Below are 132,509 nucleotides of genomic sequence, written 5' to 3'. Positions count from 1 at the left end.
TAAAATCTGCGATTTCACTCGTTAACGTTTTAAAAATTAAAATAAACAATTAGTTAGAATCGTAATTCTGTTAAATTCGACTCATGAAATGGTGACTTACCCTAATTTTAATCTACGGTTCTTACACATGCCATGTCAATGAATTTTTGTGTTATTTCGTCAAAGTTGAATCATTACACATTGGCTTAAGGGTTTTTTACCACGTCAGTGACATTTAGCATAGTTGGACTTATGGTCGTCTTATAGCATTTTTCTTTTGATTTGTTTGGCATGCGTCAATCATGTAATACCCTATTGGACATTTTTTTAAAGGGTGTTAGTATTATATTTACACCCCTGGTACTCAGTATTTGGAATATTCTAAAGTTATTTGACTCCAATCAAAGGGTATGTCATAATTTTTAAAATTAGGAAGTATCTCTCAAAATTACTCTTAATTTCCTAAATACTTTTAGCATTATTTGAGGGAGAGTAAGGTGAACTTTCCTCGAGAATTGTGAGTACTCTTAGATGACATCTTTTAGTAATTTAAGATTTGTCTCATGAAGTAAGCACTGGCGTCAGATTCGCATGTCTGAGGTCGATTTAGCATTAGCTGGAATGACCAGTTGCCCTTCACATCTCACTAACGAAGAAGACGGAAGGATTTCATGAACCTTTTCTAGAAGCTCACGTGCGTCCAAGTAGGAGCCATTCGTTTCAGCCAAAATTTAAGAACTCAGAAATCTCAACTCGACTCGGATGTCGACTCAGACGAGTTCTCAATTTTGGTGTTTTCTTCTTATAAAATAATTGATTTTTTTTTTTAATTATTTAAGAATAAATTGATATTTAATTTATAATCTTAACAAAATAGAAATTTGCAACTTGAGAATCAAGTAATCCAATTTATTATAAAATCATTGACTCGATGCCCAGTTGATCGAGACCCAAAAGCTGGATTCAAAAAAAAAAAAACATGGTCCACTACGAAAAGATTACGTTGATCATATAATGTAATATAGACAATATGCATTAAAAAAAAACAATAATTATATATGGATGTTATGAATTTGTTAGGTGTAGAATGGTCGCAATTGCTAGAGGCAGTTAGGTATAACCCAATGACAGGAAAGTCTTATCTTTGTAACGAATCTCATTGCCAAAATCTTTCTTAACTTTTCTGATTATCATCAATATGTATGTAAAATCTAACGATTTTACAATCTCAATCGGATGCTGAGGTTCCACCAATTCAATAAAAGAATTGCATGATAGGTTGGTGGGCCTTAAGACGTTCTATACAAGAAAGGAATTGGATTGATTCTCTAATTTGAAATAGACCGAGCCAAATAAAATCTATATAGAAAATAGAGAACAATGTATCCTAAATAAAAATGAACTCTAAGATGGCATGAAAAACTTATTTAATATAAGAGTCATGTTGGAGTGACCTCAAGATTGGATCTCATATCGCACATTTTGACGTGAAAGTAAATAGGAACCATAGATGCTTTTTCACTTGTATCTTGAGAAAAGCATCTATAGTTCTTATACACTTTCACGTCAGGGTGTGCAATGTGAGGTCCAATCTTGAGGTCATTTCAACATTATTCTTAATTTAATTATGTTATATTTTAATACTTGGAGAAGATAATTTAGTGTGTCGCGTACACATTATTCTAATGAATCCTATAATGCTTAGTTACATTTAAAATCAACTAATATTGATTTGACAAAAAAAATATATCTATTATACTTTTGGTAGTCATATTACCTGTATATGAAATCCATCATTGTTGCATCTCACTTGTTTTTGATCTATTGGAACCAATGGTCAGCTTGACCAATTCTTTTGTGATTTCACTTGAGAGAAGTAAGATCTTGCGTCTAGCGCATAAGGAGTCCCATGGATAAATCTTGAATGAAAAAGAAAACATCATCAAGCATGAGTCTATGGACTATTCGGATTTGTAGAGGCATTATATATAATAAAATAGGTTTTTTATTGAATAGGGTAAACTAGTAACAAATGAAAGAAAGGTCCAACGACTACGATGGGAATGACATACCAATATTATGCTGTAAGTGGAGCTTGGGCTTTGATATCACAAAGAAGAAAGCGATTGAATTGTTACTCTAAATTGATCAAATTAAACTGAACCCTAATAAAGTGTTTATATAAAATAGAAATCATATATAGAAACAAACTCTAATACAACAAATCCCTCGTTTTTTTTTCTTTCTGAGAGTGCATCATTTCAACCTCACCAAAACCCTATATGATTCTTGATGTTTGAAGGTTGAATGAGAAAGTATCTTAAGGTTCCGAATGGAAGGTAATATGTTTCCTATAGAAGTAGAAGAAAATGATTTTTTGCAAAGTTCATTATTTCATGTTAGTGTCTTCAAGATGACCAAGTTCCAGGAGTGTATTCATAAATTTCAAAACACACGTATCTTTAACTTTTACCAAAATTTGGAGGGGATACATTTAAAACACAAACTTAATTATAATTCCTAGACACTTGAAATATCATTAAATGGAGAATAAGGTGTAGGAACGCATTTGGAACATTTTAAAATTCATCTTTGCAGCTAAAGCAATCACAACTTTGACGGAAGTCAATTTAACTAATTGTAAAAAAATTAATCTGACAGGCTGTCTTTCAAATCACACTCCAATACTGAAGACTGAAAAACATTTCATGCATTTCTTCGAGAAGGCTTGATCAAGCATCCATGCAGGACTTGTTGCATAATTTTAAACATTATCGGGTCATCTCGTCTGGGACAATTTGTAAAACAAATTTAGATGAGTGAAAATAATATTTTACATAAGAAGAAGAAGAAATTAAATTTCAAAATTTTTTTTTTTTTAATAATTTCTTTCATGAATGATGCCAAGAAGGTTCAAGCAAGTTGTCCCGATTTCAAAACACTTTTAAACTCCAGCTTGGTTGCACCCATAATATTAAATTAAATCCTTTGGATTTGTTGAACAGATCTAGGATATGTAACATTGAATAATATATGCGAGAAAAAACAATAAGAGAGCTTCATTCAGTTGTAGGTATTAAGAATGTAATTTGTTTGGTTAGGTATGCAATGATCACAGTTGTTGGAAATTGGAATCCATAGGTTGGTAGGTAAGACTACATGACAACAAACTCCTATTTTTGTAACAAATCTCATCCATCTGATGTCTTTCTCGAATTTTATTTGTCATCAATATAAAGGGATTAGAATTCCAAGTTGGAGAGTTTAAAATCAAAAGGGGTGTGATCCTTATTAGAGGGATTCATATTCCACGAATACCATACCATCTCCATAGGATGATGAAAGTCTAATAATTCATAATGTACTTCATAGGTGATTGGTCCACATCACCATCACGGAAGAGGGGATCCTTGATTCAAGCTAATGGTTTCACTCCAAATATTAGAGAGCACTTATTATTATGGCTGAGAATGGATCGGGTCTAGAAAGCATCAGGGTTGATTTGATACCAATCCATTAAGGATTAGATCAAGATTTTATCAAATTTCAATATTAAGATTCAGATCCAATCCATTAATAATTGGATCTAGTCTAAAATTAGATTTAGATTGGGCCAACTTGATTTTACATACAGAATCTAAATAAACTTCATATATCTCAACAAATATATTATAATTTATATACTTTCTAACATATTATTGGATCAATACATGATTAATCCAAATGCAATCCAATAATATATCATATTGAAATCTTATTAGAATCCAAAACATCAATCTAAACTTGGAGTTATCTAATTTTTGATTTGATCTGATCTAGTGATAATCATACTTATTATACGATTTTGTTTTACTACAATCCTAGTCATGAATAAAATGTGAGCAAATCAAATATATGCTTTTAATTTATTAAAGAACGGGTTCTAGTGACTCATGAAGAACGATTCAAGAGAAAACACATGATCTCGATCGTGTAAACATAATATCCAATGGACAAGATTTATACATATATCCAGAATACATATCTTAGATATACTTATCTCAAGGATAAATCTCAATGGGTTGATTTTGTATTTAAATGATTGGGATCATGTATTTTTTTTCATTAGTCAACATAACCTGACCCTTTATTAAATATCTAAAAATATTGTAAATTATTTAAAATATATAATATTTATTTTTTATATTCCAAGAAAAATATTAAATACTATCCTGTAATAACTCGGACAAATTTGTATTCCAACTCGGAAAATTGATTCAAACGAATTAAATAACTGAGTTATCTTGATTGTCCAAACAAGTTGAATCGACTAGTCAAGTTTCGAGTTAAAAAAATCTACTATAGTCCAACTTCGGAATTTAGCCAGCGCACTATGCTAAGCCAAGCCGAGAACTAAAGTGGAGTGGAGTTTGCACAAAAGTCAAACCTCACTACTGAGTTTGGTGAATTAGTCCGATTTTGAAGCAAAGCCGCAGCCAAAAGGGACGTAAGCGTAAGCACAAGACAAGCAGTTGGTTCTATTTTTGACCTTCTAGAGCTTTTTTATCCTTTTTTTTTGTAAATATGAAAAACGAACTTCAAGACTTATACTTTTCCAATACCCTTGTTTTCATATCATTTAATGACAAAAATCGAAGGTGATGGAATAACACACACAGTCCACGAGCACAATAGTCAACGTGGACTCTAGAAGATACGAGTATGTTTTTATTTTATTTTTTTTATAAGGAGCGGTATTCGGTCTAGTTTATGCTCTCTAGACTAATCCTTACGCCCCGCACCCAGCCTTGGTTACTCCTCTATTGGGTAGCTTTTCTGTGTGTGGCCACCAAAATTTTGTTATGCGCTCCAGACTAATCCTTACGCCCTGCACCCAAGTCTTGGTTACTCCTCTATTGGGTAGTTTTTCTGTGTGTGGCCACCTAAGTTTTGTTTATGGGTAGTGGGATTCGAACTTGAGACCATAGAAAGAACATATTCTTTAGCCCCAAGGCGGTACCATTCAGCCACCCCCTTGGTGGGTTTTCCTTTTTTTCATTGAAAATTTTTAATTAGTCTTTTTTATTATTCGACCCATCAAAGAGATGGTCCAACATATTGAGGTTAGTGAATTGTAGAATGTGCCGTACAGTAAAGGTATAAAAATGCATAATCTTTAATTCACACAAACCCTTTGGAGTAATTATGAACAACATAAACCGAACACCGAAGAAATATGTGGTGAGTTTGATAATCAGTATGAGCATTAATTCCATAGGGACTGCTCATGAGGGTAGACCCTCACTCACTTGAAGCGTGTGATGTCTAAGCATTGCACTTGCCTCAAGACTAATCTTTGGACAAGATCATATTCGGACACGATCCATTGTCTACATAGATACACAGTTATTAAAAATAAACCCCAAGGGATTAGCTTAATGGCAATTTCAGACTGATAAGTGGTTAATGTCTGTAGGTCGTGAATTGGATGTCCAATATGAGCATTAATTCCTTAGGGGCCACCTGTGAGGGTGCACCCTCACTTATCAGGTGCGTGTGATGTACGAGCATTGCACGTGCCCCGAGACTTGTCTTTGGACAAATTCATGGTCTATGGATTGGGCAAAATCCATATTCGAGCCCGGACCGTTGTCTATAGGGATACCTAGTTATCAAAAAATAGTTTGGGGATGAGAGAACATTCGTTTACCCGAATCATGATTCTTGACAGCATAAATAAGATCCTATGATCATCAATCATGCAATGAGAGAATATTCAAATTTAGTATATTGGGGATGGTGGTCATTCCGATTAAATACTAAGGAGAAGATTTAATCTCAAGACCACGACAAAGGAGTATACAATTGTTAGGCTACTAAAGTCGTCATGATTTGCATAATCACTTGACAGACAAATCATATCCCCAAAATATGTTGGTATCTTGAAGTAATTATCAAAAATGTCTCCTTGAAGTAGGAACAATGTCTTTATTTGACATGTTCATGTTGAACTTTAAAACACAATGGCCTCCTAAACAAGCCGTTTTCAATATAACATGCTAACGAATGTATTTTATTTTCAATCATAAAGTGCCATGTAGACACCATTTGTTGCTATAGGAATGGGACCGTGAATGTGAAAAAATAGTTGTGATAATCGTGAATTACATTACCACATCAAGTACTTATTAAAGGTAGGATATGTGTACGTAATGCTCTCTATCCTATATTAATATTTTGTTGGAGCATAAAATTAACTTGGATATAGAAATATAATTTGCAGCCACCCTCTTCATTTCCAAAAGATCATTAGAGGATCAAAACACCTTATCTTGCATCTACTTCTATTTATTTATTTTTAAGAGAGTATCTATGGCGGCACCAGTTTTTGCTATTGTCATCTCAAATGTGTGCTAATTCTTTGGTGATTTTTATATGAGTTGGAGTGGTGTTAGCAAAAGTTGGTGTGGCAATATAACCTCTCTTTTTAAATTGTTAAAACATATTTCACGTATCTCAATACAAGAAAATGCTACATTTACTAGTTTAACAATAAAAACATTAGGAATATATGTCGACAAAATCATATTCAAGTCAAGCTTTCCACTAATTAAAAGGGGAGAGGAGAAATTTCCTCATGTAGAAATTTTAAATGATCTAAGGACTTCAAAGAACTACAAAAGATGAATTTCAAACCTAACTCCTCCCAGCACTTAAACACCTGTTGTCCCATTGAAAAGTAGTTGTGAGAAATTAGGATTTCTTGATGGTTTTTTATTTTATTTTTTTCTTTCTAAATTCTTTCCATTTCAAATGATTTGTTTTCTTTCCATAAATCCCTAGAAATAACCCGTGAATTGGAAGTCTTCTGTTTTCTGATAATTTCTATGAGAGACTCTTTTCCTTCTTTTTTTTTTCCTTTATTTTCTAAAGTCTCGCCAGTGTATGTTTATCTTAGAATTTAAAGAAAATTTAACCTAGGTTGCCAAATCTAATGGCTGTAGCTGTTTTGGTTTCAAATTATAAACACAATAGCATGTCAAAGTTAATGATCCAACAGTCTCGTTTTTAGGAAAGTCCTGCCAACGCCCACTCTATAGAATTTTTTAAAGACATGCAAGTAATATCACTAAGTGAGTGGTAGCCTGTTTTTCATGTGGCTCTTGTCAACGGTTGAAGGTGTGCCACATCATTATAACGGTTACATTCAATCGTTTAAATTTAAGAGTTTAGTTACCATCTATTTTCAAATATTTAATTAAAAAAAATTATAATAATATATATATGGGAAATTCTAACGTTCAAGATTTTATGGGGATGTTAATATTCTCCAATACTTTTTTTTTCAATAATGTTCATATTCATTTTATCTTTTAGTGAAAAGATAAGGGCATATTAGTTTTTTTACATAATAAATGTTCATTTATATAATAAATACTTGTTTATCACATAATAAATGATAAGGGTATTTAATTTTTAGAATTAAATGTCTTGTTTACAATAAATGATTTAGTAATCAATGCAAACAAGCATTTATTATATAAAAGATCAACATGCCTCTATTTTTTTTACTAAATGACAAAATGAATATAGGTATTATTGGAAAAAAAATATAAGATATATATTTAAAATCTGATCTAAACCATTAATCGAAGAAGATTAAGTTGTTATTTTTCTTCAATGTGAATATGTGATGTTCTATGGACTGTAGAACAAGAGTTACAGATAATTTAGAAAAATGAATTATAAAAGATCCACTCCCTAATTGAGTACGGGAAAACTATTTAGAAGTACATAATCATTATTGTGTGAGTAGGGATTTTGAAAATTGTCCAAGACTCAGATGACTAGCCTTCAATAACTTAGTATATCGTTCGTGAACGGGATCAAACACAATTTATGGGTTCTTGTTCCCTTCTTTTTTGTTCTTTTTGATATACAGAGTTGAAAAACTCTATTGTCTCTTATTACCAAATCATCTCATTATCATTTATCATTCGTGAGAAACATATCTCGCCTAAATCCAGGGTACATGCAAATACCCTACAAACCACACATGTCATGTAAGTAGGGATGAATCCTTATAGGTGGTCAAGAAGGGGGTTTAAACTCAAGACCTCTTCCTTTTTGGAGAAATCCCTTGGCCACTGCACCAACACTGTTGGATACATAGCCCTTTTGATAAATATGTAATTTTGGTGAAATATTTGACCTTTTTTATTTGGTAAAACACTACTTTATGCAACTTTATCAACTCTATGTCCTTCTGTATTATTCAAGAATATATATTCCTAGTATAAGGTTTCTATAATAGGAGTCCATAATATCTTAGGTCAAAGTGTGGTTGAAGCTCTATATAAAAAGCTAACTAAATTAGTTAGAAAAATAATTGTTGCCGTTCTTGACAAGTTTGCGGTTGCTTGGTGGGTTCAAATAGAAGAAAAATAAATCCTTCATCATTTCTCTTTGACAAATTATCTATATAATGGCTTCAAGGTAAGAATATATGCATCACTGTCTTTTAACATTATTTTTCTCTAATATTGTAGAATGGATTTTTGGCAAATTCGACTTCAAGTGTATAATTATTGACTGCTTAGAGTTCAAAAGAATTTCTCTGTAATAGATCTAACTGTTAGAATGGAGGCCTGTACCCTTTCGAAGTGAGCATCAACGATCCATAAACTAAATGCAACAAACCAGCCCAAAGCTATCGATTTGGCTCGGTTATTGATTTGAACCGAACCAAGTTGCACCTCTATATAATACCACATAGACCTACTATGAAATGACATCACGATCTAGGCATCAAATTCAACGAAAAACAAATAAAAGCTCATGTGCGATGACATGAAGTGTATTGGATAACAAACCTGTGCTTTCTATAAGCAAGTTGCTTGAGGTATCAAAGTTAAAAGTTGAGCGTAAGAACGAGAGGTATAGAACATTGACACAATAATACCACCTCATAACCTCTACGGTGGGTTGGCTTAGTAGTAAAACTAGTGATGGGGATTTGCTTCCTTAGTCTTGTATTTGATGATCTCCTAATTTACTTTGTTGTACTTTGAAAAACTTCAATGGGGTGGGTAATGTACAACTAAAGGGACTAGTCCCATCCAAAAAAGATGTGGAGAAACCCTCAATATCACAAGTCAAAAAGAAAAAAAAAATTGATATCCAATATAAGCATTATTAATTCCTCAAGGGCCACCCACAAGGGCGCACCCTTACTTACTTGGTGCATGTGTTGTGTGGGTGTTGCATGTGCCCCGGGATTAGTCCTTAGACAAGACCTATGATCTATGGACTGGGCAAAGTCCAGATACGGGCCTGGTCCGTTGTCTACAAGGATACCCGGTTAAATGAATTCATCTATTGAAGAATCGGGAAAACAAAAATCAATTTGAATCACTTGAAAATATAATTTAAAAGAGTCAAAATAGAACAATTAATTATACGTGCCCATAACTATAGTTAGCAATTAGATGTACGACAAAAAAATTGTTACAAGTATATTTTGAGTATGATTCAGAATATACATTTAGTAGTTCGTATAAAAATCTTGTCAAAAACATGGGGTGCAATGCAATACGAGAATAGTTTGGGTACAATTCGAGTTCCACATTGTTTAAAACTTTAAAAATTCATGTGTATACATATTAAATTCTTCACACTCATATCCAAATTAATATTTAGAAACTCTCCAATCTTTTTAAAATTTATTATTTTTATATATACATCATTTTGCAAAAGCACGTCCATTAACATGGGCTCGTCCTTTGGTAAATCAATGCAAATATAAATATTATCCATTTTCGCTCACAAATTGATGAACAATATTACTTGAGTTATTTTTAATTTTGAACATGACATCAAGAGAACAGTTGCAACTTTATAAAGCTCTCTACTAAAAATCAAGAACATGTGATATTTCTATGGATATTTATCAAACACTTAGGCCTTATCAAATCAAGAACACTTGATACTTCTACAAATACATACCAGACATTTTAGAAATTTAAAACTAAGAACATAATGATTTTTTATAATTAATGTTGTATTAATACAAATCTTGATAATGTAAAGCAGATACTCTCTTACTTGATTAAGTTAACAAGATTCCCAATATAAAAAATAAAAAAAAACTAGGGAGGGGAGAGAGAAGATATATATAAAGGAATAAAAAACCTAATTTGTTGATCGATAATCTTAAAATTTTATAATGAATGATGGTTAGTGATTACCTAATGATGCAATAGGAAATAATAGGAGATAGTTTAAGGGTTAATGTGTGTTTTTATCCCTTTTTTAAAGAATTTTTTTTATATTTGTTTAAATCGGGAAAAGAACAAATTGTGAATAATTCAATTAGCAATTCAAAAGTTTTAATTGTTTCCTGTTTCATTTGAAAAATTCGGGTGTAATTCGAGAATTATTTCAAGAATTACTAATTATAACTGGAACAACATAGCGAAAATTGACCATCAATCAAACATTTTCCTGACTAACTTAATAAGGAAGAAAGGTCTTAACTAATCTCAATGTTTGTTTTGACAGTGGATGAGGCTTAGTAAGGCCTTTTTTACTTACTATGTTAGTCAGGCTAGTCCTACACTCCTACTCCATAACATATGGGTACATAACTTATGTTCCAAATCTATTCTTTTAATAAATATTTGGATCACTTTTCTATCAAATTAATGGTTTCATCAACCAATCAATATAGGTTAGTCCACAATTTTGACGGTCAAGATGATCACGTGAGGGTAAGTTGGTCATTTGAGAAAACTTGAACAGATTTAGCGGCAATAAGTGGGTCAGCACGGTAATCGGTGCCACTCTGTCTCATGAGCAATTATCCGTTAACCATACACAAAAGGTTACCAATTCGATTTTCGGACCGTTGGGGCCCATCTCAGATATGACCGTTGCGAATACGTGCTCCTCAGACAAAATAACCGTTGAAGATTAAAAAAAAAAAACTCCCTATACAAGTCTTCAAAATCTAGTTTCGGAAATTGAGAGAAAAAACTCTCTCAGTAGAAAGAAGTCTTCCAAAATCTAGTTTAGGAAGTTGAGAGAAAATTCAGAGAAACCGAAGAAAGATGGGTTGTGTTTCATCCAAATTGTTCAAGAAACAATTTCATCAAGAATTTCTTTTCGGCAATGGAGATTGTACTAATCACGTCGTCTCCCTCACTTCAACGACTTACGGACTTCTGAAACTCGATGAAGGGCTGATCGAAAACTCGTTTAAAGAAACAAAGGTATCTCCTCCTCGTGTTGTTCTTCACAAATCTGAAAAGGTGTTAGATGAGCCAGAGATCATCAATACTTGGGAGTTGATGGGAGATCTCGAAGAAGAAATACCCATTTCAACATCAACAAAGAAAAGCCCCAAAGCCCAAGTTTTTCAAACAAAAGGTGCAGAGATGGGTGCTAGAAATCCTTCAAAGTTCTTCAACCAGATCAACTCTCCAAAGAAACAGAAGAAGTTTGTAGGGAAGGAGAACAAGAACAGACAGAGCGGATTGGATTGCGGCAGGGGAGGATTGGAGCCCAGCACGCCACAACAGGTCTTGAAACCGTTTAATTCGCTTGGAAATGTGCAGAAGGTTGTGCCCAGTTTGAAAATTCCCCTTAATAGAACTCCAAATAGTCTGAAAACAGAAAGCTTCAGATTTGATTCAGGGTTAATGACGTCAAGGCGGAGTTTGAGTCCCCTTTTCGATCCAGAACTTCTAGCATCCTTGGAAAGAGAACTCAATGAACAGGGAGAACAGATTAAGAATATGGTTTCTCCGAAACCCAGAAGCCGTAAGTCCAGAGATTCAGAATCGATGCTCGAATTGTTCGAGAAAAAGTGCCCAACAGGTGGGGAAAATGCTGTTATTATCTACACGACAACATTGAGGGGCATCAGGAAAACATTCGAAGACTGCAATGCGGTCAGATCTGTGATTGAATCGCATCATGTCCATACGATCGAGCGAGACATTTCAATGGATTCAGGGTTTAGAGAGGAATTAAGGGTGTTAACAGGGAAGAAGGATATTAGAGTTCCTGTGGTGTTTGTTAAAGGAAGGTTGATTGGTGGGGCTGATGAGGTGGTGAGGATGGAAGAGGAGGGGAAATTAGGAATCTTGTTCGACGGGATCCCGAGAGCAGTGGTCGGGTGCGGTGGATGTGCAGGAGTGAGGTTTGTTATGTGCATGGAATGTAGTGGGAGTTGTAAAGTGTTGGATGAGGAGCAGAAGAAGATGGTGAGATGTGGAGAGTGCAATGAGAATGGGTTGATTCAATGCCCAATTTGTTGTTAATGTTAGAGAAATTTCTCTCTACCCCATCAAATCAAGAGAAATCAGAAGATTTCTATCTTGCTTTTATGTTCTTCTGTACATGGAGGGTTTGTGTGCTCTTGAATGTGAGGAGCTGAAACAGTGCTCAATTTGAAGTTTGAGTAGTCGGTTCTAAAGTGGGGGGTTAGGTTAGCATGTATTTTTTGGGTATTTGTTTGTTTTTCAGACAGAAAAAAATATGTTCATGTTCTTTGTTTCATCACTCTGCGACTGGAATGAGCTATGATAGAATGCTATAGTGTGTGACATGTTTGAAACCCATCTCTTTGATGATTTATTAAGATTTTAGACAAAATAAACAATGGGGAACCCACCATACCGTAACATGTGTTGTTTTATCGAAATCAAATCCAAATTACGACAATTTTTTCTTATTCATACATATTCAATCCTGTTAAGATTTAGGTTCTCTACTCCCAGTTAAAGATCTCTTTGTCTACAGGGATACCCGGTTATCAAAAAATAAAAATAAAAAGATCTCTGTTGTTGATGATTCATCCTTTCCCTTGGATCGACCATGGGAACATAATGGAAAACTCATACTAACTGCAGAGATATGTTGAAACCACCCTTTTCACCTTTCATTTAGTATGCATTGTCATATAAGATTTTATATCATCTATTTACTACCAAGTAGTTTCAAGAATTGCTGGATTGGCTGATCTAACGCCCAACAAATGCTTCTGTTGCTAATGTATAATTATTTCTAATGGAAAAATAGTTTCCAGCCAAAAAGGTCAAAATCACTTGCCCAGGGGAAATGCATAACAATACTCCTACAAATTACATTTTTCCCGAGAAATCCATTTTTCCACCAAATTTCTCCTTGCAAATCATAAACACTCGCATCATTTTTTTCCTGGAAATGTCAGTACCCTCCACGGTTGGGTAACGCAACCACCGTGTCCCAAGATCTAGACCACTGAACATTCCTTTAATTTTGTGTGGTGAGATCTCGATGACATAGGTCATCTGGCACCTAAATTGTTGACACTATCCTGCCAGCGCAGCTCTTCTTACAACTTAAGTCCTTTTCTGGAATCATCACTTCTACAAGAACCCATCATAATTCTTTTTGGGGTCAAGAAGTGCTTCCAAAAGCTTTCTACTGCTGTTTGGTAAAATCAGATAAAAAAGAACTGTGTTTAATTGATCATAACATGCCCCTTAAAAAATAGCTAGTTTGGCCTTACCACACAATACAATATACATTCAGGTTGGTCTCAAAAAACACGTAACATACAAGCAAGCTAAGCAGTTAGTGGGTCTCATTACAAAGAACATTAATAGGAACTCATCACAATTACAAAATTTTGAGGGCAAATGCAAAATATTAATAGCCGCATTTTCTTACTTGAGGACAATAAGCCAACAATATGAAGAAAAAAACATAAAAAATTGTATCACATTGCATCCACACGATGCACAAATAATTCATTTAGTTCTTCACTCTTCGTGCATTATGTTAAAGATCTGTATCTAGGTCTTCCATCATTTCTTAGTTGTCTATTTCATTTGCGCAGATAAAAGAGTTTGTGGTTTTGAGAATGGGAAAATGTTCAAAACTCTTTCTGATCGGGTCCAAAAAGCCTTAACTACTTCACCAAAATACACAAAAGTCCAGAAATGGTGACATAACCAATCAACAATTCAAACCATATTAGCAAATAAACAAATTATCCAAAAACGAAATCCATGACAAGCAATAAAATAATTACTCCCACGGAAAGAAAATAAAAGTGAACCATCCTATGTAACCCAAAATACTGCCATAAAAATGGTGATGATAAAACATCAACATATCCTTTATAAAATATCATGAAAGTTACTGACAATGAAATCATGAACTACTGTTTGCCACCCGTAGCCAGTTCCATCTGATGCTTCAACCATAAAAGTCGTAAATCAGGCAACTTAATCGCAATGAAAACCTCTCTATATTCTTTCTTCAAGAATGTATCTACTGCAAACAGGTACAACTTGCTTCCTCTGGGCACTTCTGGCATTTCATTCAACAATTCGATGCATTCCTTGATGGTTGCGCCTTCAACAGAACGTGAACATGTAGCCAAGATCTTTGACTCAACGGCATCACAAAGACGATCAATCTGTTTATCCAATCTTGCATCACCCAATAATCTCTGACGTTGAGATGGTGGTTCTAGTCCGACTTCCGGTCTCCTTCGCAAACGTGCATTGTTGTCTATTATGTCGATCGATTCATCATCATCAATTTCAGCTCCCAATGGAGACATCTCCTGTTGTGCTCGTCTACCCGAAACAATATCAGGTGTGTCATCGTCTCGGTTCTCCATTGTACTGGGTGTTGGCTGAGTTTGAACAGTGTTTGAAGCTCGCAAAGTTCCCTGTGAGGGTGTCCGTAATATATCACGAGTTGCTACCGTTCCACCAAAGATAATGTCTAAATCATCGGCAAAATCAAGTCCTTTTTCACGCCATTTTTCATCTTTTGGGTATTTCTATAATGAATAAAACATGTAAGTCATAAGTCTTGAGTTTAGAAAAAAAAGGCCTAAAACTAAATGGCACCTGAGAAGATAAGATACCTGTAACCAATTGGCCCACCATTCATCATCAGCTACAACTGTCTTTTTCTCTGGATCCCACCCCAAACGTGTGTCACTAATCAACTTATTCCATTGTATCCACTCACCCTTAGTTCTATCCCAATGATTCTTCATCTGTAATCTTTTGTAATTAAGGCCAGTCCTCTTATTGAATTCTCTCACTAGGTATGCATATCCTATCTTGTCAATACATGATCCTGCCCTTCTCCCCTGTTGCACCAACTCCAAACATAGTTCAACCCAGAGCTTATGGTGTTTATATGACCAATGGGCTTTCATTTTTACATCCGACGATCTAGCTTTTTTCTGTTGACATTCCATCTAACATGGTCAACCCATTTCCATAATCACAATTTACAAATACCATACATCACCAATCCTTTACTGCATGCTATAAAATCTCACTTCCACATTATCTTGCTTGCAAAAAATAAAAGACAAAATTATAGCAAGCACACTTTGCAAATGAAACAGCAATTCAAACCTTCTATCCAAAATCTAGATCCAAATTTAACAGCAGAATCAATTTAGGAATAAGACAGCAATATCAGATTGGCAGATTCTCGGTCATACGATTTCATTTTCATTTTATTAATCACAAACAGTCTGTACTTGACTCATGTTAAACCAGTGCAGCCTGACTATCTAATCTGAAATGTTGAATTCAGGACCTTTAGGATACCCTAATAATGATGTGAACTGTGAAGGATATTTTTTGTGTTGGAGAGTGCCTCTATTCCTCCTGAGCTTTCTGCTATAATGTACAAGGATGTGTCCTGTAATTATTTGAGGCGTTACCCCCTTGATTGAATGAAGGGTGGGGTCCCTTATCCGCCCAGAGCTTACTGATAAAAAATGATGTGGAGTGTGTGATTCTGTTAGTCTAATTGATCAAAACAACATACAAGTAAGATACAAGATAAAGATTCAACTCATTTGTAATAAAATAATAGACATTTACATATCACTTTAGATAGTATGGTGGATCCAGGCCATACATTAATGGTGGCACCTGGATGTTGGAAGACCATTTATCTCAAGCATCGACCAATCTAACATTTGTAAATGGATTTCTTCCTTGACCATCCAAGAGTACGACTGAAATAACTAAGCTACTTATCAAAATAATAATAATAATAATAAATAAGCTGTGCAGAATACTTGTATATCAGATCCGGATAGAAGAAATCATAGATCTTATACCTTGAGCCACGGAAGAACTACAAAGATTGCCGAGTATGAGAGTTATCTCAGAACAAGAGGAGTTAACCCTAGAAACATTTCAGGCCTGTTTTACCCATTAACTTTAAAACCAGGGACTTTTTTGTCCAAAAAACTCGCATCTTTCATCCCACCCAGCTTTCCCCAAAATAAGAAACCAAAAGTAGGTCCACATAGCATTGGCTCCTTGTGGCTTCTAGCTTTGTGGGAATCTGGAAGTCGAATATCCACCAAACATGATTCTAGGATTAGAAGGTACTTTTGATGGACCAGAAGCTAAAAGCTCCCACAAAAAGTTGTGCCAAACAAAACCTAATCATTCAGACACCAATTGTGAGGGTCAGATCCAAATAGAAAAAGAAAACTATTAACCATTATAGGAAACAAACAAAGCTCGGGGGTTTCCAGGTATTAGTGACTCTAGGGTAAATTTGCTAGCTAGCCAGAGTAGATATCATCTTGATGAAACCTTTTTCCATGAAATCCTTGATTGCTCTTTGTGCCAGTGATACACTAAAGTGAAGATAGCACAAAAGAAGACCAAAAAAAAAGAAGGCTTGGGGGCATTATTGAGCAAAGCAACTTTTAATTGTAATTGTAAATTTTAAAGAGGAAGATACAAAGGTCTATTTCATTCCCTTTTTAACTAATTGGTCATTAACTCACTTTATTTTATTTTATAAACCCGAAAAGCCAAAGGAGGTGGAAAGAAGAAAACCATATCTAATGATCGAATGCGTGTGTGTAGATCCAATAAATGGACCACTCCAGTTTGCTGGCTGTAAACAATTCTGTAAAAGGCAAGATTAATCTGAGCTGCATTGTTTCACATCCTTGCACATTCTTAGAAATTATTTTTTTCCAGAAGAGATGAAATGGAAGCTATGCAACAATATAAGGGACCAATCCTTGCTCACAACAAGAAGTTCAAATCATAGGAAAGAAATTAAAGGATAAGACCATCAACAAGGATCCAATTCTTTGAAGCCTAGGCTTTAAAATCAACAAGGGATACATTTGCAGATTTCTTGGTGAGATGGGATTGGGTTTGTTGTATCCATGTGTTTTAATGGGTGTTTTCTAGTTCCTTGTCCTTTGTATGTTTGTCAGTCATCTCGACCGCTTTTAATATTTTTAGTATGAAAAAAAATTAAGAAAGAAAGAGTTCGCATAAATGCCTCTTTTTGGTGGGAAGTATCACACAGGCATAAGCTGCACAACAAGAAACTATATATTGAATCTAGGGAAGCACAATTTCAAAACTCCATTGACAAGAAAACAGGGACTTGAGAGACTATATATTAATTTGAATGAGAATTGAAGGATATACAAAGAAATAGCTTCAATTTGAAAGACACTAAAAGAAAAAGAAAAATCAAAACTCTTAAGATTATTTACGCATCAGAGAAGATAAGTAGAAATTGTCAATTGACGATAAGATAATAGGAAAGAAACACAAGGAAGAGAGAAAAAGAACAAAGAAATAAAGGACACTAAAGAAGACTTGACAAAACTAGTTGGGTTGTGACAAAGAAGAAACCGCTTTTGTGGCCATCTCTGAAACATCAATTTAAAGTGTGAAGGATGTAATCGTGTAACACACCAGATGATACAACTTTAAGGAGACAGCCACTTCAACACGTCCACCACCAACTGATAAGAAAAACTCTTCCAAATAGGCAACATCCTCATTAATGAAGATTCATGACCAAAGTTATTAATTCATCCGTAATAAAATACCTAAACCTCAGCAATTCCCCAGTTTTATCCAATACCAGGATCTAAACCTTATCTCAAATTATAAAATACAATTCTGAGAAAAAACACATCCTTACCAGGAAAAAAAAACTATAAATCAAATTTAAATAAAACATATCAAAACCCCAATTTGTTTTTTAATGATTCAAGTCTCCAGTGTTGTTAAAGTGAACACCTGAGGAGAGGCATTTTTAACGAGGATCACTACTCAAGTCAACGTACATGAGGCTTGTGCCTCAATGAAATTCGAATATAATAAGTATAAACATTGGTTTTTTACTTGTTGATATTAAATTATAACAAATATGTATACCACTATAGGAGATCTCTAGTGATCCAAAAATATCCAATTCTCATTCAATAATAGTGATCATAAGTCATGGCATGAGCATAGCTAAAGAGAGAATTTTTAAATCCAAATTACCCATCCCACAATTCATCTTAAAATGGGTAGTGAAGTCTGGAATCTAGATGTTTCACTTTGAGAATTCATGAGGTTAAATGGGTGTTATAAACTAAGTTTCGACATCAATAGTTCACAGTAAACGAAACAATAAAATTTGTATATGAGTTGGCTAAAATTGCCCAAAATAGAATTGTAATATTTCATCAAAATAAATAAATTCAAGATAAATATAGAGGACATAAATTCAGATAATTCAAACCTTTAGTTTGTCTGATAATATCGAAGGCTTAACGAGCTTTTCATAGCTCCTCTCTTGATTAAACAAGACCGTGTTGTTCACCTTCTCTTCTTGCTTTCCTTTGCTCCATTTCTGCAAACCAACCCCTAAACCCTCAGAAGAAACACAAACCACCTCAAATAGCAATTAAAAAATAAAAATTTTAAATTTAATTTAGTTACTAAAATACATTCTAAATAATCAAATTCCACCAATATCTCAGTGAAAAGAAATCTAATATCAAATTAGATATATGTAACGAACCCTTAACCCTAATCTCTACCTTCTTCTGCTTCTCTCGGCCAAATTTAGAGGGATTGGAAGATGGAGGAGAGATGTTCTCCTTCTTCGGCGCCTATGTGAAATAATCAATTAAAAAATAAACATTTAAATAAGAAACAAATAAAGAAAACGAACAAAAACAGAAAAAAAATATTAAATAAATAAATTTCAGAGATCACAGTGGATCAGACGCCATTAGAAGTTGCAGATAAGAGTTAATTAGGAGATTAGAAGTTGCAGAAGCATTTGAATCACCATTTTCGCAGAAGAGTTCAAGATCGAACCTCCGCGAGAAGATGGAATTGCTGTCGGGGTTTGGCGATGGCGAAGAGTTGGATGGTACGTGTCGAATTCCAGCACTTCGCGTATAGCTCGCATCAATTTGATGCGAACTCTTCACATCAAATATTATAGAAAGCACTTGGAAGCCGACACTTGTTGGATGGCGCGAATTTAATACCTTAGAGAGTAAGGATAGCCTGACTAACTTAATAAGATGTTAAATCTTACTAACGATCGTGAGCCCACGTCTTGGCATCCTAAAACATGATACGATGACATAGGATTGTAATGAACAAAATTCTTAGAACTTTGAAAAAATAAGGTCATGAGCTAATGTCCTGACATCCAAAAACATGATCTGATGACATTGGATTGTAATGAACAAAATTCTCAGTCGTGAGGTCACATCTTGACATCCAAAAACATGATCCGATGACACATGATTGTAGTAAATGAAATTCTTAGAACTTTGAAAAAATAATTTTTTTTCACCAGTAAATTCTAATTTATGGTTTTGGGATTGCAATAGCCATTAATTTTCAACAATTTAGATCAAGCTCAATTTTTATTTATTTTTTGAATTTGAGTTTTTTCCATAGAATCTAGAAAGTTGTTTTGTTGGATTTCAAATATGATAATCCATGTGGACCCAATGATCCTAAGGAAGTGCTTTTCCATTTGAGTTATGTTCTAATGACCTCAAGTTGGAATCTCATATCGCACTTCTTCATGTGAAAGTGACAGTGAATGGGATGCTTTCTTACTCATGTCTCAATGAAAAACATCTATGATTTTCTAACACTTTCACGTCAAGAAATGTGATATAGGTTAATTCAACATTATTCTTTCTATTTTTATAGAACAAAAAAAATATAACTTTTAATTGGAATAACAATTTAATGTAAAAGTAATTTGATAAAAAGATGGAGGATGCCAAAACTATAATTTTTTAGTGTAATTCTGGTTCAATTCTTAATTATATATATATATATATATATATATATATATATATATGTAGGGAAATGTTCAGCACCCTAAGTTTTACCACACACTTTAACAAACGTTTTTTGTCCTACATGGGTTAGAAGTTTTGGAATGGGCTGATTTTTGGTGAGGATGATCTCTATGATTAGAAGATCATCTTCCCCAAAAATCAGCCCATTCCGAAATGTTTAGCCCCATGTTTACACGTTGAAAAATCGTGGACCGTCCATTTTTTGTAAACCATTTTTGATGGAGTTAGAAGTTTTGGAATGAGCTGATTTTTGGTGAGGATGATCTCCTCACCATAGAGATCATCCTCACCAAAAATCAGCCCATTCCAAAACTTCTAACCCATGTAAGACAAAACACGTTTGTTAAAGTGTGTGGTAAAACTTAGGGTGCTGAACGAGACCCATATATGTATACACATAAAATTAGCTTAATTGTTGAAGAATATTAAGTGAATGTGAAGGTGCCACCACACTTTTAAGAGAGATGTGTGCGATAATATCTCGAACCCAGCTCTCTAACTAACTTAACTATCCAAAAAAATTTAAAAATAAATAAAATTAAAACAATAATGAGCCTAAAATTTGTGTCCACAAGGGTATCAAATTTATAATCTAGTTATCACCTAGTATACAATATACGTCCAATGAGTATGAGTGAAAATGAAAATGTGATTCACATGCTACCAACCAAAATAAAGAGAAGGCGATCCATGATTTTGTCTAAGTGGGGACAACTAAGAGTAGTAGCGACAAATTTTGTTTTTTGTTGTTGTTATCTATCACAATAACTTATAAATCCCTTTAACTTTCAAAATTTCTTACGAGGGCAAGTGCCCTATTGACCTGACGGTAAATCTTTCCCCAACAATAAAAGATAGATTTTTTTATAGAAAAATCAAGAATTTTTACACAATATTAAAAATAAGATTGAATAAGTGAAAAATAATTTATTAATATATTGACAATTTGAGGTTGAAAGGTTTTCTTTTTAGGATAATCTTCAACCTTAGGATTCTATCTCCTTCAACACTCAAAAATAAGATAGGATTTTCGAAAAAAGAGGGGAAGTGATAGATTTTCTAATCGAAAAATCAAGGGCATTTTACATGTTAAAGACAAGGTTAAATAGATTTAAAAAAAAAATAGTCATGCTACACTACTTGAGTTGGACAATACATTCAACATTGAGTTGACGTGGCAATGCACAGGTAACTATTGCTTTGTTTTCTTCGAAATACAAATTAAAAATTGACGTTGGACAATCCAACTCAGTGTTATATAGACCATCATTTTTCATTAAAAAAAAAAAAAAAAAAATCCTGATGATATGACTTCGTTTTGTTGGTCTTGGGATACACCTTTTATGGGAAAATGCAAACGTGTATCCTAAAGGCGTATAGATCTACGATTTCGAACTTGTCACATTAGAGAGTTAATTGAGTATGCCACCTGGCGAGTTGTATTATCACAAATCACAAATAAATAAAAATGTTTGCCCTACGAGTTCACAACGTGAAGATGACAACAAATTTGGGAGAAAATATAAGGGTTTTTACCGAAAGCTTAAAGATAACGCCCCTTTGTTCATTTTAGGTTGTTCTATTACAAGATAAGTGTACATCTGACATGTCATTAGTTTGAAAAGACTTGGGTTATCTCTAAATACCAAAACATGGAGGGGGTATGTCTAAATCACCCTTTATATTTCGTCCGGTGGGTCCAACCTTTCTTTCTTCGCAATCGCAAGAGATTCAGATAGTGGTTTCGTTTTGCGCAGGAGAGTGAGAAAAAAACTTATCTGGTAATTTTCTCTCTCTGATCTCTTTTTTTTTTTTCTTGTTCGATTGGTTCATTTTTATTTAATTTTTTTACTTCTCGGTCATAATCTAGGGATTTCTTGTGCTGTTTCTATCGTTCTCTGTGAATGTTCTTGATTTCTTCTGCTTCTGGATCTTGATATATATGATCGATTGCAGTTTCTATTTCTACCATTTACGATTGTTTTAGAGCGAATTTAATAAAATTTCGCCACATTTCGTTGTTTATGATTGAATGTTTTAGCTTTAAGTAGAGTTTGTGAAAATTTCCTATGTTTTGATGTGGTGATATTGTGTTTGAAGTTGAACAACACACATATGCACAGAGTGTGGGAGGGAAATTGAATGTGTGAGCTAATTAGAGTTCGTGATCCACACATCTTCTCTAATTCCTATAATAAAATAAAAAATAGAAAATTAAATCCCCAAAAAGAATCGTTGCGAGCCAATGAAACAACTTCAACAAACAAATAACACGAGGATTTATGTGGTTCGTTAGTGTTACTACGTCCACGGATCAGATCAAAATCTAATCACACTGTATTATTTAAAGTTATAGCCCTAGAGATCTCTAGCAAAACGAGAACTAAGAAAACGTTTATCCCTCTCACAAAATAGAAAACCCTAGACGACTTTCACCAAAAGAATGCATACCCTTGGGGCCGCTGGCCCCAAAACCTCCACATGGGCCCAGTCGAGAAGCTTCAGGTTGAATCCACTCTTCTTCAGGAAAGGCCCCCTTTGATTTTGCCTCTTTGAAACCCAAGCCCAACCACGAACAGGAGAGACATCCTACATAGCACTGAGAATACTGGTAATGGAAATATGACAAATATATCCATCGCAGATAGGGTTTTTCACTGCATCTCATTCTCAAGTTTTATGTCAATTTGCTTCAAGTATTGGTCCATAGATTGTACGTTTAGTTTGGAACTGGAATTATTTTGGTGGGGTTGGACAGTATTGCTGCTTGACAATTGAATTTGTTCTCCTTTTTGTTGCATCTTTCAAATTGTATCATATCTAAAAATGGTTATGAGTAGGCCTACCTCTTATTTCTTGACCACCCAGATATAAAAAAAATAGACCTACGAGATAGCATCAGTCCCAATCAGTGGGCCACTAATATGGAAGGTTGATCAAAAGTCACATATCAATATGATTTCAATATATGTAAGGATAAGTGGGACCATCATATCCATCTCTGTCATTTCATTCAACCTGCCAATTAATATGGGCACCCTCATCAGATGTTTCAGATTCATGAGTTTAAGCAGGGTATGTTCTGTTATGAAAGTAACATTCATGCCACTAGGAGATTGACATTTGAGGGGAATGGTTGTTCTTTGCAGACTAAAACAACCAATCAAAAGACATCATGGCAACAAGAGTCGCTGCTCGATACATATCTCGAAGGCTTTCGAGCAGTGGTAAGATCCTCAGTGAGGAGGAAAAAGCTGCAGAAAACATTTACATCAAGGTACATTTCCCATTTTTCTTACCATTCTTTGATTTTTTTTTTTGTTTTTTTTAAACATTAAACATCGATGTTCTATTTTATGTAGTTTGATTGATTTGTTTACTGAATTTTGGATCCAAATGTACAAGAGTTTTGCCTATTATTCTATATTTTTTTACTATTTTGTTCATAATCAGATCAATATTTTATTTTATGGAAATAATATTTATTGAAAAATTAATGAGAAAAAAATCTGTTCATGCCCTAAATTAGAACATTGAACCATATCGATTTTTTTTTACAAAGGAAGGTTCTTTGCGCCCACTCATGGGCATGCCAACTGTTGCTATTGTCACTTTTTCCAAACGTGTCTTATGTGTTGTGCGTGCAATTACACATTAATTTGTGCAACGTACATATGTTTGTATATGTGCACACATTTTCTTATTTTACTTTCATACATTCAATGTTATATTTTTTATACACTGGTTGGTATGTGTAAGCGTGTCTTATGTGTTGTACATGTCATTACATATTAATTTGTTCAACATGCATCTGTATGTATATACACTTTCTTATTTTACTTTTGTACTCAAATCTTTTGTTGAAGATCATGTGACTAAGGTAGCAATAAAAATCAACATGTAATGGCATTAACCACAAGGCTTTGCAACTTTTACACATTTTTTGGAGTCAAACAGTATCAGCTATAAGTATGTATTGAATTGTTTTGGTGATCATGAGGCAAGTGGCCAAGTGACCACTATTCTTTTTTTTTTTCTTTTTTGATTAGTGGATATTGTTGTTGTAAAGATGGATTTGCACCCTAATCACTGTTGTGATATTGGGTGCAAAGAAAGAAGGGGGGAGGGGGCAGAGAAGTCTAAATTTGCAGTGGTAGCATTTGTAGTTTGTTTTTATTAGTCTAGTTATCTAATTTGGTTTACGGACATCCTCATGTTTTTTTTTTTTGAAAAGTATAATTTATTGAAGAGAGGGAAAAGTACAAGGAGGCCAAGAAGGCCTCACAAATAATAACGAGAAGAAAATAAAAAGCAAAATAACAGCATTAGTGATTACATAACGAGTTCCATCGGAAAACAAAGTTATCAAAGGTAGTCCCAACGAACTCAGTGTGCTGCTTTGACCAAAGGTATAGAAGGCCCAAGATCTCCAAGAAACAAGCATGACAACTACTAATCTTGCTATTGAACACTCATGTTGGAAATACGTAAAAGAGTGGACCTTTCACTATAGATGTTTTTCCTTGTACTGTAGCACATTTAACAGTGAAACAATGGTGTCCTATTATGAAGCAGGTGCCAGCTTGTTAAATTCGTTAAATTGTGTGAGTGTTGATACCATGACCTTGATTCTAAGCCTGCCTCCACCTACTAATTACCAACCACTAACCCACTTGCTTATTAGGTAGAATGGGGAAAAAAACATCGACACTGGTGCCCTGATATTTTAGGAAACAGATTCTGAAATCCTGATTAAATTAATTCCATGTTGATGGCATGCTTTTATCAAGCACGGAATGGGTTATGCTAAATGAATGAGCAATGCAGTGAGATAGCAGTGCAACACTTCAAGTGTTGTTTGAATTTATTCGAGATTGTGGCCAAAACCACTGCTCCCCTCAGTTTATGTACATTATATCCAACCTCGAAGTGTTGTTTGAATTTATTCGAGATTGTAGCCAAAATCACTGCTCCCCTCAGTTTATGTACATTATATCCAACCTTGAACTGTTGTTTGAATTTATTTTTAGATCTGTGATCTTCTCATGTATAAGTCCTCTGTAAAAACATGTATTTGGGTGGTACGTCCTTCGTTTCATTATTTGAACAAAACAACATGAATCTATTCCCAAGTGAATAAAATAATGAAGTTTGTTTTAACTTGAACTATCTACTTACATAAAGTTATCTGCAGTCTGCATTTGTCAATTCAGTCTATTTTTACTTGTCTGTGAAGGGAATTTTACTGGTTTTCTGTCACGCCATTATACTATATATTCTTATTATTATGTTTCAGAAAATTGAGAAGGAGAAATTGGAGAAGCTTGCACACAAGGTATGATTATTGTTGAATTTTATGAGTACCAAGCCATATGAGAAAGGTGGGCTCTTGTCATTTCATGGCTGAAGAAAGATCAATCTTTACAATGCACATTTTTTTTCCGAGCTTGGGAAATGTATCTAAACAAGATTAGAAAGTGGGCAAGTGTCATCAAATGTAGTTGGACACTTTCTTGAGGAGTACGAGAATTGGAGTGTCTTGGTTGCAGAAAATATGGCAAGATCGAAGGAAAAAAGTTGATAGAATGGATGGATTGGTTGTTGATCTTTTGCAGATGTCCCCAGTAGGACCCATCGATTGATGGTTTACTTCCCCCATCTATCATCCTCTCCTTTCCAAATGTAGTGTTGTTGCTATCATGTGAAAACTTTTGAACATGGTTTCTTGTCTTCAGGGCGCCAACCCGGAGGCACAAGCACCTACTGGAGGATCGGTTACCGATGCTAAACCCACTGGGACGACAAGCTCTTCAACCTCAGGTGTATCAACCAACAAGAACCGAAACTATGCAGTTGTTGCTGGTGTCATAGCTGGAGGTGCTGCTCTGGGATGGTATCTCAATTCAAGTGCCAAGAAGCCAGAAGAGGTCCAGCACTGAAGCTTCTTTACCTGAAAGAAGGAATGATTAAAGAAAGCTGCTAGGTTTTGTTATTGTTGCACCTACATATCAGGATGAAAATAAGTGCTTCAATCTGCAAGACTTTCTGTTTACTCTCCCTATTGTCCTTGGCTTCTCACATGGATAACCTGAAAGATGATTACTCAGGAATCTTATTTTGTTCTACCTGACTACCTTTGATTGATGTGTTGCACTATCTGACTACCTTTAGTTGATTTGTTGTTCCATATTTTTGAGGCTCAAGAAAATCAACCGATTTAAATTCCTTTTATAATAATACGTTTAATATTAAAACCCTTTTTGTCCACCTCAAGCTCTCAATCTTTTATGGCAAATTATTTTTAATTTGTTCGACCTCCTCTTCAATTACAAGCTTCTCAACATTCTAGAAACTCAAATTTTTAATCCAAAATTCTCCTTGTCTTCTCTAAAAATCCTCATCAAAGTTTGAGGTAGTAAGTTTTGGATTTTAGAATGCTTCATCCAGTTTGATCTATTTCCGACTCTTTTTGGGATAAAGGTCGATGGTTCTTTTGAAAGGGCATTAAATTAAAATTTAGACTATTGTATTTAGAGGATAACCAAATTCGAGAGAGGCATGTCACACTTCTTACGAAGTTGATATCTCAAATATTTTTACCAAAACTCAGCGTCTTGAAAAATCAATTCATCCAGTATGGATGATATCTTTGTATAAGAATTCAAATGTTTTGATATAAGATTGTCAAGACCTGATTATTATTATTTTTTAATTTCAAAGAACCAGTCATGCAGAGCAAAGAATTCCATAACCATGTTGAAGGTAGTGCGAACCTATACCACACCGTCCAGAACTGGGGCTAGACTGATCTAGTGAAAAGATCAATCCATAGTCTTTTATCAAAGGTTGATTGTTCAAGTTCAACTAATTGCCTATGATGGTTCTTTTGCAAGACTTTCAATCTTATGCGTCAAGAATTGAAGTTAATGTGAAAGAGATCCGGCAGATAATTTATAGGACCAATTTCAATCACAATAGCAGAAAGGGTTATTATAGGGGTGTAAATTCTAGGTGAAAAACAGATTTTTAGAAACCATTGACAGTCATTAGAACTTAGAAACCACATTCAAAAACAAAGGATCAAAAGTCAAACAAATTTATTCAACAATTTTTAAACAAAAGTTCAATTTTCCAAAACAAAATCTATCTATAATTTATTAAAAGCTACTTGCTTCACCTATCAAATCAAGAGTAAAATTCAATATTTTTGCTAAAATACCTTTTTTTTTTTTTTGACAAGTAGATATATAAGTAATTTAAACAATCAAAAATATACAAGAATAATAAAAATGGTGGTTTTTTTAAAAGATAATGTAAGCAGGATTAAAGTAACAGAGAGCTCATAAAAGAATTAAGCAATCTGTGTCGCAAGACCTGCTTTATTTTCAATTTCTGCCGTCTAAACGAGACACCCAGCTATAGAATTATAAGTCAGGGCATCAGATACCTCAGGCATTTTCTCTCTCAATAATCTTAAAAATGGGTTCTTGCATCGCCATCTTTATACCAAGAAAAAAAAAAGTTTATCTTTAAGAGTTTTTCGTGAAAAAAATTAAATCTTTTGTAGCACAAAAATGGCGAATCAACACAGGTCCCAACTTAAGGGAAAACCATATGAAAAAAATGTAAACCACATTAAAACCTGCAATCTCAGCCGAAAGATGGTGATAATTTGAGATGATAATCATTGTTACCTCAATAACGATTATAAGATATTCATCATAGATTGCAAAGTATATTACTTAATAAATAAATAATCGATCCTTCGAAAAAGGAGAAAGAAAAAAAAATCACTGAAAATTAAAAAGATAAGTTTTTTTATAAGAAAATCAGAAAATAAAAGTAGAAATATTAAAAGAAAAACAGAGACTGAATGCAAGGGAGATCAGATGGTAGTGCATGTTTTATATACATCATTTGCTTTTTACAGACTATATGGATAAAGATCATCATTTCTCTCCTTGCATATTTCAGATTCTCACAATTAAATGGAAAATAACACAGAAAAAAAAAAAAAAGGAATCATATTTCGACTAATAAACAGAAAGAAAAAAAAAAAAAAAACGATTTTTTTCCTCAGATAAACGAAACATGAAATCAGATCTTGCTGTCAATCACCATTACGCATCAAGATGCGTGTTAGACTGGGGCGACAAAACCTATCATCATGTTCCGAGAAGAAATTTGGGGGAAAAAAAATAAACAAAACGGGAGATGAGATCTAATTGAAAATTTCTTTTCGATTTCCCTATCAAAGCAAGAGTAGAAGAATGAGATCACGATGAGTCTCTGCCGACTTATATAGCTTTGAAATCAGCTCTAGTTGAAGATATCATAAGAGAATGACTCCTATGGGGACTCTTCTTATAGAATTAGGGTTTCAAAATTCAGAAAGTTAGGGTTTTGTAATGTTAGATAATGTGAACCGTGGATGATAATGGAGTTGGACGGTCCTTCGTGTTTGATCCATACTTGCATTAGTACTTGGAGTGGGTCGACTCTTAGTTTGATCCATATAACCGGACTTAACCATATACGGATATACCCCTAGGACAGATATGGATCCGATAACAACTTATAAATAATGACTTGATATGCGGCTAGGATTATTTTCAATAATAAAGTTGATGAATGGCATTGAATAGCGCTTCTGATTGCCTTATAAGTTACAATCCTGATGGATGGTAAGTGTTTTATGAACCTTTCAAGGGTGGGAAAAATGTCCAACCTCCACCCGAGTCGAGATGGACCAGAGATTTTCTTGAAAAAGGGTATTTAAATCATTTTTTATTAATCTATAAGAAAAGACTTAAGTCAAGGGGCAATGTCATCAGCGGTGGGGCATTCGTATCATATGAAGTTTATCGAGGATTCTTGTCCCACAATGAAGACAACTATCACATTGTGTTAATTTTTATTATTAATATAATTTTATATTTAATTAAAATAAAAAATATTTATTTTTACATCTTTGGTTAATTGAATTTTTTTTTTTTTTTTAAATAAATTGAAGGATGTCTTTATATCCATAGTTAGATATAAAAAATCTGAAGATTTTTTAATTAATAGAAAAAACAAGAGGACGTCAATAAATATTAGTAGGTGGCAGGTGAAAAATAGATGCATTACAAAAATTGCGATTTATGCATAAATATATATATTTTTATAATTTTTTTCAAAAATTTTAAACTAATTATCTAATTATACATCATATTTTATTATTTAATATATTATAATAATATTTTTATAATTTAAAATATTAAATAAGTTTACTTGGGTTGGGATCCGTTAACTCTTACGAATGACTCATGAAAGAAAAACTTGAACCTAACCATTTAAACATAAAATTCAATGGTTGAAATTTATGAGTATCTTAATAATACAAATCTTGGAGATACTTATTATGAGGATAAATCTCAACCATTATATTTTGCAATTAAAGGGTTAGGATCATGTGTTTTTTTTTTCACGAGTCAATCTTAGGAGTTAAGGGATCATGACCCATTACTTTTTTCACCCATTCAAATGTATTGAAATATTTTTTTTTTCTTTTTTTCTTCTTTGTATTTAAAAAGGTTTCAATAAAGATTTTAAATTTTGATGTTATTTATTTTTCTTACCCTAACACTTTCAATTGAGTTAAAGGTGAATACATGAGAAATTTTTGTTCGGTAAGTACTTATTGAATTTGTTTTGTAAGGTTCGATAGATACCACTGAATGTATTAAAACAAATTTGACATGAACCTATCGAACATAATTGTCAAAAAAAACTTTGATTTAAAATCATGAGACTTTAATAGTAATTTTTCCATCTTCCTTGATGATTAAAAAAAAAAAGAAGTAAAAAAAATTTCAAAGAAATAAGATAACTTGAAAAAAAAAATCCTAAAACTCAATCTCCATTAATTCAATCTCTCATAAAACTCAGAAGAAGAAAAAAAAGTGAGTTTTGGATTTTTTATTCGGTAGGTGATGATGTGTGCAATAAGCCAAAATAAAAAGGTAAAATAGAAATTGGCTTTTTTTTTATTTATAATTTTTTTTATTATTATACAAAACTCACTTAAGTGGGTGGAATAAGTTGTTTCGGTGTGTGCAAATAGACCGATTCTTCAAATTTTGTTGTCAACCAAACAAACACCCATTCGGTTTTGACAGTAACTTAGCACTGGCTTTTCATAGGGTCAATTTGGGAACTCAAAATAATACTAGAGACGAATAGTGTTGTAGGACTTGGGAATTGGAAAGCTCTCTCCCTCTGTATCTCTAATTTCTCAATCGTTTGAGGACGAGAGAGCTTTATAAATCGAAAACCATATTTATTTGGTTCTTCAGAACAGTTGAAACTCTCAATTCTGAAAACCCTAACTTCAGATATTCACAATTCAATTGCGATTGATTTTCACGCAAATCGATCTTCTAATCCTTGTTTAAAAAACTTCGATCGTCTCTATTTGTCTCTCTTTTTGTTTCACCATTCTTTCCCTTTATTTATTACAATGGTTTCGGCAAATCGTGAAATGGTGGTTTACTGCTTCGACACGCTTGTCGCTCACTACAACTCCGAACAGGCACATCCACCTGCTTTCGATGATGGCCAATTGTAAGCTCTTTTTTTTTTCTTTCTTTATTTCTGGTTTTGCTTTTTTTTTTTTTTTTTTAATTATATTATTTTCAGTCTTATAAGAATGTTTGTTCCATCATTTAATACTTTGGTTTATTTTCCATATATTTTTAAATAGGACCTATGGGTTTATAATCTGATATTTCCTGGTTAGGTCCATATTATTCTTTCACTCAGTCCCTTATTTATAACAAAATAAAAAACCCATCTCATAGATTTTGTGATATATGTTTTTTAAGAAAAAAAATTCATTAATAATGGAAAATCATACTAAAGAGATGCCTGAGTAAATTTCTCTCCCCCAAACAGAAAAAAATTTGAACAATTCAGCCATCCGAAATTGGATGGTTCTTGTTAGTCTTTCTTGAGTGATTCGCTATTTCGCTATGGTAGTTCAAATAATTGAAGCTGTTTTCTTTTCCTTTACGAGTACTTCACCTTTTGGAATTGATGTCTAGACATTTTGTTTGATCTTTAACTTAAATGGTACATTGTCATTTTGCTGACGTTCTCTAATGATTCATACAAATGCTGAACATACCACATTTTAGTTTTATTTTTATTTTTTTTGTGTGTGTCAAATTTGCATTTGTTATTAATCGTCCTTTGGATCTATGATCTTTTTTCTAACATAAACTGTTCTCTGATTTCAGCCCATTGTTTGTTACATGGAAGAAAGCCTTGAACGGTGAGGAACCTCGTTTGCGTGGATGCATTGGAACTTTAGAAGCTCGTGCCTTGATAAATGGGTTCAGAGACTATGCATTAACAAGGTATTCTACAACTGTTGACGACTACAATGATCATCTTTGTTTAGTTGTTCCTCGAGTTTGTTGACCCTACTTTTATTGATCTTCTTTTCATGGGTTGAATGATGCTTTCTCCGCCTTTCCAAGCCTTTGTAGTTGATCGTCTCTGAAACTCCAACTTTTGACTTGTCTTATATGTCTTTTATTTTGCAGTGCCCTAAGGGACGGCCGCTTCCCTCCCATACAACCTAAAGAATTGCCTTATTTGGAATGTACAGTTTCCATGCTGACGGATTATGAAACTGCTGACCACTACCTTGATTGGGAGGTTTGCCTCTTCTTTACCTTTTGATCACTCTGCAATTTGACTAACACTTGAGTTAGGATGTTTGCAAAACTGATCTAAGAAATATGAGTTACCTACTATGGGTCCCACCAGCCAAATCTCCTTGGCCTAAAAAAAATCTCTCAATTTGATGCTCCTAAGTCATACCTATCTTATTGCATACCTTCGGATTGACAGAAGAAATACGACGAATGCCCACAAAAAAATATCAAACTCTGATTGATATGATCCAATTGGGTCATCATCCTAGTAAGGAGATCTCATAGATGGACCCGATCATTCTGCACATCACCTCTTATCTTGATTTCTTATATATATTTATAATTGAAAAGTATTATCAAGTAAGTGGAACTTAAGATTATATTCTTATTGGTGTTGTGGTGAATGTGATGAAAATGATACAAGATATGCCAAAAGCAAAGTTGCATGGTCTTTATTTAGTCTTGGGGTTTGTTGTTTGTAGTGTTAGTCTATTCTCATGCTAATCAGTTCATGTAATATGCTTTTAGCTGTTTCGACTTTTCCACGACTGAAACTGTGTGTTCTGTTGTTCCAGGTTGGAAAGCATGGTATAATTATTGAGTTCACTGATCCTGATTATAACATGAGGCGAAGCGCAACGTACTTGCCTGAGGTGGCAGCACATCAAGGTAGGCATTATTCTCCTTCCTATCTAAACCTTCATTTGCTTCCTCAACCATAATTGTACTACTGTTGCAGCCTTATCCAAAAGTATGAAATGTGTTGAAATCTTATCCCAATAGGTTTGGGTTGGTTTCATTTCTCTTTATATCTGAAAAATCATGGATTAAATTTTTTTTTCTTTTTTAGGGTATCATGGAAGAAAAGGGGTTTGAAATTGTTTAGAGACAGACCTTTGGATCTTTGGATAGATTTTAAAAATATTCACACTGTTGGCTGGGGAAAGATGGGTTTCTCCTTTAAACCTTTGTTGATGGTCTAGGCTGATGCAAGTATTTCTTTCATGATCTTCACTTCTATCTGTGTGAATTTTGGTTTCAGGTTGGACGAAAGCTGAGACAGTTCACTCACTCATGAGCAAAGCCGGTTACGATGGCACTATTACTGAGGGGCTCCGGAGGCAGATCCATCTGACTCGTTACCAGAGCACAGCCTACACCATGCACTACAGCAATTACGCCTCTTACGTTAAGAGAACAAGAGGGGAAGTCCCTGCTGTTGGTGTGGCCGAACATAACAACTATTGATTGTTTCCAACAAATGAAAGACTCAAAGCTGGGTTTGGTTTGAAAGACAATTTAATAGCTGTTGGGTTTGAAGTATTTGTTGTTCTGCCAAACGCTTTTATTCTTGTTGGTTTTGTCTCCTTATTCTTCAAATTTATTTGATTTCGAAGAGGAAAAGAAAGGAGAACTCTTCCTAATTGTAGCTATCAGTGACTTACATAAAATATTTATACTTCGCAGCCTCACTGACAGAACTGTGTGAAACATTTGATCATGTAAATTAGTGGAAAATTCTACCCTCTTTTATTAGTTGCGAAATCACCGTGGAATCCAACATTACTTGTTCATGGGGGTCCTTTTTTAATTTGTTAAAGAGTACCTTGATTTCTTTGTAGGGAGGGACGTTAATGCGTCATGGTTGGATTCATTTGTGCGGCACCATTTGGTGATCTGCGAGTGAATCTAGAAGACCTCCATTATATAGATATTAGGAATATGACTGCCTTCCTTCAGACTGTCCGGGATGGATGGAATCCATAAGACCTAGATGTCTGTTAGGCACCATGTCGTCGTTACCACCACTTTTACCCATCCTATTGCATCACTCACATTGCTATTGATATTATAATCACGAGCCATGACCACGCCACCATCGTTGCCACGACATTGCCATCATTTCCATCATCTTGTCTAAATGACCCTACACAAATATCCTCTAATAATTTTAGAATGATTCCCATATTAAATATTTTATTAAATTTTTTTTTTTAATTTACTATGTTTATTAAAATGTATATTACTAACCTGATCAAAAGGCTAATAAGGTTAGATGTTGCTAATGATTTAAATATAAAATTATTTCAAATTTTTATATTCTATATCACCAAAACTTAACCTTTTTTAAACAAAATGATAGAGATAAAAATAATATAATTATATTAATTTTCATTTAATATATATATATATATATATATATATATATATATATATATATGGGAAATGTTCAGCACCCTAAGTTTTACCACACACTTTAACAAACGTTTTTTGTCCTACATGGGTTAGAAGTTTTGGAATGGGCTGATTTTTGGTGAGGATGATCACTATGATTAGAAGATCATCCTCCCCAAAAATCAGCCCATTCCGAAATGTTTAGCCCCATGTTTACATGTTGAAAAATTGTGGACCGTCTATTTTTTGTAAACCATTTTTATGGGGTTAGAAGTTTTGGAATGGGCTGATTTTTGGTGAGGATGATCTCCCATAGATCATCCTCACCAAAAATCAGCCCATTCCAAAACTTCTAACCCATGTAAGGCAAAACACGTTTGTTAAAGTGTGTGGTAAAGCTTAGGGTGCTGAACGGGACCTATATATATATATATATATATAAAATCTATAATGATTAAGCAAGTCTTACAATCTTATATTTTTGGGAAAATTTTATTGACATGCCACGATATCCAAGGGCGGGTCAGAATTCGAAAAAAAGAAAATTTGATTTTAAAGGCACCCAATGAACTTAAGCTACCTCGTCTTTTTCGATGAATCAATACCTTAAAAACCAACTACAAGCTGGAATCTTCTTCCTCTCTCTCCTCTTCTATTTTTCATCTAAGTCGTTAGAATTGTTGGAGGATGAGAAATTTACCATTTGACATGGAGTACCCATAACATTTTTATTTTATTTTTAGATGTGCCTTTAAAAATTGAAGGAAGCTGAGACTTTCTAGGCGTGTGAATAAAATTTCCCATATTTTTATTTTTGAGTGACTTTAAAATTAACATCAGAGTTCCGTACACACATCCACGTCAGTAAAATGTGAATCCATGTGAATTTTAAAGTCACTTTAAAGTAATTGTATTATTATACACACATGTATGCCAGGTGGACTACGGCAGATATTATGAAATACTAGGGTATTTTGGGAAAGAAAAGAAACGTCTGAAATTCCAAGTCGTAGAAAGCTGATGCTGATCCGATATTGAGAATTTCTCCGCCTCTTCAGACTTTTTATCTGGACCTGGAGAGACTTGCATACGAAGCAAACACGTTCAGGCTTCAGGTTTGAGCTCTCTTTCTTCTCTCTCATTCGCCTTCAATTCAAACTGTTAAACTAGGGTTTATTTGATCTCAAATCATTTAATTTTCTTCTTTTTTTTTTTCTCTTCTCCATTTGAAGAAATTCTTGTTAGTATTGCAAATTCTAGGTTTTGATTCAAATTAAATCGGTAATTGCTCTATATTTACTATTATATATATGCATATATTTAATAGTCCTGATTTCCAGTTATTGTTTCTTGGATCTTACTTTCGTCGTGCTGTTAGAAATTTTAGTATTTGAGTTTGAATGTCTTTGGAGTAAGATTTGAAATTAAGAGATCATTTGCACTTGCATATCTCCACTACTTCCATTTGTTTGCTATTTGAGGATCAATTACACTGGAATTTCTTGGTAAATGTTTATGGAATTAAATTGCAATTCATTTATTTATAAATGCCGATTTTGTAATTATCTATATTTGTACGTATTTGAGGTTTCAGACTCAGTAAAGATTGAATTTTTATTGTTTCTGTAGTCTCGCGGTGTACTAAGGAATTGTCCAAAAATTATTGTGGATCGCAACACATTTGAAGTTATACCTGAACCATGAGTCAGAAAGGTTTAATCTATAGTTTCGTTGCGAAGGGCACTGTTGTGTTAGCGGAACACACCCCCTTTTCTGGGAACTTTAGTACGATCGCTGTCCAATGCTTACACAAGCTTCCATCAGATAGCAACAAGTATACTTATTCATGTGATGGTTACACATTCAACTTCCTCATCGACAATGGATTTGGTACTCATGATTTATTGGTGCGCTTTTAATTTTGTTTTCTAGCAATTCTCATGTTTGATTATATATGTTCCGTGGTCTTGCAGTTTTTCTTGTTGTTGTCGATGAAGCGGTTGGGAGGGGTGTTCCTTTTGTGTTTCTTGAGAGAGTGAAGGATGATTTTAAGCAACGGTATGGGGTGAGTATTGGTAGCGAGGGCCCAGACCCCCTTGTGGATGAAGAAGATGACGATTTATTTGAGGACAGATTTAGTATAGCATACAATCTTGACAGGGAATTTGGGTGTGTATAATGTATTCATGGAGTGTCTATAGTTGATTATTTTTAATGGGTTTTGAATCTGTGATATGTGCATTGTTTAAACAGGCCAAGGCTTAAGGAGCATATGCAATATTGCATGAACCATCCAGAGGAGATGAATAAGCTATCCAAAGTTAAGGCACAAATAACAGAGGTCAAAGGGATAATGATGGACAATATCGAGAAGGTATGTGTTCCTTCCCTTAGGGATTGATCTATTCATTCAAGTGTGGAGGAAGCTTTACTTTGTATTGGTATATGTGCTTTGACCAATGAGAAATAATTTGCAAATATTCCCGGTAAGGTATCCAATACGAAACCTGTCCTTAATCTCATGTGACCCTTCAAATCATCCATGTCTGTCGTTCCCTACTTTATGCCATGCCCATGCAGTTTTATATTTCAGCTTATTTGGAAGTGCTGAGGGTCTCTTAACGTATTTTAGGGCAGAAAAAAAAAAATTAAAAAAAAAAAAAAAAAATATTAACATAATATATATATATATATATATATATATTATGTTATATTATATTAAGGGTATGTCTGAAATAGCTGAACAGTGCAAAATTTATCAAGTCATTTTATTGAGTTGATAAGACTTATACGACTTTCATCGAATACGGCTTTCCACAGAATTCTATATGTATCTATGAGATCGAGTATGGAATTCTGTTTACTCACTTAAAATTGAGTATCCGTTTCCCTCCTTTTCCTGCTAGGATTGGAAATCCTGTATTTTACATATCCATACGATTGAGTCCTTGGGTTTCCGAAATAGTATAAAAATAAAAAGAAGTGCTTCGAATCATTGCTATTTGACTCGGACCTGTTCTAAAAAAGTCGAGGTATTTCGAAGAGTGCCAAGCTAAGACATTTTGTCATATCTTCCCAAATGAAGGTCAGCTTCAATGGTTGAATTCATGCAACATTGTGGCAGGGTATTCTAGTTTTATATTAGTCTAACATTTCATAATAGAACAGGAGTAAAGAGAATAATGACTGACAAATTAATCTAGTGGAAGGATATTGAAAAGACTAGATCTCTTTTTACTTATGAAAACATAATTTTGGAAGAATCAGATAACAGAAAGAAGTTATGTAGAATCGATTTGGAAGGCATGGAAGAAAACATCCATGGTGGTTTTTTGGGGTTCTGGGGCTTATTTCTCAGGTCAGTCTTGATGGGGCCTTAGACTAGGCCCATGGGAATTGATTGAGGAGAGATCTCAACAAAATCCTTCTAAAGGTCATTAGTAAACTTTGAATTTACTGGGACGCTTTGTTATGGGGTTTGAAGGGGAAAAAGTATCAAATCTATGTTTACATGTAAAACACATTCAAGATGATCATCTAAGCCATTTGATTTGTCCTACCAAGGGTATCATCTTGTCATGAATTAATCTGGTTACTTGGCCATATACATAATTTTGTCCTGATCAGTTGCTATGATTTGTCGTGACTCCTACCTGGAAGACTAGGATAATATGAATGGTTAGAATCACCAGTTGGATTGACTTTTGGCCTAGGAGTGTCAGGGATGGCCATTTCTAATTGTGTTCCTCTACATGTGTAAGTGAACTTTTGGAGTTACTAGTGAAATGGTCAATTACAGGTTCATGCATCTCAGCTTTCAGGTTCTTTATGTTTCAATAGCACTTTTGCGTTGTTTTCCACAGAGACAAAAAATGCCGAGCCTTGTATCTCTTAATTCTTTTCAAACTGTGATAAACCAATAAACAATTATTAACTAGTCTAATAAAACCCATAATTTTTTATTTTTATTTTTTATTTTTCAGGTTCTGGATCGTGGGGAGAGGATTGAACTTCTGGTTGATAAAACTGAGAACCTTCAATTCCAGGTACTTCCCATCTTTTATAAAGCTATTGAAATTCATTCAGAGGGATCTTGGAGAAGTTTTGTAAGTACTAAGGAATGATCATGTTGGTTTCTGTGTTTGCCGTCTTATTTTTCAGGCAGATAGCTTCCAGAGGCAGGGCAGGCAACTCCGGAGGAAGATGTGGCTTCAAAACCTCAGGTTGAAGCTGATGGTTGGAGGGGCATTCCTTGCCCTCATTATAATAATATGGCTAATGGTCTGCAGAGGATTCAAATGTTGAAGTCGATCAGTACCTCGTATTCCAATATTTGTGAATAAAAGGTAGAACTCTTAATGTATATGAAGACTATGCTGGTTGATTTATAGTAATAGGGAGCACACTAGACTACCGACTCGCCTCCTTGTAGAATTGCTGTAATATATATACTGTACCAAGTGAGTAAAGATGGTAATAATTGGAGTTATCCATGGAAGTATGTAATCCAATGGCCTAGCCCTGTTGTAATATCTTCTTGTTACAATTTGTTTTAATGGGTTATATAAGATTAAAGTTGATGTTGGATTGTGAATTTGTGTGGGTTGGGTTTGGTTTGGTTTGGTTTGGGCTCGGGGTCTTCAGTTTCCATGTATTTGGAAAGGTTTTTAAAAACTGGATGCAAATGGGAAGGCCCAAACCGTGTAGGACAGTGTGAGAATACAAGCCAAGGCAACCATATGGAAGCATACTGAGATTGCAATAATTCTGACTCTGCACCCTAACTAATTTTTTTATTTATTTTTTCATATTTTATGTCAAGTTTGCACTAATCTCAGGTCAGATAAATCCCATATTTTTAGCATTTTTTAGGAACATACGACGTTCTGAAAAGAAAAAAAAAAAGAAGAGAAAATCTGTCTCAACGCTCAAATCTACCCTGGAAACATAAAACCCTTCACTTCTTTCTTTCATTATTTATGTATCTCTGAAGATGGAAGACAAACACAGAGCTTAAAGATCAATGTAAATGACATTTAAAAAAACACCAATCAAACCTTGTCATTCCCCACCCATTAAGGATCGCAATAGCTGCCCATTTCACAATTAATAGATGCCATTTTCACAATTGTTTTCCCTTTTTTCTTCCATGTTTGTGTTCCTCCTCTTGTCGTCATGATCTTCCTCATCATCTTCTTCTTCTCCTTCAGGGATTTCTTCGTCTGGCTGAACAAATTGCAGCCTAAGACGCCCATCTTTTCTGCATGCATGCAGGAACTCCTGGTTGGGAATCCTGATCTCCTTAAGAATAAACCTCCCATCATGCCTATAAGATTGGAAGCAAACCTCAGGCTTCCCACTCCTTCCTATACAAGAAATTGGAGGAGGAAAGCTCAAGTTCCTTGTCCTCAATTTCCTAAGCTCGCTCAAATTGTCCCTTGATATATCCTTTTTAACACTTACTTTCTCCTTCTCAAGGTTTTTCCTATCATCCTTTTTCTCATTATTCTTGGATTCCTCGACATCGTCAGAGCTTTCGAATCCAAGTCCCTCTGTACAATGCAGCAGATTTTCAGAATTCTTGGGAGTAAACCCATCACCTTTTTTGGGAGAACTCATGAATTGATTCTGTTGTGTACCCAACAAAGAATCCGATAATTCATCATCACCGAGCTTTTCAATCTCGGATTTGGAATTTACATCCATCAACAATGGAAGACGTGGAGAAGAAGATGATGATGATGATGATTCACGATTCTCTATGAAATGAAGTTCACCAAATATTTCTGTGAAAGAAGATACCTGAACAGGTTTTATGGATTTGATATGGTTCCATGATGTTAAAGATTCAATGAGTGATGATGGGTTTTCAGGTTTTGGGTTCTCAAAGATTTGTTTAAAGCTTCCACAGGTAGCCATGGCTGCTAAGGAGATTGTGAAAGAGAACAACAGCGAAGAGAGAGAGAGAGAGAGAGAGGTTTTGTTGGTGAGTAAGGAGAGGGAGACAGATATATGTCGAGGTGTATGAAAGAGAGAAAGAGACGCGGGTTTTTCATAGAGCGGTTATTGATGCTGAAATCAAGGGAAGGAAGTGGCCATAAATCATAAGTGAAGATATACCGCTAGACCGAAAGGCCTTTCTGTAGCAATTTTATTACATAAACTCTTTTATTTTCTTTACTCAACAAACCTTACTTTACGAACGAAGCTGGCATGACTTATTAATATTTTAAATCTTACTGAGAATTGTTGGGCCCACGTAGATTATCAAATTGAAAATCCAAAACTATAGACTTCTAAATTTTATGAAAAATTCATTCAAGAAAAAAAATATATCCATTTTAAGCTTGATCAGAATTGTTGAAAATGGATGGTTCTTGAACTCTCAAATTTAAAATTAAAATATAAAAGTAAAAATTAATTATTTTTTCCAAATCTTATTCAAAATTCTTAGAATTTTGTCTTTTATAATCCTGAGGCATTAGATCATGTTTTTGGATGCAACAAATCAATACAGCTAGCATGAACAGATTTACATTAGGGGCACATAAAATAGTTGTGGGGTTGCCCCCACAATTATTTTTTTCTACCTTGGTTGCCCCTTACATTGGCAAAATCCTAACTCCGCTTGGCGGTTAAGATTCATTTCAAGTTATGTTAAATAACAAATTAATCACATTAATTTGAATTTTATGACGAATCCTTGTTAGGCAATAACTTGATAAAGTAAGACTCCATTCGAGTTGTCACAACTCTAAGAGATTTTTTGTAATAAAAATGCAATAGTTAAAGTCCGTCGTGTAAATCTCTCTAATTATTATTAGCCTTTTCCTTCTAGTGATTTTATACATACCCCTCCATTTTTTGGTGAATATTTGATATGCCTCCCCTATGGTTTCAAACTGATGGAATACCCCTTGACCTCGGTCTTTTCTAAGAGATGAATAGAAAGTGATCTAAACCTCTAGCCAAAAACCCTTTGACGCCCCCCAGATTTCAACTTGAAATTCGATCTCCTTCAACCTTCAAATCTTAAGAGTGAGATATGATACTTGGGTGACTTGATGATGATGAATTTTCAGTGGAAAAAATCAAGAATTTTTCATCCAAGGTTGAAGATGATGGATCGAAAACAATGTTGAATAAAGAATTTAGCGTAAAGATAGAAGAAGAGAAGACGCCTTAATATCATTCCATGTTCCATATTCTAACAGAAGGCCTAGGTCATGGGGGTATGTCATCAGTTTGAAAACACAGCGCACGCATTTCAAATATTCCTCAAATCTGGAGGGGTATGTTATTATTTTATTGATTACAACATTTATTTTGCTGATTCTTAAAAAGAATCAACAATGTACATCAGCCTACCAAAGAAATATACCTCTTATCTCATTCTGTACAACCAAGACGAACTTTGTAGCCCGTAAACTTGGATAAAATGATGTTTTAGGTGTTAATAGTGTGTTGCCTTCGCCTTCCATTAGTGTAAATTTCATGCTGAGTGAAATGAGGATGCTCAATAAAACAGGGAATAGGAAACAGTAGTCATGAAGCTTTCATAGAGGATTTAAATGGCAGACAGAAAAAGTGATGAAAGGTTCAAATAACAAACTATTACAGTGGATTTCCATTTGAAGAGATAATGGTCATAAGTTCCTGGAAAGCCAGAAACTGTTAGTGTGGAAAAACATGGAAAATGTCACTACATATGAGAATATGTTAAGAAACTCAGTAAAATCAGACAATAAAACACACACAAACCATACAAACAAACTCTCTCACAACTACCAATATCAAACAGACTGACTTTGCCAACTTTTGATCAGATAAGTTACGCCCCAACTGAAAATCCCACCTCCTTCATCGCCACACTCCGACTCGCTCCGTCCTTGAATTTATACGGGTAATAATGGTGCTTCCCTTTGACTTGTCGAGAGGCCCTGGTATGCAAACCACAGGCTGTCGATCAACCTTTCTGGTTCCCTTTCGGTGATTCGAATCACTCGATTGAGCAGTCCTGTTTTTGTTTGTATTTGCTCGAACCTTTCCATGCTTTAGACCATTGATGCTTGTTTCTGGTCCATTTGCTAAGATATCAGCTTGATTTGGAACTTCACAAGAGCAGTTCTTAACAGAAGATTGACAACTGTGGGCTCCACTTTCAGTTGTGGAATCATCTTCAGTAGTGTGAGATGGGCTTTCTGAAAGAGGTTTATCAGAAATAAAGACATTTTCGCTCTCTTCTTTCTCATGGGTCACCTCCTCTTCTAGACACGGTAGTGAAGGGCTGTGGTGTCCATTCTCATCAGAAGGCTCCAAGTGGGACGTAGGTGCAGACTTTAATATAGAGTCCTCTCTTTCTCTAAGTATCCTTTCAATCAATGTCTTGAGGAAGTTCATCACTTGCACGGCATACATCAATGCAATCAAAGGATCTGCCATCTGCAATTTAAACAATCAAACCGATGACTTCAGGGTTAAAAGGAAAAAAGGCCAATAATTTTTTATTATAAAAAAGGGTAAAAGATGCATATTGAGCAATCACTAAACCATAGCTAAGGTAATGTACAACATAGATCATGTATATATGATTGTTGCAAGAATGGTGTATATTTTTGAGAGTCACCTGTGTCATGTTTGGGGCGAATACCATTGCAATATTGCGGGCATTCATCTTGCTTTGATGTTCCTTTTCGACAACATCAGCCATCAGGTTGATGGCCCAATCCAGTAAAGAGGCTTCCATTGGAGGCAGGAGCTTCACGAGCTGAGCACATTCCTCTTCTGACTTGCATTGCATCACCTTCTCGGGTGCAAGAGGGTCCAACACCCCTGTAGGGAGTTCTCTAAACCATGCCTAATAATATATCATGCAGAATGTGTTAAACACTCAAAATAGAAATGCGCCCTCCACAATAAAATAATAATAATAATAATAATAAATCATTGGGATGTGGACTAAATTTTTCTTTCAAGGCAGTGTTATTCCTATATATCTGATTCAGAGCATGTTCAATCTGAAATGACCACATCGGGCTGAAAAGATGATACCCCCCCCCCAAAAAAAAAAAAAAAGGAAAGTTTAGATATGTGTCAATTAGAGCATAAGCGATGGTTTACCAACCATATAGTAGTAGCAAAGGAGTGGATTTGGGGGGTCAGGACCCATAGTGCATATTAAATCAACAAGGCTAAAAATCAGGCAAATGGGTGACCCTTACAATCTGACCAACTGGTTACTTTCTGGGTCGTGGAACCACAAATAGGATCACTGAATTGGTTTGGCCTATGACATCTCCTGACCGGTCTCCAATGATTGTGAGCCTTATACACTACTTAAAAGTCTATTCTAAGCACAATTTAGATTCCTTACACGCACGCACGCTGGTGTGTTGGTGGTGTTAAGGGTTGACATTTAAGAGGAGTAATTTGAAATCAGATGCAAACATAAGCAGATGTTCAACTTCCTGATTCCAGAATGAGCCAGTGATAAATAAATGAATTTCAGAGAAAAAAAAAAAAAAGAGATCAAAACACAAAGAAATACCTTTATAAGGCCTGCCAAACAGTGCACATCTATGCCATCTGGAACAACTCCCCTGTTTAGTTGGTCCCTAACATACTCCTCTTGGCTATTTTCGGCATTGATTCTGAATATCCCTTCTGCCTGCATGTTCATGTTATATAGTTTAAAAAGACTAAAATCAATATGTATAACGATAAATTAACCCACAAAGATAAGAAAAACACGGAAGGGTCAAGGGATGATAGTACATTGTAACCATGAAGTCACTGCTTTGATTCCGTCTCATCTACGACAAGAAGGGCCAGGGAAAAGTGAAAGACGAGTAAGGTGATATACCTGCAGGCCACCTTGAGCATATAAGCGACTCTGCATCAGCAGAAGTATTGTTGGCACACTGTTCCCTCTAGAGTCATAAGAACACTGCATAGATTCCGTTTTAACTCCGAAAACATTTGCACTACAGAAGAACGATACCCGAGTCAGGACAGAACGTTTTTAATAAATTAGGTGCTAGAAGATTGAAAATATGGGATTGTTTGGTAGACTTAAAAGGGCAATAGAAATTTGTGTTTCAGGGATTTTTGCTGAGTTTTATAGAGAAAAATGACAAGGATTAGTATAGAAAATTTAAGTAGATTCAACCCCCTAATACAAAGTCTTCCCTTTGAAGTTACCTATTTGTATTGACTCTCAGAAATTCAAAAAGACATATTTCATACCTTAATACAGGAAGAATTAAGACATTTATTTCTGATAAATTTCCAGTGAAATATAAAACCCATCAATCAAATTCCACATAATCAATATTTTCAAGCCTTAAATATGCCCAACATGAACAAATTCTAAGACCAAATACCTACATGCCCACACAGAATCCTAGAATCACAAGTCTAAAAAATAAAAAAACCAGTTTCAGAAATTTAAACGAACGAAGAATTATAAACAAATTCAACTGACCTGGCACTAGGAGCCCTCCTGGGTACTTCGGGTTCGAACTCGAGCGGCAATCCGAGGAACCCATTAAACCGGTCGAACGTGACATGGGCAACATGGCGCACATTAGTGGGACTCCCAATCTCCATTGGACAAAGTTCTTCCCTTTCAGTCCTACAAGCAATCAAATACTTCCTAACAGATGTAACCCAAAGAGCTAAAAGAGACAAATTATCTCCCTCTGTAACTCTTCGCTTCTGCTCCTCTCTGTCTTCGACCGCAGGAGAAGAGGAACATGGGTGGTGGTTAATAAGGGAGTGGTGGGACTGGCGTGCATCATCATTGGGTGTGGGTGCGCAGGATAAGGAAGAGCTTGGAGATGAAGGGAAATAGGACGAGGAGCGGAGGACGTCTGTCATGGTTAGATTTGAAAACTGAAAAAGATTATAGGAAAAAGTTGTGATTTTGTTCTTAAAAAACCCAATTTCTTGAGAAAATTACTGAGATGGAGAGATTAAAGAAATGGGTTTTAAAAATTTAGTAGAGTTAGATTGAAGGAAGAGTTTTGGGGTGGTGGGACGTGAACATCATTATCTCAAACTTTTATCTGGCTTGGCTTTGTGGGAGGATTTGAACTTCTTCATAGTCTCTGAATAAAGAGAGAAGAGGAAGAGCAACCCAACTCCACTCCTTTCTTACAAACAACCACGTGGCACAATCTTCGATTCCAACGTTCCATGAACTTTAAAGTTTAAACCTCTCAGATTGAGACTTATAAAACAAACAATTAACACCTCATTTATGGAATTACTGAATCCTTTTTCGTTTATCTTCACGAGCCTTTTAATGAAGTCCACAGTAATGAAGTGAAATAAATGGGTTGAAACTTACCAATCATGGTAACGTGTTAATGTACGGGTCCACCACAGAGTGACCCTCTATTGTGTAGAAATGTATCCTTGAATGTATTTTACGTCTTATTGGGAGACTCATCAGATTATCTTTGACCCACGTGAGGGTCTTAATAATCAAGTTTGGATTACAGGAAGATTCAATTTATTTAATTTGGATAAGTTTGAAAAAATTTCATCAAAAAAAAAAGAAAATTTACAAAAATTATACAAATGATGTTTTTGAATTTCTTTCTTAAACCCATTATTTTCAACATCTTATCATCCTATCTTGTTTGAACATTTAAGACATAAAATTTTGAGGTTGAAAAGTAAAGAATGTTATCATAACCATTGAAGGCAAAGGGACATTAGTAAAGAGACAATGGGGACAATTGCCCCTACAGAACTTTGAGACACTCTTATATTTTTAATTAACTAGATGTTCCATTTACCCTTGCCCCTACTCCCTCACCTCTCTTTGTACCATTAATTATAATTTGAAGGGCCACACATTGGGAAGTGAAAGTCTTGAGTTAGAATCCTCCCTTAAGTCATCTTGAGATATTTATCTCAAAAATTTAGAAGCCACCCTCAAGGATTTACCTTAAAAATTACTTGGTGCATGTAACAATTAATTAATTAACGTTGTCTAAGATATCGTTTCACCAATTTAATTGATTGATCCTTTATTCCTAAGATTTTACTAATTTTTTAAAAGGAAAAACAAAAATCAGAGAATTTTATGTATGGATTGGGTCAAAATGCCAGCACATATTTTCATTCAAATAAAAGCGAGGAAACTTGAGAGCTAAAAAAAAAATACGAAGTTTGGTGAGAAGTGCGAGGTACTGGCGAAGTATATTTAAAAGTGGGCCCATCACATGACAAGAGCGGCATTACCCTTCTCGCGTTAATGGGCGCGTGAGGCCAACAACCGCTTCTCCTCTTTTAAGTTTCATTGGAAAGTAAAGTTAGTAGCTTTTCCTCTCTTGCAGAAAAAAATATCCAACAACAGACCTGCGAAAGCAACTTACACTTTACAATTACAGTTAGGTGGGCTGTTTAAAATTCAAATTTGAGATGGCGGGCAAGGTACTCCTTTTATGCTACCTCCATCCTGACAGCATCAATGATGTTTCAAAGGGCCCACATCTCGACACATTACATAATTGCCACGTGGCACTCTTTAGAGCACACTTGCCCAGCCTACCTGATGATTACTATCCTATCCCTTCATTGGAAAGCTTTTCATTAGGATGAGTAATCAACCTTAGGGATGGATACTTAAAACCTCACTAGAATAACAAAAATCAGGTAACTTTTGTTTGCATAGGCCCACCAAATAATGGGTCAATGAGCCCCAAAGAACATATCACATGACAATAAGCCTAGGTGTTACAATCGTGCTTGTATGCAAAGCAACACGAGAAAGCTATGTGAATATGGTGAAGTCCGAAGGCAATTTTATTTGTCCAATAACAACTTAATGCACACGTTACAGGGACTTGTTATAAGACTCCTCGTACACTTGGAACACGTTATTGGCATGTCGGCATACTCAAAACACTCATCACATGCTCAGTAAAAACTGAGCTTGTGCTGGGTTCTCAATTGACACCCCTCCTTCAAAGAAGATGCTAATGGTCTGTTTGTTACAAATTCCAACTTCTACTTCAGGATTTTGTGTCTAGGAGAAGCAAAAGCTTAGCATCTAGGAATCTGCATCTAGGTGATTGTTGTTTGTTACAAAAACTGATGAAAAAGTAGTATTAGTAGAGAGGTTGAATTGATTTTGTTATTTAATCGACTAGTTAAGAAGAATGAGGGGGTAAAATTGTCATTTCATCGTCATACACTCTTCGTGTTAGCTTCTCATAACTGCTCACGTGTGAAAGCAGCCCCTGCAAGGCTTCTCAAAAAGACAGTTTTGGGCTTCCCACAAAAACTAGAGAAGCAGAAGTCATTCCTAATAAACACGCTTCTCCAGCTTTTTCGGCTCAAAGCAAAAAATACCATTACAAACAAGCCCCAAGTCTTTCCACATGGGAATTTATAAGGAACCAGACCCATAAGAAAAGCCCACCAACTTATCCCATTTACAAAAGAAAAATATAAAAAGACACATACATACAAAGGCACATGACACATTATGTATAATAGCACATAGCTCATACATATGTACATGACCCCAGCACAGGGAACTCCCTACACCTACCATTACAATGGGGGCTATGAAAGGGTTTTCGGATTGTTCTTCACATAATAGAATGGGTTGCACAATATCAGGTCATTCCAATACAAAAGCAGGGAAATCACATCCATCCAATCTATAGATGTTACTTAAACAAGTTTGTTTGTTTTTTTCACCTTTTTGAAAGCAATCAAGTAAAAGCTGTAGAATGTAAAGTTCCAAAGCTCCACATCAGCAATTCATACACAGTACAGTCCCTATAGAGAATAATTATCTATGCCAAATTGGTTTTGTAGTACAAGTTAGATGGCGTCGAGCTGATAAGCTGATGATGAATTCTAATACACCGTACCAACATAAACTGTAAAGAAAACCTCAAATCAAAACCCAGAGAAATCTGATAAATGCAAGTAAAAAAAGAAATGGAAAACCCATCCAACTTCCAATCTGATCCACATTTGCAGACCATCTTCCCTCCTGCACTACCAGATGTATTTCACAACATACTTGCAGATGATTCGCTGACCCCAAGACATAGTTACTGTGTTCTACTAACAGGCTCAAGAGCTTCAATCATAACAACACTGTTTCCTCTGATAACCTGTAGAAACATTGATCAAGAGATTGTTCAAACACCACGAATCATCAAATAGTAGTTTATACAGCAAAAATTTTCTAAAAAAAAAAAGAAGAGAAGAGAAGAGAAAGGACCCACCACCATGCCTATATCATTTTTCTCATTGCCATTCATTTCTATGGTGTTGTCAATCACCAGATTCATGAACTGGTCAAACCCGCGAAGTGTCCCAACCACAACACGGTTTGCATTCAGCTTGACTGCAAAACAGATTTTTGGCTTAAGACTAAGATAGTTTATACACCTATGATAAAATGACTGCCTAGCACTAAATGCTGCACACACTAGCATGAATGGTCAAAAAAGAAAAAATTTAATTGCATAATGGCTCAATCAAAGAAACAAATATAAAAGGCTATCTGCAACTCTTTGCAGCATCCCGGATAAGTGACTAATCCTAAATCGACACATTCATTTAATAACTGGAATTCTAGGGAGCACTTGAGGTTTATTGCATTGGTCACGTGAGATACCAATTCTTGAAATAGTTACGATATAATGTCTATTGATAACAACCTTTGATGAAAGATTAGCTTAGAATTCGGTACAAATGGACTCATGCATTACCATATCACATCATGTACTTATAAGTAAATAGAAGGCAATGAAAGCAAACAGAAATGGTGGTATGTGGGGTTTAAGGTCACTAAAAAAATTCAGAGCATACTGTTAGGCGCAAAAATAACGATGAGGGGCTGAGCCATGATCATTTAGAATGTGAAACAACTTATTATTTAACAAATCCATTAGGAAGTTTTGTCCTCAAAGAATGTTCATCAAGCCTCCGTTAATTGAGAAGAGGCAATCATTAATTTTTTAACATTTTTTTAAGAGACAGATTCATCCTCGATTCACAAATCATTAACGAAAGCTTAGCAAAGCCCTTTGTGGAATTTTAGAAGTCGAATTTTCCATAAGGGGGTGTAACCTACAAATACAGAAGATCCATGCAGAATATAATAGTGACAGCATGTCCAGGATTCAATGGCAATTGATAAAAATAAAAAATAAAAAAAACCATCTCAATCAAACGATACCACAGTATGAGAAGTTTTGATCTGTCGAACCCCATAGATTGGCATTCCTCATAAAACAACAGACATATTTTGAAACCACATAATTTTTTAGCTCATAGGGTCCTAGTGAGACTTTGCCACCTAGGTCTCGGGAGTTTGGCAAGGAAGGGAGTTTCACTCAAATGTGTTCTATGTTCTAAGCTCTAAGTTTCAAGGGACCCTATCTATCCTATAAATAAGGTGGGGATGTGAGAGTTGAATTTTATGAATGTTGTATTTCAGAGCAAGAGTAATGGAGGGTCAAAAAGGGTGTCTTGGCAATTCAAATTTCAAACAAAATAGGAAGAAAATACTGGAGAAGAAAGTGATTCCAAGGTGTAAATGAGATACAAACAAAGAACCAAGCATGCAAATAAGAAGTTTGCCCTGAGACTACTCTATTGGAATGTGAGTAATTTTAGAGTTTCTGTCAAAAAGATCCATAATAAATCATGTTGGTGAGTATTAAAACACGAGTTTGTTTTGCCGCAAGAAATTAAGATAAGGTAAAGGGGAGAGCATTTTCAAAATATGGAGTTGTAGGCATGTTTCAAAACTCGGTTTGACATCTCATATCGTCCATGGACGAGACCGAGTTGTTTCGGGCGGGTCCATCTCGGATGATATTTAAAACCATGGTTGTACTTGTGAGCAATAACAATGGGTGGTGTTATTACAAATGCAGTGGGTTATTTGGGAATTTCAATGTGATGAGAAAAAAAAAAGTTGGGAGAATTCTCCTCTTTTTTTTCATTAAAAAAATAAAAATAAAATTCTCTATTGCAAATGTGCTAAATCCTAGAAACCAGTTTTTGTTTGGGTCATGGAGATGGACCATTGAACTGAAACTGTGCAAAATCAGAAACGGTGTCTTGTGGGCAAATTTGATGAATTTCGTCGAAACCCATACTAATCATGAGAATGAGAAGGCCATTCTATTAGTGTGCTAAAATGGAGCCAAATATGTAAAACTAGTAAACCCGCCACCCAAATAGAGAGCATTTCAAACGTTCAAGAAAAAATATTAATAAAGAAAAAAAAAAAGAGGTTTAAAGAAAAGTGGTCGAAAACTCACTCTGAAGCTGCTTGTCCATGTACCTGTTGCATTAGGTCAATTTAAAAATAAATAAAATCAGAAACGTAAAAACACAGAGATAGAATAGAAGATAAAATGGTGGAGAGACTCACTTCTTGAGATCCGGGGGTTGACCAGATCTGCTCATGGTCGATGAGGAGAAGAAGACTTGAGACTTGAGACTTGAGACTTGAGACTTGAGAGTAGAGTTTACAACTGAGCTGACCTCTAAAACCCTAATTAGTGCTTCGGTGGAATGGAAAAACAAAAGGGTAACGTTTTGGTGAATATTAGAGGTAACACACCACCACCGTGTTTTGAAACTGACGACTTGCCATTTGACCTCAGTCTTCTTAATAGTTTAATAAAAAAGGACACAAATACCCTCTCTTTCAATAGATTTCCTCTTAAAGCCTTCGATCATAGTGGACTCTTTTTCTAATGCAGCCAAATTGGTTATAAAGCTTTCACATTATTTGTTTTATAATTTAAAAATATCAAATAATATAGATAATTAGATATGCATCCACAATATCTTTACTGGAATAATGAGAAAAAGGCCAAATTGATGTTTACTGAAAGTAAGCCAAAATTTTGAAGAGCAAATCTATCCCCACATTTACATTTAACCTTATTATTGTAAGTCATTTTCATCAAAATGAATAAAAATATTATTGATTTTTTTTTTATATATATAATCTACAAAATCACCTTATTTAAATGATAAAATATGACATAAAACTATTTATTTATATAAGATTTTTAAATTAATTATAAAAAATTTTAATCATGCAAAATTAGTATTCTCATAAGGATTGCTCTTTTTGCACTTACCATTTGATGTGAGTGATTATTAAATAGTTATGACACTTTAATATACTCGCGTAGACACTATTAGTTGCATCTACCCAGTTTCTTTAGTTGATTTCTTTTTCCGTCCACCGTCATCTTTCTCCCATTGTTTTCTTCTCCCTTGATATCAAACAAACCAATTATTGTTTTTTCTATTCTTTGCAATAATCAACTATGTATAAGATTTATATTTTTATCAGTTTAAAAAAATTGAAAATTTTAATCGTTCCATGTCAATAATCCAATGTTGACATGGACTGAGCCATGTCGGATGGGCCTTATTGACATGACTTATTACATGTGGATAGGCCAATGTTTGACACATAAAAAAAAATTTATTTTCTACCATATTTTATTATCTTGTTCATTTAACTCATCAATCAATTGAGTTTGATTGTTGAGTTTATTATTCCGGTTGTATTTTAATCATTGAGTTCAATGGTAAATGTGTAATAAAAAAAATTGGTAGAAACACACTCATTAATGTAATACATTTATGTCGAAATTTAGATTTTAAAAGGTTTACAATAGAGGAATCGATGGAAAATGCAAGAATTGAGATTTTCAATATGTCTTGTATTTGAAAGTGGTTGGTGCACCAAATGAAAACTGGGTACATAAAATTATATTTTCTCTCTCTCTTTTTTTTTTTTCTTTATTAAGGGGTGCACTTACGTCAAATGGTAGGTGCAAATACCATTTTTGCCCTCTTGCAGTCTTCCACAATGTTGTAAAACCTTAACAATTCCTGATATAAAAAGGAAGGGAATCAATCTTAGCATCTTTTCGTTAGGGTATCTTCGAGGTTGAGAATAAAAAAGAGCTTTATCAACTCTAATTTCCTCATATTTTGAAGTTATGGTAAGAGAAACTAAATCCCACAAATCTCTTGCTAAGTCTCCAACTGTCTATTGTTTTTTCGATGGATTCTAATTCTGATTTTTTTAGATCTACAAACGAACTCTGGAGCAGTACTTGAATGGAACTGTGATTATGTGTTTGTTAGGAACTTAAACCATTACGCATATTTTAAGCCCTTAATTACTTAGGCACTTAACAGTGTCCGATCCATCGAGGATAATCGTTTTTTTATAGTCAAGGAGGAAGGTCATGGAGCCCTCACTTGGACCTACTGTACGAGAAGGGAAGCATGTTTTTGGTGTGGCCCACATTTTTGCATCATTTAGTTCAATTCTATACCAAAAGATTTCACATCTAGGATATATAAGTCCCTAAAAGATTAAGCCAAAGATCTAGGTTTTAGCTAGGACCAGGAGAGTGCCTCTCAACAAATCGGCTCACATTTTCTACAAACTCTTATTTATGACAGTTTGCTCTACTTTTGATAATTTTGTTGCTGATTCTCTACAGGTTTCGATCAATGTCTGATTCTACATGTTATTTTACTTTATTTTTCTCTGTTGCAAAAAAAAGATAATTGCCTATAACGAGTGAGATTTATCACTATTCCCCATGTCATTTTAAACACAGGTGGTATGAAGGTCAAAGCTAACAGAGATGAATCTTCTCCATATGCAGCCATGCTTGCATCACAAGATGTTGCTCAACTATGCAAGCTGCGTGTGCTTCGCCCTATTGTTATCACAGCTATCTCGATGTTCAAAAGTTGACTACTAATTTGTATCGATTGTGACTGACTAGGCTTAGCCTTGTCTTTTATACTGAGAAAAATTAACAATTCTTATAAATTGGCTATGACATGGACAAATTTTTATGCTATTATTGGCTTCGTTGAATAAAATTCTGGATTATAAAAAATATTTTTACTTGAACATTTTTATTTCTTGGAGCTGGCACTTTCTTGCCAATATCCAAAACTATTTTTGCTTCTTTTTTGTGTGTAGTCGATTATATTATTTTACTTTTTCATTTTTCTTTAGGAACTTGGCATCACTGCTTTACATACTAAACTTCATGCTACTGGTTGGAACAAGACAAAGACACCTGGTCCAGGTGCCCAATCTGCATTTAGAGCCCTTGCTTGATCTAGAATGAGAATTGGTCGCATCGGTAAGTTTTTTGTCATTTCAAAAAGTAAACTATACTACTTTTAGGTATACAGAAATTATAATTTAGTCGATAGATTTTACTAGCCTAAAGACTTTTTAATTGTTTCTATTAAATTTCCCCCAAGCTATACATACATGGGTTTCGAAATCTTTAAAGAAGTTTTAAGCTCATCTTCATGGGTTTAGGAGTCGCCACCATTCAATTAAAGTATAAATGGACACTATAAAAATATTTTATAAAATTATATTTTGTTGATTTGTAGTGACTAACATATCCAAAAGATAAGGGGAAACGATCTACCTAAATTTCTAAGGTAAAGAAATGCAGTTGAGGGAAAATGAATGTGTTAGGCACCTTGTCCTACCCATTCTAAGATGGTTACCAATGCATAACCAAAGTTGAAGATTAGAAACTCTTTTTTGGGTTTTGAAAATATAAGGAACTATAGAGAAACTTAAAAGGAAAAAGATCTATAACCTAATTTTAGAATATGAACAAAATAATACAATAAGTAAGTTAAAACAAAAATGTTGTTTGATGAAATTTTTTATGAACCTAGGATTTTGGTGAAAATCAATGAAGATTTCATCTTCTTGTATCCAAAGACTCTTTTAGAGATAATATGCTTATTTGGGAGCATCTTTTGTTAGTTTAACATTTAGGAGGTGTCCATGAGTTGGACACCATCATGAAAGACTAAAAACCTTATGCATGAGATGTGTCCTCTTTGAAATTGTTTTTGTTGACTTAGAGAGTTAAGTGTAGATCTAGGTAGATCCTCATATTTGACTCTTAACTATTTTAAAGAAAAACAAAGTGAATGTGTATGCATGTAATGGACTTAGAAAGAAAAGATTATTTCAAATGAGGGATTATTTAATAAGCACCATGAGCATTATAATAGATTAGTTATTCATTTACTTTCTTGCAAATTTCAATGTCTTAGATTAGTGGTGTTTTACTTGTCTTGCAAGTTTAAATTCTTAGAGTCACTCACGATTTTCTATTGTTGGAGTACCTTGAATATTATGGTTATAAATAATAATACTAAAATGTTGGTGACGTAGCGAAAACGTGTGAATCAATAGATTCAATAAGTTGTGTTCAATGGAACACTCAAAGTCAATTTGAATCAATAGATTCAATTGATAAACAAATAATAACTTAAAAGAAAATAAAACATAAAGCTAAAAAATAATTAAAAGATAATATAATTAAATTGATAATTAATTTTTTTCTTGAATTTTCAAATTTAGACTTCCTTATATAGATAATTCCATCATAATAACTTAGAATCCTACTAAAATACCAAAAACTAATATTCCTAACCTAACTATAACCTAATATTAACTTTCTAATCTGATTAGAACTCAAACTGGATACTTTTAAGTACTTATAATTATAATATAAATAATAAAAATAAATTTAAAACAAATTAAAAATTAACAAGGAATTAAACTCTTAACTTAACTATGAAATAAAAATCCTATTAGAACTATAAATAAAAATCCTAGTAAAACTCTAACTAGGATTGTAGATGTCCTACATCAGTTAGTATGCATCATGTCAGCATTGGTAAATAAATTGGTTCACCTTTATTTTGTTTATAGAATCATGATTAAAATCAGCAATGAGGTTTCTATGGGATGGTGATTGTTGCGATCTAATCCAATCTCACAGTGCATGCGTCGCAAGTATACTTTTATTTGTTCTTTTTAGTTTTTCAAGTGGATTTCATTGTTGCATCATCAACAAACAAACAAGCTCTATTTTCAAATTATCTATCGTGGTGGTCTCTAATTTGTCAATTTTTTTCATTTAGTATTTCAGAGGATGTGACTACAATTCCCACTGACAACACTCGTAGAAAGGGTGGCGGAAGAGGTAGGAGGCTGAGTGTCGTCCTTTTAGTTATTTAGTTGTTATGTAACAATTTTTATTCTTTTTGACCATGTTTTGCCTCATATATGTTTGAGGTTCTATAAAAGACTACGAGTTGCACTTCTAGCTCAATCTATTTTCTATTCAATTTGCATGTATTTTTTCCTTTTTATGTGATGGTAACAACAACAACGATTTCTCTCCTTTTTGTTTATAGGGCTTGTAGACACCTTAATTTGAATGGGCCACTTCTCGAAAGGGCCGAAAATATCGATTTTCTAAATAAATGGGCCAACGGGCCTTAAAGGCCCAAGTCATTGAAAAGTGACATTTTTACCAACCCGAGGCCCCTAAGACCTCTCAATGGTTTAGGAGGCCACCAAAAGGACTCGGCCAACCTTACGCTTTCCCAACATTCACCGCTCCTCTTCCAAAGTAAAAAACGTCAAATTTTCGATAAATTTCACCAACGGGCCTAAAAAGTCCGATTCGCCAACACGTGGCATTTTTGATCAAACTAATGATTGCAAAAATCTAAAAAAATTAAAAAATTAAAAATGTGAGACTTGGGATGCCTACCCCTCCTCTACTACCACCGCTCCGCCTCCGAATCCGCAAAAAATCATAGGCCCACCTAAGGCCCATGAGCCCTCAACACTTTCCTAAATCGATTTCTCATCTTACCCTTAGCCTAAAATCAATCCCACATCACCTAAAATCTAAAACCAACCTATACCCTCAAAACCCATTCCAAAATAACCTTCAACCAAACCCTAAAACCCAAAACCATTTCTAAAACCCAAGCCCACAAATCGTTAACCATATCCAATTCATTATCCAACCCACAACCCTAACCCATAAACCACAACCCACATCAACCAATCACTCTTTTATCATCAAAAGATGACACATGTCATCACCCCATCTCACCTCCCTCACCCAACTACCTACCCCATTAATTTGCTTTAAATCCCATCTACCCACACATCAACCCATCACCTTTTCTCTCAAATCAAACACATCTACCCACACCCCTAACCTATACCTCCCCTAATCTACCCTCATCATTCCTTACAAAACCTATATCTACAACCTAAACCTACACCATCCTCTCAAGTCAAACACTCAACATCTCCCATCAACCTATCCCAACCCTTCATTTCCACCCACTTTAACACATGGCATCATCTCCTTCACCCTCCCAAAATATCATCAACCACCTCTTTAAATCCTCCATTCTCTTAAATCAAATACCATTTAATCACAACCACCATCTTAAACTCACCTCACCAAACACTCCACCCAAATGGGTTGGGTAGGATCCAAACTAGGGGTGCACATGGTTCGAATTGGTTCGGATTTTGGCAAAATTGAAACCGAACCAAACATGATCGGTTCCATAAATTTGAAACCAAACCAATCCAATTACCCTATAGAACCGAACCAATCCAATCCAATCTTGGTTCGGATTGGTTCGGATCGGTTCTCGGTTCTCATACTTATTGAAGATAGATACCTTCTTCCTCAATCCAAGCATTCTATCTCCTCCAATCTTCAAACCTTAAAAGCAAGTAGGACTTTTTTTGAACGTGGACTTTGGGATAATAAAAAAATTAAAAGGAAGAAGAAGAAAGAAATAAAAAATTGAAATTTTTATTTTTTAAATAATTTTATATATATATATATATATATTATATATATATATATATATATATATATATTATATATATATATTTATATATAATTGGTTCGGTTCTATTATATCCTAATCCGGAACCGAACCAAATTAATCGGATTTTTTTTCTTCGATCCGTACCCGAACCGTGGGTGTGTTTAGTCCGAACCAATCCAATCCAAAAGCTTCGGATTGGTTCGGATCTCGGATTTACCCAATCCAATGTGCACCCCTAATCCAAACCATTTGGGTCAAAACTCACCCATTTAACCCCCTTCCCTAAATACCCTCCAATCTCCTCTAAATTACACCCACTTCTCTCTCAAACTCATAACCATTCTACCCTTTTTCTTCACTTCACCCCATTATATCCCTAAAATAACTCCTCAACATCTATAAATACCCTCATCCTCTTCACAAAAATGGCCCCCAACCTTCACTACAAAGTTTCTCCCCAACTCTCTCTCTACTAACAACTATCACCCTCTCACTAAGAAAATCCTCATCAATTCCCTCACACTAATCCTCCCCAAGTCTCATAAAAAAAAATCACATACTCATCATCTCTTCTTTACTCCTTCAACCAAAAAAAAAGATAGTTGTATTTGCTTAAAATACTAAGGACTCAAGAAGACTCAAAGAAGAAGAAGAAAAGAAGAAAGAAGATACAAGGTGGGTTCAAGACAACCCCCCCCTCTCTCTTCTACATCCTCTCCTCCTCCCTCTTCTATCACCCCTCTCCCCTTCATTTTATTTTTTAGGATGAATGGACCCCAAGGCTAAAGGTCTATAAGGGTCATTTCCATCAATGGAATGACCTTATGATCAAGCCGAAAATGAACCCCTATCTAGGGTACAAATGCACAACACGTGGCACATCATTTTTCGTATTTTTTTTAATCAAATGACCGAGTTGAGTTGAGGTTACCACTATTTAGTGGGGAGAAAAGGGTGCCTAACACCTTCCCTTTTCTCCAACCGAGCCGCTTACCCCGGATCTTAAGGTTTGATCCGTACCTTATCCACGTGAGTCACTAAAATGCCAAAATGTCACTTTTTCAAAAATGCACATCGGGTGACCATTCACACCCACTTATAATATGAATGGTGGCGACTCCAAATCATAGTAGATGTGGCCGTCGTAATGACGAAATCACATGTCTACAGGGCTAATGGTGAAACCTCATCTCTCCATGAAATTTTCCGGGCGGCAATTATCTTGAAAGTTTTTGAGGGATTAAACAAAAAGATGTTTTGGTTTTCTTCCCAAAACCAATCATCTTTAACCTCTATAAAATATCTTATGGTCTTGAGATTTGAAGATTGAAGAAGATAGAATTTTTAGGCGGAGAAGTAAATAATCAATAAATTTCCTCTTAATTTGCTGATTTGTCGATTTAATTGATTTATCCTTAATTCTGAGAATTTATGATTTTTTAGAAAAATAGGAGACTTCTTTTTGACATTGCTAAGTCATCTATAAGCCCTATCCCAAAATATTGGTGTTGAACGAATATTATTCCTACATTTAGAAATGCATGGATTCATGTTAAGAGGTGGTAACCTTCATCTAACTTAAATCTTTTGAAATGTAGTGTAGAACACCACTATATTGTGGACCAAATTATATCTTCTAATGAAAAAAATGAGGAACCACCCTAACTTTTGGGATTATTATTATTATTAATTTTTTTTTTTAAATTGTTGTTTACAGATAAAAAGTACCCAATCTTAAAGCTATTCTATCAAATTAAAACATTTACCAACTGTTATTAGCCTACCATTTAGATAAAGTGATACCCTCCACATTTACCAACACTCCTCCTTGTCTTCTGCAAACAAAGGAAAATGGTGAAGTAACATTAAAATTGACATCGATACTCGCATTGCTGACGTGGATGTATGGCTGTGTGTGCACTTCGACATCAACAATGTGAGAATCGATGTCAATTTTAATGTCACTCCAGCACGACTCGCTAACAAATTCAACATTGTCAGACCAGTCACAAATTGGCCTAAATAAAGTCGGGCAGTGCAAGAGAATCCTCAGTCTGTCGTCCCATGGACACCCTTAAAATAATTATTTTACCTTTTTTGCTTGGTGATGGTATAGATTTTCTGATAGCATCACCATGTGGCATCCAAAAACGTGATCCGTTTCTCGAGGGTTGTAGAAGATGAAATTTTAAGAATTTTGATTATTATTATTATTTTTTTAAATATTATTTTTTACCGTTGAAATTTAATTTAAAATTTTGAGAGTCTTGTAGTGATTTATTTTCAATACTCCGATCAAACTCAAAATTTTTAGTTTTTATTTTTTTAATCTGAAATTTTCATTGAAATTTAGAGGCATGTACTGTTGTATTTCCAATATGGTGATACATGTGGGCCAAAAAGAAAAGAGTCTTAATAAGATTTGAAATCTTACTGAGTTAATCAGGCTAGCCTAACTCTTTCCCATATTAACCCTCTCGATAACCAAATGACTAAATTGACCTCCATAAAATAAATTTGGGAGAGTGAGGACTGAGGAGTGAGATCTTTCATCGTTTCTGCTTCTTCTTAGGGGTTGTGGCGGGAAATTTGGAGGAGAGGTGAGAGCAGAAGAATGGTTGCAGAAGTAACTCTACCCAAATGGGGTTCAGAGCCATGCATGATGGGCATCGACGAAGCTGGAAGAGGACCTGTTTTAGGTAATAGTTAGGTATTAACAGAGCAAGATCTAATCTTTAATAGTTAGTTATGTATGTTTGTGTTTCTGATTTTTCACTTGTTTCAGGTCCCATGGTTTATGGATGCTTGTATTGCTCTCTCTCCTATCAAACCACTCTTTCTTCCTTGAAATTTGCAGGTAAAAAGGCTTCCTTTTCTTCTTTCTTTCACTCCTTCTACTTTGATTCGATATGGGTTTTGTGCATTTAGTGATTTTATCTATATTATAAACATGGCTTATCGATTCGGTGGCATGCATTTTAAATTCTTGAACTTTTTATGATTCATATGATAGGTTGGATTGAAATAAGAAAATTATTGGGTGAAATTGTTATATCTTGCTTTTATTTATGTTTTTCTGCTAGATTATGAGAATTTTTGTTTACTTTTCTTTGTTATTTTGCCTTGATTTAGATAGGATGAAATTGAAATAATTTTTTTTTGATTGGACAATTTCAGGAAACCCTAATTCATTGCTTCAATTTAAATCTAGTCATTTTTTTAATGGATGTCAAGATTAATTGAGGGGGATATTGCATGAATAATTGATGGTTACGAACATTAGAGTTTATCCTTTCTTTTTTTTTTTAAATATATCTATTGGAGTTTACTTCATTAATGTTTTTTAATAGCCTATATGTCTTACATAATCATTTTTTTTCCCATCATTTTGTTCATACTTGCTTATCATAGTTCATCCCTTTTTTGCTTAATATCTGAGAATGTGAAGGTTGTGTTGTACATGATGAAATCCTTTGCATTCTATTTCATTTTTTACAGACTCAAAGACTCTAAAAGAAGAAAAGAGGGAGGAATTATTTGAAAATTTGAAGGAAAATGAATCAATTGGTTGGTCTGTTGACATCATAGATCCGAGAGAGCTTTCTGCTAAAATGCTAAAGAAGTTAGTATGAAATAACGAGTACCCGCATTTTACATTATATTATTGTGCACTTTTTAACCTGATATTTCTATTCTGTTTGTATTCAGAACTAAAATAAACTTAAATGAAATATCACACAATTCTGCGATGGGACTTGTTGCGAGGGTGCTTGACATGGGAGTTTTTCTAACTGAGGTAAAAACTCTATTACCGAAAAAGAGTATGATGAGTTGAAATTATATGGATCAGATCAATTCCAAAGGACCTTTTTATTTATTATTATTACTAGAAGATGACATGTGCAAACACACATATATCAAAAGGGTTTATATCTAACTTAAAATATTGATTAAAGGGTTTTTGAAGATTACTTAGTAAAAAGGATATTTTTGTAATTTTGAAAATTAACCAACGTGAATATAGGGGTGTTGGTTGTAATGTTATTGGTTTTTTTTAATATCAAAATGACTGATTATATCAAGTTTAAGTATAAAAGTGGGGGCATTTATGACCTCTCAAATTTTGATGTCGAACCACATCTACCCCGCCTTCTCTTATTATAATAGTAAAGATTATTATAGCAGACAATACAAACATCGAGTGTTCAAAGCTACGTAGTTGCCATTGTAGCGTGTAACGAATCAACATCATGACAAAGGAATGATGTTTGATCTTTCTAACACTACTCTTTTGGATCGGGAAATGTTTAGGACATTTTTTAATCTCTTTTATATGCAATTTACTTGCTTTTCTTCTTTTCCTGTTCAAGCCCCCTTCTTATTCAAGGCTAAGAACCCTATTTTTGTGTTCCTCGAATACTTCAGGTCTATGTGGATACTGTCGGAGATCCAGATAAGTACAGAATGAAATTAGCAGAAAGATTTCCGAGTGTCAAATTCGTGGTCGCCAAGAAAGCTGATAGTCTTTATCCAGTTGTTAGTGGAGCTAGTATAGTCGCAAAGGTAATTGGACTCCCTTCTTTTGGGTTTCCTCCATTGAAGTTTGCTATGCTCGCTGGTTCAAAACCATTTTTTTAAACTAAAAGTGACTAAGACAAGTTCTTTATGTATACAAGTTGCTCCTATATCAACTTCAACTGGAGCTCCCGTTAATATGCACTTTTATAACTAATCTTTATCTTCTTTCACCATATAGGTGACCAGAGACCGAACCTTGCGCAATTGGGTGCTTGAAGAAACCACAGAGAACATGCATAGAAACTTTGGATCCGGATACCCTGGAGGTAACAAGTGCTTGGGATTGCCTACATTTGTGTGGGTGTGTTTCAAAGTGACGTCTTTTGTCTAAGGAGTTTGTTTTATTAAATTATATTTAGATCCTGAAACTAAGGCATGGTTGGAAGATCACAAACATTCGGTATTTGGATTCCCAACATTGGTTCGATTCAGTTGGGGTACATGCACTCCCTACTTCAAGGACATAGTCGAAGTCTTGTGGTGAGTCTACAGAATTGGTCCACCAGTCATTCTAGATTGATTCATGGGGGACCATTGTTTTTGTTATATAACAGAAGGCACGGAATTTTGAAGCCGACATTTTATATTTATGTTGTTTTCAGGGAATCAGATAAACAGGATGAAGATGGTTGTAGCGAAAGGAGTGGCAATCGGCGCCAACTGAAGTTGAGTAGCGTTGGTGTCACTGGATACAAGAGGAAGAGTGAGGAAATTGAATCGAGTGGCAAAGGTCGCTGCAAATTCTTTGAGACACGCAAACTTGAGCTAACCACCCAATTCTGATGCAGAAGACTAGGCTTTTACTCTTATCCGGATCCATGCATTCTAACTTTTCAAATCAATGCTATCAGATTCTATCAAGAAGTTTAGCTAATGTGGAAAGATGACCACGTTAGTAATGTCAAAATGGAATGGTAGTTGATAATAATGATTAATACGGCGGGGAATCCTCATGAGTTGTAGAATGTCATAATGGTCTCTGGCGTTGAATGATCAAATCAGGTCAAATGTGGAGTGGTATTCCATGTGTTTGTTACAGATCAACTAAGGGCCTATCAGCCCCCTCTGATTCTTTGGATTTTGTTTGGGGGCTTTTTTATAATTTTGAATTGGCTTGCAATTTAAGTTTCAAACCCAAAAACTTAGAAGTGGGCAGCCCACTATGTTCTCAAACTCATGACATGAATATCAAGATACCCCTATGTTTTCAAATTGATGGCATGCCCCTTGACCTTGGTCTTATCTTCCAGGCTAATGGAAAATTACTTCAACATCCTTGTCTTCAAACTGTACCAAAACTCCTTTCTTCCTAATATTAGTTATCTTCAAGTCACCTTGGTCCCTAGTAGAAAACTCTTGATTTTTACATAACTTCATTCATTCAAAGTACTCATATTGTTCTTGAGGTTTGAAGGTTGAAGAGTAGGATTTTAGTGTATGTTTGGTACACTTCTAAAGTCTAGAGTCTGGAGTCTGAAGTTTGAAGTCTTTTTTCTAGAATCTGAAATCTTATTTTAGAAAAGTTGTTTGTTCAACATTTTTAAGAGTTTATGGTTACAAATATAATTTTAAATCATAATGGCCATTTTGACAATAATACTCTTTTGTAATTCTAATAAACTATTAATAAAAAAACATAATACGTTATGCATAATGAAATCATCCATATATTTAATTTCAATTTCTAACACATCAAATACCCAAAAATATTGTTTTCAATTTGAATTCATACTTAAGAAATTATATTCCAACAAGGTAATACTAAAACAATAAATAATCATTCATTTTTTAATTAAAAAATATAGGGTTTTTAAACACGAAACGAGAGAAAGGGGAGAAACTTTAACAACATAGTTGTAGAGGAAGGAGAGATAGAAAAGAAATGAGAAGTAGAAAAGTTAAAAATACGTATAAAAAAAGAATAAGTGATAGAAATAAGGGTTTTGAGGAGGGTATTTTAGAAAAAAAAAAAAAAAAAAGTCAAATTCCAAACATTTCGTCTAGCATCCCTTCATCACTGGTTCAAAACTTCTGAATTTTAGTTCTGAAGTATGAAATTTGAACTAAAACAAATGAAAATAAAGCTTCTAAAGTTTGAATTTTAAAGGATGATCACATTCATTCAGACTTCAGAAGTGTTACCAAACACGCACTTAATCTATTGAACTTCATCACTGAACCATCGATTTCAACCTTGCTTTAATCCATTGTAGAAATCTCATGATTTTTCTATTCAAAATTCTATCATTGTCCGCTTAAGAAAAAGCCTTATCTAAAGACTTAAAGTAGATAAAATCTAGGGAAATTATAATAATAAAAAAAACCTAATATTTTTTTATTATAAAAAAAGTAACATATTTTTTATAATTATTAAAAGAACCCAAATTGATATTTCAAGTACCAAATATTTTAAAAATAAAATAAAATATCGACATTTAAAGTGTTGAATTTGCCTATTTTTTTTAAAATGACCCACGCCCTATGAGATTGGCTCACACAACCCAACAAATATGTGACATGTGGCATAATGACATCAGCAATAGAGAGAGAGAGAGAGGAGAGAGAGAGAGAGAGAGAGCTTCTCTCTCTTGCCGCTGCCTGCATATTTATTTTTTTAGATTTCAAATCTTAAAAATGGTCGTTGGGTCTGAATTGATATTACATTGACAATCCAACAACCTTTTAGATTTTATGAAAATATTCATATTAAAAAAGAAAGAAATTAAAAAAATATTATTTTTTGAGCTTGATCCAATGTGTTGAAGATAGATGACCACCGAACAACCAAATTTAAAAATAATATTCAACGGTGAAAAATATTTTTTTTTTGAAAGTTCATATAATTTTGTCTTCTACAACTCCATTGCATCGAATCATGTTTTTGAATGTCACAAAGTGATCAAATCAAAAAATTTACTTTTTTTCACTATGGGCAAGAGAGAGAAAGGGGCATGAGGGGCACCGGCAAAAACAACATCCAATTTTTTTAAAATTACTTTTTTTTGAATGATGCTAAATGCACGCTGCTACACCCCTTTCTCTCTTTCCTTTATAAGTCTTGGACCTGATTAAAAAATATTTTTTTTTATGTAAATCAGATCTAAGAAGCCTGTGTTAATATTATTATTTTTGTTTGGAACATGAGCCTCTCCCTTGTATATTGCATATAGAGTGCTACAAGAAAGATGGGGATAGAGAGGATCTGCTTCCCATGATATAAATTATAAGAGTCGTGATCACTTGACACCCCCCTTGACATACACCCCCAATCATAGAGCCGTACATAATTTACCTTGGGATACAAAAGAAAAATATTTATTGTTCTGTGTATCCTAGGGTAAATGATCTACGATTTTATGATAGGAGTAAGGGGATTAATGTTAACGGGGCATCAAAAAATCATTATTCAAACTATTATAAAGGGTACGGTGTTCATAACTTTAAAATTAATGAGAGGTAGTTGAGTCAAAAGGCACTTAGTGCATACGAACACTGGAACTTGAACAAAATGGGACTCACACTCACTCATTAAGGGCGGCCAGTTTGAACCATCATAAAATATATAATATATATATGAAAATGTTAAAATGACAAAAAGTATTTACTGTGATACTCACAAGTTTGATGTGGGATGTGCACATAACCATAGATGTGTTTCTTCACAATACGAGTAAAAACCATCTATGATTATGCATGCATGTCCACATCAGAATTGTGAGAATCACATTAAATCTTACGTCACCCCAGCACAACTCATATATATATATAGGGACCGGTTCGACAGCCCTAAAGTTTGTTAAGTTTGGTGTCAAACATTTTTTTGTAAACCACTTTTGATGGGGTTAGAAATTTTGGAATAGGCTGATTTTTTGTGAGGATGATCTCTATGATAAAGAGATCATCCTAAAAAAAATCAGCTCATTTTGAACCTTCTAACCCTAGTTTACAAGTTGAAGAATCGTGGACCATCCAATTTTTGTAAATCACTTTTGATAGGGTTAGAAGTTTTGGAATAGGCTGATTTTTGGTGATGATATTCTCCTCACCATAGAGATCATCCTCACAAAAAATCAGCTCATTCCAAAGCTTCTAACCTATATTTTGAAAAATGTTTGGCACCAAACTTGGCAAACTTTAGGGCTGCTGAACCGTCCCCATATATATATATATATATAGAATAAACCTTCTCTGTTTAAAGATTTTATTTTCATACATGTTTTGAAAATTTAAGAGTAGAACTAGTCTTAAAAACTAAAAATCGCATAATGGTTTATTTGATTCGTGGAATTGGACTTCTGAAATTTCAATTACTGAAAGCTAAAAATTAATTACAAATCTAAATGTTTGGATATTTATAAAAAAAATCATTCTTGAGTCCTAGAGATCTTCAACTCAATTATCATGTTACTATATTTTGATGGAATGATATTAGATCCTTTAATATGCTTGGCAACTTTCATGGAAAGATACAATAACTTCTACATTTTACTCCAATACCACCATGCTTACGGAGCAGAGGTCTTGAGTTCAAATCCATCCTTAAGAGTCACCCTCATGGATTAGGAAGATCAAACAACCCACAAATGAATTTTAGAAATTTCAACTAGTCCACTCATTGTCCTTGGACCCACCCTAGAACAAAGTCAATCATGCATAATGGGGAGCATGAATAATTGATGGGCTTGAATGTAATTAGTGTTTTGGTCATATTTTAACTCCTTGAAAACAATTTTATTTATCAGTCAAACGCAAGAAAGTGATTGAACGAAACAATATGTTATGTCACTAACGCCTGGACCAATCATCTACACATCCATCTCCCATCAACAATGGCCTTCCAACCATTTTTCGAACAATGGTCAAATGGAGATGATTCATCAGCCGACCAGGTGTATCAAATGCTCTATGACACATTTGATGTGGCAGTATGATTCATGCACCTTTCTCTCTTTATGATACTTCAACTTGGAACATATGATGATTAGTGTTGGCTTTTAGAATTAAACACACAAAGTTGATAGACATTTGGGAGTGTTTTGGTCCTTTAATTTTGGCCTTACAATTTATTTTTAGGATTTTAAAATTTGGATTTTTCTATAAAAGAAAGATTTTTATGTGAATCTGATGGAATTTAATGTTGTATTTTTATTTTATTTTTTAATTATTAATTGAAATATTATTTTTTTATATCTAAAAATTAAATTAACTGTTGGAGAATTATATATTTTTAATATAGTTACCAAAATATATTTCCCAAAAAACTCTTCATAAATACTGTCACCAAACTATTAATTGAGGAATTCCATAGATTCTGCAGGACGCGCTACGTCGCAAACGAGTCGACAGTCTTATAGAAATTTCTACATACTTAAAAGGACTTTAAGTAGTTCGTACGACCATGGTCAGTCAAAAATCTTCAGTTCCAATATGGCATGCTTTCAGACTTCAACCTTTCTTCCACTTTTATGATGTATAAGTCACCGGGTCAACTCGTTATTTCCATTGAAAATGGATTGGCCCATAGATGACAAGAGACTTGTGGCTTGTGGTGAGTGGAAGCGTATTTAACGTCAACGATTCTCACTCTATCTATGCCTGTGTTTTGGACATATTCGGCTTTAGATGTCAAAGCTATGGCTAACCATTCTCTTCTTTCAACCTCACACGTTCTGCTAGGTTCTTCCAAAGGTGACTTTTTATATTTAATCTATTATTATTATTGTTGTTAGTGCCCCCCCGTCTTATTAAATTAGTAAGGATTTCACCCTTATTAGGGGTCCTTGGGATCATCTCTTGGCATTCAAAATCATGATCCGATGCTTTAGACTTGTAAAGGATCAAATTCTATGAATTTTAGAAAAAAAATAAATTTAAGTTATTTTTCACTTTTAAATTTTATTTTTAAGTTTCGAAATTATGTGGAAGTTTGATAGCCATCCATTTTCAAATCCTAAGATTTATTTTTAAAAAAATTAAGTTTTGAATTATTATTATAATAATTATTTTGAATTTAAGTTTTTCGACGAAACTTAGAGGGATGTGGTGTTGGATTTCTGATATGTTTAGTCTATTTGAGCAAAATGATCTTTAGTAAGTTTCAAAATCTTATTATCTTAGAAGGGTTTCTATTACTATTAGAATAATAAATTTTTGACACCCCATCACAGAACCGTAAATCATTGGCCTTGGATTATGTAGAAATATAAATATTTTTCTTGTGTATCCCAAGACAAATGATCTACGATTCTATTAGGAGTGCGTATGTCAGAGGGGGGGGGGGTGATGTGTCAGATTATCACGACTCTTATTATTATTATTATTATTATTATCAGTGGTAGTACAACATGGCCCTGAAGATAATCTTTTCTAATAGGAAAAATGATATTTTCAACCCAAATATGGATCATGATTACATGTCTAACCCATTCAATGATTCTAGAGATTCTCAACTTAAATCGGGAGGAGAACTCAGGGGTGAACCTTGGGATGATGGTATGCCCCTTAATTTATGATAATTGTGGACTTACTTCATGCTGCCCACCAAGGTCAAAGTTCCGCCAACCATCTTTATTCTTCTCTATTGTTTCTGATATTTTAAAATAGAATATTTAAGTTCTTCAATTAAATTTTGTCTCTTTTCATTTTTGTACTTATATCAAATCAATATGCCTGTAAATTCTTTAGATAATGCTGACTTTATTCAATAAATTGCATTTTTTTACTCTCTCTTGGAATCACGGGTCCTAGAACTATACCTGTAACCCACACCTGATTATCAACTTATAACTCGGAAAAATAATCTTGATTGGTGATTTCTAGAAGTTGGATTTGAGGATTTTACTCGTTAGTCACCTATGGAGCTGACATAAACTGCCCAAATCCAATAATCTAAAATCAATAACCACGTTAGATTTTAGTGTCTAACCCTATCACGGTGTGGGCCAATGATTCATGGTTCCAATGGATCTATTTAGAAGATTTATCCTTAAAAATAAATTTCTTAGAAGGTGTAGACCCATCCTTCAAATACCACCTTTTATAGAAGATTTTTCTGATGGATAAATGTTACCAATTAGTGTGTGTGGGTGTTTTAATTTTCAATAACAAGGCCTAAGCCAAATAAACATGGATCGAACGCAAAGGAGTTTGAAAAAATTACTTAAAAGACCTTGGTAGAGGGATTTATTTTTATATAATCCTTAAATTTTGCACGTTAATTTATTAGGACATTTAATTCTTAGTAGTCTCTCATTATTGGCAAAGGCACCACTTTTTTATTTATTGTCGAACTTTACACTTTTTATTTACTGTCAAATTCACTATTATTTATTGTTGAGTTCACCACTTTTTATTTACATTAATAAAATCCACCTACTTTCACTCTTCGAGTTTTTTTCGACTAAAATGTATGGAAAAATCGACTAAAAACTTGAGAGAACAACTTATTAAAATGATTTAAACTCAATATAATTATTCTTGATCGATTTTCATCCAAAAACTAAGAAAAAAATGAAAAAATCCTAATATTTTTTATATACATCTTTAAAATATTTGAAAATGACTTCTTTCTTAAGTTCTTTCTGACAGATTGGAGTCTTCAAAACTTAGTTAAGATGCCAAAAATATAATTTTTTTAATAAAAACGATGAATTTGAACGGTTAAGACATTCAATCGAGAGAAATGTGGGAGATGAGGTTCAACGACCGATAAGAAAAGAAAAAATTTACTAAGTAGATTATTAAGAGACCATCCAAAACTTAGGGACTGTTTAGAAAAAAGTCCCATCCGCCTCCATTTTGTAATTTTCCCAAAGAATTTGACACCTGATACTCAAATAGACGTAAATTAAAGTAGGATATCTACTCAACTCCCTCAAGTGTAAAATCTTCACTTTTTTTTTTTTTTTTTTTAATGTTTTTTTTTTCAAAAGTGGATCCCCACTCTGGTCTAAGACAAGTAAAATGGGATTTATAACTGCTCTAACCATTGAAAAGTCAAAATAAATCAAAGTCATTATTATAAGACAAATAAAGGAAACCATGATAACCATAGAAATTTCAATTTTTAAAGTCAAAAGGAAGGCTTGTTTGGGACATTCCTTTCAAATCCACACTACAAATCCCCCCCTCACCTCAACCATCTCCCTTCATACCAATATCCATGAGCCCACCGTTTCTCTAAGCTCTCTCAACCATCCTCTCCCACCTCTCCTCTCATTTTCTGCAAATGAAAATGCTTGGAAAGAAGATGGAGTCTGTTAAGAAACTGGCTAAGAAGGTGAAGGTAATCAGTGGGGGAGCACGTAATCAATCACCGCATCATGAATGTTTACTTAACGATTACGATGAGTCACCTTCATCCACGACTCCGACTGGGTTCTTCGCGTTATATGTTGGAGAGGAACGACAACGGTTCGTCGTGCCAACTGGCTTCCTTTCTCACCCTCTCTTCAAGATGTTGTTGGAGAAGGCCTATGATGAGTATGGGTTTGAGCAAAGAAATGGATTGGTGGTTCCATGTACTGTCTCTACTTTCCAAGAGGTGGTTAGTGCTGTGGAATGCTGTAATGGGCAGTTTGATTTTGGAAAATTGGTCGAAGAGTTTGTTTAGTTAGTTAAAGAGACTAGGAGAGATTTTGATCTAATTAAGGTAATTGTGGGTAATAATCTCTGTTTGTGAGATTATAATTCCATGAATGAGTTGTTAATATACTTCAATTTAACCAAATTGCAGGTTAAATTTTCTAAATGTTAATATAATCTAAATTTTACAAATTAAAGATTGAAGATGAAACTCTTATAATTATTATTTTCGATGCCCATTCTGATCATCGTAAAATTTGACCAAGTTGGTATAGCATTTAACTAGGTTCATAAGTGGGTGAGATTGAACCAACTTCCATTAATCCCATGGTCATGAACCATATTTGATCCCACATTTTGTTTCAAATCTGCAATTCTCAAGTCATTGATGTGATTTCACATGTATTGTTCACAATTTGTCACCTTTTTTTTCTTGAAACTAAGGCTAGATTTGTCCGTAATTCGTGGGATTTTAAGGAGTTAAGCTAACTATGTATGAAATTATTCTAAGAATATTTATAATTTAGTGAATTATATATAGAGGAAGGAAAAATAATTGAGTCTGCAATGAACAAGGGTCTTCATTTTCAACCCTTTAAACACCACTGTTTACATGTGACGTCCAAATCTTGAATCTTGAATCAGCAGATGAGCTTAACATGGGCACTATCTTTGGTGTGGGTAACATGGACAGTAAGAATGGGTTCATTTTGATATATACGATTTTCTGGGTAGGGCCCACTATTTCAATGGTTAGGATGGGTATGATATGTGATGCTGGGTGATGAACCTACTATTTTGAATAGAGATTTGCTGTTTTGAAAGTTAACCAATGGCATGACGCCATGTGTATTAAATGAGCAAAAGTGATCGGTGAGTGAGAGAAAATTCCAGAAGAAAAGTTGACTAAAATGGAGTGGCTTACGCCGATGTTTGCGGATCTTTCGTTTTTAACATACAAGCAAATGGCACGTGAAATGCACGTGTACAGAGAAAGTTGTGTACAACACACTTGTTCTGTTCTGTTCTGTGTGGTCAAGCAAAATAATACAACATGGTATATTATTTGGGCTAATTCAACAAATCTACATAGGTCCATCTATTGGTGATCCCACTGATTCATGATTTTAAACCATTTCACTTTCAAAACCAAGGTTTTAGACGTGCAGACCTGTTCATGAAGATCATGATGAAGACGACCTGCCAAACAACAAATAGCCAGTTTTATAGTAATTTAATTTCTAAATGAACAGGTTGGTGAAATCAAATTCAAACCCATATTAGGAAAAAATTGTTTTCGAGTATGTTATATCGGGCGATTTCAGATTATGGGTCAATTGTAGCAAAATTTTCTTTAGTTCTTAGAATAATGATGAATGCACGTAATCTTAGTACACGGCTGAGGTGGCAAGGGCACAAAACTGCACATCTTTTTCCTATGTATCCCGATGAAAATGATCTATGGTTCTGTGCCCTTGCCACATCAACTACTTACGAACCAAGACCGCGTGCAATCATCACGACTCTTGTTCTTATATATTCTTGCTTAACTAACCAAGAAAAAAAGAAACCTCTGGTTGATATCGGCCTAATTCATGCTTACAATTTCAAAAAATAAAGAATAAAAATATTTGAATAATGGGATCTTTGGTTGACTGGCATGTATGTTACACACCTCTTCTTAGACTAGCCAAAATCAGCTTTAATTGCTAAATAGAAATAGCTTAGATCTCAGTTTTCAATCTCCACATTCACATTAGGCTAAAAGAGTACCTTCCAACTCTTCATATTGCATTTTAGGAAAATTATCTTTCAAATATCATTTTATTCTTCCTGATAATTTAGTGTGTTTGGTAACACTTCAGAAGTCTGAAGTGGTCCACTTTTGAAATTCAGACTTCATAAACTTTATTTCCATTTGTTTCATTTCAGATTTCAGACTTCAGAATTGAAATTCAAAAATTTTAAATCAACGATGATGGATGTTGGATGAAACTTCTGAAGATTGATTTCAAGTTTTTGGACTTCAGATGTTTCCAGACTTCAAACGTGTTACCAAACATAACCTTAATTGGGTTATGGTTATTTTTTTTAAAATGTATTAGTTATTTATATTACATGAAAAATACATTGGATAATTATTAGTTTTAAAATAGATTTTGTACACCCAGCAATCTAAAAAACACGTTGGGATAGTGGTGGTGGTATGTATGATGTATAACCATTGAAGAGATGTGCAAGGTGAAAGTCCGATCGTGATAGAAACCAAATGGTGATGGTGGCAATGATGATGGCAGGTGTTGCTTGGAGGCTTTCTTCCAAATCTCAGTCAATTTTTTTTTTTTTTTTATAGTTTAGATACAATTCTAAGTGGTACTTTAATTTTAAAAGTCTAAAATCGAACTAGAGAGATTTACAAATTTAGATGTTATAGTGGATCTTGATCCAAGTCTATTTTATTGGTTCAACTTAAGGAATAGTTTCACAACTATTCAAGTTGTAGAAGTTAATTTGTCTAGGAGTTTGATAAGTTAAATTATTGCCATGGAAACTTTTATAGGTAATAAGTTAGGTTCAGAGCAAACTGAATATGTAATTGAATGTGATAGTCAAAATGCCATTAATTTGATCAAGATTGATACTTTCGATTTAACTAAAATAACATTCAAAGAGTTGATAATCACTGTATTGAGCATCGATCTCATGGACCTTTTAAGGGGAATTCCATCTTCCCATGATCTTGAGAGAGGGGGTAGGCGGACAAGTGATTTTTTGCTCCCAGTGCGCACAGACTCTCTAGGGTGCCACATCAAGCGTAGCAAGGGTAATTTTGTAATTAACAAGGGTAGTTTTATAAATTGGGGATGCCATTCAATACACGCAGACTCATGTGATTGGTGGATCCAAGATACTTTGAGCAAAAACAAATTGGTTGCAACAAATTTATGAATGTATTTGCTAACGATTTTGAGCTCCATTAGCAAATTTAGAAGGTATATTTTGGCCAACCATTTTGACATTGAGAAAGAAAGGAGGCTCTTTTACAATAGAGAAGGAAAAAAGTTTGACCTCAATTAACAAGCTTTCGAGAGACTAAATGTTTGAAATGGGGATTGTTTTTCACTTTTGTTGCTTTTACATCTACATCTCTTTCTTTTTTCCTTGGTTCATACATCTAAAATTTGCCTAAAAATCATCCGAGACTAAGATGACACGACCTAGTCATCTTGCTATCAGTTGTGAACTAAAAGAGATGTGAAATCGAGATTTAAGAATTTCAGATTTCTCATTTTTGTTGGAAAGACATCGGAAAAATATGAACACTCTTTGAATCGCATTCTCCCTTTCATTTTATGTTAATTACAATAACACCATTGTGGGTCCTTTCTCTTGTTTAATCTGACTTTCTAGTCTTGCTTTTGTCTGATGTTAATTTGACTCTTGAATGACATAATTGTGCCGATAAATACACTTCGATGATTAAATCATATTTAATTCCATAGAATTTAGAGGTGATTTTGTTAAGATTGCATGCATTTCCCATCTCTATTTGCCTATTTATAAAAATTTTAAGTTTTAGTATATTTCATCACATGATGTCTTAGTCATACTATTTCCAGAAATGCTGACACATGTCAACCTTTGAATTTTGTATACCATCCATTCTACATAAAAGTCACATGTTGCTCTAATGTTTTAATCAACCTGTCAGTTAAGTTAATCTGCTCAGTGTCAGGTTGCATACGCACTTGGGAGGTGTGCTTGTAATCATTGTGCATATGGAGTTTGATTAACTTAATTGCCATCAATTTACAATCGGGATTTTGTCTGTAATTGTAGTCTTGAACGAGTACCTCTAAACTCAATTCCTTGCTATATAGTTCAATTGGTCAAATTTTATCTTTGACCAAGAATCAACCTATTAGCACTAATCCCAACAATGGATTTGGTACCATTCTTCATGCCCCCATAATCATTATTATCCATCTTCGTGTCCAACAATCCTAAAGCAAAAGCGAGGCAAACAAGTTCTCATGATGACCTATGTTTGCATCTCTTGTTGCACAATCCTAAAACAAAAACGAGGCAAACTAGTTCTCATAATGACCTATGTTTGCATCTCTTGTTGTACAAGCTCTCACACAACGAGCCATGTTCACACATTCTGAGTGTACAATCTGTCTAAAAATGAAATTATTTGCACCTCCTACTAGTAGGATCTCGCACTATAGGATTTATCCTCACTTGTGCAATCTCTCTCACAATGAGCATCTCCTTATCTTCTATTTGAACGATCTTTTTTATTGTCTCAAGTCCAGCAAAGAGATGGAGAACTCCCCATTCACGCATATGCAAAATCTCTTTTTGGGGACTCAATTCTTATTTTCTTCTCTGGTTATTTGGTGTTTCCAAACATCATTGTTTTAAGCACAATTCAAACTATTTTCACAACAAAATAGACTATTGTTTGATTTAAGTACCTATTGTTCACAGTTTTCTATATAAAAAAATTTACACATAATCTATGAAGCAAAAGCTGTTTTTTCCTGACTACTATTGGAGCAGTTGTACCCAAAAAACCATTCTTGAACACTATTACTGAAGGCTTGGGAAAAATGGGTCCGTACTAGATCAATTTTGGATGATTTAGATGACAAGACATGTCTTCGTTCCCCTCATCCATCAATACATACTCCCAACTCGTTGACAACACAGCCTATCATTGCCTTTCCTTTAGGAACATCCACAATAGATCCAATGCGCTTGACAAGATCTCTTTTTTTTTAATAGCAGTATCACTTCCAAATACACAACAATACTTACATTCTCATTCTCAAGATTCAATGCTATTTCTTTCACACCACCGGCAAATTCAACCATTTTCTCAGCTTGAATCGTGTTCAATCCATAAACACGTGCAATCCCATCTCCTACTGAGACCACTTAACCGATCTCGTCCATTTTCGTATTAGTATAAAAGTTGGATGATTTAGACAACAGTATAAGCCCGGGCTAGTTGAAGACCTGACTGGATGAGTCACTTTAAGACTTATGTACTTTCAAACACTCAGTCCCCATACCAAATGAGTTGCTTTGCGTGCTATTTCTAAAAGTATAACACACGAATTGGGGTTCTGTTTTACTGTTTGGAGGTAAGGTTGATCTTTTGAGAGGGGAACATGAAGAGTCGTGGATTGTGTTGGAGTATGTGCTAGAGAGATTGCATTCCGTTTGGAGGGTGGAGAAGAGCATTCATGTGTCAAAGTTTTCCAGTTTTTTTCCCCTAGAAAGGCAATTCAAATCTATTGGAACCAGCTTGGATAGGTCCAACTTATTTGAGTTGGATGCATTGGTTTATATATAAAACACAAATGGTGAGGTGGTCAAGGTCTCGGGGGAAATCAAAATTGAGAATAGGAAAGAATTGCACTAATCTTAGAACTTATGTTGATCAGCATACTCCGAATCAAAGAAAAATATTGATCAAGTAATCCACATTATCAAGGACCAAGGCTTGTAGGCATTGGTTTGGTACTAGAATTACAAATGGGATCCCAAGTATAAATTAATATTAAGTGCATCTTCTGAACTGACATATCTCCACATGCATAATGATTAAAGGCACACCTCACAAGTACACACGCAACTTGACACTAAGCATTTTGACTTGACTGACAAGTTCATTGTGGCATCAAATCAACATGTGATCGCCATGTAGAATGAATGATGTTCGAAATTGAAATTTTGACATGTGTCAAAATTTCCCAGAGTACTATGACCAAGACATCATGCGATAAATCAAGGGATTTGAAAATCTATAAATAGGTAATCAGAAAAACCAACGATATGATATTGACTAAAACCACCCCTAAATTCTATCGAGATTACAATTAACTTGATCGTCCATATATATCTACATGCGTAATGAATACATCATCCAACAGGCGGAGGATCAAACACACAAGATCAAAACAACAAATGAATAGAAAGGAATAAGTTGATTAAAACACCCTTATGCAATCTCTTGTTAACTATGGGTGGCAATTCTAACACGACCTGCAAACACAACTTGAAAATGACGCAAATTTAATGAGTTTGGGTTGAGTTTAATCATGTTTGGGTTGTTATCGTGTTAACTTGTCTAGCCCATTTATTAAACTGGTCGAGTTTGGGTTAGGGACATCAATCCGACCGACAAACACAACTTGAAAACGACACAAAGTTAACGGGTATGGATTGAGTCTAATCGTGCTGACCCATCTAACTCGTCTATTAAATGGGTCATGTTGATGTTAGGGACATCGATCCGTCTGAATCATTCTGACTTAGTTAGCTATTGTCTCACTAACGTGTCGTGTTGACCTACGTACAATCTAATTCATGGATAACTCATTTAATGATTTTGTATTTTTTTTTTCTTTTTCTTCGCGTGTGTGTGTGTGTGGTGGAACTTGATTTATGTCTTATGATACTTGATTTATGCTAATGGTAGGTTGGTAGATACAGGTTACAATCATGTTTGGGTCATAAACGCGTTTCTCTTTGTGTTGTGTTCAAGGGTTATACCTGTCAACCTGAAGATAGCACAACCCAACGTGTTTACCAAACGGGTTACTGGGTTGTGCCATGCTACTTCTTTGAAAAATGGATCAGGTTTGGTTTTCAGATTGACACAATTATTAAAACGGATCGGGTTGGGGTTGGTTAAAATATTAGAATGCTCTTACCTCAACACGACACGAGTCGACCCCCAACCTATTGCAACCAATATCTTAATGTTTTAATGTTTAACGTAAGAACATTCTCTAAATCATTTTTAAGGGACCAAGATCCGGACACGGACCCCTGGAACCGAACCCGGGTTATGGGACGATTCCGTATTAGATCCGCTAGTTTCCGAGTCGTGTGCGAGTCCAGAACAAACCCAATACAGTTGATGAGTTCAAAGCCGATTTACATGATTAAAGGCTGAGTCTGACCGAGTCCCAGTCCTTAATCATGATCTTAAGAAAAAAGTTCGAGCCCGGACCTGTTTTCTTGATCGATCACGTCAAGGAAGACCGGATCTATGGTTAGATGACTATCCACGTGGAGTTTAAACTTCTGGCCCCACCACAGCACCTTCGCCGTACCACCAATGTCCACAGCTGCATCAAGCACCATTTCCCGTTGCCCTACATCAGAGAGAAATCGAGACGCGCGAGCCAGCTGGAACCCGTCAAGCCGAGCCGGAAGCTTGATTAGCTGGCACGACTTGGGCGGCTGAGAGCCTGCTTCTATATGAGCGGTTCCAAGGAGGGAACCGTCGTAGAAGATAGACATGGAAGAGGAGGAGTATTGGACAGGTACGATATTTGGGTTAGTAACGTGTACGGTGAGGATGAGATCAGCATGGAGGACAGGGAGGTTGAGCTTGAGAGAAGTGGGCTTGATGGAGATCAAATGAAAGGTTGGGTCTCTTGGCCTTCCCAAGATGATGGCAGCCGTCGCCGTTGCTGAAGCCGCACCGATTAGTGCGGAGGTCCAGCTCCATTTTACCTTTTTGCCCATGGTTTTTGAAGATAATTACCTAAATTTTTTTGTTTCCTCTATATGTGTGTTAAAGCTTAGGGGCAAGAGGAAGAGAAGGGATGTATGGACAGGAGAGGTGTTGTTGGGTCATTGATAATGGACTTAGATTGACTATGGTGGTAAGGTTGTCGGAAAATGGGTTTGCCAAACTTCAATGATTTAAAAACCAGAAGTGGAAGAAAATGATGATGGCTTGAGCATGATTGCTTTTTTGGGCCTAAAATCTAGACCGTTGGATCTTTATTGTGTTGTGACTTGTAACTGTGTATGGGACCACCCACTCTGGAGACTTCACGGGCCATTTACACTTTTTAGAAGAAAAGAAAAGACTTTATAAAAAGTATTGGAGAGGGATTTGTTGGGTACGAATCGTATGAAACTTATGAATGTTGTGTTTAATTTACTGGAATTCCATGTGGGAGTGACTGTGAGACATGTTTTGTGAGTTTTGGGTCAAATATATTTTTGATTAGATATATATTTGATCCAATCGGTTTTACTAGAGTGTAAAACAGTCATATTCAAAAGAAAAGCATCTATGGCTCTATGCGCACCACCACATCTGTGATGTAAGTTTTAACATTTTCCTTTTATTAAATCACATCTAATTTAGAGTTATGCCTTTTCACATAAGATTTCAAATGGGGTAATTATTTAAAAGGATCTTGTTAGAGGGATTTTTTTTTAAAAATAATTCCTAAGTTTTGGGTAGTCTCTTAATAGTTTATTTAGTAAAATTTTCTTTTTTTAATAGTCTTTGGACCTCATCTCATGTGTATAATATTTTTGAAATACCCAAACTATCATTTTCTCATTTTCTTCACATAGTTAGATTTTTCAAAGGTGATCATTTCCGACAATCTTTGATTATGAATGATGAATGGATAATGATATTCTCTTAATTTTGAATATCTAGAAATTTTTTTTTAATGATTCATAAAAAAATGAAGAACAAAGTTGAAATTTTAATTTTAATTTTTTATATGATTATATTGTAATTTTTTATTTGAAACTATGATTTATGCATTTTGGGTATTGTAGACACGTGATTTCGTCATTACGATGACCACATCTACAATGGTTTGGAGTCGCCACCATTCATTTTTGTAAGTGGGTGTAAATGGTCACCCGATGTGCATTTTTTAGAAAATGTGACATTTTTGACGTTTTAGTGACTCTCGATGGATATGAACTAATCAAACATTGAGATTCGGGGTAAGTGACTCGATTGGAGAAAAGGGAAGGTGTTAGACACCCTTTTTTTCCCACTAAAGAGTAGTAACCTCAACTCAATTCGGTCATTTTTTTTAATTTAAAAAGGTGTAAGACAACGTGCCATGTGGGTGCATTTGTACCCTAGATAAGGGTTCATTTTCGACTTTATCATAGGGTCATTCCATTGATGGAAATGACCCTTATAGACCTTAACTTTGGGGTCCATTCATCCTAAAAAATAAAATGAAGGGGAGAGGGGTGATAGAAGAGGGAGGAGGAGAGGGTATAGAAGAGAGAGGGGGGATTGCCTTGAACCCACCTTGTATCTTCTTTCTTCTTTCTTCTTTCTTCTTTTCTTCTTCTTCTTTGAGTCTTCTTGAGTCCTTAGTATTTTAAGCAAATACAACTCTTTTTTGGTTGAAAGAGTAGAGAAGAGATGAGTGTAGTATGTTATTTTTTTTTATGAGACTTGGGGAGGATTTGTGTGAGGGAATTGATGAGATTTTTTCTTAATGAGAGGGGTGATAGTTGTTAGTAGAGAGAGAGTTGGGGAGAAATTTTGTAGTAAAAGTTGGGGGGCCATTTTTGGGAAGAGGAGGAGGGTATTTATAGATGTTGAGGAGTTTTTTTAGGGATATAATGGGGTGAAGTGAGGAAAAATTATAGAATGATTATGAGTTTGAGGGAGAAGGGGTGTAATTTAGAGGAGATTGGAGGGTATTTAGGGAAGGGGGGTTAAATGGGTGAGTTTTGACCCAAATGGTTTGGATCCTACCCAACCCATTTGGGTGGAGTGTTTGGTGAGGTGAGTTTAAGATGGTGGTTGTGATTAAATGGTATTTGATTTAAGATAATGGAGGATTTAAAGAGGTGGTTGATGATATTTTAGGAGGGTGAGGGAGATGATGCCATGTGTCAAAGTGGGTGAAAATGAAGGGTTGAGATAGGTTGATGGGAGAGGTTGAATGTTTGACTTGAGAGGATGGTGTAGGTTTAGGTTGTAGATGTGGGTTTTGTAGGGAATGATGAGGGTAGATTAGGGGAGGTATAGGTTAGGGGTGTGGGTAGATGTGTTTGATTTGAGAGAAAAAGTGATGGGTTGATGTGTGGATAGATGGGATTTAAAGCAAATTAATAGGGTAAGTAGTTGGGTGAGGGAGGTGAGATGGGGTGATGACATTTGTCATCTTTGATTATCAAGATGGTGATTGGTTGATATGGGTAGTGATTGATGGGTTCGGGTTGTGGGTTGGATATGAATTGGATATGGATTTGGGCTTAGGGACTTTGGAGTGTTTTGGGCTTGGGTTATGAAATGGTTTTGGATTTTAGGAATTGGTTGGGGGTTATTATGGAATGGATTTTGAGGGTGTAAGTTGGTATTAGATTTTTAGGTGATGTGAGATTGAGTTTAGGTTAAGGGGGATGTGAGAAAAGTGGATTTTGAAGAATTGAGGGTTTATGAGCTTTAGGTGGGTTTAAATTTTTTGGATTCGGAGATGGAGCGGTGAAAGGTATATATAGGAGGTGGTAGGCATCCCAAGTCTCATTTTTTTTAATTTTATTTATTTTTTTGAGATTTTTGAAATCATTGGTTTGATCGAGATGCTACGTGTTGGCAAATCGGGCTTTTTAGGCCCGTTGGTGAATTTTATCGAAAATTTGACGTTTTTGATTTTGGAAGCGGAGCGGTGAATATTGGGAAAGCGTAAGGTAGGCCAAGTCCTTTTGGTGGCCTCCTAAACCATTGAGAGGTCTTAGGGGACCTCGGTTTGGTCAAAATGTCACTTTTCAATGACTTGGGCCCTTAAGGCCCGTTAGCCCATTTATTTGGAAAATCTATATTTTTGGGCCTTTTCGAGTAGTAGCCCGTTCAAATTGGGGTGTCTACAAGTATTTTGAGGAGATTTATGTTATATCGAACTAAAAAAATTGAAAAAAAAAATCCGGTTCATATTTACAATGTCGAGCTCACCACTTTTTATTGTTGAGTTCAATGATTTTTTTTTTTTTGTTTTATGAGAATATTGTCAAACTCAAAAGTAATTAAGCGTTGAACTAGACAATAAAAAATAGTGAACTTGACACTAAGTGGTGAGGTCAAAAATAAAAATGTTGAATTAGACAAATAAAAGGTAATGAACTTGAGACTATAATGTGAATTAGATTTTTCATTTTTTTCGACTTCGATACCTAATAAACCTTTTTGAAATACCCAAAATGCATATATCATAGTTGAAAATCAAAAGTTATAATGTAATCATAAAAAAATTTATAATCTCAACTTCATTCTTTTAATAAAACATCAAAATAAATAAAAAAGTCTAAATGTGCAAAAATTAAGAGAAATCATTTTCTATTCATCTTTCATGATCAAAGATCATAGGAAATGATCACAGTCATCATTGGAAAACCTAACTATGTGAAGAAGATGAGAAAATGGTATTTTGGGTATTTCAAAGACATTATAAACATGAGATGAGGTCTAAGGACTATTAAGAAAAGAAAAATGATAAATGGACAATTAAGAGACTGTCCAAAACTTTGGGACTGTGGAGATCATTATTGTCCTACTCCATGGTTAAGACATGACATGTAGAGATGAGCAAATCAAGTACAAAGTATCAAATTTAACTCATGTAAGCTCCACAAAATCAGTGTGAGTCATGGTAGGCACTTATCGAAGTATAGAATAATGTTCAGATTGAGCACAATCAGAATGAAAAAACCTAACCCCATTCCCACTTGAACATAATCTTTAACAAGAATGGTTTGAATCAAGCACATACATAAAAAAATTTCAATACTACTCAAAGGGGAGACAAACCGAAGGAGTAACATGACATTTCTATCACCAAAGTGGTTAAAGGGAAGGTGTAAACCAAATTTTAGATCGATAAAATCACAAGCTCGACTTCAAAACTTCAGACGTAATAAGACAAAACATTAATGTGATATCTAGACTCTCCCATATGCCAAATCTCTCACATTTAATGTGATATCTGTCAATACTTATCAAATCAGAATTGGAGGTGACATTTTCTTACTTAACCACCCCAAATAGTGAAATTATACAAACTCAACATTTAATATATAAAAACACTATTAATCAAACTCAATTGAAGGCATTAATGAAGTGTGGGCACAAAATTTAATGGCAAAGTCAACAACCTTTATCCAACTCACATCCTGCGTGACACTACATCTGGACTAGCTATGTGGTGACACTTATCCCTGGATTTTAGATGTAAAACCCCCTCACAAAAACTGAGAGAGAATTTATAACTTAAATTCTTCATAAGTTTTCACTCCCTCTAAAACCTACATTGAGACACTTTGAAATTTCACTATTCATCATTTTCTTCAATCTCTCATATTATTTCATCTCATCTTGTCTTACATTCACCATTACTAACTTAACCTTCAAAGGACCTTTGACAAGCACCACGTTACGACTTCATCATTCTCTCCTTCCCCCCTTCAATCATTTCAGAATCAAGAACAGTAAGGAGATTTCACGAATCTTCAACAAACTAAAAGGAAAATCATTGGATCATGATCAAGTTTTTTATTTGAACAATTCATATCTCGAGGAATGGAAGTCTAAAAAACTCTACATAGGGATCATTAAAAAGAAAAAAAAAGTCTTTTCGCGAGGATCCTTTAAGTAATTTTCCCTTTTATTTGATTTTTTTAGAATAATGATAAAGCGACTAAAAAAAAGATATTCAAATATGGTCAACTGAAATAGAATGTGCACATAAACAAAGGGTATTTTTTTCCACACAAGGACAAAAAGGAAGAAATTTTAAGGTTCTATACACATCACAAAGGTTGAGTATGTTTTTATGAGTCAATTTATCAGGAATTTTTTTTGTTAATGATTTTTTGACTCAAAAAATTTCACTTGATCTATTGACGTGTCAAGGGCATATAACCGTTGATATTTTCTTTGTGTATCCCAAAGAAAAATATCTATGGTGTTGTGCCCTTGCCACATATAGATTGAGTGAAAATTTTGGAGTCAAAAAATTGCATTCATTTTTTTTTTTTTTAAGGGCATATAATCCTGACTTCAATTTTTTTTGTTTTGTTTTGTTTTAAGAGTATAAGTTGGACACTTGTACTTGAACCCACAGCCTCAAAGTTGCATTCATTTTTGGTGAATAATTTTCGAAAGATTTGATTTTTGAAGAAATTATTTTATTTGAACACCCAAATAGAAGGGGATCCGACCGTTGGAGTTTGGATGATGTACCTTATAGAGCACTTTAAACTCTCCCGCGAGTTGGGTGCACTGGACGTTAGCGTCTCAACTCTCATGTTCAAATTCAAACGTCTAAGGTTACATGTCTCTAAACACGAACAGCTACGTTTCTTCTCAGCTTCCTCAGCTGCAACCATGGCAATTTCCTCCACAGAACAACAGCCAATCATGGATCTTCACACCCAAGTGGGTCAAATTTCAGAAACACATTTCTCTCTTCCTCTTGACTCGACATTCTACATTTCTGCTCTATTTAACTGTAAAAACTTCTCTCAAGTCAAACAAGTTCATGCCCAAACAACCATTACCGGGATGACCAGAAACCTTGCTGTTGCAAACAAAGTCCTTTACATTTACATTCGATATAAAGCATTAGACGATGCTTACGCCTTCTTCGATGGTATGGGGGAGCGCGACCCTGCCTCCTGGAGCATAATGATTGGCGGGTTTACGAAGATAGGCGATTTCGAGAATTGTTTGAGGACTTTTAGGGAATTTATCCGTTCGGGTGTCCAACCCGATAATTACACTCTGTCCTTTGTTCTAAGGGCTTGTAGAGATACACAAGCCCTTCAAATTGGTAGAATGATTCATCATCTTGTTTTTAAATCTGGGTTGAATTTCGATCCTTTTGTATCGGCTGCACTTGCAAATATGTATGCGAAATGTGGGATCATTGAAGATGCTCGACGATTGTTCGATAAAATGGACAATAGAGATCTCGTTACTTGGACGGTCATGATTGCGGGATATGCTGAGTGTGGGAATCCTAATGAATCATTGATTTTATTTGATCGGATGATAGAGGAAAGTTTTGTCCCTGATAGGGTGACAATGGTAACCGTTGTCTATGCTTGTGCGAAATTAGGGTTCATGAATAAGGCAAAACTTGTTCATGATTACATCTCGAAGAAAAAATTTTCCTTGGATGTGATTATAGGTACTGCAATGATTGATATGTATGCTAAATGTGGGTGCATTGATTCCGCGAGGGAGATTTTTGACACGATGAAGGAAAAGAATGTTGTCTCATGGAGTGCGATGATTGCGGCTTATGGGTATCATGGGTTTGGTAGGAAAGCTCTTGATTTGTTCCCTATGATGTTACAAAGTGGGATATTGCCAAATCGGATCACCTTTGTTTCCCTTTTGTATGCTTGTAGTCATGCTGGTTTGGTCAATGAGGGTCACCAGTTCTTTGATTCAATGTGGAAAAATTACTCAGTAAGACATGATGTGAAACATTATACATGTATGGTAGATCTCTTGGGCCGTGCAGGGAGACTTGATGAGGCCTTGGAATTGATCGAGACAATGACAGTTGAGAAGGATGATGGATTGTGGGGTGCGTTGTTAGGAGCGTGTAGAATCCATGGGAATTTTGGGTTTGCGGAAAAGGCAGCAAAATCACTTCTTGAATTGCAGCCATGTAATCCCGGACACTATGTTTTGCTTTCAAATATCTATGCAAATGCGGGTAAGTGGGGAGATGTTGCAAAGGTGAGGGAAATGATGACCAACAAGAGATTGAAGAAGGTTCCAGGTTGGACATGGATTGAGGTGGATGACAAGACCCATCGGTTTAACGCAGCAGACAAGACTCATCCGCAATCTGCAGATATTTACGATAAGTTGAAGAGTTTGAGTAAGGAGTTGGAATTGGCTGGCTATGTTCCCAATACAAATTTTGTTTTACATGATGTGGATGAGGAACTTAAGGTAGGAATCTTGTATGCCCATAGCGAGAAGTTGGCTATTGCGTTTGGTCTTATTAGCACACTTGATGGAACAACAATCAGGATCACAAAGAACCTCAGGGTTTGTGGCGACTGCCACTCATTTATTAAGCTGGTATCATCTATTGTACAGAGAGAGATTGTTGTTCGTGATGCAAACCGTTTCCACCACTTTAAGAATGGGGCTTGTTCTTGTGGAGACTATTGGTAATTGGCTTTTACACACCAAGGCAAGTAAATTCTCCTTCCATGATCCATGGTGATAAAGCGTACTTGGCTTAGCTGATTTTACCTTGTAATTCATTTCTAGGTTTTACTCCATGGATGTTTTGTGAGGCCATTTGAAATATCTGTAGCCAACTGTAAAAATTAAATAAATCTCACTTACTGCCATAATTATTTTGTGCAATTAAATCCTTCACTCAAGTATTGAAAGACCTGCTCGTATATATCAAACAAGTTGTAACAATCATATCATTCTGAAGTACTGGAATTTTGATTAAGATAGTTTATATCGTTGACTAATCCACCAACACTGGATTACCCTTTAATAATTTTCACAGGGAACAAGAAATCATTATTATTCAAACACGATTAAAAGTAGCAGACATGGATAACAACACGAGAAAATCATGAGGAAGGACACATGGAATGCGGCAAACAGTATGAAAGGGAGCTAGCCTTAAGTTTAAACCTTTGGTGCAAGACCAGCCATGATCTTCTTAATGGTGGCTACATTGGTCTTGAAGGCCTTAGCGAGGATGCTATCTTTGATGCCAGTTGAAAAGATGGTCCCAGGCAACGACACAGTTCCCGCACTTGCACTTCCAAAGGCGGAGATGGTAGTAGCTGGCTCTTTTGGGTCGGGGTTGAACTGATAGTGTACAAGTCCCTTGGGAAACACAAACATGTCCCCACGTTGGAGCTTTTGGGTATAAAGCTTGTTACTGGGTGTCAACGAAACCCGCCTCAAGACTCTTGCCCTCTACAAGAAAAAGGAGCTCAGCAGAGTGAGGGTGGGTATGAGGTGGATTGACTCCACCAATAGGGTACTGAAGTATGGCTAAAGAAACAATCTGCCCATTAAGAGCTGGAAACTCGGCCATGCTAGCTTTTGTCACCTTGAAATTTTCTGTTTTGTTGTCAAGTACTCCTCGCATTCCTTGATATGTGAAGAATTTCCATCAATGAAGTAATAGTTTGGTGAAACAATGAAGTCGGATGTGATATCTGGATCACTTGCTGGATCATTCTTGAGGAGACTGATGCAATTAGTAGCAAGAACAGGAGTTGTTAGATTAAGTTCAAGGCCATGATTGATAAGGCCATAAGAAATATATAACAATTTTAATAGAATGTGTGTGGTGGGTTTATGAAGAAAAGTTTCTGCTTGATCATGTATTTATAAGCTTGGTGGAGTTGATCATTATTTCTAATGATCCAAGTTGCAGATAGTAAGGCCAGTTGAGGTTGAAATTCTCTAGTTTGATTCTGTTACCTTCTTCCTTGACAACAAGCTAAATGGACAAACTAAGCCTTTTTACAGCCACTACTTTTTGTTTCCTTCTTAATCGGTACGGGTGTAACGGACAAAGAGAGCTTTTCACAGCTACTACTTTTTGTTTCTTTTCCCTCAGTATCAAGTGAAATTGACAAACAGAGTATTCTCATAGCTACTACTTCGGGGTTGCTGTATGACATAATTTAACGGGAAACTTATATGCCATATGCAGAATATGCTTCGAACATGTGAATTGTGTGATTGGAGTTGACTCTTGGTCTAAGTATTCTAATTTTTTAGGTTTAGATAACCTGTGATCTAAAGTTTTTGTTAGTGTTCTTCAAGTTTTAGATATTGTCGACCATGTTTGTGTTTATGAAAAAATATAATTAACTCAAAACGAGTTGTGACTACATCAAGCCAACTTGATGACCCATATGTTTTAAAATATTATGCACTTTGATTCAGAGAAACATGTGTTTTTTATGCCTAAAGAATAACAAAATCTTGTATATTATCTCCTTTTGAGAATTATGTCTAATTTTATCAAATTAATTAAGAATTTCTAGAGAAAAACATTGAGCAGACATGTCCAATACATAAGTAAGAAAAGTATATATTTTTGTTTCATGCATCTGTTTTTTCATCACAAGCAATGAAATAACATACTAATACATATGATACAGAACAGTTGATAATTTCAAGAAAACTACATTTCTGTCTAAACAGGACGAAAGGAAATCACATTTGTGATTTCCATCATTAGTACAAGGGAAACTCGTCAATGTTTCCTAAAACCCTCGTTACCTCACCCATATCTTAGTATAAATATATTGCAGTCCTGTGTAGCAGATTACACTCTAAAAATAGTCTATTTGGTTACATTGTTACCACAAGTGTTCGTATCATGGCCTTGAGAACTCTGAAGCATGGTTTTTTTTTTGCTACTAGCACTTGCCATTGACATGGCTGGAATGACAATTTCAGGGGACTCAGACATCAGCTCTGACTTCATATTCCCTCCAAATATCACCACAATAGACAAAAGCTTCTTCACCTACACGGGCATGCGGGCCCTAGTTGGGGCACCTGACCTGAAAAACTTTACGGTCACAAAAGCCGCTATGGCTGAATTTCCAGCTCTTGATGGGCAGAGTGTTTCTTATGCTGTGTTACAATACCCCAAGAGTTCCATCAATCCTCCTCACATTCATCCTCGCTTGGCTGAGCTCCTCTTCCTTTTATACTGTTATCTTGAAGTGGGATTCGTAGACACAAATAATAAGCTTTACACTCACAAACTTGAAGCTGGAGATGTATTCATCTTCCCGAAGGGGCTCGTTCACTTTCTAAACAACTCTTATTCAGATGAAGTTGCCTTGGCAATTTCTGCCTTTGGAAGTGCAAATGCTGGTACTGTATCGATTCCTAAAGCCATATTCACCGCTGGAATTAATGACGACATCCTTGCAAAGTCTTTTAAGACTATGTATCTACCATTCAAAATGTCAAGGCTGGTCTTGCCCCCAAGGTCTAAGACTATAGCTGCCCGTAAGGCCGTAACTTGTATGCAATTTTAAGTGATTAATAATCCTCGTGGGAGGAAAATATTCTTATTTTGTTTTTTGATAATTTCAATCAAACTTGAAGACATTCTTGTTGACATCCTTTTTTGTCAAGCAACATATCTTTACTTGTTCTCCCTTACCTTTGTGCATGTAAATAACTTGGTGAAGGTGCTTGCACCGTGCACTTACATCCTTAACCTAAAGTCTATTTGGTTATATAAGTATATTTATCAAGTTATCTTCCATGGCCTGTTATCACATTCAAACATGGCTTGTTCTTGGTAGTAGACGTCGCCTTGTCATCATTATTAAATTACAAGAAATTCTATTGCTACATCAGCTTTTGCTTATTACACACCAATCATTTATCTGCGCCATTTTTTTAATGTGCCCCCACTCTTTTTAATGTTATTTACCATGGCCATCCAAAGATTCAAGTTGATTAAAGTATCACATAGAGAGATATCATGATATTGGAAGAAACAAAAGTTTCCATGGCTATTACACCAGATCGATTTTGTTTCATCAAATCTTTGTTCCATTGCTACATATGTTTCCAACTAAGGCTTGGGAAGGGGCAAGATTTGCATCATAATCACAGGCACCCCTCCTGCAATACTTATGATAAAAAAAAAAAAAAATTAAAGATAGAGAACTTTACATTGGCCCTCCAACTTCTTATTATAACATCCATTCAAGAAGTTGTCAAGGGAGAGGATAACCTTTATATTTTTTTAGGGTCGTGTTATTACCACACCATTATAATATGAATAAACCCCATAAAGTGGTCATGTACAAAATCACACCATAAGTGAGTAGATGCTATAGTAACTAAGTCTCATTTTATATGTTAAGATTTAATAACAATATCATTTATGGGCTTATTCATACTATAATGGTGTGGTAATATTATAGCCTTTTTTCTAATGACCACACACTTGTGCGTTTCTCTTTTCTCAAGTGTTTTTTTTTTTTTTTGAGAGAGAGAGAGAGAGAGGAACACAGCTATTGCCAATGCACTGTCACCAACCACCACATGGTCCCCGTGGCCTTAGGGCTTGGGGGAATATACCCTAAAAAAGGGTCCTATTGGATGTTGTGGGAGAGATGGGAGAGGTAGAGAGATTTAAATTCTATCTATTGGTGTGCGATGATTTATAATAAAAGCTAATGTGACAAGATATACTTAAAACACTATAGTTATAAAATGTTAGGTAGCAATATATAAGTTCTCTAAAATTAATTTAGTAATGGAAGGACCATTTTATATGTAGTCCAACCATGGAATTACATGTTGGCTCAATCAATTTAAAACAATCTGAGCCTCTATGGTGTGTGTACATGCCTTCAAGATGGATAGCTTCCCTCATAGAGACCAAGAATATTGAAGATTCTTCACTTATGTTAGTCTCCTGTAACCTAAAACCTTCAATTATTCTTTTATTCATTTTCTTGGTTAGATAAGATGAGATTATCCCTTCATTAGGACAAATACACTGAAGGGTACCAACCATAGAACCTCAGCCAAAAGAAGAAACAAAGGTAGGTTATCTCTCATCCTCAGCCGGCCACCCTCAAATCCAAAATCTAACCACTCCTTCCTCATTTCTACATATAAATAGAACGCTACTGAGAGAACTAAATCAAAGTTCATAGCAAGTATCAAGTAAATACACCATGGCCTTGAACATGTCTAAGCATGTTTCCTCCTTGTTCCTAGCTTCCCTTGTCCTAGCACACATGGTACACGCTGCAGACCCTGACATCTTATCCGACTTCATCATCCCACCCAATGTCTCCACCGTCGATGCCACATTCTTCACCCACACCAAACTCCGAGGCCTACTTGATGCCGCCCCACCCGCTACATTCAAAGTCACAAAAGCTAGTCTGGGAGAATTCCCAGCACTTAATGGCCAAAGTGTCTCTTACGCATTGCTACAATACCCGGCAGGCTCCATCAACCCACCTCACACCCATCCCCGCTCGGCTGAGCTATTATACCTCTTGGAGGGATTGCTAGAGGTGGCACTAATTGACACGACAAACAAGCTCTTTACTAAGACACTCATGAAAGGAGACCTATTCGTGTTTCCTAAAGGACTAGTTCACTTCCAGCACAATACCAACTCTGTCCCTGCTATCGCGCTCTCTGCCTTTGGTAGTGCCAATGCCGGAACTGTGTCACTTCCTGGTACCTTATTTGCCTCCGGAATTAGCGACAATGTGTTAGCGAAGTCGTTTAAAACTGATGTTTCCACCATTCAAAAGATCAAGAAAGGGCTAGTCCCCAAGCCGTAGGACTTGTTCCTAGGTACTACATTGTCCGCCTGCTTCTCTTGGTACTTGGTTTGATTTGGAAATTAAATGTGTTTCTCAAGTAGTTTGTTTGATCTCCTTTGTTGTTTGTGTTCAATAATTGAAATAATTTGGGTTGGTGAAGTTTTTTAGTTAGGGTATGTGTTAAAATGTTTTTCTATCAGGTGATTGTTAATAAAAGATGTGACTCTAAACAAAATTGATTGGAGGAATGGATAATGATTCAATCATGATAAGAGCAGATGGCTAGAATTTACCAATCAAGATCATTTTGGTGAGTTGGTCCACCAAAGAAAGGGTCAAATATCCATGCATCAGTGTGGAAAAAAAGAAGACATGACGTAGGGTAATATTACATGACTCAAAAAATAACACGTATCAGAACCCAAATGTCTATATTATATTACAAGCACCATGATGGTGATCACTCACGTCAACACAACTTCAATTAAAATTTCATTAAACAACAGTAACATGTGCTATATGTATACAGTGTTGTTTTAAATCATATTAATTAATATTCGATACTATTATTATTTAATGGGAAAAATGTAAAACATTGATGATGTAGTCTGAGGTGGATCGACTCTATAAATAGATTTTCGATTCTTAAAACAAATATCGCTTTAATTAAGCATAGCTTCTAAAAACATAGTTATGATCCTAATATTATAACGGGTTTTATTTATAAAATAATAATCAATATGAATAGTATTATTCCCTTTAATATTTTAGTATTATTTTGCCTAAATATTGGATTAGGTAGCCCATATTTTAGAAAAAAAAAAATTAGTTTAGGTCACCAACTCGCAATCTTAACCATGGTTGAAAATACTATGTCGTTTGATACACTGAACTCTAAACATTCAATATTTTGAGAATAGTTTCAAGTGTAATGATTTTCTAACTCAACTCTGCTAACTCACTGATGTGGCGTATTGTGCAAGAACCATATTTTTTTTTCTTCTTCAAGATATACATGTTTATACTGCACATCCCCATAAACATATGTAGTTGTGCATCCCAAGGGAAAAAATCTATGATTCTTGCACATAAGGGCAGAGTCAGGATTCTCATGTGAGGACAATCAATAGTAGAAATTTTTTTGTATAGGCAACTAAGAGTGAAAAAAGTTAGTTGTGAGGGTAGTTAAGAGTGATTTTTTTTTTGTGAGGGCAGTAGTGGTAATTTTTTTATTATCTATCACTAAAATCTGTCTCAATAATTTAGTGAGTTTTTGCATTACTCAGTTAAATTGAGTTAGAAAATCAGCACTCTATTTTAAATTATTTCGTCTAGTTTCATTTTGTTTTCTCTCACATAAATGATAAAAAACCAATGAATCACTATCTTTCTAGATAAAACTTAGACTAAAAAGATGATGATAATGATGACTTTATTAGCACTCAATTAATCTTTTATTAAAATATGATTAATAACGATGACTTTATTAGCACTCAATTAATCTTTTATTAAAATATGATTAATAATGGTGTACACTTTACCCACTAGTGGAAATTGTTGCAAATAATACCTAATGCAATACAGGTAAAACGTCCCATACTCCCTTATAGAAAAAACTTTATTAATCATGTAAGAAGAGCACTGAAGAAGGAAGAAGAAAAATAGTTGTAGGTGTGATTACAAGAAATGGAATACGATCGAATGAAGGAAGTGAAGGAATTCGACGACTCCAAGATTGGAGTCAAGGGCCTTGTAGATTCCGGGGTCACTACCATTCCTCGTATCTTTGTTCATTCACCCGAAAATCTTCACGGGCTGAAGTCCACGAAGATGTCTGAAGGAATTCCAATCATTGATCTTGCTGGCATGAATTCTAACCGTCGGTTGGAAATCATCCATCATATACAAGAAGCTGCACGTACATGGGGTTTCTTTCAAGTCATCAACCACGATATTCCTCAATCAGCACTTGATGCAACTATCTCAGCCATCAAATCTTTTCATGAGCAAGAGCAAGAGATCAAGAAGATGCATTACATCCGAGATCAGCCTGTATCTTTCGTTACAAATATTGATCTCTACCGCTCTAAGGCCGCAAGCTGGGGGGATGCTCTCTTGGTGTCAATGGCACCGGACCCTCCAGTATTTGATCGAATACCGTCCATATGTCGGGAGGAGATCTTGGCTTGGGATGAGCACGTGACGGGTCTAGGGGAAAGATTGGCCGAGTTACTATGCATGGGACTCGGGTTGGACCCCGGGAGATTGAAGAAACTCCAAGGTCTAGTTGCAAGATCGTTTGTGGGCCACTACTATCCCTACTGTCCACAGCCAGATCGAACGATGGGGATTCCATCACATAGAGATCCGGGTGTGCTCACTGTGTTGTTACAAGATCAGATTGGAGGGTTGCAAGTGAAGCAGAATGAGGAGTGGGTGGATGTGAAACCACTGGCAGGAGCCTTGGTCATTAACATTGGAGACTTTTTCCAGGTAATCTAATTGAAATTTTCTTCCTAAATAATCTTTGGTGTTAAAAACTGTGAGGACCATTGTTTTAAAAATTGCTTGAATCGAGTGAGTTGTTAACATACACATTTCTCTATGAGTAGTCTTGGTCTTGGAGGTAATCGAGCATGATAGTCAATGTGAATCATTTGTCACATTAACTCCTTCGAATTCCAATATTACTCATCCAAGATTTTGAAAAGAGAAATTTACTAAATCATGGGTGAGAGATCACAAAATTACAGGGACAATATACATTCCAAAATATTTACCAAAGACTTGTGATTTTCTGACACCCCCTTAACGTGGTATGGGTTAGAACCATAGATTTTTCTCTTAGGATACACAACTATACATCTCCATAAACATGTATCCAAAGGAAAATATCTATGATTCTAGCACATGCTACATCAGGGAGCGTATGGAGGGGGTGTCAGAAAATCATCATTCTTTACCAAATCATGATTTTTTTTTAATTATGCTGGGGTGATACAAACGGAGACACAAAGATGACAAAAATGATGTGGTGGCGTGCATATAACCGTAGATGCTTTTTACTCGTATCTCACAGAAAAGCATCTACGGTAATGTGCACGACACCACATCATTTAGTCACCTTTGTGTCTCCGTCTGTGTCATTCGAGCATTTTTCCTTTTTTTTAAATAGTAAGAAGGTAAATGGAGGAAAATTAATTTCCCTGATCAAGGACATTTACTGTATTTATTAATAGCTTTTTAACCGTTTAAAAAATACTTATTTATCAAAAATGCTTTGTCACAGATTTTGAAAATGTGTATTATCCTGATAATTAAGAAAATTTCATCACATATTTAGGAAACTCACCCTTATGAAAATCTTGGCCCCAAGTTGGAAGAAGCTACCAACTCATGTCATAGACTCTTCTTCTTACCACTGTTATAAAGGATTTATTTTGGAATAAAGCTATTTTTTTCTTCACTTTGAAATCAAACCTTATTTAATTCCATTTCAAACACCAACATCAAATCCAAAAGCTTTAGCCTAGTTTGAGGCCATGGGCTTCATGGTCACTGAACCTTTTTTGGGGGTAAATTACCATTTCAGGTGTTGAATATGGGGAAATTCCCATTTCTTACACTATTCATTTTAATTCCCAGAACATGTTTTCTGGCAAAATTGTCACTTCTAGAATAAATAGCATTGATCTCACCATTAAATATATACCTGATTGATTTTTCAGCGAGATCGCCATTTTTAGAATAAATACCAATGATTTCGCTATCTCATACTTTAATTTAATCAGCAAGATATCATCACTTTAAAATTGAATCGTGATAATCTAACTACCCCACGTGACATACTCAATCGACTTCCTTGACATGATAAGTTCAAGAACTGTAAATCTGTATGCCTCAGGATATACAATTGCACTTCCTCAAGGGAACTTTGTATCCTAAGGCATACAAATCCATGGTTCCCGATTTTGTCACAACAGGAGAGTTGATTGAGTATGCCATGTGGGGTAGTCAAATTATCACGACTCTTAAAATTATAGTTAATACCTGCCATCTTGTCATGCTTATTTTTAGAATTAAAATGAATAGTGTATTGAAATGGGAATTTTAACAAATGTTGCATATGTTTTCTTTTCTAATTTGAGGTTTAATTTCCAACTTCACTTTCATGAACGAGGACAAGCACCAGTTCTTAAAGGTCAAAAAGTTATTATTATTATTATTATTTGTTTTTATTTTTTATTCTTTATGAACACTATCATAGTAAAGGAAATCAAAAGGAAGATTTCCACGGATCTCTCCTCTTTCTATCAATTCAACCATACAAAATAAAAAACTGAAGGAAAAGAATGAAATTGACATTTAAAAATATATATGTATAATGGTTAGGTGGGGGTGCTAGTTTGCTAAATTTGAAGACTAGGAGCGTTGGTACGCTTGTTTTAAAACCTACCTTCACCTTGCCAAGTGGCATACTCAATTGACTCCATGACATGGGCAAGTTTGAAAATCGTAAATCTTTACACCTTGGGATACATGATTCTCTCGGGATATGCTTTTTTATGGGGAAGTGCAATCGTATATCCTGACGTATACAAATCTATAATACCCAAACTTATCATGTCATGAAGTCATTTGAGTATGCCACTTGGCAAGTCATATTATCACGACTCAACTAATAATTACAACAACAGCAAAAGCAAAAGAAATGTGATGTTTTGTAAATATTTTAGAATATTGTGCATTATATCACGATGATTTCATGATCTTTTGTCCATGATTTGGTAAATCTATCAATTTATATTCATATGAAAACAAGATTTTATAGGTGAGCATCTATTAATCCATCTTGTGATAACAAAAGATTATAATTATTTAAATATATATATTAATAAATTATTTTAAATAAATTTAAATGAGTTGACTTGACTGAGGTTAGACAATACTAGACAAGTTATTGGATTTTTGGATCATAAAACCTTGCAAAAAAATCCTTTACATCATCCGAGATAGGCATGATTTAAAACCATGGTTAGACAATCATACCTACACAGATCGATGCACATGATTTAATAATTTACTTGATCAATAAATTTTGACCATATTTTACTTTCCATCTGATTCATATGGAGATTGTTCAGATAATTTCGAACGATGAGTACAAGAGTGGTGTGCATCGTGTGGTGGCAAATCCTTTTCGTGAGCCACGAATCTCTATCGCCGTTTTCATCAATGCAGCTAAAAAAGATGATTCTGATTACTATGGGCCTTTGGAGGACCTAGTGTCGCCGGAAAAGCCAGCCCTTTACCGGAACTTCAAGATGTCTGAGTTTGTTGAGAAGTTCTATAATAAAGAGATTGCTGACCAATCTTTGACTGATAAATTTAGATTGTGAAATTAATATATGTAATGAGAAGAAAAATGGTGTGACATATATGGGTCGAATAATTTACTGATGTTTTCCTATGTTGTAAAATAGCTATTAATAGAACTTCTATTAATAATAATATTACTTGTTCTTTCCAATATTTGTAGTAAGGTTGTCAATGTTTTCTGGTCTCGATCAAATGGTAGTCGATTGAGGATTAATCTAACAAGGATGGGATCGGACTTAGAATCAATTGGAGAAAGCATAGTCACCAAGTCAGGGTTCAAGTAGATCGTTAAGATAAAAAAATTGAGTTAGGGTGAGGACCATGTAATTATTGTTCATTAAAAAAAATGAAAAATTATCTCTCATATTATATCATTAAATCCCATGTTAAACCACAACAATTCAATGTTTATATAATTCAAAATTTAGGATTCATCGACAATTCAAAATTATCAAATTTAATATAAGTCTCATTTAGCGAATAGCGATAAAGCATAGGAGATGAAGATATCGGTCCTAGCAAGGCCCATATAAGTGCTGGGCCCAAATCTTGGTTAATCCACAAACCAAAATGATTCATGCATGGCTTTTGATTTCGGAATATTGAATTTGAGCATTTATTTCATGAAAAGCTATAGACATCCATACCTATTAGCATGTTCATCAAATCCATGAGAACACCTTCAAGGGCTCTTTTCATTCATAAAATTTTAAGACTTCTATAGAATCATTTCTATAAGAAACATGATCGCGACATTGATTATTTGGTGATGGTATAACGAAGTGCTTTAGTTGAGTTCTAGAACAAGCACTTCCAAAAGTTGTGGGGCATCCATAGGGGCGGAGCCAGGATTTTGTCCATGTAGAAATTTTTTTGTGAGGACAATTAAGAGTGAAAAAAAATAAAATTGTGGGGGCAACTAAGAGTTGAAAAAAAAATTGTGGGGCCAATAGTGGCAGATTTTTTTTATCTGGCACTAAAATCTATTGCAATATCTCACTACTTTATAGATTGAAAATTCTTGTGGGGGCAAGTGCCCCCACTCTAAATCCACCCCAGGGCATCCAGTGTAAAAATAAAAATAAAAAAAACGTTTGCATCCTAAATTATTTTTGATTGATATTCAACCCAAGGTCAACTCAACCTGATCATTGGGCCTAAATTCACAACCCAAGCTCAACCCGAACTTGATATTTTATAAAATCGGGTTGAATTCAGATTCTCCCAAGTTTAGATAATTTTGGGTGGTTTGGTCGGGTTGGACTTGTTGAATAACCATAATATCATTTTGATTAGTAAATAAATTTAATATTTTAGAAAATAGATATACAAAATAAATAAATAAACTTCTAGTAGATAAAATAACATACAATCTTCAAATCCATCATTGAGAGAATATTTAGACTAGAAGCCAAAGTTCCCATTAATACTAACTAGTTGTCCATAAGTAATAATACTAGGATAGAATAAAAAAACTAAATAAATAATCTATAAATAATATAAAAATATTTAGAATATTAATACATGGCATTCAGTTCGGTTGAGTGGGGTTGCTTGTACCCTCAACCCAAATTAAAATTGGGACGAGATATTTTAACCCAAGCTCAACTCATTTTCTGAATAACTTGACCCAGCGTCACCCATCTATTGGGTTGATCCAGGGTTGAGATCGGGCCAGCCCGCCCAGGTTGCAGCCCTAATATTATTACTCTTTTTTGTGGATTCAATATAAAGGTCAAATCCTCGTAAGGGCCGGAGCCCACCCAATTGAAAGAAAGGAAAAAATACCACGTGTAAGGGTATTTTAGTAATTCAACGTTATCATCCTTAAAACCCTAATCACATGGTGCGATATAAAAGCCAAAGTGTGCACCTGTGTCGTGTTTCTAGTCTAAGATCTGTGACTGAGAGACAGAAACCCCTTGCAGCAATGGTAAGTTCTTAATCCCCCTATAATTCGCTTTATTTTTGCAGAAATAAACCCTCTTTTAGTAATGGTAACGTGAAAAATCACTTATTGCTTCGATCTGAAAGCTAGGGTTTATCCTCAAATGTATGTTCATGTCGTTGATTCTAACCTTTTAATACTGATTCTAGATGTGAAATAAGTGGGTTTTCTTGATTATAAGAAGTAATCTAGCTAGTCTATTAGTTGACTCGGTGTTTGAAGGAATTTTCTATAGATTTTGATCTTCCTTTTTTTTAGGTCTTGATAATTTTTTTTAATGGATTTCGAAATCTGATACAAATCATAGGAAATAATTAGAATTTCAAGAAATATTTGGCTATTTGACACTAATTTATTTTTATATCCTGTTATCTATATAACCTCATCGTAGTTTAGTGATTAGGTTTGATGTACTAGAAATAAGTGGCAAACCTACTGAACTTAGGATTTGGAAACTTGATTTCAGATTGACTGGTTGTTTTGGGTGGGATTTTGATTCTCAGATGGCAATGGTTGAATTTAGGGAGTATTTTTTAATATTAGAGCACAATTGGTGCTCATCCGTTGATGGTGTTGTTGCTTTTATGAATTTTAATTAATGAGCATAAACTAGGAAAACTTTCTGAGAATTGTTCCAATCAAGGTAACTTTAGACATCCTATGGTACTTTTCTACTTAAAGGAATATTGTTGACAATCTTAAGTTAGTTGTTAAAGCTACTTTATTTTGTTGATGGAAGATCTTCCTGGAATTCAGATTTTTTTTTTCTTTTTCGTTGTGCATTTTGTTTTTCATATGGGATGCGATTTGGGTAAGATCGGCTACAGGTGGTCGTGGTGAGGTTGTCTTGGGGGTTTGGTAGGGTTGTATGTAGTCCACAACCTTTAATGCCTCATGTCTAAGTCTACTTGTTGTACTTGCAAGATAGGGTTTGTTCTCCTTCTTGGTTTGAACTGAGTTGCGCTTATCAAAACAAAATTCAAAAAAAAAAAAAAAAAAATTCATAAGTTGAGACCTAGAATTAGTTGTGGAAAATTATCAAAATAATGATTTGAAAAAAAAAAGGGTAACAGACTAGAGGTTTGATCGCTTGGTTTGACGTTGCCAAGTTTACCCCTCCCAATAAATGCCCTTGAACAATCTCTTTTCACAAAGCAACTGGTTCAAGGACATGTTTTCAATTTTACCCCTCCCAAAACATTCCCTTGAACATGTTTTCTCAAACCATCTGGTTCAAGGACATGTTTTCAATTTTTATTTTTATTTTTAATTTTACCTCTCTCAAAACATTCCCTTGAACAACATGTTTTCAATTATTTATTTAAAAATGTAAAAGTTCATGTTCAAAGGTCACTAACGGTTATCAGGTCCAAAACATGCCCTTGAACAACATGTTTTCAATAAAGATTGTGTTTTCATGGTTGGGGTACGTATAGGGGTATTTTTAGGTTTTTTCCTGAAAATAGCCACTTCTAATGCATGGTTGGGGTAGGTATGAGGATATTTTCATGATTTTATGTTTTTTTTTTTTTTGAAAACATCCACTTCTAGCGCATGGTTGGACATGCTTATGGATCAATAAGCATGTTGTGTGTGTTCCTTATGGCACTATACATTAGGCTTGTGTAAGCCATTAGGTTGCTGTGAAGTACTTAAAAGTTTGTTTTCTATTCAACCTGGTGGATAATATAGCTTGGGATTGAATGCTTCCCGCTCCTGGCTATACATGGAATTTGCATTTGTTAATTTTTTTCAATTCATGTGGAAGTGGAATACCTTGGCGAGTGTGCTTACGTATCTTATTTCTTCACCAGCAGAAGCCATGTTATCCTCCTTAACTTTGTCCTTCTCATCTCTTTTGTTCTAAGTGTAACAACAACACAGCACATCTAGGGTATACTTGTACTTGTTGTTACACACATCTGCATGCTGTGTGACCTTTTATTTTAATGACTTAAATTAAAATTGATTGCTAAGGATGTTGATGTGTTCCATCCTCCCTGCACCTATTTATTTTGTTAAAACCTAAAACGAACTATTGTTGTTTGGCATTATAAATACACATATTTATTGAGTTATTGGATAAGTCTATGGTGTATTTAAACATTTTCTACTTTTCATATTTTCTCTTAATTTGTATTTTTAAAATTTAATAAGGTGAAATATAGCTAAAATATTATATTATAGTACTAATATACATAACGTGATGGTTTATCAGGCTATTCGAGTGTTTTGGTCCTCTGTGTCAGATGCTTTGTATTTGACTCAAATATACATCTGCCTGTTTTATTGTTACATAGCTTAGACCTGATGCGAAAAAAAAAAAAAATGTCTCCTCAGATTTGAACATTGCTTTTTTTGTTTTGTTTTGTTTTGGGTCCATACTCTTGATATTGGGATTTGAACAATTTTTTGATATTTTCCTGTCCTTACACTTGGTATTGGGTGTAGCTGTATAGGGACATGGAGAGGCTGTTAACAATATGATGCTGTAGCACTTATGTCACTGTGGTTGAATGGATTCTCTATGACAGTCCCTTTTATCCTAGTGTGTCCAATATGCCATATCCTTTTTACCTTTACAGTCTACCCCCTAGCTTTCGCCTCTCATCCTGCTTTGAATAATATTTGATTATTTGGGTCTGCCAATTGATTCTTTTTTCTATTTAGAATTAGAAATTGGTGTTGCTGTGACTTGAAATAAATATGAAGTTAATGCTGCCTTCTAGTGTATTGCAAAAATCTCGTTGGCTTCAATGACGATGTTGTTGTTAGTGTTTGATTTGAATAAGTGCGACCTGCATTATTAATACAGGTGAATGTTCCGAAGACGAAGAAGACATACTGCAAGAACAAGGAGTGCAAGAAGCACACCTTGCACAAGGTTACCCAATACAAGAAGGGTAAGGATAGCCTAGCTGTCCAAGGGAAGCGTCGTTACGATCGCAAGCAGTCAGGTTATGGAGGACAGACCAAACCCGTCTTCCACAAGAAGGTAAGAATCCATCTTTTGCCTTCTTTCTTTCCCCCTTATGTGAATATGCTTATTAACTAGGATTATATTTCAGGGAAGACGCCCATAGTACTAAATGATGATAAAGTAATATGTTAGTTTTGGAAATTGATGTTATATGTTCTCGGGATTGGAAGCTGAATTATCCTATCTACTTATTCCAGGCAAAAACTACGAAGAAGATTGTGCTGAGGCTTCAATGTCAGAGTTGCAAACATGTATCCCAGCACCCAATCAAGGTTAATAAACCTCCCTTTCACCCCCTCCTCCACCAATTTTATTTTAGCTGTTTTATTACTTTTTTTTATATTATAATATTTATTAATTTATTGTAATGCATGGTTTGCAGAGGTGCAAGCATTTTGAGATTGGTGGAGACAAGAAGGGGAAGGGAACTTCTCTCTTTTAGGTGTGGCTTCTTCAAGCTATTTAAGTGGTTCTTGTTCATTGTTGTGGTGTTCAATCTTTATCTAACACTATTTTGAGTTGGCAATCATTTTGGAATATTTTAGTTCAGTTTTTGGTTTTCATGCTTTTCTACTAGACATTTAGTGGCCATCAAATTATTATCAATTTATATAAGTTGACCTTCCAATTGGAATTGCTAGCTTTTTTTGTTTTTTTCTTTTTTAATGTATAATCATTTTAATCAACTGGGGGAGATGTGCTGCAATATAACAAAGACTTGGGATCCAATGTGGTGCCCCATTCTTATAAAATAGGAACGATGTCTACATGGCAGGCCTCAGTTGGTGTTATTCAAATGTGCCACATGGACACAGTTCTGGATAGCTGACTATGGTCAGAAATTGGAATGCTTATTTTTAGTGGTCTAGTGGCAAGCCAAGCCTGGATAAGTCTCTCATTGTGAAGGGTAGGTCAAGTGTTTGAAGGGGGTGGTGTGTGTGACTGTGGTATTAGTCTCATTGGAAGAGTGGGGATACCCACGATAAAAGCTTTAAAAAAAAAAAAAATTTGTTCCCACATCTTATAAGCCATTTGAACTGCCAAAAGCATGTAAATGTTCAGTCGCAAATTCTATCTGTTCAGGTCGGTGCACCACCCTTCCAACAGAGAGATGGGTTGCCTTTTCTCCATCTGAATTTCTTTGATAGCTTAAATTTTTAGTAGAAAAATAGACAGTGAACCAAGCAGAACTGCATTTTTTGCATTTATCGATGGTAAAAATTGTACTTATGTGTAAGACTAGAGCATTTTGATAGCAGCTTAAAACAGTCTCTTTCTCTCTCTCTCTCTCTCTCACACACACACACACACACACACACGTAATCATAACCAAAATTTGTATACCAAAAATGGGACTGAACCAATTCGTTTCTATTTTAAAATTAGTTCAGTATTTCTTATACTAAAAATGAGTAAAGGGAGAATGGCTGAAGTATAAACATTTGATATTCACTTGCTGATGTGTCAAGTCCACAGTACCGTAGATCTTTTTGTTTGGGATATACAACCTAACCAAAGAACAGTGTACTACTATAAATGAACGTAAACCGGTGTTGCCAATAAGGTAGAGAAATTCATGGCATTTTTGTTGAATATGGCATATTCGTTAAATGTGAGAGATAAAACCTTTGCATTTTTGTTAAATATAGATATAATAGATATACAAATGGCAAATTGGTTAATTGTGAGATGAAGACATGGCATTTTGTTAGATCTGGCATAGTCGTGAGATGTAAAGTGGGAATCGTGGTGAAGGTAGTTAATTGTTATTCTTTTGTATTTTTTAGTGAACACGCGGCATTTTTCTATTTTTTTTTTTTTTTTTTATAACAGATTTATCATTTACAGCCTCATTTGGTCATTATTTACCATGTTCAATCTTTGTTATCTTATCCAATTTGGCAAATTCTCCCTTTATATGGATATCTTTGCCATGTTCCATCTTTGTTATCTTATCCAATTTTTTAATGTTGATTTATACACGAGTAACTTCGCTGGAGAATGTTAGAGACACATGTAGTACGGAAATTCTCAGGTGGGCTCCAAGAAGTCTCCATCATCATATCTAGGGGTGCAACTTAATTCCATACCGAACCAAACCATAGAATTTGGATTGGTTTGATTCGGTTTACAATTAAATCGGTTCGATTTCGAGTTTTAAAAATAAAAAACCGATGAATTCGGTTCGGTTCTTGATTTAGATAATATAAAAAACCGAACCAAACCGAAAATCAAATTAATATTTATTTTAAAAAAAATATTTTATATATATATATATATTTATTATTATTTTTTTTTTCATTTTTCATTTTTAACGAAACTAAACCGAACCCTCGTCTCGTCTCTTTCTTTCACTCTCGTCTCTGCGATCGGTTGTCACCGGTTAAAACCCTCGTCTCTCTCTATCTCGTCTCTGCGAGCAACTGTCACCGGTTAAAAGTTAAAACCAAATCCTCATCTCTCTATCGTCTCTGCAATCAGCTGTCGGTGGCTACCATCGGTCAAAACACCTCATCTCTCTCTCGTCTCTTTCCTTGTCTCTCTTTGTCTCTCTCGTCTCTACGAGCGACTGCAAAACCCTCATAAATTTCTGCGAGCGGCTGCGAAACCCTCATCATAGTCTTTGCGACTGACTACCAGCGACTGCCGACTGATCTTTGCGGTTGTAACCTGCAACAGCCAACAGGTTCCTCTCTCTCTCTCCGATTGAGGTTGCAACTGCGACTGCGACTGCGATTGCGATTTACGATCAAACCATGGATCCGAACTGAACCAAATCGAAGTATGGTCGATTTGGGTTGGTTCGGTTCTAAAACAATTCGGTTCGATTCTGATTCTCATATAATGGAATCGATCTTTATTGGTTCGATTCTGATTTTGCTCTAACCCGAACCAATCCGAACCGAATTGCACCCCTAATCATATCTATTGGTCTTATCTTCCCCGTATTTTTAATGTTAGGACCCACCCTACTCTCTAATCTTCATATGAGATTTATCTGCCACGTAGGACCACCTTCCCCTTCTCTCTCAATATATATAAACCCATCTCCTTTTCAAACATCCCTCTCTCTCTCTCGTGTATCGGGGAAGAACTCTGTTTCGGTGATCTGTTACGATATGGAACATAACGGCGTCTCATCTATCCGTAACCGCGAATCTCGTTCTTCTGAGAGACTCCTTGGTCTCTTCTCCCAACACCAACCTGGAAACACTGACGGCGATATTGCCGTTACCAACGCAAACGACGAACTTGAAGAAGACGAAGTGTTTTGGACTGGAGATTTCTCCCAATCGATCCCTCCCTCCAATAAGATTAACCAGAACCACTATCCCATAGCTTTCCGGCGGTCGGAGAATTCTGGTATCTTCTCTTCTTTGACGGAAGAAGACAAGAATCGATCCCTAGGTGGTCGTACGGTACTGTGCCGGAAAACTTCGATTTCTTCGTCTTCTTCGAGGATGATTCCGAAATCTAAAACTCCTCAGGGGAGAGAGTACTCTCAGTCATTACCTCTTGGAAAGTTCAATCAGTCTGATCCAGTGAAGGTTCCGGTGCTGCCAGAGGAAGTCTCAGGTGCCAAAGATAGGAATTCGAAGTTTTCCGATTTAAGCGATGAGGATTTCGACAATGATGAGATGCTTCCGCCTCACGAGATCATCGCCAGGAGATCTGGTCGATCGGCAACATTTTCGGTACTCGAAGGCGTTGGGAGGACATTGAAAGGGAGAGATCTGGACCGAGTTCGTAATGCCGTGTGGAGAAAAACAGGTTTCCTTGATTGAAGACTTATAATTCATTTGTTTCTGTATTTTGTTTTTGTTATCCCTGGTTTTAGTTGAATTGAAACTTGAAAGTGTTTTTTTTCTTTCTTTCTTTTTCAATCCTAATTGGGGATAAATAATTATAGATTTAATCAGAATAAAGGAAATTTCAAAAAAAAAAATTTGTCCAATTTTATTATTTCTGAACAAGCGAAATGGAAATGACACACAGAGGCCTGAAACTAGGTTCGGGATAAGAATTTGGATGGAAACGATTTGGCAATTTCTATAGACCATTTAATTGAGAACTTAGAGCAGAGAGACAAGGCAACGAGTATCCGATGTGATTAAACTCAACACACCCCTGCAATTGTAGGCCGGACTGTGCCAAAGCCCGTGGAGATATGAATTGAGTGACTTGTGGGCTCTAGGATTTAAAATGGGTTATTTCGGATCGGGTATCTGTTTACACGTATTCATATCCGGATTTTTAATTTGAGTCCAAATCAGGATTCGGATCCAACTTGGATCCTACTAGATCAAATCATATCCGATTTTTTTTTTTTTTCATTAAATCCATATCTGGATCAAATTCAATCGAATTAATTATTTCGGATCAATCGATCGGATAATTTCAAATCATTACAAAGTAATTTATTAAAAAATGTGATTTGAACTCAAGACCTCCCTTTTTAAAAAGAAGTATTGAGCACTACACCTAATACTCATTTGTTAATGAATGTCAGATTAAAAATATATAAAAATATAACATACAACATACAAAATAATATATCACTCGGATATAAGGATGGATCCGTATTCGACTTGGGTCAAGGGACATCAACCCATATCTGACCCATATTTTAATTCAGATATGCTTGAAGAAATCAAATCCGTTAAAAATTGGATTCGGATCATTAGGATTTCAGATAAAATCCAACCCATTTTAAGCCCTGGTGGGCTCTAATACCATGTAGAATTTATTTATTGAGAATTCTTGGATGATGATTACATTTGGCCATTGGATTTATATTAGATTGAAACACCCACCAATATAGAGAGACAATCAATCAATCTAATATTCTAATATATCCAATTGATACTAATTTAACCTAATTGATGCAAATCTAATTAATACCTTCAAGACATGTGATGAGATACACCATAGCTTTGATATAGTGTATCTCATGCACATTATTATAAAACATACATCTTATCTCTGTTAGTATTCATTTATTGCTTGATTTCTAAAGAATCTTGCAAGTATTTCTTAGAGAAGCTTAGTGTTAGTTGGTTTTTCCAACTATCCATTTTGGCAAGGTAGGAATTGGCCCCTCGACGAGAGAGCAAAAACTCTTTGGAGGATCTCTAAAAACGGTTTCGAAAATCACAAAACGATTGACTAGGCTTCAACTTTGAAGAGTTTCCTTGTCTTACTAGGCCTTCAAACAGGCGATGAATGCTATTTTATGCAATGGCCAATCAAGAGAGACATGTCCCAAACCAACGCCTCCTGAGGGAGATAGGGAGAAATGGATACAGTTAAGTTTTGATGGTATTTTTCCGAGGAACCCTATTTAGTAGGCATTGCTGATGTATTTGGAGGCCTCAACAGAGTAATTAATGAAAATATTTGTTGGTCACAATCTGAACTTTTTATATGAAGCAAAAGTGAGGTTTTGTTTCAATTCCTTACGCAATTCTTCTACTCCATACTCTTGATAAAGAAGATAACATCGTTAATGATATGGCTTGAATTTTTGTGTGTGTGTGTGTAATGGTGGCTCTTTTGCAAGGAGAGGTCTTTCGGTGTATGTTACTTACATATGATGCATTGCTGATACACAAAACTATGAAAGTAGAGTGGGACTAAATTCAAAACTAAAACCATAGAGGATGATATTTAAAAAAAAAAGAAAAAAAACCTTTAAGATTAGAAGGAATTAGTGAGGACATCCCTAGTTAGATAAATTTTGTCAAGGGTGTATTTCTTAAGGGTTTTTAACTGATATTATGTTGAAAAATACCCTTACTTGAATCTCTCTTCTTGATTTCTAATTTTTGCAATTCATATTCTGTTCATAGAATCAACTAAGATCCACTAACAAATCCTTAGCCAAGATTGAGTTTTTTTAACACTATTATGACTAAACAACTAGAAACTAATCTAAAACTAATATTTGAAATAATTGAATAGCTATAATGTGCTCGTTTCTCGGGGAATGTTTTGGAAAACTTGTAAAATAAAACTAGCAGGGGAAATATCCAATTTAATCAGTAGGTAGGTGATCAAACTCTAGTGTATTTGGATTTTCAAGTAACTGGCGATGTTTTCAGATTTAATCTAGTATGTGGGACATTGCCAAATTGTTTGTTAAAATTGGGAAATCTAGTCTTGTTAAGCTTGTTGTTTCACATTTAATAAAGTGAGATATATTGCTAAATTACTTGTAGAAGAAATTGGGAAATCTACTCTTGTTAAGCTTGTTGTTTCACATTTAATGAAGTGAGAAATATTTCTAAATTACTTGTAAAAATTGAGAAATCTACTATTTATTAAGCTTGTTTGTATGATTAGGATCATATTTGAAATGGTTCTGTTCTTCACAGTCAAAATAAAATAATAAATATGACCAAGGAAAGGAGAGATCATATCATGACTTTCAAGCCTCTTTTTGTTCATTTAACAGAAGTGGCTAAAGAATTTTGTTGATCAATGCAAATAAAAAATAAGTGCACACCGGGGGGGGGAGAAGCAGGAGAGATGAAGGTTGACTATGTTAAGTTGTAGAGTGCCCTTAACTAGATTGCTCTCAGCAGAGTGAACTCATGACTTGCAAATGCTTTTCTCGAGATAGATTTCCTCATTCCCAGTCACAGAAAATGCTGGTCCTTAAACAGAATGAGACATGTTAGCTTAGGTTTAGAGACAAAGTTTTTCCACAAGTTATAGGAGCCTACTTGAACGTCTGATTTATGTTGAAGCCGGGATGAAGTTTTCATGTTATAGCTTCCCTGAGACTGGGTGATGTTTTCAATACTAAGCACGTTAAAGTTCAGACCAATTAGCATATCTGGGAGATTCACTACAGAAATGCCAATAAGTAGTCATAGGTTGACATAATGCAGTAGTAGTCATCGACTCTTCGATGAAGGCATTGATTTGAAGCTTGAAATAATGGAGGTTACTTTTATGAGGCAAATGGTTATTATGTACTCATGAGTACTGGAATTGTTGGCATAACTGGAAATATATAGAATGGATTCCTTGGGTATATCACCATTTTCTCTGCTATTTTTCACTTTGATTATTTCAAACAATTATGCACAAATTACAGGTCAAGGTCCTTATTGGGACAACTGATGTATGTGCATACATGAAGATTTTGGGTTGCCTTAGTTCTCAAGACTATCTCAACTGTGCGAATCAATATTTCGGGGACCAATTGTCGACAAGTTTTTAGTTCTTATCACAGGATGTGTGAGCAAGATGACAAACAGATTGAAGATCGATTCAATTTATAATATGATGATACAATCTCAGTTACACTTACTCAATGGAGCGTTCTCTGACTAACCGATAAAATTGTGGAAGAAGACGAGGTCTTTTTTTAACACCTTAAAAGATGTGTTTGATATTAAAGGTCTCCAATTCTTATGTTTGAGTCCATTTTGTGGCTTCTAAGAACTTTTTATGATTTCAACTTTAATTATATTGTAGATGTAGATACAATTGTACTGAAAATGTTGTTTTTTTTAATACAAAATTTGTGATTACAGAGTAACTTGTTTGTCTTGCACTTAGTGGTAAAACTAGAGTTGAATAAGCCTCGTCGGCAAGCATTAACTAGTTAGGAGTCAACCGACACCCCCAACACTCACTCTTGGGCTTCTCGCTCTGTAATTTGTAATCTGATATTAATTACATTTGTGGTGAATGATTCGCAAACGAAGTGTAACAACACTACTGACATAAACATTCAGATTTAGGCTATATTAGACTATTATAAGCCTAATAGGTTGAACTTTGATCTTCATCTACAAAACTTTTGGCAGTTATAATCATCTAGGATCATTTGGTCTGACTTCTTGATAAAAAAAATGGAAAAAACAATGTTCTTTTGGATGAGTTGGACAAATTTGAAATAACCCAACTGTGTGTTCAAACTTAAAACTGGTGACATGATGCACCATTGATGTCAGTCTACTCAAGAAGACCAACAGAAGATGACCTAATTGCCCTCATTTTCTCTCTAGTCAAAAGCACCTGACTTTTATTCCAAAAGTCCCATCTTCAAACTCTTCAACCTCAAGAGTAAAATCACCTTCAACCTCTTGACAAAATCATTGATTTTTCTAATTCCAAAAATCATATCTTGTTTTTAATGTTTAGCGGTTTGAGGAGATTAAATATCAAGGTTGAACATGACGGTATTAAAAAATTGAGTTGTGTTGGAGTGACCTCAAGCTGGAACCTCATATCACACTTCTTGACGTGAAAGTGGATAGTTCCTATCCACTTTCACTTCAAGAAGTGCAATATGAGGTTCCCGCCTGAGGTCACTTCAGCATTATTCAAAAAAATTGACCTAGAAGTTGTAGGTTACAACTAGTAGGAGAAAAACCTAGTGTTAGAGGTTTACAAAGAAGGTGTTTTAGATAATTTTCTTTTAATCTCTCAAAAAAGACTGATCTATTAGAGTGTATTTGATTGCACATGAAAAATAATAGATGGGAAAATCATTTTTCATTAAAAAAATCATATTTTTCAAGTGTTTAATTAATTTTTGCCATGGAAAATGGTTTTCCACTATTTTTCAAAAATTCAATAAACAAAATCTTCTCCCTCCTCCCTCCACACAATCGCAATCGCCACCATCATCATCACTTCCTGATGTGGAAGTGTATAGGAATCATCGATGCTTTTCGATGGTTCCTACATACTTTCACATCAGAAAAGTGAGATATGAGATACAATTTTGAGGTCACTTCAGCATTATTTAATAATATGAGTCGTGGTATACGATAGCATATTAGTTAGGAATAAGATTATGATTTGGATTAGGATTAGGATAAAATCAGGGATTTTATTATAATTGGATTAAGATGAATTTAAAATAAAATCCCTAATCTTATCTTAATTCAAATCATAATCCTAATCCTAACTCTAACGAATCTACTATTGTCTAGCATGACTCATTATATTATTATACTCCCAATTACTAATATCGAGGTAATTAATCGTCGATGTTTTCTTTGGCCTCTCTCCTTCTTCCTCCTCCCTCCACCTTTTCCCCATCACAGTTCCTCCCTTACTCCCTCCTTCCTTGTCCTCCTTCCTCCGCCCACCCCTACACACACACACACACACACACACACACTCTCTCTCTCTCTCTCTCTCCAGCTACTGTTGTTATTGTTATTCTTTTTCTTCTTCCTCCTCCTTTGTATATTTTTCACTGATATTTTTTTAATGTAATCAAACAATATAATGTCATTTTTCCACTTCAAACTTCTAATAGGAAAATGACTTTTCATGTACTTGATTGAATACACTACTGCCCCTAGTCTCTTGGAGTTGGAGAATAGCACGATGAGGCTACCAATTTCCTTTGCCCGGCCGGCATTTAATTTTGAAAAGGACTAGTTCACATGGCTCACGACTGACCTTATTAATTAATTTCTCTCTTTTTTCCTCCAAAGTGACCCTACCTTGGTCCCTCACTGTGGACCATAATTTCTCCTCGCGTTTAACTCTCACCCAAAAATCTCTCTCTCATAAATACCTTCTCATCCAACTCCTCCTTTCCCCTTTCCTCCATGCTAATGTCGATATCAAATGAAATTATATATAGAGCCTTGCTACAGTGCCTCATAGATACAATATGACTATTATAAAGAATTGTGATAATCTGACTACCTCACGTGGCAAACTCAATCGACTACCCTGACATGATAAGTTCGACAACCGTAGATCTGCACTCATTGGAATACACGGCTGCACTTCCTCATAAAAATGTATCTCCCGAGAAAATTGTGTATCCCGAGGAGTACAGATCTATGGTTGTCGAACTTGTTGTGTCAGGATAGTCAATTGAGTTTGCCACGTGAGGTAGTCAGATTATCACGACTCTATTCTAAAACTCAAGGACAATAGATGGTTCTCTCTGCATACTCAAGTGTTATCTTGAGTATTATTTCAAATCACTTTATGATGATCGATATACATACATACCAAATTTAATACAATACAACCAATTTTTGTGCTACCGAACACAAATGTCCCTATTGGTTTGATTTCAACTTTCTCATGTGCAAATCGAGCATTTGGTTGTCTTGAGTGTGTATGTCAGGTTAGTGTTGGCTCAGATCAAATCATACAGGATTCTCAATGCACATATGGAAACCTATAAATTAAATGTCTCAGATCGATCAATAGTCAAAATCAGTCGACCAAATCCAATACATAATAAGTGCATTTATTTTTGTTTTGATTTTCTTGAAACACTTGGACAATTATTCTACTTTGTATTACATATACTGCAAAAAAAAAAATAGTAATTAATTACGACAACAAAGATCCACGCTTCAATTATTCTGTTTTGTACCTTCACGTTTCTCCCCATATTCTTATTTGACGTCTCTTGGCATAATTGGTTTTGTTAAAAGTGATTGATTTTTTTTAATTAAAAACTGACTTCACAGAAGTTACAATTACAACATTTCATTTATATATATATGGGTCCCGGTCACTACCCTATGCTTTACCCTACGCTTTACCAAACGTGTTTTGTCCTACATGGGTTAGAAGTTTTGGAATAAGCTGATTTTTGGTGAGGATGATCTCTATGGTGAGGAGATCATCCTTACCAAAAATAAGTCCATTCAAAAATTTCTAATCCCATAAAAAATGATTTACAAAAAATGGACGGTCCATGATTTTTCAACTTGTAAACATAGGGTTAGAAATTTCGGAATGAGATGATTTTTGGTGAGGAGGATCTTCTAATCGTAGAGATCATCCTCACAAAAAATCAGTCCATTCCAAAACTTCTAACCCATGTAGGACAAAACACGTTTGGTAAAGCGTAGGGTAAAGTGTAGAGTGTTGAACATTTCCCTATATATATATATATATGGATTAGGATCCGTATACACATAAAGCTACAATGCGTTTTGTCTTATATGGGCAAAAATGCTTGGAATGGGCTGATTTTTTGTGAGGATGATCTCTATGGTGAGAAGATCATCCTCGCCAAAAATCAGCCCATTATGAAACTTTAGGCCTCATGTTCACAAGTTGAAACATTTTAGACCGTCCAATTTTTGTAAACCATTTTTGATGGGGTTAGAAGTTTTGGAATGGGATGATTTTTTGCAAAGATGATCCCCTCACCATAGAGATCATCCTCACAAAAAATCAGCCCATTTTGAATCTTTTTAATCATATAGGACAAGAGCGTTGTAATTTTATGAGTAGCTTCATGTGTCTACAGAACATGACCCTATATATATATATAAAATCAGAAATATTCAACTATATAACACTATGTGAAAACCGAAAATTTTGACAAGAAAATTCGACGGGTCAAAGCCCACAAATTTTAGAAAGCAAACTTTGATGGGCTATGGCAGTTGAAATTTTTTAAGATTCCCAATTCGACAACTTATAGTCATCAAATTTCTCCCATCCTCCATTAATATAACGGTTTTGGTCCATCGAAATTTTTTTTTGATACCTTGGTCCGTCAAATTTTATAAAATTCGATAGCCTTTGGGCAATCAAATATAGGCTTTTTTCACATTGTGTAACATCCATCGAAACTGATCCTCCATATATAAGATGTAATTCAATTTCTTTTATACTAATTATAATTATAAATACTTAATTGAATATCTTAATTGCTAAGGCCAATGCATGTCCCATACTAAGTGAACTGAAGCATGGCTCCTTGTTAGGTGCTTTTGGTGTGCTTCTAAAGTTCATATAATTTGGTATTAGATCTAGCACATCTCGGTTTCAAATATAGGAAGGAATGACCTATGGAAAGATTTACTTGGGGCCAAAGAACCCCATCGCTTTCTTTCCTTTTTGTGCCCCCATGCCTCCACACAGGAGGGACATGGGGATGTAAAAAAGGGAATCCTATCAACTTGTTCCGACCTAAGATAGGATGCCAGAATGAAAATTACAAAAGAATCCTGAAGAAATGACTACCTAGGCTAGAAGCATTAATAGAGGAGTAACATAGTAAAGGATGAGAGTGCGGAGTTTTACGACCCCAAAATAAATAAGGGCTTAACATTCTGCATCACTTATATCTAAGTGTTTTTTTGATGCATTGGTTGGTTTTGTATCAAGCACCATGGCATTACCTACGTGCAGCATGCACGATGTATTACCCCTCAATGATCATCCCCACCCCATGGGACCTTTCTTAAAGATTTGGTAAACGCAAGGACAAGATTTTAGAAGTTTTCTTTGTAGGAGGACGTTCAGGACTGTAATGTTGCAGTCGATGGTAGATATGAATTTATTTCGTCTCATAAATGAAATGGAAGGTTTTCTTGGTCCCTTAATTACTATTTGTGTTGTACATGTCACCTCCAATGTCTCATACTTCACCCTCACCCACCCCACCCATATATAGAGAAAATGTTCCTTCAGGGGCACCGACCCCTTAAATGCTTGGACCATTCTGGTTGAATATTTATGACCCATTGATTTGAGCTTTTGAAAAGGGAAAGACCACTAAGTGTACCCACCAAGTAATGAGGCTCAATAACTTCCAAACACACACACGCACAAAAAAAAAAACAATAATGAGGCTCAAAGTGTACAACATGCCATTTTGGAGGGGGAAAGACTCCTCCGAAGTGTATCCACCAAGTAATTGAGTCTCAATCTACTGTACAACACATGGATAGTGAAGATAATCAAGCTCCTAAATCTTTTGATATAGTAAGAGAGCTTTTGTACCCAAGGTCCTATGTTTTTTGAGACCTTTTATTGTCACACCAACTTTTTCTTACATCATGTCAATTAATTAAATTGAATATTACACACTACTAATAATTTAAGAAATACCAAAATTATCATACAGAATTTCTTGTAAAGGGATACATGTGAGCAACTTTTTTGGGGTCGCTCATTTCCTGAGATACATGTTGCAATAAGGTCTTCTTCTTTGATGAGATTGATGACTTCCAATTGTCTTCTTAGATGGAACAATACTATATCGATTATCTTTTTAGACGAAAACAAGTTAACTCTGATTATCTTCTCAGGTGGACTATCTCCACTTGTATACCATTGTAGTGCTTAGCAAAGGCACTCCGATGATCAAGTTAGGAGAGTAAAAGTATAATTAGAATGGCCTGTAATATCATTTACTTTAAAATTGTCATCCAATTTCTTTTCTACAATTACTTGGCACAATAGTAATTACTATTGACATTACAATTGCTTGAGGCATTAAGTGAAGTTCATAATGTGCCACGCGGCATCGAATTGGATCTCGAGAACCATGGGATCAATCCTTCTTCGAGTTGAGTCTGGGATTGATGGAATTGACAACGAGTGAATGTTTTTAATAGAAACGAGAGATGTAAACCGAGTTAGATTTAATAGGAGAGGAGTCTAAAAATTGGTTTGATCTCTCCTCTCTAAAAAGACTACTTGGAGAAGAAAGGGGTGTGATGGATTTGTTTGATAAGTTTTGAGCCTTAATAAGGGCTGTTTTACTCAAATGGATATTACCACATCAAAAATCCAACACCACGACCCTAAGTTTCATTGAAAAACTTAGATAAAAATAAAGAGTCGTGATAATTTGATTACCCTGCGTGAAAAACTCAATCGACTACTTGATGTGACAAGTTCAGAAATCGTAAATCTGTGCTCCTCAGGAAACACAGTTTCCTCGAGATACATTTTTTTATGGGGAAGTGTAGTCTTGTATCCCGAAGAGTGCAGATCTACGATTCCCAAACTTTTCACGTTAGGGTAGTCGATTGAGTATGCCATGTGAGATAGTCAGATTATCATGATTCAAAAATAAAAATAAAAATTCTTTTGAACTAGATCCAATGTTTTGAAAATGGACGGCTGTCAAACTTGCACATAACTCCCAAACTTAAAAATGAAATTAGATGGTGAAAATAACTTTTTTTAATTTTATCTTTTCAAAATCCATAGAATTTTGTCCTCTGATCATGTTTTTAGATACCAACAGGTGAATCCAAGCACTCTTGGTAAGGGTGAAATCCTTACTTAATAAGGTTAAGGGGATTAATAGAAGTGCTCATTCTTTATAAGCAGGACCACAGATCTTTGACCGCATTGGTGGGTATGGCCGAAGAATGCCCTTTCTGACAAACAAAAAGAAAAAGAAATACCTTTAAAAAAATAAAAAATAGGGACAGCAGTTGCCTAATGACTAGGTAACTTGCATTATTTATGGATTTGATAATTAAAATCCACCCATACGGACATGTTCGTATAGTCCATGATAAAATATTATGGTTAGAAATCACCAATCAGGCAGATGACCAATATTTATGATTGGTGGAAACAAAAACCTTCTTCCTGATATGAAAATGTGATTAATTAATATAATTCAGGATGCAAAAGTTAAAATCCATAGTACCGATGACTGTACCAACTCATTTCAGCTTTGGTCCCCTTTATTAATTGACAAACTTGTTTCACTTCTTCTATTTATGTAGGTAGCATGGCATCTCCCACTCCTCACATTCTCACAGTCACTTATATAGTGCTTTTGCTTCCATGGCGCTCCCTCGGGCTATCACTCCACTCCTCTTCGTCTTATTTCTCGCTCTTAACCAGCCTTCAACATGCCATGTCGTGAAGGGTTCGGTCTCTTGTCTCGATTGTGCTCACCATGGCGACCTCTCCGGTTTGTTTTTAGTTTATATTTTTGTTAATTTGTGAGAGAAATTTATATGACTAATAAGTGGATTTCAGTAATCCCAAAGGGTTGGCCTAGTGGCAAGTGGAGTGTAGATAAGCTCCTCAAAAAGGGTAGGTCATATGTTTGCAACGTGGGAGGGAACGGTGCTTGTGACTGTGGGATTAATCTCATCACATGGGTGGAGATACTTACGATAAGGAAAAAAAAGTGGATTTTAGTAAATTTATTTCGTCATTTAATTGAACCTAGAGCTATTTTTTCTATCAAGGCATGTATCTTCATATGATTTCTTATTCTAAAGTTTAAGTGACTATATTAAAGTTGATTTTTAAGGAATGGTTGAGATGGGAAGAGAAATATAGATTTTCTAGGAATATCTTCCCATCTCAGCCGTTGGTTTTACAATTGGGACTCAGATACCTAATTTATATGACTAAAAATGGTTTAGAAGTAATGATTAAATTTAAAGCGGAACTTCTTGACTAATTTGACTACTTATTGACCAAAGAAATAATTACTTTTTTTTTTTTAATAACATTTTTTCAGGTATCAAGGTGTTAGTGAAGTGTGACCAAGTGAAGCGGTTGACAATGGCTACAACTGATGATGATGGCTCCTTCGAAGCCAAGCTTCCTTCTTCTACTTCTTCTTCTTCCAAATGCCTTGCAAAGCTCCTTGGTGGACCTCAGCAGCTCTGCTCATTGAGGAAAAATCTAGTCTCAAAGATTGTCAAGACCCATGACTCCAACTTCTACTCCATCTCTACTCCTTTCACCTTCTACACCTCATGTCCAAAATTGAAGAACAACAACCCATCTTCTTCAAGAACAAATGCAAAGAGTGGGACCACATCCCCGGAGATCGAATCATCGAAGACCTTCGATATACCTCTACCACCAGAGTGGGGCTTAGCACCTTCTAGCTATTACATTCCTATATTACCCATCATAGGGATACCTTGATTGTTGCGTAGTTTGAAGTTAGCTCTATATATGAAATAACTACTTGTGTATGTATGTATGTATGTATGTATGCGTGTGTGTGTCTTACAAATCTTATGTGAGAACTTGAAATAAGTTACTTTGTATCTTGTATGGTACAGTGCAAGGCCCATGACTGGAGTCTATAGATATAAAAATGTTTTTCTTTACTGTGTGAATATATTCTTCTCCTTTTTTTTTTTTCAAGTACTTTCTGTGATTTGAGTTAAATTTTGGCCCTTTTGCTAAAAAATAGGTTGAAAGATATTTTTACCAATGATTTAAAACCTGAAATGATGAATATTGGACCATTATTTGTCAAATTGGTTGGACCATGGTCGGACCCTGATTCAATTTTACTGAACCAATATAAAATTATTTTTCCACCTAAATTAACAGTCACAAAACCGACTCTCTAACTCAACCAACTTTATAACAAAATTTGGGACATGTCAGTCATGACAATCAATTCGTTTTTTACCAATTAGAATTCAGGGCTTCTGTCAATGAGCTTAAAGCCTAAAGCTTTTACCTATGGGCTTGATCCATATGAAAAATCATCAATCCTCTTGATTTTTGGTAGATAGTTTGTTTACATCAAGAGGCCGGTAAAACACCCTTTAATGCATAGATCCACCATGGGCCCACCTACAAGGATAGGGCCATAACAATATTATTGGTGTAAAAGGAGTTTTCTTAAGAGTCATACATCATTTGTCTCGTGATACACAAGAAAAAGTTTTATGGTTCTATGTATCTCAAGGCAAATGATCTATGATTCTATGATGGGGGAGTAGGGAGGCATATGTTGGAGGGGGAGTCAGAAAATCATTATTTTTTTCTTAACTTCTGGGAGCAACATATAAAAGAAGCAACTAGTTGCAGATCACCCATTACCACTTGCACTATCTAAAAATCCAAAATTTTGTGAAGTGTTACCCCCCATAATATTCATGTTTGGTAAAAAAATTTCATTCAAACTTCATTTTTCACTAGTTGAGTACCAGCATGAGACCCGATTCTTATCAGGTCTTTAAGATAACTACCCAAAACTGGACTAACAAATGATTGGGTCCATAATGTTAGACCCAAAACTGACTAATTGATTTTGGATACATTAGGTAATCGGATACCCATGGACGCCCTTGGTTCAAACTTCTTTTTTTTTTTTTTCTCTAACTGAGAATCACTCATTGAGTTGCCCTTTGGCATATTGGGCAAAGTATTTAATGGCATGACCCTATTGAATGTAGGTCTAACAAGCTACAAGGTGGCATGTCCAAATGCACATGATTCTCAAGGGTTTATTTGTAATTTAAAATATTAATTAATGGGCGATTATGAAGATTCTATAGTAGAAGTTTATTTTTGTTATTTTCAAAACTAACCAACACAATTGTAGAGATGTGGAATTGTAATTCTCCTGATTTTTACCAAAAAGACCTTGGTTACATGAAGTTAAATGTAAGGTGGGGCATTTTTGAAATCCAAATTTTTGTATCAACCACTTCTACTCTACTTTCTCTCATTATAACAAAACTTTTTAATTTCAATACAGCATTTCTTGTGTGTGTGTGTGTGTGTGTGTACCTTCTACAATCTAATTTTAGTCTAAATTTTTTGTATTATATCTTGACAGTAGAATTTGTCGGTGTCATAGTGCCTACGACGCATGCATCATCTTTAGGATAGGAAAAATAATAAAATTGAAAGAGTATTATTTAAAATATTTGAGGTTAATAAAATAAAAAAATAATAATAATAAACTTGATGATGTATTATTAAAACGAAGAAGATGAGGAAAGATAATAAAATGTGTTAAATGGGTAAAAGAGAAAATATAGTAAAATTAAAGGAGAATTATTGAAAGAGTCGTACTGGAGTGACCTCAAGATTAGACCTCATATCGCACATCTTGACATGAAATTGGATAGGAACCATAGATGTTTTGCACTCGTATCTTGAGGAAAAACATTTATGGTTTCCATACACTTTCAAGTTAAGGTGTGCAATATGAGGTCCAATCTTGAGGTTACTTTAACATTATTCTTATTGAAAAAAGAGTAATAGATGAGGAGATGAGGTAAAAGGGGAAAGATAGCTGGATGAGACGTTTATACCTGTGACGCCCCGCCAAACGTTGACACAAATCCCCATGTCAGATCTCGAGGTATTAGGTGGCACCTCAAAATTTCGGCATGGTCTCTTCTGTTTATGTTAGCAATCCAAGACGATTCAACCTGTACCTAATAAACAACATACAATCCTGCATATATACATACAAAATATAATACTAGCGGAAGCCTATATACATCTAATAACGTATGAAAGATCAGAGTGCGGAAGAATAACCAAAATTAAAGATTATACAAATATTTCTCACTCTAACAAAAGTCTTAACGCTCAGAACAAAATCTATTACTTTTGGACAATCGACACCACTAGGGGCTATAACCCCAATACTCACCAAGTGACGAACTCTGACTGTCTATCTGACCCACCAGATGATTTTCACTCGTGCTTTATACCTACCTCGCCAAGCTTCGGATGTGAAACTAAAAAAAATGGAGAAGGAAATGGTAAGTAACAATGGTTACCTAGTAAGGAAGAACACAATTTCTGATAATAACCACTTTTAACATGAACGAATAAGCATACTAAATCATTTTAAAATCTGTAAAATTTTACAAAAGAAATTATTATTAACTGGTACATATAGTCAAGGATGAGCAACTAAACTTTTTAAAACTAATAATACATCAATCAACAGTACTGACTATAGCATTTTCTTTTTATACAAATCTAATTGATCAAATGGAAACATTAAACTTGCATTTCATTTTATATATTAAAATAAGGCAACATATACATAATACACATAGTGGAGTAGTGGAATTAGAGAGTTAGGATTCACGACTGGATCGCTCCCAGTCGGGACATGATGTTACAATTCTTTACTGACTTTTATTTCCTGATTTTGTAGCTGGTCGCGTCATTTACCACATTTGGTTGACCATTTATCCGGCTCAGGCTAATCATTTGACGTGACCGTAAGCAATGGGTTTCTTTTCGATGTGTCAGAACGTTCGATTACTATAGATTGTTAGTGATCATTGACTAATCATCTTCGTCTATGCCTATCAAGCGTACATGTGATTCTCAAATATACAAACCATTCGTATACCTTTACAGTAAAAGTTCACTGGTAAAGATAGAGAGGAATAAACCCGGATTCCAGTTGTGACTCCACTCTCATACGCGTCCCATACCACGTATGAGCTTGGTGGTCCCTACCGTACATCCTAGGATAGTACACCACTCCGGATGGTATGACGCACTATCCCTTCAGGCATTCACAAACTCTTTAACAGGTTACAAAATAATTACATATATATATATATATATTACTTTCATTTGAAAATAAGAGAGAAATTAACAATACAAGGTTGAGAATGGATATTCAGTTTCCTACTATGCAAGTTTGGCCAATCAACCTAAAAAAATAACAGAACGAAAAAGTAAACAACGTCTCGCGCTAACAAAAAATAAATAAACATGCAACCAGTAACATTATCCTTGGATATCCGTTCACCAATTTACACACAACACAACAATGTAAAATGCAGACATCACCCCTCGGGTGTGACTGACATTTTACCGTTTCATACCCTTTTTTCATTTTTTCAATTTTTTTTTCAATCTCTCAAATAAAATATCCACTTTCTGATATTCATCAACTCAATATAAGTTCATTAAATATTAAATCATTTTTCCAACTATGAAAATTCATCTTTATCAATAAGATTGAAAATAATATAAAACTTAAACCAAAACGGGATCCGAGTGATGCACAAGACCCAACTGACGGAAATAACCCGGTGAAATATCCTACCTACGTATAATTTATTATAAAATACAGTTAAATATATCAAACATGCAAGGTTTGACGTGAATTTGAAATAATCAATTGAATTCGATATTTTTTTTAAAAAACTCACCACAAATTTTTAATAAAATTCTAAATGCAATTTTCACAATCTACGATTACTAATAGAAATTGAGAGTTCCTTACAATTTCTATGCTAAAGAATTGAAATTCGTGCACGAAAATCGAGGCGATCGGTGTTGAAATCGAGATGGATCAGATTTCGAAGCGGTTAATTTTCAAAATTGCCCGATTATTTCAAAGATCTCGATGTGGTTGTCCTTTTTCCCTTTTGCGACAGAAGACGATTTAATCTCGAAATAGATGAAATTCGAGGTTAAAGTTTCGAAATTTTCGTATATAAATACGATTGATTTTTGACGATACGGGGTGAAAAAGATAGTGAAATGAAAAGAGGTTGGGTGGATTTTTTAGAGAACACGGCTGCAGACGTTTCTCCCTTCTGCTTTGATCGTCGACAGCGAGCCATTTGTAGTGAATCTGAAGTTGAAGAATTAAGGAAAAAATAAATTTTTTTTTTTAAAGTGGGTTGACTAGTTTTGGGTCATTTAAAATGAAGGTGAAAGTGAAAAAGAAATTAAAAAAATTTATTTATATATATCTTGGGATGAAATCGGTATTTTGCCTATTATTTCGATAGACGATAACTTGACCATCCGGACTCCAAAAGTGATGAATGAATATTCTATTTCGCCTAATTTTTCATTATGGATCTAATGGTATAGTCATTTTTTACAAATTCTATCTCTAACAAAAGTTTGCATTTTTCGTCTGAGGTGACCCCTAAAATTGACGTCAGTTTCATTTTTGACGATAATTCGATTTTTTGTACTCCAAAAATGATAAATAAATATTTCATGTTCAATGATTTTTCGTTACGAATCCAATGGTATAATCGAATCTTAATAATTCTTAATCTAGTAAAAAGTCACTATTTTAGCCTGGTCCGACTCGGTAATCGAGGATTTTGTAACTTTTATGTTCGGACTCGCATTTGAGTGTGCTTACAGGCTAAAGTATATTTTTTGATCATTTTTTATCCAATGATAAAATCGGATTCAATTAAAAATGATCAGAAACATCCTAAAATTTTACCCTAAATCCCATTTTCAAGATTTTTTCAAATTTTCACTATTTATTTTTTCTCGAGATACGAATCAAAAATTTAAAATTTTACAATACCCACAAAACTGTAGCAATAGTGGGATTCACTATTGTATTTTATTATATAAATTCCTCTTGATGAGACAATATATAATTACTTGTAATTGAAAAAATATTAAAAAAGATAGATTTTACATGAGGACTAGATGTTACTCAATCTCTTATTATTATATCTAGATATTTTAATTTTAATTTTTTTTTATTTTGTCCTTTTAAGATAGTATTGTAAATTTTCCATTTCTAAAGCATAAAATTTAATATTTAAAAATCCATATTATTTAAAAACAAAAAGGATTTATTTCTCTTCCTTTTGAGATGGCACAATAGATATATTGTGGACAGGGAGAGACATTCGCTTGATCTACCAATGGTGATTCTCATGGACAATGAGCAATATCCAAAAAATAATGATGAATGCACGCGATTGTGTGCACGAATGACGTGGCAAAGACACAAAATCGTACATTTTTTTTATGCGTATCCCGTTGAAAAAGATCTATGGTTATGTGCCCTTGCCATGTACCAAAATTGCATGCATTCATCACGACTCATATCCAAAACTATGAGCAACTCTTGCATGGAGAATGTGGACTGAAACATGCAAATTATCATTTGACAAAAAATCATCAAATCTACCAAAGGTGATCCTCATGTATCACAATTTGATTTTCTTCTCTCTGTCTTCTTTCTTTATCTCCACAGCCTTTGAAATAGAACTAATCTCTATAGTCATACGTACATCTAATCATACAAAAATTTCTCATCATGCAAAAGAGTAAATTAGAAGATCATCCAATTTCAAATACACAACTAAAGGAGCAAAATCTTATGATCGTTGAGCCAATCAAAAAAAAATTGGTCAGACTTTTTCATCGAAGTGCTCATAGGATCCAGGGCCGAATAGCTCACATGGATTAAGGGAATCCGCAAATTGACAAAACTACCCTCATTAGGTTTTACGTGCGTCACAACAGAGGGCGTGGGAGGAAAAAATTTCTGGAGCCAACCTTAAGGGGTTATCACAAATTTCTTGTCAACATTAATTTTCCATGTAAGTAAAAACATGAAGTTAAAGGAAGTCAAACCCTATAAAGAGTCGTAATGCAAATTTTGCACCGTTTCAAGATGAAAAATAATATTTTTTAAAAGAAAAGTAGCTTTCACGCGTTGTATAATAGATTCCGCGTGCTTTGGAGTTTGGACCTTTTCGCTTTAAGAGTTTTGTCGATCGTGCTTGAGTGACTAAAGATATCGCACATATTGACATGAAAATGGATAAGAAACGTAGATGATTTTTATGCATATCTCGAGGATACACATCTATTGTTCCCATATATTTTCACGTCAGGGTGTGTGGATGTGAGATCCAATGTTTAGGCACTAAAGCATTATTCGTTTTAGTCTCGTTTTCGTGGGGCTATTGAGCATGAATGTGCGTTGTGGCAGTGGGCTCTCTATTATTGGATTTACTTATCTCGAATCCCTTTCATTGGTGATTTTGAATGGGAGTCCCACACGCCTCAATGAGCCCAAAAGAATATGTCACGCGGGAACAAAAGGAAAACACGGAGTTGGCCTCTTTTAAGAAGGCAATAACAAATCAAAACGTCATAAAAATTTGATACTTCAGGAGTGAAGGTCTCCTTTTCAATGTCTCAAGATTTTTTTCTCATCACGTGTCCATCTCGTGTCCATCACGTGTGTAAAAGAATTAAAATTTGAAACTTTCAATCTTATAACCGTGTTTGTTCAATCTTGTGGAACATGTTGTAATGAACGCTACCAAAATTGTTAATGATACAGGTTCAAGATGGGCTTTGACTTTATCTAAATATAGGCCTATTGAATTGGGTTTTAACTCAATTTTAAGACCTGCTAGATAAATAGATAGGAAAGCTTAGAATTTCCAACAGAAATGCCCTCTTGACCTTGTTATTTAATAAGAGATTAATGAAAATCACAGAAATACCCTATTTTCAATCCCTTACGTATGATTTTTACCCAATAATACATCATCTTTGATTTTGGTGACAAGATTCTTACTCGATATTTCCATGATTTGTTCAATGACACAATTTTTCTACTCCTATTTCATCATCTGAATGAATCATAAGAAAATACATAAAAAATTCATCTTCAAGATTTTCTTTTTCTAATGACGGAGGTGTCCAACTAACAAGGTCAACGTAACTGGCCACTTAGAGTATCATATCTTGTCCAAATTTCCCAGGTACATGCAATACCCTACAAACCACACATACCAAGTAAAGTACGATAAATACCTGTGAGTGGCCAACAAAAGGGGCTTGAACTCAAGACCTCTCCTTACTTATTGGTTGATGTTAAATGATTTTGCCAAATAAATCAAACTTAATCTTAAGGATTGAAATGATGAGAGAAAAAATATTTTTTTAAAGGAAAATATCAAGGATTTTGGCGAGCCTTGAAGATGGGAGTTTTTCAATAATTTTCTTTTGAATACCATGGTCGAGCGATATCGATATGTCATCAAACTCAGAGAATTATGTCTAAATTACCATTTTATTTAATTAACATTATTTTGACTAATGGGTCACCAAATCATCTCAAACCCCTACCATAAGACTTCGATCCCATCAATTAAAGAGCAAGGTTAACCAACCTTTTATTAAAATGATTTTTCCAAGAGCTAACACAACTCTTTGATTTTATGGTACTTCCTAGTAAAGCTCTCTCTTGGTAAGTGAAGCGCGTACTGTACCGCATCATTAAAATGCAATAGATGCAAATGAAGCCGGTCCCTTCCAGGAAAGTCTCTTGGGGAACCATTCCCTAGTTCTTGCATCTTTGTTTGATGGATGGAATATTTATTTCGTCCTAAGACCTAGCTGATGAAGTCTGAGCTTACGTAAGAAGTAAATGGATGTCTACAAGACTTCTATGCGCAAGTAGAACGTGGGCAATGTTATTAGCGATCTTTGTTCTCTCCTAGTTCTTGTTTATTTTCCTGAATTATTATGATGTGAACCATTAGGAATAATTCATCGAATCGGTTAGATATCAAAAAAGAACATTCCCTTCATATGATCCCACTATGGATATCTACATACATATAGATACATTGACTTTCCATTTCAGACATCCGCTGATCTATATTAAAATAATGAATGCATTTATCCGATCCATATATCATGTCATGTTTCCGCGTGCATAACAGCTCTTTCATTTGTGTTCGGAAGCGGCCACGTGTTGTACCATATTCCACTAAACTAAATAGATATCTCTATTATGATCCAAGTCTTGAAAAAAAAAAGTGACTAGATTTGATCCCATCGGATCTTAACAATCTTATATTTTTTAACATGAAGACATAAAGAAGCCATTGAAATTATCGGAACTCCAAAATACTATACAATTCCTACAATTTGCTATAATTAAAGAGGGCAGATCATGTATTCCAGTCTCCATTTTAAAGTCATCATGTTCATAAAAATTCATGATAAAATTACTCAAATTTAACGGCTAGAAATCACTAATCAAGCCATGAAGAATGGGTTATAAATTCAAGGGTGTATGGGACATGTAGAGTTATGTAGCTATCAAACTCCATGGAGTACAGGACCTTACTCGTGATTACAGTAGTAATGAGGTCAGCGTGACAAGTATTATGGTGCACCGGAACGTGGTACTCTTTCATGTTGACCGATAAATGGATTCTTGATCCCAGATTCAAGGGTTTATGGGACATGTAGAGTTATGTAGCTATCATACTTCATGGAGTACAAGACCTTACTCTTGATTACAGTAGTAATGAGGTCAGCGTGACAAGTATTATGGTGCACCGGAACGTGGTACTCTTTCATGTTGACCGAGACATGGATTCTTGATCCCAGATTCAAGGGTTTATGGGACATGTAGAGTTATGTAGCTATCATACTCCATGAAGTACAACAAGACCTTACCCTTGATTACAGTAGTAATGAGGTCAGCATGACAATTTATTACATGGTACTCTTTCATGTTGACTGACTACACGGATTCTTTCCAAGACGTTAGATTTTATCGATATTCTTCAGAAAAATTAACTAGACAGCATTGATTTTACTGAAGAAATAATAATTTTTTTAAAATTATCAAAAATCTGCGCAATGTTAACTAAGCTCGCTGGATGATCTTAGCTTTTATATTTACAACCTACAACATAATTAGTTGGATAATCGCTCAACTTAAAAAATAAAAAAATGCTAGAGAGTGCAATGATATGAAGGATTATTTCAGGTATATAAAGAGAGACGGGAAATTAAATATTGGAGGGTCGAAAGATTTTGACGTCATTGGGAGGTTAGCATTCTCCACCACATTAATTTTTCAAGGGCATTTATCATGTCTTGTTTGCTATAATTGTTAATAAATTTATAAATTTTAAGGGTATTAATTATTTAAACAAGAATTTATTATATAAAATATCAATATGCCCTTATCTTTTCACTAAAAGACAAAATCAACAATGGTATTATTGGAAAGTAAATATGTTTGGCAATGCTAACATCCCCATAAGGTATTGGATATTAGCATTCCTCATATATATAATTTTATGTTCTTACTTCTTAGGTAATGATATTAAGATTAAGTGATAACAAACAAGAACAACATCCAACATTATCAGTGGGCCCAAATTTTAATGTCACTTAGCATATTCTTGGAAATCTATATCAAATTTTTGGTAAAGAGATTTATAGGGCAAAACTATCTATTGCATTTTTATCACAAAATATCGCTTGGACTTCAGACAACTCTAAAGGAACCTCATTTTATGAAATTTGTTACCAACTAAACCTTACTTTATCTTGTTTGTTACTAGCAAACCTTAGACTGGGGATCCATATCATAAAATTCAAAATGATGCTGTTAATTTGTTACTTAATGTCGAATTTTAGTTTTAAATTTGAGAGTTCTAGCCATCCATTTTTAACACTTTCTATCAAATTCTAAAAAAAAAAAAAAAATCTGATATCTTTTTTTTTCTTTTGAATTTGAATTTTACCATAAAATATAGAAAAATGCATTGTTAAATTGCAATTTGATCATTCATGTGGGCTCAACATCTCTTAGTAAGATTAGAAATCTTACTAAGTTAGTCTTGCTAGCTTGAATCATAAAAGTAAGGTTTGTTCGATAACAAACTTGATAAAGTGAAGGAATTTTCATATAAAAAATTTCCAACATATAAGTTTGTCTAGTAAATCTCTCTTTTTGGTTTGTCTTTCTTTCTTTCTTTAAAGAGAGATTTATTGGGCAGAACTAGCTCTTGCAATTTTATTACGAAAACTCCCTTATTTTATTAAGTTTGTTACGTGAACAAACCTTACTTCATAAATCATGTTAGCATGACTAACTTAGTAAGATTTCAAATCTTATTAAGCGTTGGACCTACATGGATTATTAAATTGGAAATCCAATACTATAATTTTCTTGATTTCATAATAATAATAAACAATTAAAAAAAAAAAAAAAAAAAAAAATCCAAAATAGAATCCTTTTAAAAATGGATAGATGATGTTGAAAAATGGATGATTTATGCACTCCCAAATTTAAATTTAAAATTCAAACTATAAATTTTTTTTTTTTTTAATATCGTAACACCTGATAGGGTGATCGATGGTGAGTGCGGACTCGATAGATTAGTCTCACTGTGGGGATCCTCCCCGGGCTGAGAAATAACAAAAAAAAGTTTATCAGGTAACAAATAACAATAAAGTAAGTTTCAATGCGTAACAAAATCATAAAGTACGGCTCCTTTCGAATTGTCGGAACTATTTTTTTAATAAAAAGGGAAAATGCAACAGTTGGGTGTGTGTGCTGGAATATCTCTAGCACGTGTAATGAATCATGCGATTCGAAGAACAATCACATCCCAGGAATTTTGTTAATTTTGTTGCGGAAACGTGAGATATCCTTGACCGACAACTCAAACTTGATTCTCTGAACCTAATAACCAAATTCCTTTGACATGGTCATCAATCTCGAACGTCCAAATGTTTGACCATGCATATTCTAACTGTTGTCCCATTCATACTCTCACGTTCCTAGCCATCCGATAGTCCATAGAGTTTGACTTTGCACAGTACTGGATGGAGAATACAAGTACTAGATGCTTTAAGATTATGAGTCTTCATTGTGTCCAATTCCATGTGATACATTTCTAATTTGATCAATAAAAGTGTGTGTGAGACTTTCCTTGAGACTCTCCCCAGCCCCAAGTGTTGAAAATCATCTCAACTTTTCATGTAAGCGCACGCCCAAAAAAAGTAAAATAAGAGCCCTCTTTATAATACTTAGGGGCAATTTTTTCACATTTTGCAAAAAGTTTTTTCCTTGCCATGAGATGTTAGATGATTTAGCCATATTTGGGATAGATAAACAATTTCCTAATGATTTTAAGCCCTATGAAAGGGTTGTTTTGCTTTTGTTCAAAGGAATTATCACATTAACAATCCAACACCATAGTCCTTTAGATTTCATCGAAAAATTAAATTTTAAAAAAAAATTCTTTCGGGCTCGATCTAGTGTTTTGAAAATGGACATACGGCTGCCAAACTTCGACCTCACTCCAAAATTTAAAATTTAAAATTTAATAATAAAAACTTAATTATTTTTTTACTTTTTCTTTCAAAATTTATAGAATTTTATCCTTTACAACCCTAAAGCATCGGATCATGATTTTAGATGTCACAAGGTGGGCTGAAATCCTTCCTAACTTAGTAAGGCTAGTTAGACTCTTTAGAGTATTAAACATTGCAAACAATAGTGAGTTATGCCTCTGATAAAGCATCTTAAGATGTATGGAAAATTGTGAGTCCGACCACCATTTCAGAAGTTCAAAATCAAGGTCATATATATAAACCTTATTTTTTAAAACGGGACCCTCTTAGCAATTTGAAATATGGCAAAAATTCGATTCGTGAAAAATTGGAGTTCTATTCAAATTTTGGATTGCAAAAATTCGATTTAAAATTCAGTCAAAAATTCGATAAATGAAAAATATGCTTCATACATGTATTATCCATTTCATTTCAAAAATTCGAAAATAAAAAATTTGACCATATGATAGTGATGATGTTGATGAAATTGGTGATGTTAATGGTGCGGTAAAGGTGATAGTAACAATGATGGTGATGATAATGAGGACATTGAGGTTATTATTCCATTGATTTTTAAAAGGAGACCAAAGTCAAGTGACAGATCATTGAAAAATTAATGTGTAATCTCAAATAAATGTAGAGGTTCATGCCATTATTTTTTTAGAGATAAAAGTGACATTTGTCACATAAAAAGGTGGATTCCTCCAAAATTTTGAAGCATGGCCACTTCAAAGTCAACTTGTGTTACACCTCACAACTTACAAGTTTACATTTTGCAACATACAACAAGTTATAGTAGCATATTTTTTTTTTCACTGAGTTTTATAAAAATTCATAAAAGTCGTAAAAAACATGTTTTTTTCTTTTCAAACTTAAAATCCTTGAAATATTCAGAATATTTCAATAATTCAAAGAATAATACTTTCATTAAAAAAAAAATGAAAATTCATGAATTTTTCAAGAATTAAACGAGAGATTGCTAACATGGAGCAGGACAAGTCGGGCTAGTGAGCCAAACTGATTACCTATATACATCAATTATGATGAATACCATAGATGTAGATAAGTTTAAAATGCACTATTATAATAGTATAACACCTATTATTTTCATTACATTATAACATAATTGCATTTTGTAATGGTAGACTTATGCATTTGAAAAATGTATTTTATAAAATTTGATAATCAAGCTATAATAATATAAATAGCTGTAGTTTATATAGAAAACACAAAAGTAATGACTGAACAATAATGCTTGCCTAAAATGTATGATCCTTTTTTGAACGGACCCTATTGTGGAACAAGCAAAAAAATTGTATTCTTTTTTTTTTTTTTTGGTGCTAAATCGCCAAAAATTGTATGCACACTCTAACATGAATGATTAGTTAATCACCTCGATAAAAGATTCCATAGAAACGATTTGGATAAATAAGCTTCACAATATCCTTCTTATTGATTATCAAGAATTTGAACAGAAAATAGATACATTTGATGGAAAGCCATTATAGACAGACATTAGTCATTTCTTGTCTCCAATTAATAAATGAATTGGGGAACCAACTCTGAATTTGAAAGGCCTTTCTTTAGAGTTTATAACATTTTTGTGACTGTTTATTATGATAGTTAATTTAGATAAATAATGATCCTTGTAAACATAAGATGGAATGCTTTTTCTCTAAGTTGATCTTTATTTTTTGTTTGGTTATTATGGGGGACTTCTTTAGCAATCCACATACCTCAAAGATATTCGACCACAAATGACTTGATTTCAGTCTTTTCTATCATTTGACATTGATTTATTCCTTGTCAAAGACTATTTAATACTTAAGTTACATTCACAATGAATCAAGGATTTTAATCTAATGAAATAAACAAGCAAATCATAAACTTATATATAGAATCAATCATTACATTTTCTTTATGAAGTTCCTTAATGATTTCTTCATATGATCGTGCCAATCTCTATCCCATTAATGTAGTGTTTGGTTGTGATAATTTATTGTTCAGTCTAGGGAGTGTTTTCACACTTTATGAAATCCAAGTGACTGCTACAAGGCAAGAGGGAGGGAAACGGCACTCGACCAGGGATGGACATAAACTCATAAGCATATGACTAGTATGCCTGGGTTGTGTTATTAGGGATCATTTTTATCCATCTTTGTGTGTCATGTTTCAATTAATCATATAATAATGATTTAACCTCTTGAGATCTTGATTCATCGATTGGGAAAATCATCATTATGATTTCTCATTCCAAAGATTCTAGATTGGCTAAAGGAATCCTAGTCATCCATTTATATCTACTTTTACTATCCAATTCACATTTTATCATTGGAAGTGCCTTCGTCCCGATCTATCAGTTGGGATAGTTATTCTGATTAATCCATGCTCTTTCGATAGATTCATGATACTACCCAAGTGGGAGATGGTCTTTTCTACATGCTTGTTTCCCTACTTGGAATTTTAAACGATCACGCATCCTAACTTCTCTTATTGTTGTCCACTTGATATGACACCAATTACGTACGTTTGGGTGTAAATGGGTCAGTTTTGATTCGAATTCTTGAGTTATCCAGAATCAGGAATCTCAATTTTAGTTCATAAAATTTGATTCTGATTCTAAAATAAGTAGAACTAAAAAAAATCGACAAAAAAATATGAGTATTGTGGAAAGATTTTTTGGGCTTCCACTCCATAAGATATGAGCAGAGTTCTGATGAAGGGGTTGATCTTGATCCAACTATATTTATATTCTGTTAAAAATTATCTAGAAGATCTCTGTATTCTCACAACTTTGGGAACAATAGAAAGTGAGAAATAAATAATGATAGGGTTATGGTCTGGTGCCTACCAAAGATCCACCAATGAATTAATTGGTAGACAAAGAAATGAGGGTTGAAAGATTAGAAAAGATGATGAGCAGTAAATTGTAGAAAAAGGTCTATTCGTAAAGATAAAAGTTTGAGTGAGAATTCAGGTTTGAATTTCTTCTCAATATTTGAGAGGAGATTTTATAACTGATCTCCAGTGACAAGTGTCACCACATTACTGGTCCAAATGTACTTCTAATTAGTAGTTGAGAAGGATTGAGGTTGTTGACTCTGGTCTTGGATTTTATGTTCACGCCTAATTAATGTTGATGCTTGAGTTGGATTAATAATGTCTAAGTATATAAACATTGAGTTGATAGGATTTGATTTTCTGAGGTAGGGGTAAGTCAAAAGATGTTATATCCAACCCTAATCATTTCATAAGTACTTTTAGATATCACATTAAATATTGCGAATTATTCATAAGGGAGAACTCAGATTGGATAAAATTCCTTGTCTTCTTATTCTAGGGGCTTTGGAGCCAAGCATTCCTTTTCTACTTGTGGATGTTAATGTTTCAATTAGCATCCGAGCTCACTTAATGATTCACCTCACAACAACTATGCCTACACAAGTACACAGTTCATGTCCTACCACTAGAAAATTATGGATTGATGGAGATGGGACTGGGTGCTTTTTCTTGCCCTCGTTCTTGATATGATCATAAATATGTTGTGATTGGTGATGGTTTTGTAAAGTTCCTATAGGTTAGGCTCAAAGCAATTTAGTTTTTAATAGATTGATGGGAATGAAATCTTGGATGGGTAAAGCAACTCAAGTTTTTGGACAACAATATCAATCATTCCAAACCTGAAAATAACTACTATTTTTTTAGACTTTGAAATGTATAAAGAGATATGAATTATGATCATGTAAGATGCTCCGTGACTATAGAAATGGTGTTTACGTGGCATGTTTTAATTAGTGTTTAAAACATATCGGGCTCCTATCCAAGTCATTTTCTTTGTCACACGCGAAACATTTAATCTCTAGTAAAAATGTGCCATGTAGACACCGAATATTGCTATAAGGGTGGGACACCATTATGGGGATGGCGACTCAATACATATGAGGGACCTATGGTTCATGCGAAACCAAATGCCTCCATTAGTTTGATTCTCTTTGAAGTCGTGCTAGAGCCGTCAAAATTGTATCTCATATCTGATTTTCCTGATGTGGAAGTGTGTAGGAATCATAGATGCTTTTTACTCATATCTCGATGAAAACATCTATGGTTCCTACACCCTTCTACATCAGGAGAGTGAGATAATAGGATTTAGAATTAATGAGAGGTTATTTTTCTCCAATTGGGGACCCCCTCCCCCTTCCCCTCTTTCTTGTTATTTGATGCCCAGATAAAAGCATTTTTTAAAGTGTTGTTTTTCTAATTTAATCTGCTAGAACAATTCAAAAACGAGTCGTGATGAATACACACAATCTTGGCATGCAATTGGATACGCGGCTGACGTGGTAAGGGCAAAGAACCATAGATCGTTTTCATTGGGATACACAAGAAAAAAAAATGTGTGGTATTGTGCCCTTGCCATGTCAGCCACGTACCCAACCATGTATCAAGACTGCCTACATTCATTATTACTCCTCAAAAACTCATTGATGTGGTATGTGCAAAAATCACAGATTTTTTTTCTTGGGATACATGCAAATGTTTACAGGGACGTGCAGTTGTGTATTAAAAATCTCCCCTTCTTGCACATGCCACGTCATTGAGATTTTGAGTTATTCAGATAGAGTTGTGTTAGAAAACCATTACACTACTTTTAACACGTTGGACGTAGAGAAAGAAAGTTGAACTGTCGATTCAGAAAGACAGATTTGACGAATTCAAACT

General features: G+C 34.7%; 16 protein-coding genes, 3 non-coding genes and 3 pseudogenes across 24 annotated transcripts; 13 read left to right on the top strand and 9 right to left on the bottom strand.

Annotated features, from left to right (window-relative positions):
* The first annotated feature begins 10,981 nt into the window (after positions 1-10,981).
* Positions 10,982-12,573, top strand: LOC147385519 (Glutaredoxin family protein). The gene has a single exon (XM_086422037.1). It carries the CDS (start codon positions 11,067-11,069, stop codon positions 12,279-12,281), a length of 1,215 nt encoding a protein of 404 aa, XP_086278163.1. The 5' UTR covers positions 10,982-11,066; the 3' UTR covers positions 12,282-12,573.
* Positions 12,574-14,016: 1,443 nt separating this feature from the next.
* On the bottom strand, positions 14,017-19,245 carry LOC147385518 (L10-interacting MYB domain-containing protein-like). Its single transcript, XM_086422752.1, has 5 exons — positions 19,108-19,245; positions 18,854-18,925; positions 18,553-18,663; positions 14,888-15,214; positions 14,017-14,800 (listed from the first exon to the last, which is right to left on the bottom strand). The coding sequence occupies exons 1-5, from the start codon at positions 19,228-19,230 to the stop codon at positions 14,168-14,170; spliced, it is 1,266 nt and encodes a 421-aa protein (XP_086278878.1). The 5' UTR covers positions 19,231-19,245; the 3' UTR covers positions 14,017-14,167.
* Positions 19,246-21,774: 2,529 nt separating this feature from the next.
* Positions 21,775-26,338, top strand: LOC147385517 (uncharacterized protein At2g27730, mitochondrial-like). Of its 2 annotated transcripts, XM_086423462.1 has the most exons (4): positions 21,775-21,930; positions 23,299-23,426; positions 25,446-25,484; positions 25,885-26,338. In XM_086423462.1, the coding sequence occupies exons 2-4, from the start codon at positions 23,325-23,327 to the stop codon at positions 26,086-26,088; spliced, it is 345 nt and encodes a 114-aa protein (XP_086279588.1). In that variant the 5' UTR covers positions 21,775-21,930; positions 23,299-23,324; the 3' UTR covers positions 26,089-26,338. The 2 variants fall into 2 exon arrangements, with proteins under 2 accessions (XP_086279588.1, XP_086279589.1); XM_086423463.1 differs by lacking the exon at positions 25,446-25,484.
* Positions 26,339-27,792: 1,454 nt separating this feature from the next.
* On the bottom strand, positions 27,793-27,880 carry LOC147385516 (small nucleolar RNA Z196/R39/R59 family). The gene has a single exon (XR_015172377.1). It is a non-coding gene; the product is annotated as a small nucleolar RNA Z196/R39/R59 family (small nucleolar RNA).
* A 148-nt stretch (positions 27,881-28,028) lies between these two features.
* Positions 28,029-28,109, bottom strand: LOC147385515 (small nucleolar RNA Z195/SNORD33/SNORD32 family). The gene has a single exon (XR_015172376.1). It is a non-coding gene; the product is annotated as a small nucleolar RNA Z195/SNORD33/SNORD32 family (small nucleolar RNA).
* A 134-nt stretch (positions 28,110-28,243) lies between these two features.
* On the bottom strand, positions 28,244-28,322 carry LOC147385514 (small nucleolar RNA U31b). Its single transcript, XR_015172378.1, has one exon. It is a non-coding gene; the product is annotated as a small nucleolar RNA U31b (small nucleolar RNA).
* A 2,003-nt stretch (positions 28,323-30,325) lies between these two features.
* On the top strand, positions 30,326-33,396 carry LOC147385513 (uncharacterized protein At2g38710-like). Its single transcript, XM_086424371.1, has 5 exons — positions 30,326-30,754; positions 31,429-31,548; positions 31,738-31,852; positions 32,427-32,520; positions 32,894-33,396. Exons 1-5 carry the CDS (start codon positions 30,651-30,653, stop codon positions 33,097-33,099), a joined length of 639 nt encoding a protein of 212 aa, XP_086280497.1. The 5' UTR covers positions 30,326-30,650; the 3' UTR covers positions 33,100-33,396.
* Positions 33,397-34,982: 1,586 nt separating this feature from the next.
* Positions 34,983-38,620, top strand: LOC147385512 (vesicle-associated membrane protein 727-like). Its single transcript, XM_086422562.1, has 6 exons — positions 34,983-35,141; positions 35,656-35,916; positions 36,000-36,195; positions 36,280-36,400; positions 38,010-38,072; positions 38,188-38,620. Exons 2-6 carry the CDS (start codon positions 35,727-35,729, stop codon positions 38,329-38,331), a joined length of 714 nt encoding a protein of 237 aa, XP_086278688.1. The 5' UTR covers positions 34,983-35,141; positions 35,656-35,726; the 3' UTR covers positions 38,332-38,620.
* Positions 38,621-38,961: 341 nt separating this feature from the next.
* LOC147385511 (uncharacterized) lies at positions 38,962-40,072 on the bottom strand. The gene has a single exon (XM_086422561.1). It carries the CDS (start codon positions 39,943-39,945, stop codon positions 39,133-39,135), a length of 813 nt encoding a protein of 270 aa, XP_086278687.1. The 5' UTR covers positions 39,946-40,072; the 3' UTR covers positions 38,962-39,132.
* Positions 40,073-41,630: 1,558 nt separating this feature from the next.
* On the bottom strand, positions 41,631-45,272 carry LOC147385510 (rho GTPase-activating protein 1-like). The gene is made up of 5 exons (XM_086422560.1): positions 44,510-45,272; positions 43,889-44,009; positions 43,574-43,693; positions 42,653-42,883; positions 41,631-42,468 (listed from the first exon to the last, which is right to left on the bottom strand). Exons 1-5 carry the CDS (start codon positions 44,902-44,904, stop codon positions 41,887-41,889), a joined length of 1,449 nt encoding a protein of 482 aa, XP_086278686.1. The 5' UTR covers positions 44,905-45,272; the 3' UTR covers positions 41,631-41,886.
* A 2,423-nt stretch (positions 45,273-47,695) lies between these two features.
* LOC147385509 (putative small nuclear ribonucleoprotein G) lies at positions 47,696-50,518 on the bottom strand. Its single transcript, XM_086424154.1, has 4 exons — positions 50,450-50,518; positions 50,337-50,359; positions 48,285-48,406; positions 47,696-48,170 (listed from the first exon to the last, which is right to left on the bottom strand). Exons 1-4 carry the CDS (start codon positions 50,482-50,484, stop codon positions 48,108-48,110), a joined length of 243 nt encoding a protein of 80 aa, XP_086280280.1. The 5' UTR covers positions 50,485-50,518; the 3' UTR covers positions 47,696-48,107.
* Positions 50,519-59,288: 8,770 nt separating this feature from the next.
* On the top strand, positions 59,289-62,562 carry LOC147385508 (Polynucleotidyl transferase, ribonuclease H-like superfamily protein). Of its 2 annotated transcripts, none has more exons than XM_086424431.1 (8): positions 59,289-59,471; positions 59,558-59,629; positions 60,271-60,394; positions 60,481-60,568; positions 61,198-61,335; positions 61,529-61,616; positions 61,710-61,830; positions 61,953-62,562. In XM_086424431.1, exons 1-8 carry the CDS (start codon positions 59,387-59,389, stop codon positions 62,131-62,133), a joined length of 897 nt encoding a protein of 298 aa, XP_086280557.1. In that variant the 5' UTR covers positions 59,289-59,386; the 3' UTR covers positions 62,134-62,562. The 2 variants fall into 2 exon arrangements, with proteins under 2 accessions (XP_086280557.1, XP_086280558.1); XM_086424432.1 differs by having other exon boundaries at positions 59,350-59,482.
* Positions 62,563-69,393: 6,831 nt separating this feature from the next.
* On the top strand, positions 69,394-70,074 carry LOC147385507 (auxin-responsive protein SAUR21-like). Its single transcript, XM_086423703.1, has one exon. It carries the CDS (start codon positions 69,578-69,580, stop codon positions 69,959-69,961), a length of 384 nt encoding a protein of 127 aa, XP_086279829.1. The 5' UTR covers positions 69,394-69,577; the 3' UTR covers positions 69,962-70,074.
* Positions 70,075-71,102: 1,028 nt separating this feature from the next.
* Positions 71,103-77,743, bottom strand: LOC147385506 (uncharacterized). Of its 3 annotated transcripts, none has more exons than XM_086423889.1 (2): positions 76,964-77,743; positions 71,103-71,133 (listed from the first exon to the last, which is right to left on the bottom strand). In XM_086423889.1, the coding sequence occupies exons 1-2, from the start codon at positions 77,482-77,484 to the stop codon at positions 71,118-71,120; spliced, it is 537 nt and encodes a 178-aa protein (XP_086280015.1). In that variant the 5' UTR covers positions 77,485-77,743; the 3' UTR covers positions 71,103-71,117. The 3 variants fall into 3 exon arrangements, 2 of the variants coding, with proteins under 2 accessions (XP_086280015.1, XP_086280017.1); XR_015172135.1 differs by lacking the exon at positions 71,103-71,133 and adding an exon at positions 75,761-76,002 and having other exon boundaries at positions 76,964-77,103; XM_086423891.1 differs by lacking the exon at positions 71,103-71,133 and adding an exon at positions 75,761-75,990 and having other exon boundaries at positions 76,964-77,742.
* Positions 77,744-82,836: 5,093 nt separating this feature from the next.
* LOC147385505 (pentatricopeptide repeat-containing protein At1g31920 pseudogene) lies at positions 82,837-85,122 on the top strand (annotated as a pseudogene).
* Positions 85,123-85,411: 289 nt separating this feature from the next.
* Positions 85,412-86,424, bottom strand: LOC147385504 (germin-like protein 9-3; annotated as a pseudogene).
* Positions 86,425-86,579: 155 nt separating this feature from the next.
* On the top strand, positions 86,580-87,761 carry LOC147385503 (germin-like protein 9-3; annotated as a pseudogene).
* A 1,708-nt stretch (positions 87,762-89,469) lies between these two features.
* Positions 89,470-90,243, top strand: LOC147385502 (germin-like protein 9-3). Its single transcript, XM_086424171.1, has one exon. It carries the CDS (start codon positions 89,470-89,472, stop codon positions 90,091-90,093), a length of 624 nt encoding a protein of 207 aa, XP_086280297.1. The 3' UTR covers positions 90,094-90,243.
* Positions 90,244-91,649: 1,406 nt separating this feature from the next.
* Positions 91,650-95,599, top strand: LOC147385501 (1-aminocyclopropane-1-carboxylate oxidase homolog 4-like). The gene is made up of 2 exons (XM_086423404.1): positions 91,650-92,568; positions 95,220-95,599. The coding sequence occupies exons 1-2, from the start codon at positions 91,762-91,764 to the stop codon at positions 95,472-95,474; spliced, it is 1,062 nt and encodes a 353-aa protein (XP_086279530.1). The 5' UTR covers positions 91,650-91,761; the 3' UTR covers positions 95,475-95,599.
* A 1,690-nt stretch (positions 95,600-97,289) lies between these two features.
* On the top strand, positions 97,290-101,016 carry LOC147385500 (large ribosomal subunit protein eL42-like). 2 transcript variants are annotated; one of them, XM_086423267.1, is made up of 5 exons: positions 97,363-97,387; positions 99,854-99,950; positions 100,218-100,397; positions 100,580-100,654; positions 100,765-101,016. In XM_086423267.1, exons 2-5 carry the CDS (start codon positions 99,903-99,905, stop codon positions 100,822-100,824), a joined length of 363 nt encoding a protein of 120 aa, XP_086279393.1. In that variant the 5' UTR covers positions 97,363-97,387; positions 99,854-99,902; the 3' UTR covers positions 100,825-101,016. The 2 variants fall into 2 exon arrangements, with proteins under 2 accessions (XP_086279392.1, XP_086279393.1); XM_086423266.1 differs by lacking the exon at positions 99,854-99,950 and having other exon boundaries at positions 97,290-97,387.
* A 2,408-nt stretch (positions 101,017-103,424) lies between these two features.
* On the top strand, positions 103,425-104,258 carry LOC147385499 (uncharacterized). Its single transcript, XM_086423265.1, has one exon. The coding sequence runs from the start codon at positions 103,502-103,504 to the stop codon at positions 104,165-104,167; it is 666 nt and encodes a 221-aa protein (XP_086279391.1). The 5' UTR covers positions 103,425-103,501; the 3' UTR covers positions 104,168-104,258.
* A 10,622-nt stretch (positions 104,259-114,880) lies between these two features.
* Positions 114,881-116,230, top strand: LOC147385498 (uncharacterized). The gene is made up of 2 exons (XM_086424441.1): positions 114,881-115,065; positions 115,627-116,230. Exons 1-2 carry the CDS (start codon positions 114,936-114,938, stop codon positions 116,040-116,042), a joined length of 546 nt encoding a protein of 181 aa, XP_086280567.1. The 5' UTR covers positions 114,881-114,935; the 3' UTR covers positions 116,043-116,230.
* The last annotated feature ends 16,279 nt before the right edge of the window (positions 116,231-132,509 follow it).

The sequence above is a fragment of the Akebia trifoliata genome, chromosome 14, assembly GCF_017979445.1.
Source record: "Akebia trifoliata isolate Shusen 1 chromosome 14, ASM1797944v1, whole genome shotgun sequence".
Taxonomy (NCBI): Eukaryota; Viridiplantae; Streptophyta; class Magnoliopsida; order Ranunculales; family Lardizabalaceae; genus Akebia; species Akebia trifoliata.
The sequence above is the reverse complement of the archived record's forward strand: the minus strand, read 5'-3'. Positions and strand labels throughout refer to the sequence as shown.

Excerpts from the sequence above, each read along its gene's own strand:
- LOC147385502 (XM_086424171.1), top strand. The coding sequence starts at position 89,470 with ATGGCCTTGAACATGTCTAAGCATGTTTCCTCCTTGTTCCTAGCTTCC.
- LOC147385499 (XM_086423265.1), top strand. The coding sequence starts at position 103,502 with ATGGAACATAACGGCGTCTCATCTATCCGTAACCGCGAATCTCGTTCT.
- LOC147385518 (XM_086422752.1), bottom strand. The coding sequence starts at position 19,230 with ATGCGAGCTATACGCGAAGTGCTGGAATTCGACACGTACCATCCAACT. Across the intron at positions 18,926-19,107 it reads TGAACTCTTCTGCGAAAATG|GCGCCGAAGAAGGAGAACAT; the intron begins GTGATTCAAATG and ends TATTTCACATAG. Across the intron at positions 18,664-18,853 it reads GCCGAGAGAAGCAGAAGAAG|AAATGGAGCAAAGGAAAGCA; the intron begins GTAGAGATTAGG and ends GTTGGTTTGCAG.
- LOC147385509 (XM_086424154.1), bottom strand. The coding sequence starts at position 50,484 with ATGAGCAGATCTGGTCAACCCCCGGATCTCAAGAA. Across the intron at positions 50,360-50,449 it reads CAACCCCCGGATCTCAAGAA|GTACATGGACAAGCAGCTTC; the intron begins GTGAGTCTCTCC and ends CTAATGCAACAG. Across the intron at positions 48,407-50,336 it reads CATGGACAAGCAGCTTCAGA|TCAAGCTGAATGCAAACCGT; the intron begins GTGAGTTTTCGA and ends TCTGTTTTGCAG.
- LOC147385512 (XM_086422562.1), top strand. The coding sequence starts at position 35,727 with ATGAGTCAGAAAGGTTTAATCTATAGTTTCGTTGCGAAGGGCACTGTT. Across the intron at positions 35,917-35,999 it reads CCTCATCGACAATGGATTTG|TTTTTCTTGTTGTTGTCGAT; the intron begins GTACTCATGATT and ends GTGGTCTTGCAG. Across the intron at positions 36,401-38,009 it reads TGATGGACAATATCGAGAAG|GTTCTGGATCGTGGGGAGAG; the intron begins GTATGTGTTCCT and ends TTTATTTTTCAG.
- LOC147385498 (XM_086424441.1), top strand. The coding sequence starts at position 114,936 with ATGGCGCTCCCTCGGGCTATCACTCCACTCCTCTTCGTCTTATTTCTC. Across the intron at positions 115,066-115,626 it reads TCACCATGGCGACCTCTCCG|GTATCAAGGTGTTAGTGAAG; the intron begins GTTTGTTTTTAG and ends ACATTTTTTCAG.
- LOC147385510 (XM_086422560.1), bottom strand. The coding sequence starts at position 44,904 with ATGACAGACGTCCTCCGCTCCTCGTCCTATTTCCCTTCATCTCCAAGC. Across the intron at positions 42,884-43,573 it reads GTTTGGCAGGCCTTATAAAG|GCATGGTTTAGAGAACTCCC; the intron begins GTATTTCTTTGT and ends ATATATTATTAG. Across the intron at positions 42,469-42,652 it reads TCGCCCCAAACATGACACAG|ATGGCAGATCCTTTGATTGC; the intron begins GTGACTCTCAAA and ends TTTAAATTGCAG.
- LOC147385511 (XM_086422561.1), bottom strand. The coding sequence starts at position 39,945 with ATGGCTACCTGTGGAAGCTTTAAACAAATCTTTGAGAACCCAAAACCT.
- LOC147385506 (XM_086423889.1), bottom strand. The coding sequence starts at position 77,484 with ATGGGCAAAAAGGTAAAATGGAGCTGGACCTCCGCACTAATCGGTGCG.
- LOC147385507 (XM_086423703.1), top strand. The coding sequence starts at position 69,578 with ATGAAAATGCTTGGAAAGAAGATGGAGTCTGTTAAGAAACTGGCTAAG.
- LOC147385519 (XM_086422037.1), top strand. The coding sequence starts at position 11,067 with ATGGGTTGTGTTTCATCCAAATTGTTCAAGAAACAATTTCATCAAGAA.
- LOC147385501 (XM_086423404.1), top strand. The coding sequence starts at position 91,762 with ATGGAATACGATCGAATGAAGGAAGTGAAGGAATTCGACGACTCCAAG. Across the intron at positions 92,569-95,219 it reads ACATTGGAGACTTTTTCCAG|ATAATTTCGAACGATGAGTA; the intron begins GTAATCTAATTG and ends GAGATTGTTCAG.
- LOC147385508 (XM_086424431.1), top strand. The coding sequence starts at position 59,387 with ATGGTTGCAGAAGTAACTCTACCCAAATGGGGTTCAGAGCCATGCATG. Across the intron at positions 59,472-59,557 it reads TGGAAGAGGACCTGTTTTAG|GTCCCATGGTTTATGGATGC; the intron begins GTAATAGTTAGG and ends CACTTGTTTCAG. Across the intron at positions 60,395-60,480 it reads TCTGCTAAAATGCTAAAGAA|AACTAAAATAAACTTAAATG; the intron begins GTTAGTATGAAA and ends GTTTGTATTCAG.
- LOC147385513 (XM_086424371.1), top strand. The coding sequence starts at position 30,651 with ATGGTTTCGGCAAATCGTGAAATGGTGGTTTACTGCTTCGACACGCTT. Across the intron at positions 31,549-31,737 it reads AGAGACTATGCATTAACAAG|TGCCCTAAGGGACGGCCGCT; the intron begins GTATTCTACAAC and ends TTTATTTTGCAG. Across the intron at positions 32,521-32,893 it reads TGAGGTGGCAGCACATCAAG|GTTGGACGAAAGCTGAGACA; the intron begins GTAGGCATTATT and ends TTTTGGTTTCAG.
- LOC147385517 (XM_086423462.1), top strand. The coding sequence starts at position 23,325 with ATGGCAACAAGAGTCGCTGCTCGATACATATCTCGAAGGCTTTCGAGC. Across the intron at positions 23,427-25,445 it reads CAGAAAACATTTACATCAAG|AAAATTGAGAAGGAGAAATT; the intron begins GTACATTTCCCA and ends ATTATGTTTCAG. Across the intron at positions 25,485-25,884 it reads TGGAGAAGCTTGCACACAAG|GGCGCCAACCCGGAGGCACA; the intron begins GTATGATTATTG and ends TCTTGTCTTCAG.
- LOC147385500 (XM_086423266.1), top strand. The coding sequence starts at position 97,298 with ATGGTGCGATATAAAAGCCAAAGTGTGCACCTGTGTCGTGTTTCTAGT. Across the intron at positions 97,388-100,217 it reads AGAAACCCCTTGCAGCAATG|GTGAATGTTCCGAAGACGAA; the intron begins GTAAGTTCTTAA and ends TTATTAATACAG. Across the intron at positions 100,398-100,579 it reads AACCCGTCTTCCACAAGAAG|GCAAAAACTACGAAGAAGAT; the intron begins GTAAGAATCCAT and ends TACTTATTCCAG.